This window comes from Nycticebus coucang, chromosome 18 (genome assembly GCF_027406575.1).
Source record: "Nycticebus coucang isolate mNycCou1 chromosome 18, mNycCou1.pri, whole genome shotgun sequence".
Classification (NCBI taxonomy): Eukaryota; Metazoa; Chordata; class Mammalia; order Primates; family Lorisidae; genus Nycticebus; species Nycticebus coucang.
In genome coordinates, this window is record NC_069797.1 from 73,909,850 (window position 1) to 74,021,473 (window position 111,624).

A 111,624-nucleotide genomic window follows, 5' to 3' on the forward strand; every position below is an offset into this window, starting at 1 on the left:
TTCTTAATGGTAGTTTATAAATTTAACGTGATCCAAATAAAAACAACAAGGGCTTTTCTTCTGGAAGGAGACAAGCTGATTCTAAAGTTTACAATGGAAACATAAACAATCAAGAAGAGCTGGGAAATTCTGAGAAGAGCAGTAGAAGAGGAATGGCCGCTCTGATAGCAGAACCTGGTCTGGGGCTCAGGGATGAGCACAGCGTGTGGCATGGGCCAGGCATAGGCTGGCAAAGCAAGGGGACAGAAAGCCCAGAAACAGGCCCCGGCACATGGACACTCAGTATTTAGAAACCTACCCTCTTGAGTCAGAGGGCCAACGGCAGATTTTTTCATAAATATGATCTGGACAGCCATGTAGTCCTCTGGAGAAAAGACAGCTGGATCCATACCTCACTCTGAATACCAAGTAACCTTCAAATGAATCAAAGATTTAAAAACAGGGGCGGCGGGGTGGCGCCTGTGGCTCAAGGGGTAGGGCGCCGGTCCCATATGCCGGAGGTGGTGGGTTCAAACCCAGCCCCGGCCAAAAAAAAAAAAACAGGGGCGGCGCCTGTGGCTCAGTCGGTAAGGTGCCGGCCCCATATACTGAGGGTGGCAGTTTCAAACCCGGTCCCTGCCGAACTGCAACAAAAAAATAGCAGGGCGTTGTGGCAGGCGCCTGTAGTCCCAGCTACCCGGGAGGCTGAAGCAAGAGAATCGCCTAAGCCCAGGAGTTGGAGGTTGCTGTGAGCTGTGTGATGCCATGGCACTTTACTGAGGGTGATAAAATGAGACTCTGTCTCTACAAAAAAAAAAAAAGAAAGAAAAGATTTGAAAGCATACAAAAAATAAAAGAAGATATGGATGAATTCTTTTGCTCTTGGTAGGAACAAGAGTTGTGGATAGGCACAGGATTGGCCAGAAGTCAGCTAAACTCAGAATGACCTGGTCGTTCTGGTAAGTGATTAAGCCACCTCGTGCTGGTCACTTAAGAATGTTATCATTGGTAATCTTATCAGCCATACCCAGTTTTTTTATCAACCTCAATTTCTTTCTTTCTTTCTTTCTTTTTTTTTTTTTTGAGACAGAGTCTCACTCTGTCACCCTGGGTAGAGTGCCATAGTGCCATCACGGCAACCTCAAACTCCTAGGCTCAAGTGATCCTCCTGCCTCAGCCTCCCAAGTAGCTGAGACTACAGGTGTCTGCCCCAACATCTGGCTGATTTTTCTATTTTTAGTAGAGATGGGGTCTCACTCTTGCTTAGGCTGGTCTCAAACAATAACCTGGGGCCAGGGCCTGGACCTAGGTCGGCAGCAGGGAGTATCTCCTTACAGTGGAGACTCCCCCTTTGCCCCTTTGCACTGCAAGGTCCTGTTTGCCACCTGCCCCTTGGCCTCTTCCCCAACTTTTTTTTTGTGGAGGGACAGTGTGTCACTCTGGCACCCTGGGTAGGATGCTCTGGCATCACAGCTCACAGCAACCTCAAACTCTTGGGCTCAAGTGATACTCTTGCCTCAGCCTCCGAAGTAGTTGGACTATAGGCGTCTGCCAAAACACCCACCTAGTTTCTTTCCTTTATTCTTTTTTTCTTGACACAGAGTTTCACCATGTCGCCCTCAGTAGAGTACTGTGGTGTCACAGCTCACAGCAACCTCAGACTCTTGGGCTTAAGCGATTCTCTTGCCTCAGCCTCCCAAGTAGCTGGGGCTATAGGCACCCGCCACAACACCCAGCTATTTTTTTGTTGCAGTTTGGCCGGGGCTAGGTTTGAACTTGCCACACTCAGTATATGGGTCTGGTGCCCTACTCACTGAGCCACAAGTGCTGCCCCCATCTCTGTCTTCTAAACACTGCTGGGCTCAGCGGGCTTCTCTCTGCTTTCTCTGACACACTTGGCCCAAATCAGGACAACTGTGAGGGTCCCTTCGTTGCCCCCTTCTCCTCTGTTCCAAACAAACAGGGTTCTGTCTGCTCCTCTGCTTAAATCCTTTCAGTTCCCAATGAGTAAGGCAAGGTCAAAACAATAAAACAGGCTCAGCGCCCATAGCTCAGTGAGTAGGGTGCCAGCCATGTACACTGAGGCTGGCGGGTTCGAGCCCAGCCCAGGCCTTCTAAACAACTACAACAAAAAATAGCTGGGCATTGTGGCGGGTGCCTGTAGTCCCAGCTACTTGGGAGGTTGAGGCATGAGAATTGCTTAAGCCCAAGAGTTTGAGGTTGCTGTGAGCTGTGATGCCACAGCTCTCTACCAAGAACAACAAAGTGAGACTGTCTCAAAAAAACAAAACAAAAAACCCCTTTCATCCTTTCATGATACATTCACATAAAACCTTGTACACAATACCCTAGTTTCTCTTCAGATAGTAGAAATCTTTTGGCGTTTATTAAATATTTCTGTAGAGAGGAACAATCTTGAGTATTTTTTTTTATTGTTGAGGATTCATAAAAATATGGAACGCGTCACGAATTTGCATGTCATCCTTGTGCAGGGGCCATGCTAATCTCTGTATTGTTCCAATTTTAGTATATATGCTGACGAAGCAAGCACCAATCTTGAGTCTTTTAAACATTTTTCTAAGTGGGGCCGTGCCTGTGGCTCAGCGGGTAGGGCGCCAGCCCCATATGCCGAGGGTGGCGGGTTCAAACCCAGCCCCGGCTGAACTGCAACAACAACAAAAAATAGCCAGGTGTTGTGGCGGGCGCCTATAGTCCCAGCTACTTGGGAGCCTGAGTCAAGAGAATCGTCTAAGCCCAAGGATTTGGAGGTTGCTGTGAGCTGTGTGATGCCACGGCACTCTACCGAGGGCAATAAAGTGAGACTATGTCTCCACAAAAAAAAAAAAAAAAAAATTCCAAGTGGCTCATGCCTATAATCCTAGCCCTCTGGGAGACCGAGGTGAGTGGATTGCTTGAGCTCAGGAGTTTGAGACCAGCCTGAGCCAGAGCGAGACTTCATCTCTAAAAATAGACGTGTGTTGTGGTAGGTGCCTGTAGTCCCAGCTACTTGGGAGGCCGAGGCAAGACAATCACTTAAGCCCAAGAGTTTGAGGTTGCCGTGAGCTATAATGCCATCTACCAAGGGTGACAAAGTGAGACTCTGTCTTAAATTAAAAGAAAAAATAAAATAAAAAATAAAAAAATAGAAAAATTAGCCAGGTATTGTGGTGGGCACCTGTAGCCCCAGCTACTCAGGAGGCCAAGGCAAGAGGATTGATTACTCAATCCCTGGAGTTTGAGGGTGCTGTGAGCTATAATGTCACAGCACTCTATCCAGGGTGACAGAGTGAGACTCTGTCTCCAAAAACAAACAAAAAGTCTTTTTTCCTAGGGACAAGATCTTTATGTTGGGCTCAAGCCATCCTCCAGCCTTAAGTACCCATGTGGCTGTGATTACAGGCATGGACCACCATGCCGAGCTCAATTCTGAGTCTTAATGTTTTGGGACCCTGAATCTACATGGCTAGTGAAAGAAAAGAAAAATTTAAAACCAAACAAAAAACCTTTGTACACGAATACTCATAGCAGCATTATTCATAATAACCAGAGTGGAAACAACCCAGATGTCTATCAAATGATGAATGGACAAAATGTGGCTGATGCTTACAGTGGAATATTATTCACCAGAAGGAGTGAAGTACTGACACATGGTACTACATGGAGAAACTCGAAAATCCTGAGCTAGGGTGGCGCCTGTGGCTCAGTCGGTAGGGCGCCGGCCCCGTATACTGAGGGTGGCGGGTTCAAACCCGGCCACAGCTGAACTGCAACCAAAAAAAAAAAAAAATAGCCGCGCGTTGTGGCTGGCGCCTGTAGTCCCAGCTACTCGGGAGGCTGAGGCAAGAGAATCGCCTAAGCCCAAGAGTTTGAGGGCACTACGGCACTCTACCGAAGGCGACATAATGAGACTCTGTCTCAAAGAAAAAAAAGGTAACGGGGCGGCGCCTATGGCTCAGTCGGTAAGGCGCCGGCCCCATATACCGAGAGTGACGGGTTCAAACCCAGCCCCGGCCAAACTGCAACCAAAAAATAGCCGGGCGTTGTGGCAGGCGCCTGTAGTCCCAGCTACTCGGGAAGCTGAGGCAAGAGAATCGCTTAGGCCCAGGAGTTGGAGGTTGCTGTGAGCTGTGTGAGGCCACGGCACTCTACCGAGGGCCATAAAGTGAGACTCTGTCTCTACAAAAAAAAAAAAAAAAAGAAAATCCTGAGCTAAATGAAAGACACATAAGGCCACATTGTGTATGATTCCATTTAATGAAATGACCAGAATAGGCCAATCCAGAGAGACAGAGGTAGATTGGTGGTTACCTGGAGGTAAGAGGGGTTGGGGGAAAGTGGGAAGTAAATGCTAGTGGGTACATGGTTTCTTTTGGGGTGATGATAATGTTATAAAATTGAAACGATGATTTCAAACTGAATAATACTAAAAACATTATTTTTTTTTTTTTTTGGAGACAGGTCTCACTCTGTCACCCAGGCTGGAATGCAGTGGCACAATCATAGATCACTATAACCTCAAACTCCTGAGCTCAAGCGATCCTCCTGCTTCATCTTCCTGGGTAGCTGGGACTACAGGATCATGCCACTGTGCCCAGGTAGATTTTTCATTTTTTGTAGAGTGAGGATTTCCCCATTTTGCTCAGGCTTGAATGGTCTACTTTAAATGGGTGACTGTATGATGTGTTAATAGTATCTCCATAAAGCTCTTCTTGAAAACAAACCCTTCAGGCTCGGCGCCTGTAGCTCAGCAGCTAGGGCGCCAGGGACATACACCAGAGCTGGAGGGTTTGAATCGAGCCCGGGCTTGCCGAACAACGGCAACTATAACCAAAAATTAGCCGGGTGTTGTGGCGGGCACCTGTAATCCCTACTTGGGAGGCTGAGGCAAGAGAATCGCTTAAGCCCAAGAGTTTGAGGTTGCTGTTAGCTGTGACACCATGGCACTCTACCCAGGGCGACTTGGTGAGACTCTGTCTCAAAAAAAAAAAAAGAAAAGAAAACAAATCCTTCAGAGTGCCCACTTCTAGCTCCTTCCTGTGGCTTCCACAGCCCTGCCTGGTCAGGCCTCCATTTCCTGTGCCAGCTTCTCTTTGGGCCCCCATGTCGACCCTTTCCTCTTTACATTCAGCCTTTCTGGAACTTAGAGTGCTATCTTAACTTCTTGCCTAGTAGATTCTCCTTCCCTCCACCCAGCAACCTCCTTTTCAGCTTTCAGCTCTCCATTGGAAGCTCAATTGTCTGGTCTTCCTCAACTGCAGGGGAGGTGGGGCCGGGTGTCTCCCCACTCTGCACATACCTTCTCACCAGCCCTAGTAAGGCACCATGCGCCTTATTCCTAGCATAGCATCTGGCACATACTACTTTTTTGAGACAGGGTCTTCTTCTGTCATCCAGGTTAGGATGCAGTGGTGTCATCATAGCTCACTGCAACCTCAAACTCTTGGGTTCAAATGATCCTCCTGTCTCAGCCTCTTGAGTACCTGGGACTACAGATGCCTACCATCACATGCCAATAATTTTTCTAATTATTTTGTAGAGATGGGGTCTCACTCTTGCTCAGGTGGGTCTTGAACTCCTGGCCTCAAAAGATCCACTGGATCAGCCCCCAGTGCTGGGATTATAGGCCCAAGCCACCTTGCCTGGGTGGGAGGTACTTCTCTCTTTTTTTTTTTTGTAGTTTTTGGCCGGGGCCGGGTTTGAACCCACCACCTCCGGCATATGGGACCGGCGCCCTACTCCTTGAGCCACAGGCGCTGCCCGGGAGGTACTACTCTTAAACTGGATAATAAGTACTATGGAGCAGCCCATGCTTTCCAGGCACTGTTCTAGGGAAGCAACAGTGACCCAGGTCCCACCAGAAGGGGGATTGCTGCCTAGTGGGGGTACAAGGAGAGAGACAGCAGGTGCACAGAAGGAAATCTGTGAGTCCACTCTAGGGGTAGGAGTTCAGGAGAGTGCCTCAGCCTCCCAAGTAGCTGGGACTACAAGTGCTCTACCACCCTGTGGTAGTGGTAAGAATTAAGGAGAAAATAAGCAGGGAGGGAATAGACAGTGCCAAGAAATGTCATTCCTAATTACATTTAGGGAGGACTTCTCTGGGGAGGAGCATTTGTAGAGGCCTAAATGAGGTGAGGAGGTGCAGCAGGCAATGCTCTCAACATAGACGTGTCCAATGTCTGGACAAGGGCAGCTGTAGTAGTCAGAATATAGAGAAATAAACAGAGCTGTCTTGCTGTCCTCAGCAGCTAGGCCTGGAGAGTGGAGTTGGGCCCCGGAGCCACCACGTCTGTTGGGCGGTGGGGAGGGTGCTAGTCTCATGGGACCTGTGGTTTAGCCGTCACTGATGCTTCCTTATATTTTAGAGGATAATGAGCATTTCCACTTCCTCTCTTAAAACCTTTTTCACTAGGCTTCTCCTAAACTCCTACCCCCAGGGTGGCCCCGGGGTAAGGAGGGTAGGGAGCTGCTCCAATGTCGGTGATGCAACACTTTTTCCTTTCATCCAGTCTAGTGGGAGATCTGAGTCCTCTTCTGCATCCAGCCATAGTGGGAAACAAGGGGGTGTGTAGTCACCCACAAGCAAGGCCTGGGATTCCGGTCTGAGCGCTGCTGCAAATCGGGTATTCCCAGCACTCATCTGTCACTGAGTGGCTTGTCTACAAGACCTCTGGGAGCCTTTAGTGTCAGCAGGCAGAGTGGGTAAAGGCCAGTGAGCCCCACAGATCCACGTGGACTCTGCCCTCACTGCAGGAATGACCCCTCTCTGCGCACCTGCTACCCCCTCACCCTGCCTACTGTTCTCTTAGTAATTGACCAAAGTGATTTCGCCCAATACCAAGGTCAGGTCCCCTCTTCCCCTGAGCTCCCCCACCTGCCTCGGGGCTCATTTCCCCTGTGAAAGTCTCTCTTACCCAATAGTTTGCATTTGCTTAACAGCACAAGAATCAAGGCTGAGAAATGTGTCTGTATCTAGTGCACAGAAGCCTGAAGTGTGGTAATTTCCAGTTTCAGGTGACTCAGAGCAGTCATGCCTCAGTGTAGGAGGGGAAAGGGCAGCCACTGGAGTGGGGAGAAGAAACAAGGGCTCCCCTCAGCCTCTAACTACAGAGAGAGATGCCCCTCCAAATCCAGGGCCAGGAGAGTCACACACCAGTTGCCCTAGGAATGAAGTTCATGTGTGAACCCTACACACCTGCAGGAGGGTAAATAAAGACCGTGTGTGCCCAGCCTCCCTGCTGCTTCAGCACAGCATGAGACCAGCCCTCCAGCCTCCACCCATCTCCCAAGCCTAAGCACAAGGCAAGCAGTCTTTTGGTGTCAGCTGCTATTCTAGAGGTCCCACTGACACTTAGAAATCGCAGCTTTGCTTTCTAAACCCTTATTCAGGAGTATCAGAAAATAAGGCTGTCCTTGGAAACCTAAGAGTGGTGGTACTCATGGCAAGGCCTGAATCAAGACATAAAAGACTGTCTCAAGTAATTCCTTTTTTGGATGGGATACAGTATGGCTTTTAGAGTAACTGTTAGTTTAAAGAGTAGTGTTTGAAATGCTTTGCACAGCAAGTGGCTGAATCAATACCACCATCATGTAATATTGGTATCTCAGTGCTGCTGGCACACAGAATTGCATTCTTACTTCCTTAACAGTGGTACATAACCTGAGCCAGCCATCCCTGAAGCTCTGGTGCCAGCGTCTTGGTGGTGAGCACATTAACTCATCTGCCTCGGGCTGCTAGCTGCAGGGTGGGGCCTGGACCCTGCAGGACTTAGTTTAAGAAGCTCCCTGCTCCCGAATGAACACACAGAAGTCCAAGAGCATCTTTCTCTTTATTCTTGGATGTGAAATAGGGCTCATGGCCGTGAAATCTGTGAGCCATGTACATACAGCGTCTTCAGTTAAGAGTATTTCCAAGGTGCATAAATACAATCCCACTTTCAGTTTTTTCTAAGTTGTCCAGGAATTCTGTAAAGCAAACGTTTTGAGCTTAAGATCACCTAAGGTGGCCAAGTGGAACAAGTGTCCAAGGGCAGACCACTTGTGCAATGGCATTTTTCTCTTTACGAAATGCTGCTTAAGTAGCCTGGCACTGCAGTTTATCACAGTCTCCGCCTGAAGATGAGCCTGTCACGAGCTCCCAGGTCACTAAATATAGGGAATAGTGTCAATGATCTAGGGGGCAATCTGGCCACCCCTAGCTTTTCCTTGGCTACAATAATTCTGCAAGATGTTGGGAAACTTTCCAAAGGTGTTTCCACCCAGATGCCTTCCCAGGAGTTATGGACCCATGAGACCCAATTGTCAAGAAAGCCATGAGCAAATTGATGGGTGCACAAAAGCAGTGATTTCCCCATGAAGTCAGATGCTCTTCTGAAGCAAATGGAGGGCACGAGGGGCAAGGAAATGAGCAAAAGGCCTCAAGAGAGGATAAATGACAGTCACTGCCTTTTCAATTAAATGGCCCGTTTTGGAAATTTCTGCCCAGCTTTGAGGCAGCTGGCCTCGGTGGAGTGGCAAGGTAGCACCTGGTAAAGTTCCTTCTGGCTTAGCCGGGCGTTGTGGCGCGCGCCTGTAGTCCCAGCTGCTCGGGAGGCTGAGGCAAGAGAATCGCGTAAGCCCAAGAGTTAGAGGTTGCTGTGAGCCGTGTGACGCCACAGCACTCTACCCGAGGGCAGTACAGTGAGACTCTGTCTCTACAAAAAAAAAAAAAAAAAGTTCCTTCTGGCTTGAGGGGGCTGCAGGGAACGGGTGGGTTGAAAACTACCCCATCCAAGCAGCACAGCCACAGTGAGGTGGTAGGCTGAGTTCTATTTAAGAACTAGACCAAGAATATTAAGTGGAAATTCCTTGGACTTAATTTCTTTTCTGTTCAGTCTCTCTCTAAACAAACCTTTTTGGTCTCTGTAGCTAGCTGTGAGTGCGGCTGAACAGACTTACTCTCACCCGAAAAGCAGCCTACGGAGCAAACAAGTGTGTCTCAGCTTGTTAGCACATTAAACCCGCTTCATCAGAGGTCTTTCTGTCCCTCTGTTCCTTTAACACAGAGGGAGAACCAAACAAGCCAAGCTCTGTCTTCCCCAAGCTCTTGGTTTAGACCAGTTTCCAAAGTGTGGCCTGTGGTTTCTCTACATCAAAAACACTAGATGTGCTTGTTTTGCCCTTAACCAAAATATCCTAAACCTGAGAATGGGGTCTGAGATTCTCTGTTGTTATGTAGTTCCTCAAGAGGCCCAATGGAACCCACATATTCACCCAGGGCAGTGTCAGCCATACGAGTCGAGCCTCCAAATCCTGGACAAACACTTGACATAGTTTTATAATTTTTGAGTAAGGCAAGGGGGAAAAAAAGATACGGAGTGAAGAACTCATTGTATGTTTATTATTCACAGTTAATCACTACCTACCAAATGCTATCCGCAGAGTTAAAGGATTAAGTACATAGGTCTTTTTAAACACTGATTTTTTTTTTAAATATATACACACAAAACTTAGTTCAGCAAGGCTTCATGATATACACCAATTCCAAAATAAAACAATCAAATGGTCCAGGTATAGAATGCCAGATTCCTTTTATCATCAGCGAAGAAAAAAGCAGAATGAGAGGGAGCGAGGTGGGCAGGATGTGCGCTGTCCAGAAGAGGAGCTACCTCCAGGCACTGCCCAGAGCTCCAGGCTGAGTTCACGTCCATAACCAGAGTCCCAGGGACTCCCATGACAGCCTGGAAACCCAAAGGCCCAAGGCTGTCTCCCTGACTCCCAGGAAGTAACCTCATTTTTGTCGTGGGAAGAAGAGTAGGTGGAGAGAAGTTAACAAGCACATCCTTAAAAGGGACCAAAAGTGGATAGAAGACAGACACAGAGAGCTTTGCAGTGGTCCTGGCCTTCCTATCTACCTTTCCTTCCCCAATTCTCCCTGCTTCTGGGACATTTTGCTTGTAGGGGTTCGAGGGAGCAGGCATAAACACAGCCCACTGTGAACAGAGACACGAGCAATAATTCTGCCGCTCGGCTTCTTGACGCTTGTCCTCGTGCTTATCCGGACAGGTCAAGGGACACACAGGTACAGCCATAACCTAACTTCAGAGCAAGAAGAACGAAAAGGAAACACTCTCATTTTCTTCCCCAGGGTCGGAATACGGTATAACCTGCTACAACTATAACACAACAGTTTAGGTAGATTTTCTCCTCCAGCTTCCCTGTGTTTGAAACTTGCTGAGTCCAGGGGTTTGCACTGGGGGCTGTAGAGGGAAGGAGGGGCAGACAACACCTGAGACCACAAGGGCAAGGATCCTGACCCCCCAGAGCTAGGCAGATAGGGAAGGGCTTCACCTCCCCTCCTTCGCTGGCAGCTGGTCACAGAACACTCTGGGTCAGAGGTTCCCTTAAACCCTGAGGGCTCACAAATGTTAAAGCTGAACCCTAAAGATGCCTGGCTTAGCTCGGGCGGGTGAAGGCCCTTGCCCTCCACTTCTACTGTCTCCTTTTCTCTACCCTGTTTCCCCCTCCAGTAGGGAAAAATATTTACACAGAGTCGGAGACAAATTGGCTGAAAAGCTCTGGACTGTCTTTAACTTATTTTAAAACAAAACAAATAAAAAAAAAAACACCACTCAAAGCAACCCTTAAAATAAGGAAAAAGGCACTATGAAAAAACAACATGCTCAATAATACCATTTGGAAGGGAAAACAAAGTGAAAAATGGGACATGAGTTTTGATTTGAGAAGCCAAAGGGGGCACACAATATGCCCTCTTCCACCCCCCTTCTCTTTCTAACTGGGACAAAATATACTGGGGCCTGGGTGGAAGGCAGGTGTCTATGGGACCCCTCCCTCTGGTGGAAGCTAAGCAGTAATGGCTTCGATCTGCCCTGTCCTCTCCTCCTTGTGTGTATATATGAAGAACACAGAACAGTTGTCCTTCCTTCAGTCCTTCTGACTAAAACAGACATTTTGCATAGAGAAAATACCAGCCCACCTGGTCTCTTGTCTTTATTACTCGTGCCAGCTAGGACTATAGATGGCCTTAAACATCATGCACTGAAGGACAGAAGAGAAAAAGGATGAAAAAAAGGATAAAGGAGGGAAAAGAAGAGCAGCGGTGAAAACTGGTAATAAAAACTCTTCTTAATTTATAGGTAAGTTTTGGCATTTTTATATCCAGCGCCCCCTCCCACCCCCCAAAGTTCCGCCCAAAGTGAAGAGGGTCACCAGGGTGACCCAGCGGGTGTTCTGAGCTCCCTCACAGGCTGCAGTTAGAGGCAGCTTGTGGGTTTAATTCTTTTTGTTTTAAACATTTCATTTTCTTTAAATAATCACTTCCTGATGCTTAGACATTCCGGTTCACTGGGGTGACATAATTGCGGGGAAACATGCCGGTCTGCCCGTGGCAAGCCCCCTTCCACCAGTTGGGGTCTGAGTTATCCATGACGTGGATAAAGTCTCCCCGACGGAAGCCCAGCTCTCCATCCTCTTGGGGATCAAAGTCAAAGAGGGCCTGGACGTATGTTGGCTGCTGCAAAAGAGTGGGGAGAAAACACACATTGTGTTCCTGACTGTGTCAGGTACCTCTTGGGTCAGATGGGTGACAAGGCGAAAATAGATGTGCACACATTATTCATCCCAGGATCTGAGTTTCTACCACTTAAAACAGCCTTAAGGTTTACAGAGTAGAAAGGTGAATACCATAAGGCGGGAGGAACCTTAACCAGTGACTAGGGATGAGGTATAAGCATACAGGAATGAGTGAGACTCCACTCCCTCACAAGTGGAATCTTCCTCATAGTTGGCTTCCAGGGTAGAATCTTTGAGTATGTGTGTAAAAGACCTTCTCCCTAGATGGGTAGGTGGCAAAACAACAGCATACCACCTCAGAGGGCAGCCTCCAGGAAGGCAAAAGCGTTTGATTCAAAACTACAAATGTTTAGCATGAAAAAAGGCTTACATTTTGAATAATGAGCACAGAAGCCCCAGAAGCAATCCTCTGAAGGGTACTTGCTAGTTTGAGATTCTTTTTTTTTTTTTTTTGTAGAGACAGAGTCTCACTTTATGGCCCTCTGTAGAGTGCCGGGCCCTCACACAGCTCACAGCAACCTCCAACTCCTGGGTTTAAGCGATTCTCTTGCCTCAGCCTCCCGAGTAGCTGGGACTACAGGCGCCCGCCACAACGCCCGGCTATTTTTTGGTTGCAGTTTGGCCGGGGCCGGGTTTGAACCCGCCACCCTCGGTATATGTGGCTGGCACCTTACTGACTGAGCCACAGGCGCCGCCCTGAGAAGTGATTCTTAATTGCCAGGAATAATCCAGATCTCTCTTCCGAGGCTTACCTGTGGCACCTGTTCTATGTCCCGCAGGAATATCTGCTGGTTTCTGGAGACAGATGTGGATCTGTGATAATCTACCAGCTCATTCAAAGAATTGAATTTCACCACCCAGAGGAAATACTTTCCGGCTCCATCTCGGAGCACCTTGAAGTGCTGCACATCATTTCCAAACCTGGGAAAGGGCAGAGAAAACACGTGAAACAGCTAAAGGGCTCTGTCCTGGCTGGCGAGGGGCTCTCTGCCCAGTCAGGTGGAGTTCCCAGAGAACCACAGGTGACATTCCTCACAGCCCAATGGGCCCAGGGACTGCACAGCACCACGACTGTCTGGCTGGAGAGTGCCCGGACAGCACTGAACATCCCCAAGGACACCTCCGTTTAGGTGACAGGCACCAGAAACATGAAGAATCCTCACTAGATAAGGAAAACCAGCTGTGGCCTTATTCTGAAGGTGTATGTAAGACAGAGAATGCCCTAACCTACTCCACATGTCCACGTGCCCCGTACCCTACCAAATGAGGCAGAACCTCACTTTAGTCAAGGAGTGTGACTTTGTTTTTTTTCTTGAGATAAAGTCTCAGCTGTCACCCTGGGTAGAGTGCCTTGGCGTCCTAGCTCACAACAACCTCCAACTTTTTTTTTTTTTGTTTGAGGCAGTCTCACTATGTCGCCCTTGGTAGAGTGCCATGATGTCACAGCTCACAGAAACCTCAAACTCTTGGGCTTAAGTTATTCTCTTGCTTCAGCCTCCTAAGTAGCTGGGACTACAGGTGCCCGCCACAATGCCCCGCTATTTTCTTTTCCTTTTTTTGTTGCAGCTGTCATTGTTGTTTAGCAGGCCCGGGCTGGGCTCGAACTCACCAGCCTCGGTGCATGTGGCTGGCACCATAACCACTGTGCTTCGGGGGCCGAGCCATAACCTCCTTGGCTCAAGTGATCCTCTTGCCTCAGTTTTTCTATTTTTAGTAGAGGCGGGGTCTCCCTTTTGCTCAGGCTGGTCTCGAATGCAAGCTATCCACCCACCCTGGCCTTCCAGAGTGCTAGGATTACAGGCGTGAGCTACCTTACCCAGCCCAAGGGGTATGACTTAACTAATGTCCCGAAATAATTAAAACTTTATGTAATATTTAAAGACTAGAAAAAGTAGGATAGGAAGCAGGTGAGGAGGGGCTGGAAATACTTTGAAAAATTCTCTTGTAAGTAGGAACAGTTCAAAGTTATGTTTTCCTTCTTCTTTTTTTTTTTTTTTTTGGTAGAGACAGAGTCTCACTTTATGGCCCTTGGTAGAGTGCCGTGGCATCACACGGCTCACAGCAACCTCCAACTCCTGGGCTTAAGCGATTCTCTTGCCTCAGCCTCCCGAGTAGCTGGGACTACAGGCGCCAGCCACAACGCCCGGCTATTTTTTTTTTTTGGTTGCAGTTTGGCCGGGGCCGGGTTTGAACCCGCCACCCTTGGCATATGGGGCCGGCGCCCTACGGACTGAGCCACAGGCGCCGCCCAAGTTATGTTTTCCATTTAGGAATTTTAGTTCTACTACTGGGAAAAAGGTGTCAGAACAAAAGGACATATTGGGACAATAAGAGAGGACTAGATACCAAAATACACCCCAAATTTCTCCATCACCAAATAACACATTCCCTCTTGTACTGTCTGGCAAAACCAGCAAAAGCGTGACTGACCGGTGTAGGCCTCCCTGGTTTCTCATGGTGATATGTGGCTAGATCACAAGCTCAGTGAGGACTCTGCCTGTCCTGTTCACAGAATGAACAAGTCTCTCCTCTCTTTCAGTCTTATTTTTTTGGCTGGGGCTAGGTTTGAACCCACCACCTCCGGCATATGGGACCGGCGCCCTACTCCTTGAGTTTTATTTTCTTTAAATACTTTTTTTTTTTTTTTGGTAGAGACAGTGTCTCACTTTATGGCCCTCGGTAGAGTGCCGTGGCCTCACACAGCTCACAGCAACCTCAAACTCCTGGGCTTAAGCGATTCTCTTGCCTCAGCCTCCCGAGCAGCTGGGACTACAGGCGCCCGCCACAACGCCCGGCTATTTTTTGGTTGCAGTTTGGCCGGGGCCAGGTTTGAACCTGCCACCCTCGGCATATGGGGCCGGCGCCCTACCGACTGAGCCACAGGCGCCGCCCAACCCTGTCTTAAAAGTATTTAAAGAGGGCTACCGACTGAGCCACAGGCGCCGCCCAACCCTGTCTTAAAAGTATTTAAAGAGGGCTACCGACTGAGCCACAGGCGCCGCCCAACCCTGTCTTAAAAGTATTTAAAGAGGGCGGCGCCGGTGGCTCAGTCGGTAGGGCGCCGGCCCCATATACCGAGGGTGGCAGGTTCAAACCCGGCCCCGGCCAAACTGCAACCAAAAAATAGCCGGGCATTGTGGCGGGCGCCTGTAGTCCCAGCTGCTCGGGAGGCTGAGGCAAGAGAATCGCTTAAGCCCAGGAGTTGGTGGTTGCTGTGAGCTGTATGATGCCATGGCACTCTACCGAGGGCCATAAAGTGAGACTCTGTCTCTACAAAAAAAAAAAAAAAAAGACAGGGTCCAGGATGGTCTCCCGAGCTCAGGCAACCCCCAGTAATGCCTGTCTTTACAGAAGGCTTTTGGGGGTGGGGGCTGGCAGGTTAACAGAGCAAAGGAAATCCAGGCCAGACCTCAGCGAAGCTCAGGAGGTTGGAATGGCAGGATGTTTGGGGGAAGGACTGATGAGTGCATCCTTCTAAGTGGAAACAAGTTGCTCTTATGATGCCTTTCTCAACCAGTGCTTTCAGTCTTAATGTTCAGGAGAACATTCCAGCAGGTGGCAGCACTAAGCCTCGAGGAAGCAACCAAATATGGGATAGCGCATGTTTGGAGATAGCACTGCTTTTCATACACAAAAAATGTAGGTGAGAGCACTTCATTTGGAAGGGCATATTCACATGTTACATCTGGCCCCACAGAGGCCCACTCCCCCTTAGTGCCATGCAGGTGGTTTCTAAAAGAGTGCAGAACCCCAACAGTGTACATATTAACTATAACTACAGTGTTCATGTCAGATTTAAGAGTATAGAAACACAGCAGGGACTGCTGATTCTTTGACTGCCTTTGGAAGGTGTTGTCAAAACCAGTAATGATGCCTGTTTTACTTCTATAATAAAAAATAACTCCCTGGGCGGCGCCTGTGGCTCAGTGAGTAGGGCGCTGGCCCCATATGCCGAGGGTGGTGGGTTCAAACCCAGCCCCGGCCAGACTGCAACAAAAAAGTAGCCGGGCGTTGTGGCAGGCGCCTGTAGTCCCAGCTGCTCGGGAGGCTGAGGCAGGAGAATCGCGTAAGCCCAAGAGTTAGAGGTTGCTGTGAGCTGTGTGACGCCACAGCACTCTACCGAGGGCGGTACAGTGAGACTCTGTCTCTACAAGAAAAAAAAAAAAAATAATAACTCCCTAAAATACTCTATTTGATAAAAGGTGGTGGCTGCTCAGCAGACAGGCAGCCCCTAGTTCCAGTGGGTTTAGCCACCACCAGTAGTAATTAACTGTTTGCCCTCCTCACCCAATACTGTCTCATTCGTACTTGGGTCACTATAAAAGATAAGAAAAACACATGACATACAAGTTCCACAAATGCATGCTGAGATGCTTTTCCTCAGACCCTGACTGTGTATGTCCAATCAGGCACTTCAGAAAGCCTTCGTACAAGAGGAAAACTGTGCTAAATACATCCACTTTGACTTCTTCATATATTCATTATGTTGGGAATACACAGCAAATATACTTGGGAGGTTATTACAAATATCACCTTAAACCTTTCTGCTTTTAGAAAAAGGACACGAGGGGGCCGCGATAGCTCATGCCTGTAATCCTAGCACTCTGGAAGGCCGAGGCGGGTGGATCTCCTGAGCTTGGGAGTTCAAGACCAGCCTAAGCCAGAGAAAACCTCATCTCTAAAAATAGATAGATGGGACTGTCTTTCCATCCTAGCACCATGGCTCAATTTGTCTGTAAACTCGCAGAGAAGGCCCCGGCGCTGGTGAACGCTGCTGTGACTTATTCAAAGCCTCGATTGGCCACATTTTGGTACTACGCCAAGGTTGAGCTGGTTCCTCCAACCCCTGCTGAAAGCCTGAAAAAAATAGTCAGTAGTGCTCAAACTGGAAGCTTCAAACAGCTCACAGTTAAGGAAGCTGTGCTGAATGGTTTGGTGGCCACTGAGGTGTGGATGTGGTTTTTTTTTTTTTTTTTTTTGTAGAGACAGAGTCTCACTTTATGGCCCTCGGTAGAGTGCCGTGGCCTCACACAGCTCACAGCAATCTCCAACTCCTGGGCTTAAGCGATTCTCTTGCCTCAGCCTCCCGAGCAGCTGGGACTACAGGCGCCCGCCACAACGCCCGGCTATTTTTTGGTTGCAGTTTGGCCGGGGCTGGGCTTGAACCCGCCACCCTCGGTATATGGGGCCGGCGCCTTACCGACTGAGCCACAGGCGCCGCCCGTGGATGTGGTTTTATGTTGGTGAGATCATAAGCAAGCGTGGTATCATTGGCTATAATGTTTGAAGACCAAGCTTTAACATCTGATTACATTTGACTTATTTGAGAGGACCATGTGTGATCAGACTGTTACCTGAATAAAATGTGTCAAAAATAAAAAAAAAATAAAAATAGCCGTAAGTTGTGGTGGGCACTGGTAGTCCCAGCTACTTGGGAGGCTGAGGCAAGAGAATCACTTTGTAGAAAGTGGAGTAGGACAAAGTCATTTGAAGTTCCATCTCTGGGAAGGACCTAGGGTCCATCCTGGCACTTTGGGGCTGGGGGCAACTTCCAAGAGTTTGAGGTTGCTGTGAGCTGGGACGCCATAGCACCCTACTGAGGGTGACAAAGTGTGACTGTCTCAAAAAAGAGAAAAAAAAAAAAGGACGCAACTAGAAATTTAAATCTGCATTTCAAAAAATCTATACTTTAATCATATATTGGTTCTAAAATACGATACTCAGTTCATTTCTGAAAATGCAAACTCTCATGCTTTAAATGGGGAATGGTTTTGTCACTGGCCATGGTGGCAATTTTGGTGGGCACAGTGGATCATGAATGTATTCCCAGCACTTTGGGAGGTCAAGGCAGCAGGAGCATCACTTGAGGACAGGAGATCAAGACCAGTTTGGGAAATACAGTGAGATTCCAGTTTCTACAAAAAATAAAAAAAAATTAGCCAGGTATGGTGGCATGAGCCTGTATGTCCTACCTACTTGGGAGCCTGAGGTAGGTGGATCACTTGAGCCTGGGAGCTGGAGGTTGCAGTTAGCTATGATCGTGCAAAACTAACTGTACTCCAAATGCAACAGCTATCTGAATATTAACCTAATCATTTCCTCATATGACTAGGGAAGTGATCAGTCAGATTCCTGGAGGGAAGGTTTTCTATGATAATGTAATAACTAGAAAATGACTCAAAGTCAAAAACATGGAAACAATTCAAACATCCTAATTTCTCAGATGAGGTATGTACTACTTAGAATCCTTAAGTCCTAATTTATTATCTCTGTGCTTTCCAAGGTAGTAGAAGTCTCTACCTTCCCCATTCCCTGCTTACCAATTCCCCTCCAACATTCAAATTCACCACTGGGGAAAGTACACCCAAATCCCTTGTGCTAACATTTTTAAGTTGATGTGAGGGACCTAGGATGGGGCTGGGAGGTTTAAGCTACCGGAAAGGCAAGCAATGGCAGCCACCATAGCAATGAATTACTCGGTTAAAGACAGAAGCAGGAACCCTACATATGGCAAGGGCGCCTGGCTAAGGGAGAGGATCTTGGAGCAGGAGTGGTGGGGATTAGCGAAAACGGTGGGTACAGGTCATCTGGGGGAGCTGCTGCCCGGCTCCGAAGATTTTCCACATGGGAATCAACACCTAGCAGCGCTAGGACTAATTTTCAAGAAGAGCCAGAAATTAAGATTTTAATGCAAAATTAAAATACTGTTTAGGCTCAACCTCTACTGGTTTCTATGTACCCAGACACTTGATCAATGGCTTCATGATTGAGACCAAGTTAGAGACAGGATTCCAGGCAGAGCAGGAAATACTCACTTGACAGAGAGAGAGAAATCTCCAGGAGCGCTCTCACTCTCTCGGATAAGAAAGGCCCCGTCGTGCCGCTGTTTGCTAAGCATTTCTTCTGCCTTGGCTCTGGGGATTTTGCCAAAAAACCACCTAAGGAAGGAAGGCAAGCCAGTCAACACTTGTGTCTCCACAAAGAAATGGGATAGTCAGCTCTTGAAATGTTAGAAACCTAATACTCCTTACCAGGGAAGTTGCCCCCAGCCCCAAAGTGCCCAGGATGGACCCTAGGTCCTCCCCAGAGATGGAACTTCAAATGACTTTGCCCTACTCCACTGTCTACAAAGTGACTTGTCCAAGCACTTTTTCTATAGAGGAAAACACACGTCCACTGGGCTCCCTGCTGGTGCCCAGGAAGGCCAGGCCATGGGCTAGAGTACAGGACAGGCTGACCACACAGGGAAAGACAGGCCTCCTTGTAGCCGTCTAATAAGGTGGCAACCCTGCCACAGTGCAGTAAGGGAAAAGGGGAGGAGATGGGGAAGGCATGGAGACGCCTGCTCACAGTCCCAGGGGAAAAGGTTTGGTTGTGAGAGCAGCCGCCAACAGCACCTAAGGTCAGCACTCCTGTAGAGTCCTCTGTGGTCACTGCTCAGAGTGACCTTTGGAAGCCATCAGGAACATCGTAATTTACAATATTCACAATAGCTACTTGGAAAATGAAGTTTTTCATTTGAAGCCCATTATAGACGCTTTTGCTCCCAATGCTAATTCACTTTGGCCAGAACAAAGGGGCACAGTTCATAGACACCCTGGCCCGTGGCTCAGAGGAGGAGAACACCTGCATGAAAGCTCATAGCCATAGCTGCCCGCGCTTTCAAAATGAAACCATCACTAATGAGGATCTATGTTTCATAGTAACTAGCATTCACTTAATATACAAGTATCAAAGGTACCCAAAAGTCCATGAAAGTTATAAATCTAATTTATATATCTTGCATATAAGCAACCATGTTCTAAGATGTCTCTAAAATATATCATACTAAAATTCAAACAGAAGGACGTGAGCTGCCAGGAAGGGACACTGAGAAGTTTCCCACCTCTGCCTGCTCCTGTCTTTCTCACTTTGCACGTACCAGTGCCAGGCTGCTGTGGAGCTGGTACCACAATACCCACCTGCTTCTGTAAGAAACTCAAGGGTAGGGGCCTGTGCCACACACGAGAAGCCACATATTAACAGAGTGGAATGATCTCTGGATATAAAAGGATAGCTAACAGTATAGTATTGAAATCACTTAAATATTTCCTAATCTCTAGTGCTTTCATAGTTTAATGTCTGAGCAGGAAGCACTCTGGGGACAGCAGAGTGAGACTCCACAAGACGGCCCTGGCTCACACACTGTCTGTGCTGCACAGGGTAGGGTGAAGCTTCTCGGCAGCCACTCTCCTCCTAGGCCCCCAAGATCTTCCACTGGGAAGGCATTTTCCTTTCTTTTCACTAAGATATAAAGTAATGAATATAAATTAAAATAGCCTAGATGTGCACGAAATAAAAATGGAAAGCGAGACTCTTCCTTCAAATTCCCTAAAGACAGCAACTATTGGGAGTTATAATACATGTTTCTAGACCTTTCCTCATGGTGCATAAATACATACACATGACTGCAGTGTTTTCTTGTTCAGCTTAAAATTAACTCAAAAAAAAAAAAAAAAAAAAAATTGGAGGGTGAGGGGGGTACAGGGTCAATCCACCCACCTCAGCCTGCCAGAGTGCTAGGATCACAGGCGTGAGCCATTGCACCTGGCCAAAATTAACTGAATTTTCTTTTCTTTCTTTCCTTTTTTTTTTTTTTTTTGAGACAGAGTCTTATTTTTTCACCCTTGGTAGAGTGCCATGGTGGCACAACTCACAGCAACTTGAAACTATTGGGCTCAAGCGATTCTCTTGCCTCAGCCTACTGAGTAGCTGGGACCATAGGCGCCTGCCACAACGTGCAGCTATTTTTTAGCTCTGGCTCAGGCTGGTCTCAAACTCCTGAGCTCAGACAATCTACCTGCCTTGGCCTCCCAGAGTACTAGGATTATAGGCATGAGCCACTGCGCCCAGCCTTTCAATTTTATTTTATTTATTTAATTTTTTTGCAGTTTTTGGCCAGAGCTGGGTTTGAACCCGCCACCTCTGGTATATAGGGCTGGCGCCCTACTTCTTTGAGCCACAGGCGCCATCTTTTCAATTTTATTTTCGATAAAAAATAAATTGTAGTTAATAACAAATTACAACATAAAAAGTACTCTATGGGTTTGAAATACACTGTTTAAAAAAAAAAAAGCAACTGGCTGGCCGGCCTCAGTGGCTCATGCCTGTAATCCCAGCACTTTGGGAGGCCAAGGTAGGTGGACTGCTTGAGCTCACAAGTTTGACACCAGCCTAAGAATAACTGAGATCCCATCTCTACTAAAAATAGAAAAACTGAGGCAAGAGGATCGCCTGAGCCTGAGTTGGAGGTTGCTGTTAGCTATGATGCCATGGTGCTCTACCCAGGGTGACACAGCTTTTCTCAAAAAAAAAAAAAAAAAAAAAAAAAGGCAGTGCCTGTGGCTTAGTGAGTAGGGTGCCAGTCCCATATACCAAGGGTGGCAGGTTCAAACCCAGCGCCAGCCAAATTTTGACAAAAAACAGCCAGGCATTGTGGTGGGCACCTGTGGTCCCAGCAACTTGGGAGGCTGAGGCAAGAGAATCACCTAAGCCCAAGAGCTGGAGGTTGCTGTGAGCTGTGACACCATGGCACTCTACCAAGGGTGACAAAGTAAGACTCTGTCTCTTAAAAAAAAAAAGGAATAAACGTTTGGTGGGAACCATTATATGCTAAACACTGTGGTCTGGGGATACAAAGATTACGATACTGCTCCACAGGATCATCAATCATATAAACACAAAGCCACCTGGTAAGTACCTTTTCTAAACCAAAAAATGCAGAATTATGAAACACATCTGGCCCTAAATATCTAAAGAAAAATAGTAGACTTGCAAAAACGATTGTTTTATTTTTCAAGACCACCAACAGTTACTATCAATCTGTAGCAAGTATTATTATTGACTATTATACTATCATCATACACTATTACTGATGAGCAACATCAACACATTTTCTCAATCCCTGGAAAGACAGAATAAAGGGCATGACATCCATACTAGTGACCTCAATTTTCAAAACAGTTATTTAAAACAAGAAGGTTGGTCTCAACCCTTGGGAGCCCAGTGGAACCTGACTCACGGATGTGGCTTCATTTCTATGTAGTTCTTGGGAATGAAACCATCCTTTCCATTCAGCTCTGCCTTGTACCAGTTCTGATCACACTCTTCATTCAAAACCTGAAAAGGAATAAGATAACAAGGGGAAAAAAATCAATTATTTCTTTTCCCCTAGGTCTTATTTGAAGCACTATCAAGTTAAGTGGATGTAAGACTTCTTATAACTTCAAATAACCAGCACTATATTAACCTCTAATCTCTCTTTTTTGCTTTTGGCCGGGGCTGGGTTTGAACCCGCCACCTCCAGTATATGGGACCAGCGCCAAAAAAAGAAAAAAAAAAACCATATATTTTGAGACAGAGCCTCAAGCTGTTGCCCTGGGTGGAGTGCCATGGATCACAGCTCATAGCAATCTCCCAGGCACCCACCACAATGCCCGGTTGCTCTTTTGTTGGTCGCAGCCATCATTGTTTGGTGGGCCTGGGCTGGATTAGAACCCCGCCAGCTCAGGTGTATGTGGCTGGCGCCTTAGCCGCTTGAGCCACAGGCACCGAGTCTAACGTCTATTAAAATTTTTTTTCAAAGGCTGGGTGCAGTGGCTCCCACCTATCATCCTAGCACTTTGGGAAGCCCTGAGCTTAGGAGTTCAAGACCAGCTTGACAAGAGTGACCCTGCGACTACTATAAATAGAGAAAATCAGCTAGGTGTCATGCAGGTGCCTGTAGTCCCAGCTACTGAGGAGACTGAGGCAGGAGGATGACTTGAACCCAGGAAGGAGTTCAAGTTTGCTATGAGCTAGGCTGACACCATGGCACTTTACCTTGGGCAACAGAGTGAGACTCTATTTAAAAAAAAAAAAAAAAAAAAGTCTTTAGAAATGAAAATTTAGGCTCCCAAACATCTAGAATTAAGCCCACAGTAGGAAAAAGTAGAATGACAGGGGAAAGTAATAGATTAGTTTTTTCAAAAAAGAAAAAAAAACTGGAGAGGATCTAGAACAGCAGTTCTCAACCTGTGGGTTGCGACCCATAGGAACTGTATTAAAGGGCCGCAGCATTAGAGAAGTTGAGCACTAGGCTGATTGCAAGCTGGGTCACCCACCAAGCAGCTCTGTAAGGCTGCTGCTTGTGAGCATGACCATTTTCCAAAATGGAAAAAACATTTAATGAGAAATCACAGCAAATCCTACTCACTTCATTAACCCTGAAGGGCCACACTGTATCAAAGCTGGCCAGTGTTGGGAGCACAGCAGCCAGCATAAGGTTGAAGCCTTGGAGATCATATACTTGACCCACTGCGCTCTACAGATGTAGAAGCAAACCTAAGAATCACACCCAGATTTCCATATTCCCTTTGAGTGTTCTCTCCAATGCTGCCTTCTGAGAACTACACAGACAGGACAGGCCACTACACGGTAATTTGTGGAGCAATACAGTGGTCCCTCCTTATCCAAGGTAGTATGTTCCCAAACCCTCAGCGGATGGCTGAAATCCCAAGTAGCACAGAAACCCTACATATAGTATGTTTTTTTCTTATACTGTATATACACTTATAATAAATTTATTTATTTATTTTTTTTAGAGACAGAGTCTCACTTTGTTGCTCTCAGTAGAATGCTGTGGCGTTACAGCTCACAGCAACCTCCAGCTCCTGGGTTTAGGCAATTCTCTTGCCTGAGCCTCCTGAGTAGCTGGGACTACAGGCACCCGCCACAATGCCCGGCTATTTTTTGTTGCAGATTGGCTGGGGCTGGGGTCAAATCAGCCACTGTCACTATATGGGGCCAGCGCCTTACTCACTGAACCACCCTATAGTAAGTTCAATTTATAAATGGGACACAGAACAAGACTAACGACAACAACAACTAATAATAAATTAGAAGAATCATAACAACACGTTACAAGAAATGTTTTTTTTTTTGGGCGGCGCCTGTGGCTCAGTGAGTAGGGTGCCAGCCCCATATGCCGAGGGTGGCGGGTTCAAACCCAGCCCCAGCCAAACTGCAACAAAAAATAGCCGGGCGTTGTGGCAGGCGCCTGTAGTCCCAGCTGCTCGGGAGGCTGAGGCAAGAGAATCACGTAAGCCCAAGAGCTGGAGGTTGCTGTGAGTCGTGTGACGCCACGGCACTCTACCGAGGGTGATACAATGAGACTCTGTCTCTACAAAAAAACAAAAAACAAAAAAAAAAAAAAAGAATTTTTTTTTTTTTTTTTTTTTTGAGACAGAGCCTCAAGCTATGGCCCTGGATGGAGTGCCGTGGCCTCACAGCTCACAGCAACCTCCAACTCCTGGGCTTAAGTGATTCTCTTGCCTCAGCCTCCCAAATAGCTGGGACTACAGGCGCCCCCCCACAACACCCAGCTATTTTTTGGTTGTAGTTGTCATTTTGTTTGGCAGGCCCAGGCTGGATTTGAACCCACCAGCTCTTGTGTATGTGGCTGGCACCTTAGTCACTTGAGCTACAGGTACTGAGCCAAGAAGTGCTATCTTAATTGTAGCAATATTTTAGGCTGCAGTTGACTGTAGATAACTGAAACCATGGAACTCAGGTGGAGGCGGGAAAGATGTCTGTATAAGCAGCAGAGGATGGAATAAAGTATACTTTTTTATAAAAGCCACCCTATGAATCTTAGACTTGTAATAAAAGATAAAGGGCAGAAGGCATGAAGTTGGTAACATAAAAGAAAAAACAGAAATGGGAGCACAACTCCAAATGGGTGAGCAAAGAATAATGCGGATAGTACAATAACCTACAGTACCTAACAAAGTGCTAAAAGGAAATGAGTAAAATCCTTTACAAGTGATTTATTCGGGTGGCGAACAAGGTTGTACTCACAGTCAATTAGAAGCTGGATGGCTTTAAAGTATACGATGGCTATGTGCTGTCATTCCAGGTGAGGCACAACACGAGAAGGGTAGATAAGACTGACATGACCCACAGCTAAGCTGCGTTTGTATCTGCTCTAGGCTAATTCACTTCTTTTTTTTTTTTTTTTTTTTTAATTTCAGTGTGCTTGTTCATGTTTGTTTGAAGTACTCCTTTTTTGTTGATTTTCTTTCTCCTGCAGTGCTGGCTGTTTTTGATGTTGTTGGTAGAGACGGGGTCTTACTCTGGCTGACTGCTGCTCATATGGGTTTTGAACCTCTGAGCTCAGGCAATCCACCCGCCTCGGCCTCCCACAGCGCTGGGACTACAGGCGTGAGCCACCACGCCCGGCCTAGGCTAATTCACTTCTAACAGAGACTACGCCCTGGGGAGTTTACAAGCGTGGTGCTCATCTGTGATGCTTGCCAACTCTGGCTGTGGGTGTTAGCCAATGTATTTATTTATTTATTTATTTATTTATTTTTGAGACAGAGTCTCAAGCTGTCGCCCTGGTAGAGTGCCGGGGCGTCACTGCTCACAGCAACCTCAAACTCTTGGGCTAAAGCGACTGTCTTGCCTCAGCCTCCCAAGTAGCCGGGACTACAGGGTCCTGCCACAATGCCCGGCTATTTTTTAGTTATAGTTGTCACTGTTGTTTGGCAGGCCCCGGGACAAATTTGAACCCACCAGCTCCAGTGTATGTGGCTGGTGTCTTAGCCTCTTGAGCTATAGGCGAGCCAGCAGCCAATGGATTTAAAAACATATCAAAGGGTGGGAAATCTGCAAGAGCTAATGTGAGCAGGCTCTCAAAAAAATTTAGTGATGAAAACTTTTTTTGTATACACTGTTCCCCCCTCCCTTTTTTTGCAGTTTTTGGGTGGGGCTGTGTTTGAACCGGCCACCTCCAGCATATGGGGCCAGCGCCCTACTCCTTTGAGCCACAGGCGCTGCACCCAGTTTTCCCTTTAAAAAATGATAACAGGCTGAGCACCTGTAGCACAGCCACATGCACAGAGGCTGATGGGTTCAAGCCTGGCCTGGGGCAGCTAAACAACTATAACTGCAACAAAAAAATAGCCGGGCATTGTGGCAGGCGCCTGTAGCTACTTGGGAGGCTGAGATAAGAGAACTGCTTAAGCCCAAAAGTTTGAGGTTGCTGTGAGCTATGACGCCACAGCACTCTACTGAGGGTGATACAGTGAGACTCATCTCAAAAAAAAATAAAAATAAAAATAACATTTTATTAAAAACTAAAATATAAAATAGTATATACAAGATACACCATAATTTTTATTTATTTATTTACTTGTATTTCTTTTCTTTCTTTCTTTCTTTTTTTTTGTGGTTTTTGGCCGGGGCTGGGTTTGAACCCGCCACCTCCGGCATATGGGACCGGCGCCCTACTCCTTTAAGCCACAAGCGCTGCCCATATTTACTTGTATTTCTTGAAGACAGGGTCTCACTCTGTTACCTAGGCTGGAGTGCAGTGTTGACGTCATAGCTCACAGCAGCCTCAAGCTCCTGGGCTCGAGCCATCTTCCTGCCTTATCCTCCCAAGTAGTTGGGACCAGAGGTGCCCAACATGTCCATCCCTCACAATAATTTTTTTTTTTGGGGGACAGAGTCTTACTGTGTCGCCCTCAGTAGAGTGCTGTGGCGTCATAGCTCACAGCAACCTCCAGCTCTTGGGCTTATGCTATTCTCTTGGTCCAGCCTCCCTAGTAGCTGGGACTACAGGAGTCCACCACAATGCCCAGCTATTTTTTTGTTGCATTTTGGCCAGAGCCAACTCCGAACCCTCCACCCTCAGTATATGGGGCCGGCACTCTACTCACTGAGTCATATGTGCTGCCCCCACCCCGCAACTAATAATTTTTAAATCTTCATTTTAGAAACACTGAACTGTGCTGTGGCCAGCCAAGGCACTGTGCTGTTAGAATTATAAATACACATTAAAGATTAGTTTTGGGAGGATGCATGCACTTAACCTGCCACACTGTCTGGCATGGAGTCTCATGCCTGTAGTCCTAGCAGTCTTGGAGGCCAAGGAGGGAGGATTGCTTGAGGTCAGGAGTTTAACACCAGCCTAAACAAGACACTCACCTTCCCCATCTCTACTAAAAATAGAAAAAGTTAGCCAGGTGTTGTGGCCTGTAGTCCCAGATACTCAGGACGCCGAGGCAGAAGTATCTCTTGAGCTCAGGAGTTTGAGGTTGCTATGAGCTATGATAATGCTACTGCACCACTTGCACACTAGCCATAGTCACAGAGCAAGACCCTATCTCCAAAAAAAAAAAAAAAAAGGTTAAGGCTAAATTCTATTACCTACCAAAAATAAGGACTTGAAAAATGTGACCTAACAATATTATAAAGCATCATCATCCTATAGTAATAATAATGAAACCCCCATAGGCTTATAAACAGGTGTTTTTTCTTTGTTCCGCCTTCCGAGTAGCTGGGTATATAGGCCCATACTGCCACATCTGGCCATCAACAAATTTTCACATCTTAAGGATTCCTGAAATGGTGGTGTATATATCTTCTTGGAAGACAGACGAGAACCAGGCTGACAAGCTGTTACCTACTTGGGCATCAGAACAGAGTAAGGTGGCTTGGCACCTATAGCTCAGCAGCTAGGACGCCAGCCACATACACTGGAGCTGGCAGGTTTGAACCCAGCCCAGGCCTGCCAAACAAGGACAACAACAACAAAAAATAGCTGGGCGTTGTGGCGGACACCTGGGAGATACTTGGGAGGCTGAGGCAAGAGAATCGCTTAAGCCCAAGAGTTTGAGGTTGCTGTGAGCTGTATGCTATGACACTCTACCGAAGGCAACGCAGTGAGATTCTGTCTAGAGAAAAAAAAAAGAACAGAGTAAGGTTTATGGTAACAAAAAAAGCTCAAAAAACAACAGAGTAAGGCCATCGCTTAGAAAAGGCCAATTCTGGGCGGTGCCTGTGGCTCAGTGAGCAGGGCGCCGGCCCCATATGCCGAGGGTGGTGGGTTCAAACCCAGCCCCGGCCAAACTGCAACAACAAAAAAAATAGCCGGGCGTTGTGGCGGGCGCCTGTAGTCCCAAGCTACTCGGGAGGCTGAGGCAAGAGAATCGCCTAAGCCCAGGAGTTGGAGGTTGCTGTGAGCTGTTTGATGCCACGGCACTCTACCGAGGGCAATAAAGTGAAACTCTGTCTCTACAAAAAAAAAAAGAAAAGGCCAATTCTGATTTGTGAGCAATAACTATGAAAGAGACGGGCAGCGCCTGTGGCTCAGCGGGTAGGGCGCCGGCCCCATATACCGAGGGTGGCGGGTCAAACCCGGCCCCAGCCAAACTGCAACCAAAAAATAGCCGGGCGTTGTGGTGGGCGCCTGTAGTCCCAGCTACTCAGGAGGCTGAGGCAAGAGAATCGCTTAAGCCCAGGAGTTGGAGGTTGCTGTGAGCTGTGTGAGGCCACGGCACTCTACCGAGGGCCATAAAGCGAGACTCTGTCTCTACAAAAAAAAAAAAAAAGAAAGAAAGAAAGAGACAACTGTGTTAAATTTTGGGAGCTCACACAGCTGCACACTCTTTTTGTCACTGTTACGAGGACAGAGACAAAGCCCCACTAAAAAGTGCTCCCTTCCCCACTGGGGCCGGGAGCAGTGGTCACACCTGTAATCCTAGCATTCTGGGAGGCTGAGGCCAGTGGACTGCCTGAGCTCACTGGTTGGATACCAGCCTGAGCTGGAGCAAGACTGTGTCTCTAAAAATAGCCGGGCATTGTGGCAGGCGCATGTAGTCCCAGTTATTTGGGAGTGGGTGAGGCAAAAAAATCACTTGAGCCCAAAAGTTTTTGAGGTTGCTGTAGGCTGTGATGCCACAGCACTCTACCAAGGGTGACAGTGTGAGGCTGTCTCAAATAAAAAAACAAAACAGAAAAACAGGGCAAATCCCAGAGTTGGCATCATTTTAGAACTGGTTGTCTACAGAACAAAATAAAGTTTTTACTTAGTGTTAAGTATGCTTTTCTCCTCCAGAAGGCAGGGAAACATGGAATTGATGCTTTTACTGTGATGTGTGGGGTGGCACCTGTGGCTCAGTGAGTAGGGCACCGGCCCCATATACTGAGGGTGGCGCATTTGAACCCGACCCCCGCCAAACTGCAACAAAAAAATAGCCAGGCGTTGTGGCGGGTGCCTGTAGTCCTAAACCAAACACACACACACACACACACACACCACACACACGTAAGCGGCACCTGGTCAAGAAATTTAACAGAAACAATAGTTCGAAAGGCCCCATTTCATCCCTCTTCCCTTGAGGCAAGAGAATTGCCTAAGCCCAAGAGCTGGAGGTTGCTGTGAGCTGTGGTGTCACAGTACTCTACTGAGGGCATCAAAGTGAGACTCTGTCTCTAAAAAAACAAAAACAAACAAAAAGAAAAAACTGTGATGTGTGATGTTAAAACTTTTGGTTATCCGAAAATTTTTAGTATGCAGAGTATCACTTTACCGGACAGCTGAGGTACTGCTGACATGCCTCTAACCCTCTTTACTCTACGATCTGAGAAGGTTGGTTTGCTGAAGGCAAACAGGAGAAACTGAGTAGCAGCAACTGTGAGCCACCCTGGGCATCAGCGACCATTGCTCGGCCCACAAGTCAGCTTTCACATGGAGGCCTGAAGGTGGGACGACGTAATTTAAAAGATATTTAGACATTAGGTTTAAATATACAAAACAGCAAAGGACACAAATGAACGTAAGTCAGTCTAAAATAGAGCTAAGGAGATCAGAATCACGCGTGGGCGATTTGCACCTACAGAGACTATTATTTAACTTTATGGACTTGGACAAACTAATCTGTAAAGGCCTGATCAGGGTTCTGAGAACAAAAAAGCTACTCCTCTCACTGTTTCCTCACAACAGAAGACAGCTTGTCATCCACTCACTCGTTACCTCTCAAAAAATAGAGGTGAGCTCCCCAGTTTCCTTCGGTGGTGAAAATTCCAAGGAGTGTTTGTAGCTGCTACCCTGAAGCTGCACTTTCTATTCCAACCCCCACATTCCCTTGAGCTATGACTGTAGCTACACAAAACACTGTGGTTTACTGGAAGGATACTGATCTAGAGATGAGATTATGAAAGAAGGCAGAGACAAGTTTCAGTGGTGATTTTTATAGGTGTATTTGTGTGTGGCAATGAGACTCTGAAAATAATGTCAGAATCCAAATCAGCAAGAAATTTAAAAGATGATGACTGAGGTATGCTTTATACAAAAAAAATTTAAAACATTCCAATCAACAGAGAGGGACACAACGGGGCCTTTTGAACTGTTGTTTCTGTTAAATTTGTTGACCTGGTGCTGCTTACATGTGTGTTTGTTTTTTTGTTGAAAATTCACTAGGTGCACATATTATATGTCAATCAAAGTTGAACTATCTCAGCAAGTTTAATTTTTTTTTTTGAGACAGAGTCTCACTTTGTCCCCCCCTAGGTAGAGTACCCTTGTGTCATCATAGCTCACAGAACCCTCAAACTCTTGGGCTCACGAGATCCTCTTGCCTTAGCCTCCCAAGTAGCTGGGACTACAAGCACCAGCTAGTTTTTCTATTTTTTAAAAATGCAACATACAAACTTTATTTAACAACAGTAACAAGTAAAGTCAAAGTCACTTATATTAAGAGGAAAACTGACTAGAAGAAATTTTATCTTAAACATCCTACTTGCAGTTGGATGTAAATGAGCTGCTGCCATGAATGATATAGCTCATGCACAGTATGGATGAATGATTCGTACATTTTTCTTTCTTTCTTTTTTTTTTTTAGAGACAAGAGTCCCACTCTTGGTAGAGTGCTGTAGCATCACAGCTCACAGCAACCTCCAGCTCCTAGGCGTAGGCAGGTCTCTTGCTTCAGCCTCCCAAGTAGCTGGGACTACAGGTGCCCACCACAATGCCTGGCAATTTTTTTTGTTGTAGTTTGGTGGAGGCCAGGTTTGAACCCGCCACCCTTGGTATATGGGGCCGGCACCTTGCTCATTGAGCCACAGGTACCACCCTATTGTTCCAATTTTAGTGTATGTGCTGTTGAAGCAGAAAGTGTCTGCTGTCCTCTGTCTAACAATACTGAGAGAGAGAACTGCACTTAATTTACTACACAAATTATTTAAAAAAGCATCTTCAGACCAGGCACAGTGGCTCATGCCTGTAATCCTAGCACTCTGGGAGGCCAAGAAGGGTGGATGCTTGAACTCACAAGTTCGAGACCAGCCTAAGCAAAAGCAAGACCCTGTCTCTATTAAAAATAGAAAATCTGCATTCCAAATTGTATGTAAAATCAGCACATTGCACCCCATAAATGCATTAATATATAATAGCTATGATTTAAAAAGAAAGAAAGAAAGAAAGAAAGAAAGAAAGAAAGAAAGAAAGAAAGAAAGAAAGAAAGAAAGAAAGAAAGAAAGAAAGAAAGAAAGAAAATCTGAGGCAAGAGGATCACTTGAGCCCAAGAGTTTTAGATTGCTGTGAGCTATGATGCCACAGCACTCTACCCAGGGCAACAGCTTGAGACTCTGTCTCAGAAAAAAAAGCATTTTCCAGAAAAACAGTATTTTGTTTACCACTGTTTCCTTTTTCTTTCTTTTTTGTGTGTCAGTCGGGTGAAGCACTGGGAACAAAAGAAGGAACAAAGAAATCTGCAAATGGTTGTGATCAATTAGTTGCAACCACTACAGCGCTCAGACTAGTCACTTGTTGCATATTGAAATACAGAGGTATCTGTAAATGACGAAAAAATAGAAATCAATGGCTGAGCTCAGTGGCTCACACCTATAATCCTAGTACTCTGGGAAGCTGAAGTGGCTGGATTGTTTGAGCTCAGGAGTTCAAGACCAGTCTGAGAAAGGGGAAGACCCTGTCTCTACTAAAAAAAGAAGAAAATAGCTGGGTGTTGTGGTGGGCAAGTGTAGCCACAGCTACTCAGGAGGTTGACGCAAGAGGATTGCTCAAACCCAAGAGTTTGAGGTTGCTGTGAGATATGACACCACCATGGCACTCTACCCAGGGTGACAAAGTAAGACGCCATTTTTGGATATAGAATCATACTATGTTGCTCTCGGTAGAGTGCTGTGGTGTCACAGCTCACAGCAACCTCAAACTCTTGGGCTTAAGCAATTCTCTTGCCTCAGCCTCCCAAGTAGCTGGGACTACAGGCACCTGCTACAATGCCCAGTGTGCGCACATTCTCTCTCTCTCTATATATATTTTTGAGGTTGTCACTTTTTGTTACAGTTGTCCATTGTTGTTTAACAGGCCTGGGCCAGGTTGGAACTCACCAGCCCCAGTGTATGCCACCGACGCTCTAACCACTGAGCATGGGTGCCGAGCCATGATTTTTTTTTTTTGAAAGAAGGCATATAGTTATGGTCTCATCAAACCTTCCAACATACACTCCAATTCTAACAGCTTTCAGGATGTTCAACATTTCTTCAAAGAAAAATTATTCAAAGTTTTATTAATCTGTGAAGTAATTTGTAGAAGAGCATTTGTGCATGAAAGATAGGATCAATTAAATTTTATAGCATTTGTTTTGTCTCAACAAAACATTTATAGGGCCAGACACGGTGGCTTGCAGGTGGACTGCCTGAGTTCACAGGTTCGAGTACAGCTTGAGCCAGAGCAAGACCCTGCCTCTAAAAATAGCTGCGTGTTGTGTCAGGGCGCCTGTAGTTCCAGCTACTTGGGAGGCTAGGGCAGGACAATCATTTAAGCCCAAGAGTTTGAGGTTGCTGTGAGCTGTGATGCCGCAGTACTCTACTAAGGGTGACAAAGTGAGACTCTGTCCCCAAAATAAACGAACAAAAAAACATCATTTATAGCTAGTTCCTGCATTAGAGAAATTCAGCATAAGCCAGTAAGCTTTCCTTAGTTTGTCAAAGGCTGGGGGGAAACCAATTTAAGCCCCCAGTATTGATCTATCCAACCATCCATCCATCATTGAATCCCAAAGGAGCAACACTGAAACATGCCGTGACCTGAAGACAAATTCGGAGAATTCCAATATAACTTCAAGCACCTAGAAAAGTGAAGCACACATACGAAAGACTTTAACCCCTAAGAACAATACACGGGCCATGGCTAGGGTAACAGTACTGAAAGAGCCACTGAAAAATCAGTTCTCTTTGGCTGCCTACTAACATATTTTTTGGAAATGATTAGAATGTTCTTCAGCTTCCCCTAGGACGGGTCACTGACTCATTCTCAAGCTACAGTGATTCACTACTAACACTTTAAATAAGGGCTTTACAATCACCTCTTCCATCTGCTACATTTTTGTTCAACATGAAAAACATCTTGGCTATGCTGCCTGCTACACTATGTGCCAGATCATGAAAAACACCCACAATGTAGACAAGCTATTATGAACTTTAATGACAAGATAACTAGAAGGTAGAATAATTAAAGTTCCTGATGCCACAGAAACCTTAAATTGCTTACTCAAATACACAGAGAGCAACAGTTCTCAAATTCGCCTTGCAAGCTAGTCTCCCTTCTGAATGATAACCACAGAGGCCACAATTCAGTAAAAGCACTCAAAGCACCTTACCCAGTCAGGTATGTACTTAGCCCTTAACAAGCAGAAAGTTGAGAAAAAATAAAATGCATTTTATGAAGTTTTAAAACTCTCCTAATTCCAGGAGATGTGCAAAATTGTGTGTAAATATTAAGCTATGCTGCTTTATTAAATAATTTAAATTTGTTTAAACAGTATTCACATAACGATACCAAATCAAGAGGTTCTTTTACCTTGTGCCATCACCTCTTTCCACAAGGGCTTAATATCTGTACCATGAAATGCTATTTTAAGTTCTCTTTGAAATGGGTATTTCCAGAAGCCTCCTTTTTTTTTTTTCTTTTCAGAAGCCTCATTTCTTTGGGGATGAAGGAGTCCTAATCTATAATTATTGGGGCCATTTTCTTTTAAGAAAGGAATCTAGGGCGGCGCCTGTGGCTTAGTGAGTAGGGCGCCGGCCTCATATGCCGAGGGTGGCGGGTTCAAACCCAGCCCCGGCCAAACTGCACAAAAAAAATAGCCGGGCGTTGTGGCGGGCGCCTGTAGTCCCAGCTGCTTGGGAGGCTGAGGCAAGAGAATCACGTAAGCCCAAGAGTTAGAGGTTGCTGTGAGCTGTGTGACGCCACGGCACTCTACCCGAGGGCGGTACAGTGAGACTCTGTCTCTACAAAAAAAAAAAAGAAAAGAAAGGAATCTATTTAACAAGCTCTAAGAATCCAAAGTACATTTGGTGGCCATTAGTGACAGAATAGTGAGAGGTTCTGCGTTAGTACCTTTCATAAAAACTAAAGCTTACCCCCCTTTCCTCCCATAAGATTCCCTCTGCTTTTCTACAGGAATAGAAAACAATGATACAGAGTTCCCCCACTCAAGACTGGACAGAGACCCCTCATTTTCTGGGTGTGGGTTAGCTCAGAAATCAGTCTCATCACCGACCCATCACTAGGCACAAACAGGCCCTTTCCTGGCCTCATTCTCTGGACCCAAACATGCTCATAAAAAGCAGCCTTCCCGGTATCTCATCTGGGCTGCCTCTCTAGGAACAAGAGAGCAGAGAAGTGTGCCTCAGGCAGGACCATATTCCTCTGAACGGTGGCAGTTTTAAAATTAACTTCTGCCCAAGCTCCCAGCGCCAAACAGTTGCAACACACTCCAGACATACATTCCATTTCCCCAAAACCCCTACTCGCGGGATAGGAAAAACAGTATATAAACCCCTAGGGCCTAGAGACAAAGCTCGCAGGGGCTGTCCACTTGGGGGCCCCCTCCACTATCAGAGGTTCTGTTCCCTTCTTTCACTTATTTATCTTCTAGTAAATTCTGTCCTTTCCCTTACTTGTGTGGTCCATGGATTAATTCAGCAAATCTGAGATCAAGGACTCGGCAGAGAGAAATTCAGCTACAATAATATTGTCCAGGATCAGGTATCAAATTCTATACATATCATAGGCTTTTCAAGGGTGGCATAATTAAAAAGTTAGAGAAAGTTTAATTATTCTCTACCATAGATAAACAAAAAAGAAAGAAAATGTATAAAAGAGATAATTCCTTCCTTAGAATGATCATATTCTTTGAAAACATAGGTGATGTTTTAATTATTGTACATTTAAAAAAAGAGCTACACAAAACTGCTTCTCATAACCAATTCAAACAAACATGCACAAAACTTTTAGAACCTATGAAAATATTCCATTTTAACTAGCACACCCAGATACATGCTATTCACTTATCCTGTATACTTTTTCTACTTTCAAGAGAGACATGATAGGCTGGGCAAAATGGCTCACACCTGTAAACCTAGCACTCTGGGAGGCCAAGGTGGGTGGACCGCCTGAGATTACAGATTTAAAACCAGCCTGAGCAAGATTGAGACCTGTCTCTAAAAACAGCCAGGTGTTGTGGCAGGCACCTATACTCCCAGCTACTTAGGAGGCTGAGGCAAGAGAATAGCTTGAGCCCAAGAGTTGGGAGGTTGCTGTGAGCTATGACACCATGGCACTCCACCCAGGGTGACAAAGTGAGACTGTCTCAAAACAAACAAACAAACAAAAAACCAGGAGAGAGACATGAGGGGGTTTTATAGGACCTCAAATACAGACCATTTCATTAAGAAAATGGGCATCAGAGTTCAAGGTATTAACAACCTTTTCCTAAGCATTTCTAACAAATGGAGACAACCTGTTAACTGTCAACAAGCAAAATTAACTACCCTCTGCTGCTAGAGTGGAGGTAAGTTTAGTAATTGCCACACTCCCTTGCCTCCTGGGGGCAGCTGTGGGGCTCCAGAAGACAGGTTCAGGCTGTGACGTCTGGGGGCAGGGTAGTAGGCAGAGCCCCTGTAGGCAGAGACAGACAAGCCCAGCCTTGCTCCGCCTATAGTTTTCTCTAAGTATCTACATGCTGCTCTGTGTGGAACATCAGCACTTTAGTCTCACAAAACTGTCACAACCTGCTGAGAAGAGAGGGACTAAAAAGGGCTAAATGATAGGATGTATTTATGCAAACAAAGGGTTTGTCAGACCTGCAATTCCACACAAGAACAAGTTCCTGATTGAATGTAGCATTTAAAAAAAAAAGTTTTATTTTTTATTTATTTATTTATTTTTTGGTGGTTTTTTGGCCAGGGCTGGGTTTGAACCCGCCACCTCCAGCATATGGGACCAGCGCCCTACTCAGCGCCTGTGGCTCAGTGAGTAGGGCGCCGACCCCATATGCCGAGGGTGGCGGGTTCAAACCCAGCCCCGGCCGAACTGCAACAAAAAATAGCCGGGTGTTATGGCGGGTGCCTGTAGTCCCAGCTGCTTGGGAGGCTGAGGCAAGAGAATCGCGTAAGCCCAAGAGTTAGAGGTTGCTGTGAGCCGTGTGACGCCACGGCACTCTACCCGAGGGCGGTACAGTGAGACTCTGTCTCTACAAAAAAAAAAAAAAAAAAAAAAAAAAATTTTTTTTTACTTTTTTCTTTTTTTGGTGTGTGTGGGGGGACAGAGTCTTACTGTATCACTCTCAGTAGAGTGCTGTGGCATCACGGCTCACAGCAACCTCTAACTCTTGGGCTTAAGAGATTCTCTTGCCTCAGCCTCCCAAGTAGCTGGGACTACAGGAGCTGGCTACTTTGTTGGCTATTTTGTTGTGGTTGTTGATGAAGTTGTCATTGTTGTTTATCAGGTATGGGCCGGGTTTGAACCCGCCAGCCTTGGTGTACGTGGCTGACACCCTAACAACTGAGCTATGGGCGCTGAGCCTAAATGTAGAATTTAAAGGAGAAATCTAGGCCGAGTGTGGTGGCTCATGCCTGTAATCCCAGCATTCTGGGAGAATCACCTAAGGTCACCAATTAGAGACCAGCCTGAGCTATAGCGAGACCTTGTCTCTAAAAATACCTGGGTGTTGTGGCAAGTGCCTATAGTCCCAGCTACTTGAGAGGCAAAAGAATGGCTTGAGCCCAAGAGTCTAAGGGTGCTCTGAGCTATGATGTCAGGGCACTCTACAAGGGGCGACAAAATGAGACTCTGTCAAACAAATAAATAAGGAATCTGTGTACCATTCCATGATTCTGGGCCAGTCACAGTACTGACAGAACAACATCCCATGCTGCTTAGACAAAGAAGGGTGGCCAGGCATTCTCTTGCCCACAATAATACGTAGTTATCCAAATCAGGAAAGCAATCAGATGTATTAAATGATCAACTAAGATATGACTACAGTTTACAACTACAGAATGGTAGGTATCATTAGGCCTTTTGATTCCTCTTCATCACAGTAAATGGGTTTTAATGTCATTAATGTCCATGCATAATAAGATCTATAATGTTGAAGGCTATCACAACTGAACTGACTAGACCCAAAATTGTTTCCTCTGGTTCAATTTTCATCAAGCTAATGGTCTATAGCTCTGGGAGAAAAAGTTAAGCCAGTTAAAAAATACTATACAGTCATCCCTTGGTAAACATGGGGGAACTGTCTCCAAATCTGTGCCCACTCAAGTCCTCCATGGCTGACTACGAACCTGCAGGTATGAAAAGTCAACATTTCCTATTTATGTTGGTTTCACATCCCACAAATACAGTATTTCTGATCTGTGCTTGGTTGGAAAAAAATCCACGTGAGTGGAACCATGCAGTTCAAATCTGTGTTGTTCAAGGGTCAACTGTACTTCCTTTATTGGATGGCTGTCTGTATTTCCTAGGGTTTTGTTTTCGTTTTTTTTCGAGACAGGGTCTCACCCTGGGCTAGAGTGTAGTTGTGTCACCACAGCTCATTGTAACCTCAAATTCCTGGGCTCAAGCAATACCCCCACCTCAGCCTCCTGAGTAGCTGAGAGTACAGGCATGCACCACAATGCCCAGCTAATTTCTAAAACTTTTCTGAGACAGTCTCATCTTGTCGCCCTCCACAGAGTGCTATGGCATCACAATTCACAGCAACCTCAAACTCTTGGGCTTAAGTGGTTCTCTTGCCTCAACCTCCAGAGTAGCTGGGACTACAGGCGCCTGCCATGACGCCTGTTTTGTTTTGTTTTTTTTTTTTTGTATAGACAAGAGTCTCACTTTATGGCCCTCGGTAGAGTGCCGTGGCCTCACACAGCTCACAGCAACCTCCAACTCCTGGGCTTAAGCGATTCTGTTGCCTCAGCCTCCCGAGTAGCTGGGATTACAGGCGCCTGCCGCAACGCCCGGCTATTTTTTGGTTGCAGTTTGGCCGGGGCCGGGTTTGAACCCGCCACCCTCAGTATATGGGGCCGGCGCCCTACCGACTGAGCCACAGGCGCCGCCCCTCCTTATCATTTCATTATCATTTCTAGATGCCTTTAGAACCTTCTCTTTCTTCTTGTCATTTTGAAATTTCACAATGTATCTTGAATGTGTATCTGTTTTTATTCGCCATTCTTGGTGGGCCTTCCTATCTAAAACTTCACATCATCACATTAACCTGCTACGGAAGGTTAACTTTTTTTTAAATTTTTTTTAAAAATTTGGCTCAGTGCCTGTAGCGCAGCAGCCAGGGTGCCAGCCACATACACCGGAGCTGGTGGGTTTCAATCCAGCCCAGACCTGCCAAACAACAATGACAACTACAACCAAAAATTAAAAAAAAAAAAAAAAAAAGCTGGGCATTGTGGCGGGCGCCTGTGGTTCCAGCTACTGGGGAGGCTGAGGCAAGAGAATCGCTTAAACCCAGGAGTTGGAGGTTGCTGTGAGCTGTGTGATGCCACAGCACTCTACCCAGGGCAATAGCTTGAGGCTCTGTCTTTAAAAAAAGAAAAAAAAAAATTAAAATTTTGTAGTGTTTTTTCTTCCACTTGCACTCTTCTCTTTCTGAAACTTTTTTTCTCTTTTTTAACTAAAGAAAAATGTTTTTAGAGACAACATCTTGCTATTTTGCCCAGGCTGGAGTCAAACTTGTGGGCTCAAGTGATCCTCCCACCTCAGCCTTCCAAGTAGCTGGGGCTAGAATAGTGATTTTCAACTGGTGTGCCATGAAAAATTTTAAATATAATTAATTAAATTATTTTGAAAGAGATTCAAAGACCTAAGTATATATTTTTTAACTCCTTTTTTTAATCAACATAATTTAAGTGTGCTGTGGAAATTTAACTATAGGGTCAAGTGTGCTGAGAGATAAAAAAAGGTTGAAAAACACTAGACTCAAGGAGGCATGTGCCGCTATGCCCAGCATGGAATAAGTCAATTACCAAATCTTTTAGAAGCCCTCAGTGAGTTCTAACTATAGTTTCCTAGTCCATTCACTCTCCCACTTCCCTAGATAACTAATACACGCCTTCTCCTATCTCCTTAGGTCTCAATAGCCCTTCCTAGTAGATGATCTTATTTCCTATTTGACTGAAAATACAGAAGCAACCAGTTCTTTAAAAGTTCTCACCACATCCACATACTGCTTTTCCCTGTGCCCTTACTTCTACCCATGCCCATGGCTAAACCAAATTCTACATCAGTGCTGGACACCATCTCTTTTTGCCTGCTCAAGAACATCGACCTAGTTATTTTCCTTTCTTTTTTCCACATCATCAGTTTTTTCTGGTCTCTATCGGATCTTTCCTATCACTGAATAAAAATGCTGCCATTCCTTTCACCTTTGGGAGTAGGGTAAGAACAGACTTCTTTGCACTTTCCTGCTTCCTTTCTCTCCATCCCTTTACATCAAAAGTCCTTGGGACACTTACCTATACTGTCTCCACATTCTTTCTTTCTTTTTTTTTTTTTGTAGAGACAGAGTCTCACTTTACCACCCTTGGTAGAGTGCCATGATGTCACAGCACTCACAGCAACATCCAGCTCTTGGGCTTTCGTGATTCTCTTGCCTCAGCCTCCCGAGCAGCTGGGACTACAGGCGCCCGCCACAACGCCCGGCTGTTTTTTGGTTGCAGTTCAGCTGGGGCTGGGTTTGAACCCGCCACCCTCGGTATTTGGGGCCGGAGCCCTACTCACTGAGCCACAGGCGCCACCCCTGTTCTCCACATTCTTTCTCCCTCCTCCAACATCTTATTATAAAAGCTTTCAAACATACAGCAAAGTGAAAAGAATTTTACACTGAACAGTTATCTACCACCTAAATTATATTACCAGCATTATTATTAGCCTTATCAGATACCTACCCATCTGTACATTCCTCTATCCTTCTATTACTCTACCTTAGTTTTCCAGGCATTTCAAAGTTGCACACACGAGTATACTTTCCTCTAAATATTTAGTGCACAAACTATTATCTATAGTTAAAAAAAATTTTTTTTTTTTTTGGGCGGCGCCTGTGGCTCAGTTGGTAAGGCACCGGCCCCATATACCGAGGGTGGTGGATTCAAACCCGGCCCCGGCCAAACTGCAACCAAAAAATAGCCGGGCATTGTGGCGGGCGCCTGTAGTCCCAGCTACTCGGGAGGCTGAGGCAAGAGAATCGCTTAAGCCCAGGAGTTGGAGGTTGCTGTGAGCTGTGTGAGGCCACGGCACTCTACCGAGGGCCATAAAGTGAGACTCTGTCTCTACAAAAAAAAAAAAAAAAAAAAATTTTTTTTTACCTCAAGCTGTTGCCCTGGGTAGAGTCCTGTGGCAAAATAGCTCACAGCAACCTCCAACTCCTGGGCTTAAGCAATTCTCTTGCCTCAGCTTCCCAAGTAGACGGGACTACAGGCACCAGCCACAATGCCCAGCTATTTTGTTTTGTTTTGTTTTTTGGTTGTAGTTGCTATTGTTTCGCAGGCCCGAGCTGGATTCGCACCCACCAGCGCTGGTGTATGTGGCTAGCACCTTAGCCACTTAAGCTACAGGCGCCGAGCCTATAAATATTATGAGTTTACGCCGAGCACGGTGTCTCACGCCTGTAATCCCAGCACTGTGGGAGGCTGAGGAGGGAGAATCAGCTTGAGCTCAGGAGTTTGTGGCTTGCCTGAGTGACAGTGAGACCCCGACTCATGAAAAAAATGGAAAAACCCAGCCAGGTGCCGCGGTGAGCGCCTGTAATCCCAGCATCTTCTGGAGGCTGAGGCAGCAGGGACATAGGATGGGACCCTGTCTCAACAACAAAAACAAAAAATTATTAGTCTACATCTAAAGTTTATATAACCATCACTACTGAGACACGGAACATGTCCATCATCCCAGCAAGTTTCCTCATCCACTTTCTTTTTTTGTTGTTGTTGTTGCAGTTTGGCGGGGGCTGGGTTTGAACCCGCCACCCTCGGCATATGGGGGCGGCGCCCTACTCACTGAGCCACAGGCGCCGCCCTCCTCATCCACTTTTTGTGCCACCTACCCTCTCTGAATCTCCTCCAAGATTCTGCTCTCACCACTCTGGTGGAACTACTCACAAAGGGTATGATATGTGGCCTGGTTTCACCTGACTTGGCCTGTGGGCAGCTTATTACAGAAGTGATCATGTCCTTTCCCTTGAGACACTTTCAGGCTTCCAGGACTGATCAATGCCCTGGTTTTCTTGTCTCCTAACTAGCCACTTGTTTGGTCTCCTTGGCTAATTTCTTCTAGTATCTCACTAACTTTTAATGGTTAATGCACCTCAAGGGGTCAGGTACAGTGGTGCTGGTGCCTGTAGTCCCCTACTTGGGAGGCTGAGGCAGGAGGATCTCTTTTTTTTGTTGTTGTTGCAGTTTGGCTGGGGCTGGGTTTGAACCCACCATCCTCTAGTATATGGGGCCGGCGCCCTACTCACTGAGCCACAGGCGCCAAGCAGGAGGATCTCTTGAGCTCAGGAGTATGAGGTTGCCGTGAGCTAAGATGACATCACTGCACTCTAGGCCCAGCAACAAAGACCTTGTCTCAAATAAAATGAAATGAAATAAAATGTAAGCCAGAACTGTGATAGGCAAGAGGAGTCTAAGAAGACATGATGGGATCCTAGAAAGAAAAAGAACATTAAGGAAAAACTAAGGCAATCTGAATAGAGCATGAATTTTAGTCAATAATATATTGATATTGGTTCATTAATTATAATACAGTTAGATGTGGTATATATGGGAACTCTTTGTACATACAACTTACTGCAAATCTATAACCGTTCTGAAAAAAAAAAGTTTGTTTTAAATTTAGACTCATGTCATCCAGCTTTAAATCCTTCTATGGCTTTCCATTCCTCCAATGTCTAGTGCTCCTTGGTCATGTTTAAAACTGAGGTAATACAAAAGCAGGCTAGATATTCTATGGATATGGGTTGAAATAAAATTCTATGGATGTTGGGCGGTGCCTGTGGCTGAAAGGAGTAGGGCGCTGGCCCGATATGCTGGAGGTGGTGGGTTCAAACCCAGCCCTGGCCAAAAACTGCAAAAAAAAAAAAAAAAAAAAAATCTATAGATGTTGAAAATGGAAAGACTCTGCTTAATAATGAGTGCACAGGGACCTAGCTACAGGTAGCTTTGAGAAAAGCAGCTGAATACTACTATTTTCAACGCCATTAGCTTTGGGGGGAGACAATTTAGCCTAAGAAGTATTGTTTATTACCCTTAATGACAGTATCATCCCCCAAGGACAGTTCTACTGTTGCTGTTGACAACAAATGCTCTCCCATCCTATCATGACCTCCCCTTAGACAAGTAGATCTGTTTACTCTTCTTTGTGTTTTTCCCTTTTAGGATAATTCCCTGAATGTCCAGTACTAAACACTCAACAAACTTTGGAAGGGAATGGGGAATAGCAGATAAATAATGGAAAGTGGCTATAATGAGTTTAAAACAAACAAAAAATGCACCCCACCCATAGTGTAGGAGATATTCAGTAACATGCACTAGAACTCTGGCCAAATGTTAAAGAACTTTTTTCCCAGCCGGCACAGTGGCTCACTCCTGTAATCCTAGCACTCTGGGAGGCCGAGAGGGTGGATCTATTGAGCTAAGGAGTTCAAAACCAGCCTGAGCAAGAGCCCACACCCTGTCTCTAAAAATAAATAACTGAGTGTTGTGGTGGGCTTCAGTAGTCCCAGTTACTCAGGAGGCTGAGGCAAAAGGATTGCTTGAGCCCAAGGGTTTGAGGTTGCTGTGAGCTGCGGTACCACAGCCCTCTACTCAGGGTGAGAAATGAGACTCTCCAAAGAAAAGTGAATAAATAAATAAATGAAAGGATTTTTTTCCCCCTAACAAAAGCTATTACTCTACTAAAGCTATTTCTATACTTGCTGTGTGCGCAAAGGATGGAGAAGATCAATTCCAGGGAGCTCACCTCTGCATAACACAGTAAACACCATCATGTGGAATAAATTGATAGCATTTTCAGACTGGTATGAATCTGCATGGCACTGAATGTGATGCTCTGAATGACTGGAACCTCACCTAACTGTCTTGTCACCTGCCACTTCCCGCTTGAACTCTTTTTTTTTTTTGTAGAGACAGAGTCTCACTTTATGGCCCTCAATAGAGTGCCATGGCCTCACACAGCTCACAGCAACCTCCAACTTCTGGGCTTAAGCGATTCCCTTGCCTCAGCCTCCCGAGTAGCTGGGACTACAGGTGCCCGCCACAACGCCGGCTATTTTTTGGTTGCAGTTTGGCTGGGGCCGGGCTTGAACCCGCCACCCTCGGTATATGGGGCCGGCGCCCCACCGACTGAGCCATAGGCGCTGCCCCCACCCCCACTTGAACTCTTAAATTCAAACAATACCAAAGCTACTTGCAGTTTCCCAAGTGCCAGGATATTTCATGACTTTCAGACTTGAATATGCTGTTCTTTCTACCTAAAATGGGAAAATTAACACCTTATTTGAGGGTCACTTTCTCTCTACCACTGAAGATTATTATTTTCACGGTTCCATCATCACACTTGTCTCTAATTACTTGTCTTCTCTACTGGATTGACCAACTTGAGGGCAGGAGCCTCATCTATTAATCTTGGTATCCTCATGGACATTCAATTAAGTGTCTGATTTGTCTTGCAAAGAAAAATCTTTGTTGAAAAATCAGTATGCTATAAAAATACTGTAATTATTTCTGCCTTAAATGATAAACTCTCCCCCAAATATAAATGAGATGTGATTATTATATAACTTTTTTTTTTTTTTTGAGCCTGAGTCTCACTATCTTGCCCTCGGTAGGGTACAGTGGTGTCATAGCTCATAGTGACCTCAAATTCTTGGGCCTATGTGATTCTCTTGCCTCAGCCTCCCAAGAGGCTGGGACTACAGGCGCCTGCCACAATGCCGGCTATTTTTTGGGGGGGAGGGTGGGGTGGTGTTGTAGCTATCATTGTTCTTTGGCAGGCCCAGGCTGGGTTCGAACCTGCCAGCTCCGGTGTATGTAGCTGGTGCCCTAGCTACTGAGCTACAAGCAAGTACCAAGCCTATTATGTAATAACTTTTTATGCCTAGTTTTCTTTTTGTTCACAATAAGCAAATGCCTCAATAGCTTAAATCTCAAAAATACAGTTTTAACAGATTGCAAGCTCCCCTCCCCCAACTACTGTCTTCGAAAGACAATTCTGGACATCAGGGAACAGTTTTATATGAATTTGGAATAATTCCTGGTACTTTTAAGCCTTTCACACATAAAAATCAAAGGACCAGATGGGATTTTAGGAGATTTTCCAATCCACTTTCCTATCATAAGGCTAGTAACTGAAGTCACAAATTCAGGCAAGGTAATTATCTCATTTTAGAAGGCTTCCACAGAACTATCCTTAAGAACCCACACAAAGTAATCCCCTACCCATGCAATTTAGGTCAAACTCAGCACTAGTTCGAACAGAACAGCAAAACACCACCATTGCCACATGGGTATGCACACTACAGGGTGATCTAACATAAAAGCAAGGTGTAGTAAAGCACAAAGAACACAGGGACCTAGTGGCCTCACCTCCACTGCTTCCACTAACCTTGCTGTGGCAACTTGCCTTCTCTGGGCCTCAAATAAATCCCTTGTAAAATAAGAGCCCTATGGGCCTGGGTGACCATTTTTGGCTAGGAATTTGAGGCCAGCCTGGGCAACATAGTTGAGACTCTGTCTCTACACCCGACCCCTCACCTCCCCAAAAGGCCAGGCATGATGGCATGCCCGCATGCCCCTGTAGTCCCAGCTACTTTGACAGCTGAGCCAGAGATTACTTGAGCCTAGGTGTTCAAGATTTTAGCAGGCTAGGATTGCAACACTGCCTTCTAGCCTAAAAAAGAAAAAAAAAAAAATTAAAAAAAAAAAGAAAACAAAGCTGAAAAAGAGACCTGTCCTATAATACTATGTTCTTTTAACTTTACGTTTAGAAAGGCACAATATATGGTATACCTGTTCCATGATCTTTCTATGTATATTATAGACAATCCTTCTTAGAGAGCCAGACAGGGTATTTTTATTTTACAGATAAACAAACCAAGGCCCTCCTGACCAAAACTGCAATTTGATTCAAACTCAGGCCTATTTTGTTCTCAAAAACAATTTGCTGGGGCGGCCCCTGTAGCTCAGTGGATAGGGTGCTGGCCACATACACCCAGGCTGGTAGGTTCGAACCTGACCCAGGCCAGCTAAACAACAATGACAATTGCAACAAAAAATAGCTGGGTATTGTGGTGGGCGCCTGTAGTCCCAGCTACTTGGGAGGCTGAGGCAAGAGAATCTCTTAAGCCCAGGAGTTCCAGGGTGCTGTAAGCTATGAAGCCACAGCACTCTACCAAGGGTGACATGGTGAGACTCTGTCTCAAAAACAAAAACAAACAACCAATTTGCTAACCTGCCTCCCTTAAAAAAGGAAAAACAAATAAACTAAACTATAAGAAAGACACAAATGCCTGTCTTTCCTCCAGGCAATACGAGGACAGAAAAAGAGGTCAAGATGGTCTACTGTGCCATGGGAAAGGGGAAGGAAAGCGTAAGAAAATGGACCCAATCACCTGATTCTTAAAATGTCCTCATAAATTGTACCATCTCCTTACTAACTGCTTAGTTTATACTGCTTTCCTCATGTATCTAGGCTTACCACATTACCAAGGCACTGAGTGATCTACTTGCAAAATACCAAACGTCATAAACAGGGGTATAAGAGAAGCATTCTAAACAGTTTCAGGAACCATTCTAAAAATCACTGAGTGGGGAGGAGCAACTCATGCCAGGCAGTAAACTCCATCAAATTAGAGGGAAAAATCTGCCCAAATTATTAAATGTTAACATTTCTGAAAACGTGATTTCACGAGCAAAATATATTAAGCGAATTATAAATGTCTGTTTCTAACTGAGCAGCTCCACTCATAAAGATTATTGAAATCAGTATTCATTTCTTCCCACCCCTTGTATTTTTTCAGCTTATTTTCACATTTAAAGCAACCTCTAGATTCTCTGATATAGAAGAAGTATATAGTTTTTCAAGCAGTGCATGTATTCCTGATAAGTGTTAGAACCATATACTGTACTATGATAATCCTAAGAGCACCCAAAAGCAATTCTAAAGCACTTCAGGACAGTTTAGAGAAAAGTAAAGAAGACAAGGGGTAGGCACCTCAGATGGACACAATGACTTGGGACACTATAGGTCCTCAATGGGGATAGCCCTGCTCATCTCAGTCATTTTATTCTTTTTTTTTTTTTTTTTCTCTTTCTTTTTGGCAGTTTTGGCCAGGCCCGGGCTTGAACCCACCACCCCCGGTTTATGGGGCCAGCCCCCTACTCCTTGAGCCTCAGGCGCCACCCATCAGTCATTTTATTCTTATCATCCCCTTCAACAGCCTTTTCAGACATTTTTTCCTTAATTACAACATCTCATAAAATTTTGATGCCATAGATAAAGAAACATGTATCTACTTATATACTGTATCATATAACTGTGCTTCATACATAAAAAGAATAAGATTTCTTTCATCTTCCAAGAACCAAATTTCACCCCCTTGGAGGAGAAATCAAGACCCAGTTCACTGACTCTACCAAATTATTCATAACACACGTTAAGTCAAGAATTATTAAAAATTTGGAAGCTGATTTCACATGTACCCTTGTAAGATGCACTGTAGGTGTGGTCCCACCGATTACCCTCCCTCCACCCATCCTCCCCACACCCCTCCCTTCCTTCTCCCCTTGGGCTATAATTGGGTTGTAGCTTTCATATGAAAGCCATAAATTGGTTTCATGAAATTTACTAAATATAGAATATAAATGTCTTAACACAATAAGAAAATGCTGTGAAGGCTATGTTAACCAGTTTGGTGAAAATATTTCAAATTGTGTATAAAACCAGCACATTGTACCCCATGATTGCATTAATGTACACAGCTATGATTTAATTAAAAAAAAATTTGGAAGCTAGTAGATATTTTTAAATGTGTCTATTTTTACCAACAAGCAAAAAATACAAGCATCAAATAATTTTCAATTTGGTATTTTTAATTATTGGGTGTTAAGACATGAAAAACAGAAAGAAAAGTTCTATCTGCTATAAAGTTAATCCCACTGGTCCCATTAGCTTCATGGACTTTGTCTTGCCTTTAAAACATAAAACTACATACACTCCCACCCACAGCATCATGCTTTTGTGTTCAGAATCCAGCCAGCTTGCCTCTGCTCTTTTGCGGGTACCTAAATACAATGTTGTGTGGGCCAGTCTCAAAAAGGGCAGAACAGCCTCCCACCCCAGCCAAGTTCACCCAATTACTAATGTAACCAATACTGACATGACAGTCAAACTAAGAAGTACAGTTAAATGCTAAAGCCTTTCCCATTTAGGGGCGGAGAAGGAAGAAATATAAATTTAGGGGATGGACAGGAAAAACAAATTAAAATTTGAAGGGGAATTAAGTTTTGGAGGTGCCCAACAGAAAGTATAAAATCCTTTTAAAAGACCAGCAGAGAGGGCGACGCCTGTGGCTCAAGGAGTAGGGCGCCGGTCCCATATGCCAGAGGTGGCGGGTTCAAACCCAGCCCTGGCCAAAAACCAAAAAAAAAAAAAGACCAGCAGAGAGTTTGTTCTGGACACCATATTGCATTATCTATTCCTGCCACAAAGTATGTATATCTGTCTAATTTGGGGAAGGGGGATGTTATTTTCCATTATAGATCTCCTGATTTCTAACTTTAAAAGTCAAGAGGTCATTTCTCAAAGATTTTGAGTATAGTACCTCAATTAAATGGTCATTTCTCAAAGATTTTGAGTATAGTACCTCACTTAAATTATCTTCTTTAGTCAATATGTCCTTCTCTACCCACCCATAAATAAGTAACTGCCAGGTCATCTCTAAATTCAGGGGCTAGGTTACTCTAATTTCCACTTATAGCAGCATCTTCTACTTCTAAACTTTCTCTTTGGAATATCTTTTCCACTTAGTCAGTACCATGCGCTAACTGATCGCGCAACTGGAGCACTATCTTTTCCACTTTGGAAAACTATGTGGATTGTGCAGAGAACAGCAGTAGATAAACTGTTTAACCATTATTTCAGCAATTCAAAAGGACAACAAATACAAGTATATTTGCAAATGAGATAACAACTCTGGGGCAGCGCCTGTGGCTCAGTGAGTAGGGCACTAGCCCTATATACCGGGGGTGGCGGGTTTGAACCCAGCCCTGGCCAAACCGCAACCAAAAAATAGTTGGGTGTTGTGTAGGCGCCTGTAGTTCCAGCTACTTGGGAGGCTGAGGCAAGAGAATCGGCTAAGCCCAAGAGCTGGAGGTTGCTGTGAGCTGTGACACCATAGCACTCCACCAAGGGTACAAAGTGAGACTCTGTCTCTAAAAAAAAAAAAAAGAAATTACAACCCTCTGGGAGGCTAAGGCAGGTGGATTGCTTGAGCTTAGGAGTTTAAGACGAGCCTGGGCAAGAGCGAGACTCCTGTCTCTGCTAAAAATAGCTGGATGTTATGGCAGGTGCCTTTAGTCCCAGCTACTTAGGAGGCTGAGGTAAGATCACTCAAGCCCACAAGTTTGAGGTTGCTGTGAACTATGATCCCATAGCACTCTACCCAAGGCAACTTAGTCAGACTATGTCTTAAAAAAGAAAACACAAAACAAAAAAGGAAAAAGAAATTATAATTCTGAGTCTTTGTTGAGCTTAAATCAGCCAAAGAACACAAAGATACAGCCGACATGGTGTGCACACAAAGGAGATAAGATATTCCTGGTAAAGTTTTATAACAGCCTCATTTATTTTCAGGAATGGCGGGAATGCTTCCACGGCACTACTCACTGCTGGCTCCTCTTTAAATGTTTGGCATTCCTCAAGATTCTCTTTTTGATATTGTTCTATCTCTAGAGTTTAACTTAAAAGAAAGTTCATTTGGTGGGTAGCGCCCCTCGCTCAGTGAATAGGGCATCAGCCACATACACCAAGGCTGGCAGGTTCAAACTCAGCCAGGGCCAGCTAAGAAATCAAGAATGACAACTGCAACAGAAAAATAGCTGGGCATTGTGGTGGGCACCTGCAGTCCCAGCTACTTGGGAGACTGAGGTAAGAGAATGGCTTAAGCCCAAGAGTTTGAGGTTGCTGTGAGCTGTGACACCACAGCACTCTACCTAGGATGACATAGTGAGACCTTGTCTCAAAAAAATAAAAAAAATTTCAATTGGGGTGTGCCCGTACCTCAATGGTTAGGGTGCTGGCCACATGCTCCGGGGCTGGTGTGTTCGAACCCGGCCTAGGCTTACTAAACAAAACAAAACAAATAGCCAAGTAGTGGCAGGTGCCTGCAGTCCCAGCTACTAGGGAGGCTAAGGCAAGAGAATTGCTTGAGCCCAAAAGTTTGAGGTTGCTATGAGCTATGATGCCACAGCACTCTACCAAGGGTGACAAAGTGGTGCTCTGTCTCAATAACACCAAACAAAAAATAGTTCACTTGGCCAGGCACAGTGGCTTATGCCTATAATATCAGCACTCTGAGAGGCCAGTGCAGGTGGATTGCCTGAGCTCCCAAGTTTGAGACCAGCCTGAGCAAGATGGAGACCTCATCTCTAAAAATAGCCAGGCACTGTGGTAGGCGCCTATAATCTCAGCTACTCAGGAGGCTGAGGCAAGAGAATCGCTCGAGCCCAAGAATCTGAGGTTGCTATGAGCTATGACGCCATAACACTAAGATGGGGTGACGAAGTGAAACTCTGTCTCAAAAAAAAAAAAAAAAAAAAATTTGGCTTGGCGCCTGTGGCTCAAGCGGCTAAGGCACCAGCCACATACACCTGACCTGGTGGGTTCAAATCCAGCCCAGGCCCGCCAAAGAACAATGACGGCTGCAACCAAAAAATAGCTGGGTATTGTGGCAGGCGCCTGTAGTCCCAGCTACTTGGGAGGCTGAGGCAAGAGAATTGCTTGAGCCCAGGAGTTGGAGGTTGCTGTGAGCTGTGATGTCACAGCACTCTACCCAGGGCGACAGCTTGAGGCTCTGTCTAAAACAAAAAAAAAAAAAAATTTTTAAATAAAAAAAGTTCACCTCTGCACAAACTTCCATTACTGCCTATAGTCTACTCGAATATGCCCAAATCTCTCCAGCTCAAAACATTTCCAGCAGTTCCTGTACATCTCCACAAATACTTCAAACTTAACCATAACCAAATAGAACTCAAAAAAATAGTCTTATCTCCCATATTACCTTCTCTAGTTAATATTACTCTTCTGTCTCGGCTTGACAGCACAGGTGCACACAACTACCAGTGAACTGAGACCAACTGCACTACCATGGGACATGCATCTCCAGCTCAGGTCACTCAGAGCAGTATCTGCGGTTCTATCACAAACCTACATAGACACTCAATACATCTGAAGAATGAGTTACTCTCTCCTTTAACAGATAAATTTATTATGTCATAATTCATGACGTATTAGGCCACTACATCCTCACAACTCTATAAGGTAGAGGGGTATTATGACATTTTGCAGATGAAGGATCTAAGCTACATCTCCAGAGGCCAGAAAACTTGCCCAAGGAGACACAGCTTATAAATTGGAGGAAGATTGGAACCCAGGTCTGTCCAATTTCAGAGCCCAGAGCCCATGTTTGTAACCACTACGCAGACTTCTCATCCTGTGCTGTTGTTTTTAGGAGACAGAGTTTCATTATGTCACCCTCAGTAGAGTGCTGTAGCATCACAGCTCACAGCAACCTCAAACTCTTGGTCTTAAGCGATTCTCTTGCTTCAACCTCCCAAGTAGCTGCAACTACAGGCACCCACCACAACACCCGGCTTTTTTTTTTGGAGATAGAGCCTCAAGCTGTCACCCTAGGTAGAGTGCCCTGGCATCACAGCTCACAGAAACCTCTAACTCCTGGGCTTAAGTGATTCTCTTGCCTCAGCCTCCCAAGTAGCTGGGACGACAGGCGCCTGCCACAACGCCCAGCTATTTTTGGTGGTAGTTGTCGTTGTTTGGCAGGCCTGGACTGGATTCGAACCTGCCAGCTCTGGTGTATGTGGCTGGTGCCTTAGCCGCTTGAGTTACAGGCACGGAGCCAAGCTGGCTATTTTTTGTTACAACTGTCATTGTTGTTTATCAGGCCCAGGCTGGGTTTGAACCCACCAGCTCAGTGTATGTGGCCAGCGCCCTAACTACTGTTCTACGGGCACTGAACCTCATCCTGTGATGTTTTACATTGTCCTTAATGGACACCCACCCCTCACAAAGATTACTGTCTGCACCAGTTCTGACCAGTACATCCTAGGTTTCTATTAGGACTTTATATTTTCTGCAGCTGAGAGAATAATAATTTCATTCTGTTATGGACAATGAACTCAGATATAGGTTTACCCTAAATTGCCTCACATACAAGTATCTAGTACCCAACCTAATCTTTCTATTCTATCCAACATAAAAATCCAGCCAAGCAGAAAAAGGCAGTTTCTTGAGGTCCACTTAGGAAAAAAAATCTATCAACCTAAGCACTCAGGTCAACCCTTAAAGGGAATAACTCATTTTTTTAGAAGGCAAAAACAGTCTGAAAATACCAAGATTATTACTACTATTAGTATTTTTTGGATACAGGGTCTCACTCTGTTGCCCAGGCTAGGGCCATGGTCTCAGCCTAGCTCACAGCAACCTCAAACTCCTGAGCTCAAGCAATACTCCTGCCTTGGCCTCCCGGAGCACAAGGATTACAGTGAGCCATTGTGGCCAGCCTCACGATTGTTTTATTTAGCAGTTTTGAGGCTAATACCCAAACTTCTCATGGCAGAACATGAAGAAAGGGTAAGACCAAACTAATCTAAAAAGCTTCTCCTCTGCTGCTGGCCACCTTTATTTTCAGGACATTTTCTGGCAATACTAGTATCAATTATCAATCATATTTCTATTATGGGAACTATGTGGCTTTATAAGCTGGCAGGTCCCTGTAGCTCCATCTGCTGCCCATCCAGACCATTATGTTTACACTGGGCAAAGTCCACAATGGGGCAAGAATGAAAAGCTTACCTCACATTAGAGCTCCTACACTAACTGTCTCAAAACAAAACAAAAAAACAAAACCTCTAAATTAGAATCATTTAAATCTTCCTGGACAAAAGAACCTTATATCCTAGAGATTCTAACTCCTACTTTAATAAATTCTACTTTGCTATAAATAATGGTACAGAAAAGTAAGCTGTCCTTTTATTCAGAATAAATCAGTTTTGCTTTATTTTGTTTGTAGACAAGAGTCTCTGTTTCCTCCCCTAGACTGCATGGCCTCAGCCTAGTTCACAGCAACCTTAAACTCCTGGGCCACACAATTGTCCTGCCTCAGCCTCCACAGTATGTGAGGCTACAGGTGCTGGCTACGATGCCTGGCTAATTTTTCTTTGAGACAGAGTCTCACTCTGTCACCCTGGGTAGAGTGCCGTGGCGTCACTGCTCACAGCAACCTCAAACTCTTGGGCTCAAGTGATCTCTTGCGTCAGTTTTTTTATTTTTAGTAGAGATGGGGGTCTCGCTTTTGCTCAGACTGGTCTCGAACTTGTGAACTCAAGCAATCCATCTGCCTTGGCCTCCACAATCCCAGAGTGCTAGGATTACAGGCGTAAGCCACCACGCCCTAATTTTTCTATTTTTAATAGAAATGGGATCTTGCTCTTCCTCAGGCTGATTTCAAACTCCTGAGCTTCATGGGATTCTCCCTTCTCAGCATCTCCGAGTGCTAGGATTATAGGCATGAGCCACCATGCCCAGCCATCATTGCATTTTTTTTTTTTTGTAGAGTCAGAGTCTCACTTTATGGCCCTCGGTAGAGTGCCGTGGCGTCACACAGCTCACAGCAACCTCCAACTCCTGGGCTTAGGCGATTCTCTTGCCTCAGCCTCCCGAGTAGCTGGGACTACAGGCGCCCGCCACAACGCCCGGCTATTTTTTTTGTTGCAGTTTGGCCGGGGCTGGGTTTGAACCCGCCACCCTCGGTATATGGGGCCGGCGCCCTGCTCACTGAGCCACAGGCGTCGCCCCCATCATTGCATTTTTAATAGAAGTTAAATACAGAAGACTAGATGGGCACAGAAGGGACAGGTTACTATTCTGGTACAATGCTGCCTTAAAAGGCTTATATTATACAACTGTGGTAGTAATGGATTGCTTGGTTAACTTGAAAAGGAACATCGGGGCTGGGTGCAGTGGCTCATGCCTATGATCCTAGCACTCTGAGTGGTCGAGGCAGGTGGATTGCTTGAGTTCACAAGTTTGAGACTAGCCTAAGCAAAAAGCAAGACCTCATCTCTATTAAAAATAGAAAAACTGAAGCAAGAGTATCGCTTGAGCCCAAGAGTTTGAGTTTGCTGTAAGCTATGACTCCACAGCACCCTACCTAGGGCAACAGCTTGAGACTCTATCGGGGAGGGGAGGGGAAGAGAAGAGGAACATTGGGTACCATCTATATCAAAGTGAAAAACTTCAAACCAAAGTATAATGGGATTGCGGGAGATAAAAAAGAATGATGAGTAAAGTTGGGGGGAAGTATCATAAGTACAATTAAGAGTCTTTAAAAGATAACATAGAAGACAGTAATTAGGGCAGCACCTGTAGCTCAGTGAGTAGGGCGCTGGCCCCATGTACCGAAGGTGGCGGGTTCAAACCTGGCCCGAGCCAAACTGCAACAACAAAAAAATAGCTGGGCGCTATGGCGCGTGCCTGTGGTCCCAGGTACTCGGGAGGCTGAGGCAAGAGAATCATCTAAGCCCAAGAGCTGGAGGTTGCTTTGAGCTGTGACACCACAGCACTCTACCGAAGGTGACAAAGTGAGACTCTGTCTCTAAAAAAAAGAAAGAAAGAAAGTAATTAGAAACAATAACCAGCGGGTGCCCAGGGATTGCTCAGGAGCTCCAAAAAGACAAAGGAACAGAACTCATAGTCAACATGCCGAAGCCAAAACCAATCACCTGCCCAGATCTCCTTTCTGCTGAACTTGCCCATGTCTACAGAAACATCACCTTTCACAACTGTTCCTCCTCTTCTCTCACCTTCACACTCACATCAGGTACTAAGTTTTATTCTTCTTTTAGATTATCTATAAAAACAACAAGGATGTTCACCTAACCATTATTTTAAATGAGAGAGAGGAAACATTCTAAAATGTCCACTGGTAGTGAACAGTTAAATAAATTATAGTACATTCATAATTCAATTTGGACAGCCATTACAAATGTTACTTACAGAGCAAAACTAGAAAAAAATCATGGAAGCGCTGCCCTAAACAAACCTCACCTGATCTCTATCCGGCCTTTGAACTTTTGTTTGTTTTTTTTTTTTTTAGACAGTCTCAACTCTTGGGCTTTAGCAACTCTCTTGCCTCAGCCTCCCAAGTAGCTGGGACTACAGGTGCCCGCCACAACATTCAGCTATTTTTTATTTTATTTTATTATTTTTTTTTTTTTTGTAGAGACAGAGTCTCACTGTACCGCCCTTGGTAGAGTGCCGTGGCGTCACACGGCTCACAGCAACCTCTAAGTCTTGGGCTTACGCGATTCTCTTGCCTCAGCTTCCCGAGCAGCTGGGACTACAGGCGCCCGCCACAACGCCCGGCTATTTTTTGGTTGCAGTTTGGCTGGGGCTGGGTTTGAACCCGCCACCCTCCATATATGGGGCCGGCGCCCTACTCACTGAGCCACAGGCGCCGCCCACATTCAGCTATTTTTTGTTGCAGTTGTCATTGTTGTTTAGCTGGCCTGGGCCAGGTTTGAACCTGTCAACCCACTGTGCTACAGGTGCCGATCCTGAACTTTTTGATTATATAAGCCAACACGTACATACTTTTTACTGCTTAGGCCAGAATGAGCTGCACATTCTGTTATCCACAAACAACAGTGGCTTAACACAAAGGGGAAAAATGTTTATTTCTTCAAAAAGGCAAGTTGTACACAGGATGATGTCTACTTAGAAATGCCCAGAAAAAAATGATTATTAGGAAACACAAAATATAAACAAAGACTATTTCTGGATGTGCACTGCATGAGATTTGGGCCTTGATCAGGAACCATTACATGTACACACTTTTTTTCATAACAAAACAAAACAAAAAGACTGCCAGGCTGATTGGTATCCTTAAAAGCTCATATTCTATTTACATGCCACCACTTGGTGAACCTTGCCACCTGAAACACTGTTCTCTCCTTTTTCTACCTATCCAAATCTTAAGACATACAGATCACCCTTCTTTTACACGCTACCTATAATCCCCTACCTCTAAACCATACTTGATGCCTTCAACAGTTAACAGCAGCAGCAACCATTGTAACAACCACCTCACTTATTAAACACCTACTACAATGCTAGCTAGCAACAGTCCTGGGCACCTTATATGATTATATTTAAGCATGAATGTTTCTCTATTAGTCCTTTCTATATAACTAAATAGTAAATTGATGGAGGGTACAATTGTTTTCCATTTATGTTGAATCGCCTCAACACTTAGCATATCCTATTACAAAATAAAGCAAAGGTTCTGTATATATTTGGAAGGGGACAAATATCTTTGTGATTCCCCCCCCCCCCAAACAAGTTAAAAACTGCAAAACAGATAACAACATTTTTTTTTTAACCTTAAATAAAACAAATGTTTCTTTCTTTCTTTTTTTGAGACATAGTCTCACTATGTCGCCCTGGGTAGAGTGCCCTGACGTCACTACTCACAGAAACCTCAAACTCTTGGGCCTAAGCAATTCTCTTGCCTCTCAGCCTCCTGAGTAGAGGGGACTACAGGCTTCTGCCACAACACCTGGCTATTTTTTGTTGCGGTGGTAATTGTTTAGCTGGCCCAGACTGGGTTTGAGCCCACCAGCCCTGGTGTATGTGGCTGGGGTGGTAACCACTGTGCTACAGGCGCTGAGCCAATAACTGCCTTCTTACAAACTGCATCATAGGGATACACTGCCTCAGTTCACCTCTAAACTCCTAGTAGACTGAAACCATCTCTTTGGCACAAACTCAAAAGCTTGCTGACAGACATATATGTAACATATAAAGAAAATCTTACAAATGTATTAATTTATGATTGTCTTCATTTTACATCAACTTACCACTAACCTAAGAGTTTCATGTGGGATATATTAAAACTTTAAATAAGTTGATTTTAAGCTGGAACAAGGAACAGCAGTTCAAAGCTCTAGCAAAAATAAAGGTTTCTTTATACCACAAGGCCATAAGGCAAAATATAAAAATTTGAGAAGGCAAAATATATGAAGACATAATCAGCCTTAAGTTGAGAAAAACTCTAATTTATTCCTTTGCTGCTTCTAAGCTCAGCTGCTAAGTCAGAATATAAGACTCTGGCTGGACGCAATGGCTCATGCCTATAGTCCTTAGCACTCTGGGAGGCCAAGGCAAGAGGATGCTTGAGCTCAGGAGTTGAAGACCAGCCTAAGGAAGAGAGAGATCTCATCTTCACTAAAAATAAAAAATTAGACAGACGTTGTGGCAGGTGCCTGTAGTCCCAACTACATAGGAAGCTGAGGCAAGAGGATTGCTGGAGCCCAAGAGTTTAGATTAGATTACTGTGATCTATAATAATGTCATAGCACTCTAGCTTGGGCAAGAGTGAAACTCTGTATAAAAAAAAAAAAAGACGACTCCTCAGTGTGTGGCTCAAGCAGCACCAGCCACATACACCTGAGCTGATGGGTTCGAATCTAGCCCGGGCCTGCCAAATAATGACAGCTGCAACCAAAAAACATCTGGGAGTTGTGGCAGGCACCTGTGGTCCCAGTTACTTGGGAGGCCAAGGCAAGAGAATCGCTTAAGCACAGGAGTTGGAAGTTGCCGTGAGCAGTGATGCCACAGCACTCTACCCAGGGCGACAGCTTGAGGCTCTGTCTCAAAAAAAATAAAAAAGGAATGTAAAACTGTGAGACAAAGTCTATTGACAGGTATGGGCTACACTGGTCAGAGACAGTTTCGAACTGTGGTTGACCACTGACCAGTCTACCTAAGGATGGCACTGGTCATGAGACAGATGGTGTTTAAGAATGTATTGATTCTCTGATACACTGTATTTACCACTACTGGAAAAACAACTCCAAACACTCCTCCCTTTAAAGACAGTGTAACTTACCCAAAACATGGACCATCTCAGTACTAATGAAGAACGTGGATACTCAAAATTAATGAATGCTTTTTTTTTTGTAGAGACAGTCTCACTTTACTGCCCTCGGTAGAGTGCCATGATGTCACAGGACTCACAGCAACCTCCAGCTCTTGGGCTTCCGCGATTCTCCTGCCTCAGACTCCCGAGCAGCTGGGACTACAGGCGCCCGCCACAATGCCCAGCTATTTTTTGGTTGCAGTTCAGCTGGGGCTGGGTTTGAACCTGCCTAAAGCTGAGGCTCAGACTGATTCTTTTTTTTTTTTTTTTTTTGAGACAGAGTCTCACTTCCTGGGTAGAGTGCCCTGGTGTCACAGCTTACAGTGACTTCAAACTCTTGAGCTCAAGTGATCCTCTTGCCTCAGCCTCCCAAGTAGCTGGGACTACAGGCACCAGCCACAATGCCTGTCTATTTTTAGAGACGGGATCTTGCTCTTGCTCAGGCTGGTCTTGAACTCGTGAGCTTAATCCATCTGCCTCAGCCTCCCAGAGTGCTAGGATTACAGGCATGAGCCACTGCGCCCAGCCTCAGACTAACTGCTTTTCTTTTTTTGAGACAGAGCTTCAAGCTGTCGCCCTGTGTAGAGTGCTGCAGCATCATAGCTCACAGCAACCCCCAACTCCTGGGCTTTAGCAATTGATTCACTTACCTTGGCCTCTCAAGTAGCTGGGACTACAGGTGTCTGCCACAACACCCAGCTATTTTTTGGCTGTAGTTGTCATTGTTGTTTTGGCAAGCCTGGGCTAGATTCGAACCCCCCAGCTCTGGTGTATGTGGCTGGCGTCTTAGCCGCTTGAACTATAGGTGCCAAGCCCTCAGACTGACTCTTAAAGTCAATGGGTAAAGCCAGGTCCCACCAGAGATACAAAGTCATTGTTTTCTGGATATCACACGGTTAGGATGTTAACCCAGGTCACTGATTCAATGTTTATATCAAGCTCCAAGTTTGTCACTAGTATGCATACATGCCAAAAAGTCGGCTTCTTCGGGCAAACTGAAAAAGAGATTAGTGTTTTTTTTTAGTTTTTGGCTAGGGCTGGGTTTGAACCCGCCACCTCCGGCATATGAGGCCGGCGCCCTACTCCGTTGAGCCACAGGCGCCGCCCGATTATTAGTGTCTTGTTGACTGAAACCCACTATACAGGGCCTGGAAGAACTGAAATGTCAGTTCATGAAAAAATTTTCAGGAGTGTGTCAGACATGCCCGCATGAATTTCAATATGATGACTTTCCAGACTCTGACTAAGACAGAATTTGTAGCATTTGTTCCTTCTGACTTCAGTATCTTGTTTGGTCTGGACACATTCCAGGTTGGCTGCGACTATGCTGGGCACCGTAAAGCATGCCAGCCAGTGCTAATGGGCTGCTAGTAAGAGGTCAGAAAGCATCCCTGGAAATACAAGGACACAATTAAGAGTTCAAATAGCTGTTTGTTAAGCTAAGTGTTCTGGCAAAGCTTGAAAAAAAGAAATTTTTCCCTCCAGTGCACCTCACTTTTAGCAGCAAAGTAAACTCAAGAGAACCATCAGGTGAGAAAAGATCCTCTTCCCACAAAGAGTGCTCTAGTTGTCTAGACTATGGGTTGTGTGAACTATGTAAATTTGGAACAAATCATCCAACTTACTTCAGCTATTTCTGAAAAATTTTTTTCATATTTCTTTTTCACCTAAAGAATAAAGAAAAAATTGAGGTAAGAAAGCCAACCTGTTAACCAGTCAGATGAAAATATTTCAGACTGTATATAAAACCAGCACATTGTACCTCATGATTGCATTACTGTACACAGCTATGATTTAATAAAAAAAAAAAAAAGAAAGAAAGACAGACAGAAAGAAAGAAAGAAAAGCCAACCCGTTTAGAGCCTCCTTTCACAGTGGTATTTCTCACCGACATTTGAACTATCTGCTAAGAAAAAAGGCTGCCATGACTTAGGATGGAATAAACATCAAAACCCAAAAACTAGTTGGAAACTGGGAATGTTTACTGAATAGTAACTGTAAAAAAGAAAACTGATTAAGGGTTGTCATTGATGTTTTGGCAGGCCTGGGCTGGATTCAAACCCCCCAGCTCTGGTGTATGTGGCTGGCGCCTTAGCCGCTTGAACTATAGGCGCCGAGCCCTAAGACTAACTCTTAAAGATGGCTCACGGTGGTTGGTGTAATCCTAACCCTCTGGGAGGCCAAGGCTGGAGGATAGCTTGAGGTAAGACATTCAAAACCAGCCTGAATAATAATGAGCAGACCCAGCCGGGTGCAGTGGCTCATACCTGTAATTCTAGCCCTTGGGAGGCTAAAGCAGCTGGACTGCCTGAGCTCATGGATTTGAGACCAGCCTGAGCCACAGGATGACCCCTTCTCTAAAAAAGTAGCCGGGTGCTGTGGTGGGCACCTGTAGTCCCAAAAACTCAGAATGTTGAGGCAATAGGACCACTTGAACCCAAGAGTTTGAGGTTGCTGTGAGCTAAGATGCCCCAGCACTCTACCAAGGGTGACTGAGACTCTGTCTCAAAAAAAAAAAAAAGAAAGAAAGAAAGAATAGATCAAGTCTCTACTAAAAATAGAAAAAATCAGCCAAGTGTGGTAGTGGCTACACTGCTGGTTACCTGGGAGGCTGAAGCAGGAGGATCGCTTAAGCCCATGAGTTTGAGGTTCCAGAGAACTCTGATGACACCTCTGCACTCTACCCAGGGTGACAGAGTGAGACCTTGTCTCAAAAATAAATAATAAAATAAAGCTGATTAAGTATCCTTAGATTACAGCACAGTAAAGTATAAGATGCAAAAGAAAGGCAACTAAGGGACAGCACCTGTGGCACAGTGGGTAGGGCACCGGCCCCATATACTGAGGGTGGTGGGTTTGAACCTGACCCTGGTCAAAATGCAACAACAACAAAAACAAATAGCTGGTTGTTGTGGCAGGCGTCTGTAGTCCCAGCTAGTTAGGAGGCTGAGGCCAGAGAATCGCTTAAGACAGGAGTTGTAGGTTGCTGTGACCTGTGATGCCACAGCACTCTACCGTACAGGGTGATAAAGTAAGACTCTGTCTCCATTAAAAAAAAAAAAAAAAAAAAAAAAGCAGCACATTTGGCTCAAAGGGGTAGGGCGCCAGCTCCATATGCTGGAGGTGGTGGGTTCAAACCCAGCCCCGGCCAAAAACAGCAAAAAAAAAAACCCAAGTAGTTCACTTTTTGGGCAGCGCAGGTTCAAGCCCAGCCACGGCCAAACTGCAACAAAAAAATAGCTGGGCGTTGTAGTGGGCACCTGTAGTCCCAGCTACTTGGGAGGCTGAGGCGAGAGAATCCTCTAGGCCCAGGAGTTGGAGGTTGCTATAAGCTATGGCGCCACAGCACTCTACCAAGGGCAATAAAGTGAGACTCTGTTTCTACAAAAAAAAAAAGAAAAGAAAAAGGAGCTAAGAAACCTAACCAACGTGGTGACCAAAAAAACCAAGGCAATAAAAAACTACAATCAAAAATTCAAGGCTCAGTGCCTGTGGCTCAAGCGGCTAAGGCGCCAGCCACATACACCTGAGATGGTGGGTTGGAATCCAGCCCGGGCCCGCCAAACAACAACTGCAACCAAAAAATAGCTGGGCATTGTGGCAGCGCCTATAGTTCCAGCTAGTTGGGAGGCGGAGGCCGGAGAATCACTTGAGCCCAGGAGTTGGAGGTTGCTGTGAGTTGTGACGCCACTGCACCCTACTAAGGGTGACACAGTGAGACTCTGTCTCAACGACAACAGAAAATTCAAGAGTTCCTGGTTCAGCGCCCATAGCACAGTGGTTACAGCATCAGCCACATACACTGAGGGTGGCTGGGTTGGAACCTGACCCAGGCTAGGTAAACAATAATTACAATTGCAACAAAAAATAACCGGGTGGAGTGGTGGGGGCCTGTAGTCCCAGCTTCTTGGGAGTCTGAGGCAAGAGAATCTCTTAAGCCCAAGAGTTGCAGGTTGCTGTGAGCTGTGATGTCACAGATCTCTACCAAAGGCGACACAGTGAGACTATCTCAACAACAACAACAAAAATTCAAGGGCGGCACCTGTGGCTCAGTGGGTAGGGCACCGGCCCCACATACCAACAATAACAGGTTCGAACCCAGCCCAGGCCAGCTAAAACCGAAGTGGCAACTGCAACAAAAAATAGCCAGGCATTGTGGCGGGCACCTGTAGTCCCAGCAACTCAGGAGGCTGAGGCAAGAGAATCGCCTAAGCCCAGGAGTTGGGAGGTTGCTGTGAGCTGTGTGATGCCACAGCACTCTACTGAGGGTGATAAAGTGAGATTCTGTTTCTAAAAAAAAAAAAAAATCAGGGCGGCTCCTGTGGCTCGGTGAGTAGGGTGCCGGCCCCATATGCCAAGGGTGGCGGGTTCAAACCCAGCCCCGGCCAAACTGCAACAACAAAAAAAAATAGCCGGGCATTGTGGCGGGCGCCTGTAGTCCCCGCTGCTCGGGAGGCTGAGGCAAGAGAATCACCTAAGCCCAAGAGTTAGAGGTTGCTGTGAGCTGTGTGACGCCACAGCACTCTACCTGAGGGCGGTACAGTAAGACTCTGTCTCTACAAAAAAAAAAAAAAATCAAGACAAAACAAAAAGAACCAAGCCTGAATGCCTATGGAGCAACGCTTTATGACAAAAAGGCACAGCAACTCTGGAATGATTGACATTAAACAGAATGAACATATATGTGGACTTCAAGCTTCCTCCCTTCCTCTTTTCTTTATTTTTGGGGGGGTGGCGGGGGGAGACACAAGTTTCACTCTGCCATCTGGGTAAAGTGCTATGGCTTCACAGCAACCTCAGAATCTTGGGCTTGAGCAATCCTTTTGCTTTAGCCTCCTGAGTAGCTGGGACTACAGGTGTCTGCCACCACACCTGGCAAGTTTTTCCATTTTAAGTAATGAGGTTTTGCCATTTCTCAGGCTAGTCTCCAACTCCTGAGCTCAAGCATCCTCTCACCCCAGCCTTCCAAAGTGCTAGGATTACAGGCATGAGCCACTGTGCTCCACCACTTCTCCCTCATTTCGTCCAGCATATTAAACTATGGTGCTACGCACCGTGCAAGATGTGGAGATAAAAGAACCTTCTGCAGTCTGGGAAAAGACAAATACACCATGGTAAAACATTTGTTATGGTGCTAACAGCAATGCGCGTGAGGAAACAGAAGGGCACCCAGAAATCCTTGTGGAGCCTGTGCTAAGAGGTGACCAAAGTACCTATATACTAAAGGTTGTACCAGACAAAAGGAACATCACTGCAGTCCAGAAATGTGAGAAATGTCCGTCAGGGAAACCAAGCAGCTCACTTAAAGTTGATCAAATTTTATTTTATTATTTTTTTTTTTTATTGCAGTTTGGCCGGGGCTGGGTTTGAACCCGCCACCTTCGGCATATGGGGCCAGCGCCCTACTCACTGAGCCACAGGCGCCACCCGATCAAATTTTATTTTGATACAGCCACTTATATTACTTGACCCATTATTTGATGTTACTTGGCCAAACTACTGATCAGTGAAACACTGCAGAACTATTCAGATAAGGATATTAAATTGTATAAAATTCTGGTGTACATTAACACAAAGGATAGAAATGACTATCTGCGATAAGACTCTGCCTAAGATTATTTGTACAAAACACAGTTCTGAAATGAAAACACAGTAATTATGGTTTTGCTGAATTCAAAGAAATGCTGCCTCTGCTCTTGGGATGTGTCTCAGATGCTGCTGTCCGCAAATTTAGCTCATGACCACATTACACATCCAATGACACAAGGCACCCGAATTAGAAGTGACAATACTAGACTTGAGAACATCTTTCAGGCCGTCCCAGGGGAATGATTCCATGAGGAGGACTCTTCTGGTCCTTCCATTTTATTTTTCCTGTTAACTAGATGCAGAAACAGGTAGCAACAGGTTTCCAGTGTCTGCCTCTGCACGGGCCAAAGGTGGAAAAGGTGCAGTGCTGTGAAGTGGGAAGAAAGGAGTTTGGGAAATAACAAAGGCTCACAGGGAAAGGAAGCAGCGCAGACAGAGGATGTGAAAACTCCACTCTTCAGCCCACAGCAGCACTGTACCTTCCTACTGCCAGTCCAATTCTGCCCAAGGATCTCACCTCCAAAGAGCAGAGTAATTACCAATGGTTTGCAATGAGAGACGAAGATACGATTCTTAGCATTTCGAAGTGAAACTCAAAATACTTTTAACACAAAAACAGTTATTTGGGTGGCAACATTCTACAGCAAGGCTATCCAATAAACTTCCTGCAATGATACAGATGTTTTACATCTGCACTGATATAGTATCCACTAGCCACTTATAGATATCAAGAATTTCTAACAGGCTGGGCACAGTGGCCCACACCTGTAATCCTACTACTCTAGGAGGCCAAAGTGGGAGGATTGCTTGAGTCCAGGAGTTTGAGACCAGTTTGACCAAGAGCAAGACTCTGTCTCTACCAAAAACTGAAAAAAATTAGCCTGGCATCACTGTGTGTGCCTGTAGTTCCAGATACTCAGGATTCTGAGGCAAGAAGATTGCTTAAGCCCAGGAGTTTGAGGTTGCAATGAGCCGTGACAATGCCACTGCATTGTACCAAAGTCAACAAATCCAGATTCTGTCTCAAAAAAAGGAAAAGAAAAGAAAAGGTGGAATATTGCCAGTGCAAGGGAAGAAGTCAATTTTTATTTATTTATTTATTTTTCTGTTTTTTGGCCGGGGCTGGGTTTGAACCTGGCACCTCTGGTATATGGGGCCGGTGCCCTACTCCTTTGAGCTACAGGTGCCATCCAAAATCAATTTTTAATTTAACTTGAATTTGATATAAATTTAAGGAGCCATGTATGGTTAATGGCTAAGGTACTGGACAATGCAGTTTAGACTACTATATATGTATTAGACACATGGAGACCAAATACTCTGTGATAGAACCTGAAAACATCATTACATAATATTTTCCTTCCAATGCCAATCCTATCCCCTTCTGTGGCTCCATTCCCTTAATCTCATTAAAATTTGGTGACTTCACATAAATTGGGATTGAAGAAGGAGCTAGGTCAGGTACTAGAATTCCATCTGTGTGTGGCCCCTGTGAGTGGGATCCCAGGCCCAGTCTCAGATTATCTGAGTCACCTGGGGCTAGTTCTGTGATTCACACACACCCCCACCCCCAATCCTTTCATGGTCACATGAAAACAAGGAAAATTAATCTCAATTTCAAGTCTGGTATAATGATAGACATGAATGAAGATATACTTATAAAAAGTTATTAACATACATACATGAGAAATAACATCTGCCACAGAAACATCAATTTATAAGCTTTTAGAAAACAATTTGTTACCGGACACAAATTGCCTGAGCTCATGAGTTCAAGATCAGCCTCTAAAAATAGTCAGGCGCTGTGGCAGGAGCTTATAGTCCCAGATACTTGGGAGGCTAAGGCAGGAGTATCGTTTGAGCCCGAGAATTTGAAGTTGCTGTGAGCTATGATGCTACATCACTCTACCAAGGGTGACAAAGTGAGACCGTCTCCAAAAAAAAAGAACAAGAAAAAATTTATCATCTAGGGACTATGAAGGAAGTAGAAGAATATTAAAATTTTATAGCCGGGCGCCTGTAGTCCCAGCTACTCGGGAGGCTGAGGCAGGAGAATTGCCTAAGCCCAGGAGTTGGAGGTTGCTGTGAGCTGTGTGACACCACGGCATTCTACCGAGGGCAATAAACTGAAACTCCGTCTCTACAAAAAAAAAAAAAAAAAAAAAAAAAGAATATTAAAATTTTAAAATGTGGGCAGCGCCTGTAGCTCAGTGAGTAGGGTGCTGGCCCCATATACTGAGGTTGGCAGATTCAAATCCAGCCCCAGCCAAACTGCAACAAAAAATAGCCGGGCATTGTGGCGGCTGCCTGTAGTCCTAGCTACTTGGGAGGCTGAGTCAAGACAATTGGCCAAGCCCAAGAGCTGGAGGTTGCTGTGAGCTGTGACACCACAGCACTCTACCGAGGGTGACAAAATGAAGCTCTGTCTCTAAAAATAAAAAATTAAAAAAATTAAAAATATGGCTGGGCCTGGTAACTCATGCCTGTTATCCTAGCATTCTGAGAGACTGGAGGAGGAGGATTAATTGATGTCAAGACTTGTAGACTAGCCTGAGCAAAGCAAACCCCTATCTCTACTATACTAAAAATTAAAACTTTAGCCAGGTGGTTGGGCATGGTAGCTCACACCACCTACCACTCTGAGAGGCCAAGGCAGGTGGATTGTCTGAGCTCAAGGGTTCGAGACCAGCCTGAGCAACAGCAAGACCCCGTCTCTAAGAAGGGGCGTTGTGGCGGGCATCTGTAGTCCCAGATACTTGGGAGGCTGAGACAAGAAAATCACTTGAGCCCAAGAGGTTGAGGTTGCTGTGAGCTATAACACCATGGCACTCTACCGAGGGCAACAAAGTGACACTCTATCTCAAAAAAAAAAAGAAGAAGAAGAAAAGAAAGAAACTTTAGCCAACTATGGTGGTGTGCACCTGTAGTCCCAGTTACTTGGAAGGCTGAGGCAGAAGGATTGCTTGAGCTCAGGAGTCTGAGGTTGCTGTGAGCTAGGCCCTGGCACTCTATCTTAGGTGACAGAGCCCAATTGTCTCAAATAAATAAATAAATAAATAAATAAATAAAAATATTTTAAAATCTATGTTCAGCTGTCACAGACAAAATAAGCCTAAGAAGACATTACTAAACAATGTGGCATTCTGGATGAGATGCTAAAACAGAAAAAGGATAAACTCTGGAAATCTTAGGTTGGGCATATTGGCTCATGCCTGTCATCCTAGCACTCAGGGAGGTCGAGGCAGGTGAAATGCCTGAGCTCAGCAGTTCGAGACCAGCCTGAGCAAGAATAAGAACCCATCTCTAAAAAATAGCTGGACAGGGCGGCGCCTGTGGCTCAGTCGGTAAGGCGCCGGCCCCATATACCGAGGGTGGCGGATTCAAACCCGGCCCCGGCCAAACTACAACCAAAAAATAGCCGGGCGCTGTGGCGGGTGCCTGTAGTCCCAGCTACTCGGGAGGCTGAGGCAAGAGAATCGCTTAAGCCCAGGAGCTGGAGGTTGCTGTGAGCTGTCTGATGCCATGGCACTCTACCAAGGGCGATAAAGTGAAACTCTGTCCCTACAAAAAAAAAAAAAATAGCTGGACATGGGCAGCGCCTGGGGCTCAAGGAGTAGGGCGCTGGCCCCATATGCCAGGGGTAGTGGGTTCAAACCCAGCCCTGGCCAAAAACAAAAACAAACAAAAAAAAAATAGCTGGGTGTTAGTGGTGGGTGCCTGTAGTCCCAATTACTTGGGAGGCTGAGGCAAGAGAATAGCTTGAGTCTAAGAATTTGAGGTTGCTGTGAGCTTTGTTACCATGACACTCTACTAAGGGCAACAACAAAGTGAGACTGTGTCCCAAAAAAAAAAAAAAGGAGGCTGGGTGCCCATAGCTCAGTGAGTAGGGTACCAGCCACATACACTGAGGCTGGCGGCTTAAAGCCTGGCCTGGAATGTAGAATATCATTGTCTTAACACAGTAACTAAGAAAATGCCAGGAAGGCTTTGTCAACCAGTGTGATGAAAATGCGTCAAACTGTGCATAAAACCAGTGTATGGTGCCCCATGATTGCATTAATGTACACGGCTATGATTTAATTTAAAAAAAAAGCCTGGCCTGGGCCTGCTAAACAACGACAACTCCAACCATAAACTAGCTGGGTGCTGTGGTGGGCACCTGTAGTCCTGGCTACCCAGGAGGCAAGAGAATTGCCTAAGCCCAGGAGTTGGAGGTTGCTGTGAGCTGTGATGCTACAGCACTCTAACGAGGGCGATAAAGTGAAACTCTGTCTCTACAAAAAAAAAAAAAAATAGAGACATTATTTGTCTTTCAGGCAATCCTATAGATAACACAATACTTTCAGCTGAGCTTGGGACGGGTTTTGAACAGTTCTGAGTCTGAATAGCAGACAAGCACTTCACCAGATTTTCTTTTGTTTGTTTTTTGAGACACAGTCTCACTCTGTCACCCGGGAGTTAAGTGCCCTGGCGTTGGCATAGCTCAAAGCAACCTCAAACCCCAGGGCACAAGAGATCTTCTTGCCTCAGCCTCCCGAGTAACTGAGACTACAGGTGCCCTCCATGACAGCTGGCTAATTTTTCTATTTTTAATAGAGATGGGGTCTCCCTCCTGCACAAGCTGGTCCAAAACTCCTCAGCTCAAGAAATTCACCTACCTCGGCCTTCCTGGGTCTGAGGATTACAGGAATGAGCCAACCCATCCTGCCCATTTGGCCGGTTTTATGGGGAGAGACATGCAACCTAAGAGTATCCTCAGCTGGAGACTGGACAGATCACCTCTTAGCAAAGTTGTACACTTAAATAACATTAATAAAACTAAAAGCAGGTAGCAATTATGTCTAGTTCATGCTAGTCACTTCTTTAAGCACACTAACATATTAGTTGTTTTATATATATATTTTTTTCCTTTCTCAGTTTTTGGCTGGGGATGGGTTTGAACCCTCCACCTCCGGCATATGGGACCGGTGTCCTACTCCTTTGAGCCACAGGCACCATCCCCATATTAGTTCTTTTAATCTTCACTGTGACCCCAGGAAGGTAGGTGTGATCGCTTCCATTTCACAGATGGGAGAACCAAAACACAAGGCCAATAAGTACATTACTGAAAATCACAATTGTAATAAGATCTACCACTGGAAGAGGTGGATTCAAAACAGGTAGGTAATTAGTTATATAAAACAAAGTAGGCAGGTCTAGCCTAGAGCCAGTATTCTTTACAATACTATAGCTATCTTTCATTCTACATTCACATCCAGTAGGAGGTGAAATTAAGGGAGTATTTGCCCAAAACACCAACATTTTCCTCAAGTTATTCTTTTTTTAAAATAAAGTTTTTATTTTTAATATTTAATTATTATTATTATTTTTAAGACAGAGCCTCACTATGTCACCCTGGGCAGGGTGCTATAGCGTCACAGCTCACAGCAACCTCCATCTTGACTTAAGTGATTCTCTTGTCTCAGCCTCCCAAGAAGCTGGGACTACAGGTGCCCGCCACAACGCCCAGCTATTTTTTGGTTGTGGTTGCTGTCATTGTTGTTTGGCGGGCCCTGACTGGGTTCGAACCCGCCAGCTCTGGTGTATGTGGCTGGTGCCCTAGCCGCTGAGCTTCAGGCGCCGAGCCTTTAATATTTAATTTTTAAATATTTCTCTAAGTTTTATTATATTGAACATGTCCATAATGACCTTTAGCCTAAATCAGGGTAAACCTCAGCCATTAGGAAAACAAACCAATCCTTAAGCATAGCACCTGAACTTTCTGGATGTCCTTCAAGGTAAACTAGATGCAGAATGTTAACCACTTATTTAATAAAACTTTACTATTTTAATAAAACTGATAGATAAGGCCAGGCATGGTGGCTCATGCTTGTAATGCTAGCACTCTGGAAGGCCAAAGTGGGTAGACTGACTGAGCTAAAGGGAGACCCCTATCTCTAAAAAATTAAGTAGAGCACTGTGGTGGACGCTGGTAGTCCCTCGTACCAGAGAGGCTGAGGTAAAAGAATCACTTTGAGCCCAAGAGTTTGAGGTTGCTGTGAGCTGTGACAGCATAGCACTCTACCAAGGGCGACAAAGAGAGACGCTGCCTCAAAAAACAAAAACAGAAACAAAAAAATGATAATGTTCTTTTAAAGTAATTCAAAAGAGTACAAGGAGAGTAGAAATCACCTGAAATCCAGTCACTCAGAGACAAAAGAGTTACATTTTGGGGGACCATTCAGAAAGAAGTCTATGTATATAACAAGCAAAGAGAAAAAAAAACAGCAATTTTCCCTAAAGGGGCTATCTCTCTAATTTGACCTCATCTAAATATGGAAAGGCTCTACCAGATAGTGATTAAAAACATGAGATCAGGCTAGGCCCCTGTGGCTTAAGCGGCTGAAGTGACAGCCACATACACCTGAGCTGGCAGGTTTGAATCCAGCCTGGACCCACCAAACAACAATGACAACTGCAACCAAAAAATAGCTTGGCATTGTGGCAGGTGCCTGTAGTCCCAGCAATTTGGGAGGAGGAGGCAGGAGAATTGCTTGAACCCAGGAGTTGGAGGTTGCTGTGAGCTGTGATGCCACCACACTCTACCCATAACGACAGCTTAAGGCTCTGTTTCAAAAAACAAAAAAAGACCAAAAAACCCATGAAATCGGGCAGTGCCTGTGGCTCAGTCGGTAAGGTGCCGGCCCCATATACCGAGGGTGGCGGGTTCAAACCCGGCCCGGGCCAAACTGCAACCAAAAAATAGCTGGGCGTTGTGGTGGGCGCCTGTAGTCCCAGCTACTCGGGAGGCTGAGGCAAGAGAATCGCTTAAGCCCAGGAGTTGGAGGTTGCTGTGAGCTGTGTGAGGCCACAGCACTCTACCGAGGGCCATAAAGTGAGACTCTGTCTCTACAAAAAAACAAAAACAAAAACAAAAACATGAAGTCAGGCCTCAAACCGGCCTGGATTAGAATCCTAACTCATGAACGTGAATAAACTATTTAAGCTAAACTTTTCCTTTCAGTAAAATCTGAATAATAGCACCTATCTTTTCCATGATTATTGTGAGCATTAAAAGAGAATACAAGTGGCTCGGCACCTGTGGCTCAAGCAGCTAAAGCGCCAGCCACGTACACCTGAGCTGGCAGGTTCGAATCCAGCCCAGGCCCAAACAATAATGACGGCTACAACCAAAAAATAGCTGGGCGTTGTAATGGGTGCCTGTAGTCCCAGCTACTTCGGAGGCTGAGGCAAGAGATTCGCTTGAGCCCAGGAGTTGGAGGTTGCTGTGAGCTGTGATGCGACAGCACTCTACCCAGGGTGATAGCTTGAGGCTCTTGTCTCAAAAAAAAGAGAATACAAGTATATACTTAGTGCAAGGACATACTGATCACTCGATATGCAGTTTTAGTTGTTATTTACTAAAAGAAAATTCTTTTTTTTTTTTTTTCCTTTCAGTTTTGGCCGGGGCCAGGGCTTGAACCCGCCACCCCCGGTATATGGAGCCGGTGTCCTACTCCTTGAGCCACAGGCACCGCCCCAGAAAATTCATTTAAACTTTTCTCTCTGCAAATATAGACATTATTCTGTGTGAATACAGACTTACATCAACATTAATACCTTACAGTATTCCATTTAATAGGTACCATAATCTACTTATATAAACCCCCACTGACAGCTAATATGGTAATTCCATTGAGTGAAAGACACCCCTTAACATGTTTTAACATCTCTGAAATGTATCTTATCATTGACAGTATTTCATAATTTAATTGGCAGAAAATATTTTTCTGGATGGCACACAGACTTATTAAAATAAACATCTTTATGTCCACATTTTCTTTTTTTCTTTATTTTTCCTTATTTTTTTAAATTTTTATTTCCTTGCCTTTTTTTGTTGTTGTTGTCAAGACACAGTCCCACCCTATTCCCTGAGCAGAGTTCCATGGCATCATAGCTCCCTACAATCTCAGACTTGGCTGTGGGCATCCGACTGCTTCAACCTCTGGAAGCTACTGGGATTATATGCACTCGCTGCAAGCCCAGGTGTCCACATTTTCTTAAACTTGTTTGAGAATGTCTTAGAATAGGTTTTTTTTTTTTTGTATGTGTGTGAGACAAGAGTGTCACTTGGTAGCCCTCAGTGGAGTACCCTGGTGTCACAGCTTCAGCAACCTCAAATTCTTGGGCTTAAGAGATCCTCTTGCCTGAACCTCCCAAGTAGCTGGGAGCACAGGCACACACCACAACACCCAGCTATTTTTAGAAATAGGGTCTCACTCTAGCTCAGGCTAGTCTCAAACTGATGAGCTCAGGCAATCCACTCGCCTCAGCCTCCTAGAGTGCTGGGATTACAGGTGTGAGCCACTGCACCAGGCCTTAGAATAAGTTTTAAGTGTAATTAGGCCTTTTAATGGCTCACACTTGTAATCTTAGTATTCAGGGAGACCTAGGTGGGAGGATTGTTTGAGGTCAGGAGTTTGAGACCAGCCGGAGCAAGATCAGACTCCTTCTCTACTAAGAATAGTGTGGTGGCATGCTCCTCTAGTCCTGGCTACTTGGGAGGATGAGTCCAGGAGTTTGAGGTTACAGTGAGCTATGATACCACTATAGTCTACTAGCCTAGATGACAGAGGGAGACCCTGTCTCCAAAAACAAATAATAAATAAAATGCATTTTTTTCTTTAGTCAATAAGATTGATAAGCTTTTTTTTTTAAGACAGAGTCTCACTATGTTGCCTTCAGTAGAGTGCTGTGGCATCACAGCTCACACCATCCTGAAACTCTTAGGCTTAAGCGATTCTCTTGCCTCAGGCTCCCAAGTAGCTGGAACTATAGGTGCCCACCACAATGCCCGGCTATTTTTTTGTTGCAGTTGTCACTGTTGTTTAACTGCCTGGGCCGAGTTTGAACCCGCCAGCCTTGGGGCATGTGGCCGGCACTGTAACCACTGTGCTATGGGCACCAAGCCGAGATTGATAATTCTCAGCAATGGGCAAAGAAACGCTTCTACAAAATGAGGATTTGACAATTAAGTTCACTAACTCATCCTAGAAAAAGCACTAGATACCTCATTGCTGAATATCACAATAATTACCTTCAAAGTACTCCCCTTGGGAAGCTATGCACCAATACCAGCCCCTAGTCCACCCTTCAAAATAATTCTAGAACTCTTTCTGGAATGACCATCAGATCTGTCAAGGTACAGGGTCACGAACTTGTCGCGCCATGCTTACAGTGCAGCAGTGTATAAAAAACTTGGTAAGGTTTCATAACCCTGGTGTATCAGTGTCTTGTAGCTGTGTTCATGTCAATGTGTGGTGGTACCTTGTTGAGTGGCATTCATTATTGTTGTTATGTGTTTTTGTGTGCTGTACAATTCTAATGGTCATTCCAGAATAAAAGTTCCAAAATTTCTTTGAAGGGTGTACTAAATGCTAGTGTCGATGCACTGTTTCCCAAGATGGGTACTTTGAAGGTGACTATAGAGATATTCAACAATGAGGTATGTAGTACTTTTCCTAGGAGGCGTTCATGAACTTAATTGTCATACATCATACACCAGGACTTTAAAATAGTTTAAAAAAGAAAAAACCCTACTCACTCTCTCTTCTGTCCTTTTTTTTGAAAGATAATGTCTCAGTATTTTGTCCAGGCTGCTGTTAAACTCCCGGTTAAGGGTTTCTCCTGCCTCAACCTCCCAAGTAGTTGGGACTATAGGCACACACCACTGTACCTGGCTTTACTCTTTAGGGTAGATAATTCAAACACTAGAAATGGGACTTGTGCTTTGAAATTAGGACTTAATATTTGTGAAAACTGTAACCAGTCAAACTAGGGTTTAACTCTTAAGGATCCTAACCAATGGGTACACTTTCCTCAGAAAACTTACTCAAATGTCCCTACCTAACAGACAGAAATCCCATGATTTTTCCTTTCAGCATCTCTCAGTCCACACCCTGTCTTCATTCCTTCCTACCTACATAGCAATTTATATATCACCAGATTACTGCAACCTTCCCAGCTTGGGTCCCCAGGCTTCTTCCTTGCAATCTACTATATACAGAACACTTTCATCATCAGCTAAAAATCCTCCAAGGCTCAGATCAAATTCTTACTGAGTTTTACTTAACTGGCTCCAATTCTACCTCATTTTCTTCTAGAGAATCTATACCTTTAATCCAACCTTCCTATCTCAAATAGAGGTTCACTTGCACCCCTTCCCTCGAACTGTCCTTCCTTCTCTTCACCTAGCCCTGTCCAACTCATCTCACAAGGTCTAGTTCAAGTCACACCTATGCACTCACCTTACTATGACATCAGCTCTTACCAGTGCCTTCCTTTCCTGACTTAGTCTAGCAGTTACAGTGTGCACTACAAGTTTAGCATTACACCAAATACCAGTTCACTACTAGAATTTTATTAGTTGTGAGATCTAGGATAGATTTACTTAACCTCTGTGGGCTACCATTTCCTCATCTATAAAATAGTAAGTCTAATTCAAGGGAAAGGTCTCTTCCTATTCTAAAAATAATTTCAGATACTGCCTTTTCCTGTTTCATACATCAATCTCACTCACCTAATTAGATTTTAGAGCTCCTAAATGGAGAAAGTAAATTTTATACTGCTTCCCCAACTCTTATCCCTGGATCTGGCTCAGGAGATGCTCAGTAAGTGTGACACTGAAATAGGCCAAGCAGCACCAAGATAGAAGGACACTTCAAAGATCTAGAGGTGAACCCAAGACCTATTTCTAAAGTGTTTAAGAAACTGGTAAAGGCAGTTAGTGCCAGAGAGAATAGAAGACACCTAGCTGATCCAGAACTGGCTCTAGCATGGAATAAGCATAGGTCTGAAAGCTCAAAACAGGCTTTTAACTCCTATGCAGCACTAGTTGAAGTTACTTCTAGGTAAGCCCCTAATAGTAGCTGCAGATGGTTTTATGTGCCCTACGGTCTTGGCAGTACAAAGCCTATGGGACTACCTCAAACCTGTTCTCTAGCAGTGGAGTAATGAATTAGATTAATTTCTGCCACAGTAGGCCTGAAACCTGCAATGGAAGAGTAACTCCTTCCATTTATATGCCTCACTGTCCTGCCCTCCCCAAGAAAAAAAAACAGAGAAAGATATATTGAAACATTTAATTCCATTTAGGCTCCCCATAAAATGTTTTTACTTTTCTCTTTTTTCAGGGCAGTAACAGATCAATGTGCAGAGAGTGAAAAAAGGGTTCTGTCGGAGGAGAAGAATCAACATTAACTAAAAGTTAACTGGGAATTCCCATCCGAGGTGGAGGGTGGGCCAAACCCCTTTCTATATCATTATCTTTTTTTTTTTCTTTTTTTTTTGTAGAGACAGAGTTTCACTTTATTGCCCTCGGTAGAGTGCCGTGGCGTCACACAGCTCACAGCAACCTCCAACTCCTGGGCTTAAGCGATTCTCCTGCCTCGGCCTCCCGAGTAGCTGGGACTACAGGCGCCCGCACACAACGCCTGGCTATTTTTTTGTTGCAGTTTGGTCAGGGCTGGGTTTGAACCCGCCACCCTCGGTATATGGGGCTGGCGCCCTGCTCACTGAGCCACAGGCGCCGCCCTCTATATCATTATCTTAAAATGAAGCCCCATCTTCTTTACCAAGAGAGGGCAAATATACTCCCAGTTGAATCAAAGTTAAACTAGTCCAGGCTATTCCAGCCACTTCTAAAGCACATTTTGACTCATATGCAATACCCTTAAGATTCATCATCAAATTAAAGCCATTCAAATGAAGCCGGTTTACTCCTTGAAGAATCAAATGAGTTGGTGGCACCTGTGGCTCAAGGAGTAGGGCGCCAGCCCCATATAGCGGCGCCTGTAGCTCAGTCAGTAAGGCGCCAGCCCCATATACCAAGGGTGGTGGGTTCAAACCGGGCCCTGGCTCAACTGCAACAAAAAAATAGCCGGGCCTTGTGGCGGGCTCCTGTAGCCCCGCTATTCCAAAGGCTGAGGCAAGAGAATCACTTAAGCCCACGAGTTGGAGGTTGCTGTGAGCTGTGTGATGCCACGGCACTCTACTAAGGGCCATAAAGTGAGACTCTGCACAAAAAAGACAGAAAAGAAAGTATGTCCCTCCTCTTCACCGAGCCATGTTCACTGTTCACTATTATGAGACAAAGGGCAACTACTGTACCATCAGTTTTCTTTCTGTTGTTGTTGTTGTTTTTTTTTTTTTTTTGGAGTAAAGCCACAAGATTCAATGGCCACAGTTCAAAAGCAATAATGGCATTATGACTTCACATCTCAGTCATCAAATTGGAAAGAACCAAATACATGTATTTTTCTCTCTCCTCAAAGAAAACCTAGAAGTAAATGTGAACACTCTGATTCATTTTCTCGCCCATCATAAAAATTTCTGGGGGAAGGTCAAACAGTATAACCTTCCCTAATAATGGATGTGAGAGGGGTTCTTAACTCGTCCAAGAGTATACATACTTAAGTTTAAAAAATTTATAAAATGGTGGCACCCGCCAATGTCGACAGGGCACCGGCTACATACACCTAGGGTGGCAGGTTCGAACCCGGCCGTGGCCTGCTAGCAACAATGACAACTGCAACCAAAAAATATCCAGGCGTTGTGGTGGGCGCCTATAGTCCCAGCTACTTGGGAGGATCACTTGAACCTAAGAGTTTGAGGTTCCTGTGAGCTAAGACGCCATGGCACTCTACCAAGGGTGATCAAGTGAGACTGTCTCAAAAATAAATAAATACATAAAAATAAAAATTTTTAAAAAGAGACTGGACATCCCTAGCTTGGTTTTAATTTGTTGCCTTTGTGCTAAATATGCAATGGGATAAACTTAAGAGAAAAATATGAACTACTAGCCTTCTAGGCTAAAGCTTCTAGGGTAAAGTTTAATGAATAAATCTAAGTTTGGGCGGCACCTGTGGCTCAAGGAGTAGGGCGCCGGTCCCATATGCCAGAGGTGGCGGGTTCAAACCTAGCCCCGGCCAAAAACCACAAAAAAAAAAAAAAAAGAAAGAAAGAAATCTAAGTTTGTATTTAGCAAAAAAAAAAAAACATGGCCTGAAAGTTTTTGTACAGACTGTAAATGCAGGTATTTAAGTAGCCACTCTTACAAGTAGGTTATCTTCTGAAAATAGTAATCACCTACAAAAACGTCAAATTATCTCCACAGCACACCAATGGAACAGTAATTCTGTAGTCTTAAGTTACCTTTGCTTTGGTAAGAAAACAGAAACAGAAGACATATGTCTTTCTAAAACCTACAGCTGGCCCTGTGTGCTAACTGACAATTTAGTGGCTGACTTTGAGAATATTCTCAAAAAGGCTTAGTGCCACAAACAAAGCTTTGATATGAACACAAAGACACAAAGTTTTCTTCTCCTTAAAGGGCTGATAGTAAACATCAATAGGGCCGCATAACTTAAAAAGTATATATCACAAGTCCTTTTATAAAGGACCATATCTCTAAATTTCCCCTTCCTTCCTCTTTACAAAATTCTAAGAATTTCATTCAGAGGTAGTAAACAAATGGGTAGCAAATTCCAACAACTCAACTCAGTCTCAAAGGAAAAAATATCAAAACTCGAGACACAGCAAACACTCAACAGTAAACTTCAGCCTTTCCTCTCTTAAAAGTTGACATGCTCTTTGATAGCACCCACCCTTGTAAAAATAAATTACATATCCAAAAGGGCAAACTGCTCCAGTCAATTGGGTAAACAGCATAATTAACATGTGCCAGGTGGAAAGTGAATCCTCATGTAAATAGTAGGGCTCAAAATAAGCTGCAAACTGTAAAGAAGCTTATTTTTAAACTGTCAGCAGGTTTCTTTTGTGCAATTAGAGTTTAAATATGGGGCTCCTCAAGTTTCTTTAAAGAAAATCGAAATGTGACTTGTACAGCAGGTTGAACCTTACTATTTAGAACTCTATTAGTGTTTTCCCCAAAGAACAAAAATACACTGAGTTCTCTAAATGAGTTTTGGCATATACTTCTAACAACCTCTCTACACTAGGAAAATTAATTCCTAACCCACCAGGATCATATTCCAGAATGTAAAATCTTTTGGCTATGTAAAAATAAATCTAACTGAATACTTTTCTGTAAATATGTCAAGATCAGGTCTTTTTAAAAAATCCTCTGATTTTTTATTTTTTATAAAACTGTACAAGTTAAATCAATCCTTCCTTTCTACAATCATATTACTTGAAATATCACCAGTACCAGCAGACAAATAGAAATAGCCAAAGCATTCACACAAAGGCAGTTAAAGACCACACATCATACCAACCCTATTAAGTCATATTTAATATTTTACTCAGCATCTACCTTGAGCTCTCCAGATCAAACATGATGGTAAATATTAAAAGTGTGCAATGAAAAAAGAATGAGCACAGGTTCTTTGTGTATTATCTGGCTGCAAGAAGGTAGGTGAGTACGAGGAGAGGAGGTCTCAGCACTGTGCTCAGCATCAACACTTACCTTGAGGATGTCCCCCCTTTTGAAGCTCAGCTCGTCGTCTGCGGTAGCTTTGAAGTCATATTTGGCGATGGCTTCCATTCTGAGCGCTGCTCAGGGCTCAGCAGCCTGAAGCAGGGGGAAGGGATTCTTCCCTGCTGAAGCAGCCCAGTGCTCTGGGCTCAGCCCTGCCACTCTTCTGGGACTCGCTGCTGCACTCTGGAACACACAATGCCACCCTGAATTAGAAAAGAGACGATTAAGAGAAGGGGCCAGGATCGAAGGCAGCCCCGCCCTGCCAATTGGCCTGCTGTCCCAGCCCCCACGCCCCCTGGCTCGGCCAGGCTCAGCCCTCCTCCCTCCCTTCCAGGCAACAGCCCCACTCTCCTTCTTCCTCTTTTCAGCCTCAGCCCCCAGGCGACTGACAGGCCCGCCGGCCAATGATGGTAGCTGCTAGAGCTATTCTAGAACACATTTCCTCTTCCTTCCCACTGGGTGTGCGGGGTGTGCAGGAACCGGCTGGAGTCCCGTTCAGTCTCCGCCTTTCCTCCCTCACCCCTTATTCTCTTCTCTAGGCACCAAATGCAGTCCACTGAAAGAAAGGCCTCACCCAGGGAGTGGCACCTGTTTCTTCTCAGTTAAATAGGCCTGTCTCTCTCCTTTCTCCCTCCCAGCCTTTCTGGTTTCCCGAAAATGCTGGCTCCTCTACTCCACTCTCAAAAGCAAGCAATGGAAACCTTCATCTCAGGTTGCTTTGCTCTTTTCTGGGAAATAAACCTTGGTCTGCTCCCAAGATAGCACAAAACAAACTTAGGAACTGCTTTTTCAGTACACTTAGTACCATGAACACCAGCAGCTTTCCCCATTTCCAAACTGATCATCAAGCTCAGGTAACCAGAGAAAAGGAGATCCAGTTTGCAGCTTTCTGCTGGTGGAGATGGTGCTCTTATGCCCTTTCCCTCCAAAGATCTTCAGGTCTATGGGGTTCCCGCTAGTCCTAGAAATAGATAACCAAGGCCCAGCATTCCAGAAAACACCACCACGTTATTTCTAACTAGCCTAAGGACCAGGGCTGAAGTCCTAACATACACTTGAAAGGATTCCCTTTTTTACAACATGAACTGCCAAGTGTCTTATTCGGGGAAAGAAAGTACATTATAGGGGGCTGCACTAAAGTCAAACAGAAGTCTCTCATAATCACCCAGAGCACAGCTTCTTTTCCCAGAGAAAAACTCAGTTGCATTTTGCTGGTAAAGGATTCAGTCAGAACCCTTAGGCAGTGTATCAGGTGACGGGTGAACTGAGGGCAGGACAATCACTGCCACGGTAAAGAGTCCCCAGAAGAAATATGGGGCACAACCTAGACCTTTGTGTGTGTAACAAAGGAAAATAAAGCCCGATTCTTTCCTCCCCAGTCACTGTTCATGCATGCTAACAAAAGCAGAAAACAAGAGAATGGGGACAGATTCTTTATACTGACACCTTTCTTGGTTAATTACCAAAGAAAAGGACAGGTTCTAGCAAATATTTAAGAAATACAAATAGGGGTGGTGCCTGTGGCTCAAGGAGTAGGGCGCTGGTCCCATATGCCGGAGGTGGCGGGTTCAAACACAGCCCCGGCTAAAAACCACAAAAAAAAAAAAAAAAAAAAAAAAAGAAATACAAATAGCCTCAAAGTATTTATTTTTGTGTATTCTTACATTTCCTTCACTTACACGCCCTGTAGTTAATTTATTTTTATCAAACTAATCTGTGTACATAATTTTAAAAGTCAGAGTTATTAAAAGGCTTATGAAAAACAGGAATTCCCGGCTCAGTGCCCCTAGCACAGTGGTTAGGGCGCCAGCCACATACACTAAGGACGGCAGGTTTGAACCCAGCCCAGGCCAGCTAAACAACTGCAACAAAAAAATAGCAGGGCGTTGTGGCGAGCGCCTATAATCCCAGCTACTTGGGAGGCTAAGGTAAGAGAATCACTCACACCCAAGAGTTTGAGGTTGCTGTGAGCTATGATGTCACAGCACTCTGAGGGTGACATAGTTTTGGTTTTTGGGGGGGGGGGGACAGAGCCTCAAGCTGTCACCCTGGGTAGAGTGCCATGGCATCACAGTTCACAGCAACTCCAACTCCTGGGCTTAAATGATTCTCTTGCCTTGGCCTCCCAAGGCACTGGGACTACAGGTGCCCACCACTATGCCTGGCTATTTTTTGGTTGCAGTTGTTATTGCTGTTTGGCGGGCCTGGACTGGATTCGAACCCTCCAGCTCTGGTGTATGTGGCTGGCACCTTAACCACTTGAGCTACAGGTGCTGAGCTAACTTACAGTATTTCTAATACGCTTCTGCTGCTGTTTCTTAGTAGCAGCATACTACACACTGAAGTCAAAGAAGTATCTCTAAAACTGTTATCAATACCCTTCTGGGCAGCCTATCCCAAGCAGTATTTTTACTGTTTTACAAATGTAGGAGATGAAGTCACAATGGAGTGAACACTGCCCTGTTCCCACCTTTATTTTTTTTAATATAAATGCCATTTTCTTGACATTAAAAAAATTACTGGCTCAGTGCCCATAGCTCAGTAAGGGCACTGGCCACATACACCAAGAGTAGCGGGTTCAAGCTTGGCCCAGGCCTACTAAACAATGACAACTGGAACCAAAATAGCCAGGCGTTGTGGCAAGCGCCTGTAGTCCCAGCTACTTGGGAAGCTGAGGCAAGAGAATCGCTTAAGCCCAAGAGTTTGAGGTTGCTGTGAGCTGTGATGCCACAGCCTCCACTGAGGGCAACATAGTCAGACTCTATCTCAAAAAAAAATTATTTCAATAGGTTTAGGGGTATAAGTTGAACTTAATTCCAGACATACGTATACTGGATAGTGGTGGAGCCTGGGCTTTAGGTTTACACATCACCAAGTAGTGCCCACTGTATCCCACAGGTGATTTTTCAGTCCTTACCCACTCCCCTTCCTGCCAGGGAGTCTCCAATTTCCATGATACCATTCAGTGTGCCTTGAGTAGTCATAGTTTAATTCTCACTTATAAGTGACAACATGCAGTATTTATTTTTCTTTTCCTCGGTTACTTCACTTGGGTTAATGGCCTCTAGTTCCATCCAAATTCCAGCAATAATTTTTTTTTTTTAAGACAGAATAGAGTGGCACCTGTGGCTCAGTAGTAGGGCACTAGTGCCATATACAGAGGGTGGTGGGTTCAAACCCGGCCCTGGCCAAACTGCAACGAAAAATAGCCGGGCATTGTGGCGGGTGCCTGTAGTCCCAGCTACTGGGAGGTTGAGGCAAAAGAATTGCCTAAGCCCAAGAGCTGGAGGTTGCTGTGAGCTGTGATGCCACAGCACTCTACAGAGGGCAACGGAGTGAAACTGTCTCTAAAAAAAAAAAAAGACAGACAGAGTTTCACTCTGCCACGCTGGGTAGAGTGACCAGGCATCATAGCTCACAGCAATCTCCATCTTTGGGCTCAAGAGCACCTCTTGCCTCAGTCTCTTGAGTAGCTGGGACCACAGGAGTCCACCACAACACCCCACTAATTTTTTTATATTTTTAATAGAGATGGGGTCTCACTCTTGCTTAGGCTGGTCTCTACCTCCTAAACCCAGGGATCCACAGTCTCCGCCATCCAGAGTGCTAGGATTACAGACGTGAGCCACTGTGCCAGGCCCCAGCAGTGAGTTTTAAAACCTAACAGTGAATTTTAAAACAGGTAAATATAGCTTTACTCCTTCATTTTAAGCAATAGGCATTGCATCTGAAAATGTAGTATCCTAAAAGTATTTGTAAAGTTCTGCTTTCTCCCATTTAATTTTCTTCTTCCCAAAATACACAGAAAACAAAATATACAATACTTCCTGGGCCAGTTAGTGTTAAGACTGCATGGTACCAGCCTGAGAAAAAACGAAACCCTGTCTCTACTAAAAATAGAAAAACTGGCTCATTCACCTATAGCACAGGTTATAGCACCAGCCACATACACCAAAGCTGACAGGTTCAAGCCTGGCCCAGGCCTGCTCAACAACGATAACTGCAACAAAAAAAATAGCTGGGCTTGTGGCTGGGCTTGGGAGGCTGAGGCAAGAGAATCATTTAAGCCCAAGAATTAGAGGTTGCTGTGAGCTGTGACGCCACAGCACTCTACCGAGGGCGACATACTGAAACTCTCCAAAAAAAAAAAAAAAACTGAGGTAAGAGTATCATTTGAGCCTGAGTTGGAGGTTGGTAAGAGCTATGACGCCTCAGCACTCTACCCAGGGAAACAGTTTGAGACTCTGTCTCAAAAAAAGGGGGCGGCGCCTGTGGCTCAAGGAGTAGGGCGCCCGGTCCCATATGCCGGAGGTGGCAGGTTCAAACCCAGCCCTGGCCAAAAAAAAGCACACACACACAAAAAAAAGCCCCCATGGTCTCTAGAGGCAGGCTGACCTAGGTTCAAGTAATGACGCTGACTGTACAACTGGCCCAGGCCGGGTTCAAACCCTCCAAACTCGATGTATGTGGCTGGCGCCATAAGCACTGTGCTACGGGTGCCGAGCCATATTTTATTTTTTTGAGACAGTCTCAATCTGTTGCACTGTGCATAGTGCTGCAGCATTACAGTTCACCATAACCTCAAACTTCTGGGCTTCAGCAATCCTCTTGCTTCAATCTCCCGAGTAGCTGGAACTACAGGCGTGCACCACTATACCCCACTAGTTTTTCTTTTTTTAGTAGAGATAGGGCTCTCCAACTCCTAAGCTCAAGCAATCCATCTGCCTCAGCCCTCAGAGTGATTATAGTTATCAGCCACCTCACCCAGTTAGGTAAGCCTTTTATTTTTATTTTATTAACTTTTCTTTTCTTTTCTTGAGACAGAGCCTCTGTGACCCTCGGTAGAGTGCCATGGCATCACAGCTCACAAGCAACCTCCAGCTCTTGGGCTTAAGTGATTCTCTTGGGTGGGACCTGTGGCTCAGTGGGTAGGGTGTCGGCCCCATATACCCAGGGTGGTGGGTTCAAAATCGACCCCGGCCAAACTGCAACAAGAAATAGCCAGGTGCTGTGGCTGGTGCCTATAGTTCCAGCTACTTGGGAGGCTGAGGCAGGAGAATCACCTAAGCCCAGGAGTTGGAGGTTGCTGTGAGCTGTGTGACGCCACAGCACTCTACTGAGGGCAATAAAGAAAAACTCTGTCTCTGCCAAAAAAAAAAAAAAAAAAAATTAAGTGATTCTCTTGCCTCAGCCTCCCGAGTAGCTGGGATTATAGGCGCCCACCAATAACGCCCAGCTATTTTTTGTTGCTGTTGCAGCTATTTTTTGCTGCTGTTGTCATTGTTGTTCTAGCTGGCCAGGGCCAGGTTCGAACCCGCCATACTTGGTGTATGTGGCCAGCACCCTAGCCACTGAGCCACAGGCACCGCCTGGGCAAGCCTTTTAAACAAGCCCCAGTTTTCTCATCTATATAGCATCTACCTTCTAAGATTCACTGAGCATTAAATTAGATATCATAGATAATATATAAGAAGTGTTTCTGGGTGGCGCCTGTGGCTCAAGGAGTAGGGCGCCAGTCCCATATGCCGGAGGTGGTGGGTTCAAACCCAGCCCCGGCCAAAAACCACAAAAAAAAAAAAAAAAAAAAAAGAAGTGTTTCTGAACAGAGCCTAACTACAACAATCATTCAAAATAAGTTAAAATGGCTCGGCGCCCATAGCTCAATGGTTCGGGCGCCGGCCACATACACTGGGGACTGGCAGGTTCAAACCCAGCCTGGGCCTGCTAAACAATGACAACTACAACATAAATATAACCAGGCGCTGTGGCGGGTGCCTGTAGTCCCAGCTACTTGGGATGCTGAGGCAAGAGAATCGCGTGAGCCCAAAAGCTTGAGGTTGCTGTGATGCCATGGTACTCTACCAAGGGTGACAAAGTGAGACTCTGTCTCTAAAACAAAAATAAAAAATAAACAGTTAAAAATGTTACTCCACTTAAAACATATGAAATGCAAATTTAAAAAATGAGATTTCTTTCATGGACTAATTGCAATTGGTTTTTGAGGGCTAGAATGCAATGGCATCATCATAGCTCAAACCTCCAACTTCTGAGCTCTTGTGATTCTGCCATCTCAGCCTCTTGCACCTGCCACCAACACTCAGCTAATTTTTCTTTCTTTCTTTTTCCCCTATTTTTAGTAGAAACAGGGTCTCACTCTTGCTCAGGCTGCTCTAGAACTCCAGAGCTCAAGGGATCCACCAGCCTCAGCCTCCCAGAATACTGGGATTACAGGTGTGAGCCACCACATCTGACAATTTATTCCATTCCTGTAAAGCAAAATAATATATCGGTAAATGCTTATCAAAAAACAAATAAAAAACAAAAAGCAGCATGGTGGCTCACACCTGTACTCCTAGCACCCTGGGAAGCCAACTTGGGTGGATGGCTTGAGCTCAGGAGTTTGAGACCAGTCCAAGCAAGATCGAGACCTCGTCTCTACTAAAAAAATTAAAAAACTAGTGATGACACATGCCTATAGTCCCACCTACTCAGAAGGCTAAGGCATGAGGATCGCTTGAGACCAGAAGTTTGAAGTTGCTATGAGCTACAATGATGCCAGGGCACTCTACCCAGGAAGAGAGAGTAAGACTCTGTCACAAAAAAATAAAAATAAAAAAGCTCAGAAGGCTAACAATGGTTATCTCTGATAGTGAAATCAGAGAACTTTCGCTTTCCACATAATATACCTCAATTGTATTTTCATTGTTTTTACAGCAAGTATGGATTACTTCTACAGTCAGAAACAACATAAATCAAAAAGTTTACTGATGCTCTGGTGTTACACCTGGATTAAAATGTCACTTTATGGCCTGGAACATGGCTCCCACCTATAATCATAGCGTGCTGAAAGGCCAAGGTGGGCAGATCTCTTCTTGAGCTCAGGAGTTTAAGACCAGCCTAGGGGTGAGATTCTCCTCTCCCCCAAATCCCCTGCCATCTCTAAAATATAGTGGGGGGGTTGGGAGGATAGCCAGGCATTGTGGCACCTATAGTCCCAGATACTTGGGAGGCTGAGGCAGAAGAATGCCTTGAACCTAGGCGTTGTTTGAGGCTGCTGTGAGCTAGAGTGATGCCACAAAAGAGACTGTATCAAAAAAAAAAAAAAGAAAGAAAAAAAAAAAAGGTAGTACCTGTGGCTCAAAGGACTAGAGCGCCAGCCCCATATGCTGGAGGTGGCAGGTTCAAACCCAGCCCTGGCCAAAAAAAGGAACTGCAAAATAAATAAATAAATAAATAAGTCACTTTTGGGCAGTGCTTGAGGCTCAGTGAGTAGGGCGCCAGCCCCATATACTGAGGGTGGCCAGTTCAAACCCAGCCCCAGCCAAACTGCAACAACTACACTCACAAAAAAAAATAGCCAGGTGTTGTGGAGGGCACCTGGAATCTCAGCTACTCGGGAGGCTGAGGCAAGAGCTAGAGATTGCTGTGATCTGTGATGCCATAGCACTCTACCAAGGGCAACAAAGTGAGACTCTGTCTCAAAAAAAAAAAAAAAAAAAAAAAAAAGAGGGCAGTGCCTGTGGCTCAAAGGAGTAGGGCACCGGCCCCATATGCCGGAGGTGGTGGGTTCAAACCCAGCCCCGGCCTGAAACTGCAAAACAAAAAGAAAGTCACTTTACCACTTACTAACTGGGCAACAGTGGAGAAATGACATTCTATTAATATAATTTCTCAACTAGAAAAATGGGGATAATAATAGCACAGTTATTTTGATGATTAAAGAAGATACTGCCTTTAAATTGCCTGGCAGAATCTCCAGCTCACTCCAAAAGACTGGGTGTATTAATTCCCTGATAGAATGTGGACTCTGTGATGATTTTACTATTATAATACAGAAATAATCAAGAGACCTTAACTAGCATCTTCCCTCCCTTTTGAAATAATTGGTCCACATGTTCTGACAGTAAATCCAGAACTTCCATCTACATACACAGATGTCCCTATAACCTCTTAAGTTGAAAATACTTGGGCAGTGCCTGTGGCTCAGTGAGTAGAGGACAGGCCCCATATACCAAGGGTGGCGGGTTCAAACCCAACCCCGGCCAAACTGCAACAAAAAATGGCTGAGCCTTGTGGCAGGCGCCTGTAGTCCCAGCCACTCAGGAGGCTGAGGCAAGAGAATCGCCTAAGCCCAGGAGTTGAAGGTTGCTGTGAGCTGTGTGATGCCACAGCACCCTACAGAGGGCAATAAATCCCCACTAGAGATTATATTAATACTCTTGTCTCCACAAAAAAAAAAAAAAAAAAGAAAGAAAGAAAATACTGTAAGTAGAAAGTGCATTTAATACATCTAACCTTCTGAACATCAACAGCCTCACTTATTTAAAATGTGCTTAAAACACTTACTTACATTAGCTTAGATTTGAGCAAAATCATCTAATGCAAAGCCTATTTTATATAAAGTGTTGAATATCCCTTAATGTACTGAGTACTGAGAGTAAAAAACAAAATGGTTACGTGGGTGCTTGAAATAGTTTCTACTGAGTGCTACTGCTTTCGCACCATCACAAAGTTGAAAAACGCATTTAAACCAGGAACTATCTGTACAGACTTAGACTCTCTTATAGGCAAATTAGCAGCCCTATAAAGTATAAACTTAAAGTTGAATCACTCCACATTTCAGACCTAACAATGAAAAAATTTACACATTTAAAAAGTAATCACATGCGGGGTGTGGTGGCTCACACCTGTAATCCTAGCACTTGGGAGGTCAAGGCAGGTGGATTGCCTGAGCTCACAGGTTGGAGACCAGCCTGAGCCTAAGCCAGAGAAGAACCTCGTGTCGAAAAATAGCCAGGTGTTGGCTCAGCGCCTGTAGCTCAGCGGCTAGGGCACCAGCCACATACACTAGAGCTGGCGGGTTCGAACCCAGCCTGGGCCTGCCAAACAACAATGACAACTACAACAACAACAACAACAACAAAAATAGCTGGGCATTGTGGCGGGTGCCTGTAGTCCCAGCTACTTTAGAGGCTAAGGCATGAGAATTGCTTGAGCCCAAGAGTTTGAGGTTGCTGTGAGCTAGGTTGCCACAGCACTCTACCAAGAGCAACAAAATGAGACCCTGTCTCAAAACATTAATAAATAATCACACAGTCACTCATTCTATTAGGCTATTCTAAGTATTCACTTAGTGACAGGAGAGGTGGTTCACACCTGTAATCCTAGCACTCTAGAAGGCTGAGATGGGAGGATTGCCCATGCTTGGGACTTCGAAACCAGCCTGAGCTAAAGTGAGACCCTGTCTCTAAAAACAGTTGGGTGTTGCAGCAGGCACCTGTATTCCCAGCTATTAGGGAAGCTAAGGCAAGAGGATTACTCGAGCCCAAGAGTTTGGAGTTGCTATGAGCTGTGATTCCACTGCACTCTACCTAGGGTGACAAAGTAAGATTCTGTCTCAAAAATAAATAAATATATATATACGTATTTACTTTGTATATAGAGAAAGTGTTATTTTAGGTTGATTAACTCAAAGCAGCCAGTGTTCGTGTTATTATTTTATGGCTGCATTCTGTAACAACAGGGTTTTTTGGGAAGGGTGTTTTTTGGCTTTTGGACCATCTGCATCAAAATCACCCTACTGAGAGACTGATTCACTGTGGAAAGCCTCCTGGAGTTCTGCCAGAAGACTTTTTTTTTTTTTTTTTTGAGACAGAGTCTCACTACATCACCCTGGTGTCATCATAGCTCACAGCAACCTCAAACTCTTGGGCTTAAGAGATTCTTTTTTCTTTTTTTTTTTTTTGAGACAGAACCTCAAGCTGTCGCCCTGGGTAGAGTGCTGTAGCATCACAGCTCACAGCAACCTCCAACTCCTGAACTCAAGTGATTCTCCTGCCTCCGTCTCCCAAGTAGCAGGGACTACAGGTGCCCCCACAAAGCCCGGCTATTTTTTGGTTGCAGCCATCATTGTTGTTTGGAGGGCCCAGGCTGGATTTGAACCCACCAGTTCAGGTGTATGTGGCTAGCACCTTAGCCACTTGAGCCATAGGTGCCGAGCCTAAGAGATTCTCTTGCCTCAGCCTCCCAAGTAGCTGGGTCTACAGGCTCCTGCCATAACACCTGGCTAGTTTTTCTATTTTTAGTAGAGTTGGGGTCTCACTCTTGCTCAGACTAGTCTCAAACTCCTGAACACAGGTGACTTACCTGCCTCAGCCTCCCAGAGTGTTAAGATTATAGATATGAGCCTGGCCCACTATGCCTGTAATCCCAGCATTCTGGGAGGCAGAGGCAGGTAGATTGCTTTAGCTCACAGGTTAGAGACCAGCCCAAGCCAGAGAAGACCCTGCCTCTATAAATAGCCAGGCACCTGTAGTCCCAGCTACTCATGAGACTGCAGGGGTCCTCAAACTGCAGCCAGCAGGCCACATGAGGTGGTGTGACTGTATTTGTTCCCGTTTCGTTTTTTTACTTCAAAATAAGATAATGTGCAGTGTCCATAAGAATTTGTTCATAGGCTCGGTGCCTGTGGCTCAAGCGGCTAAGACGCCAGCCACATACGCCTGAGCTGGCGAGTTCAAATCCAGCCTGGGCCCGCCAAACAACAATAACAGCTGCAACCAAAAAATAACCAGGCGTTGTGGAGGGCGCCTGTGGTCCCAGCTACTTGGGAGGCAGAGAAAGGAGACTTGCTTTAGCCCAGGAGTTGGGGCTTGCTGTGAGCTGTGATGCCAAGGCACTCTACCCAGGGTGACAGCTTGAGGCTCTGTCTCAAAAAAAAAAAAAAAAAAAAAGAATTTGTTCATAGTTTTTTTTTTTTTTTTTTTTTTTGAGACAGAGCCTCAAGCTGTCACCCTGGGTAGAGTGCCATAGCATTACAGCTCACAGCAACCTCCAACTCCTGGGTTCAGGCGATTCTCCTGCCTCCGCCTCCCAAGTAGCTGGGATTACAGGCACCCACCACAGCGCCCAGCTATTTTTTGGTTGCAGCCATCATTGTTGTTTGGCAGGCCCAGGCTGGACTCGAACCCGCCAGCTCAGGTGTATGTGGCTGGTACCTTAGCCTCTTCAGCCACAGGCGCCGAGCCCATAGTTTTTTCTTTTAAACTACAGTCCAGCCCTCCAACGGTCTGAGGGATAGTGAACTGGCCCCCTGTTTAAAAAGTTTGAGGACCACTGGGGCTAAGGCAAGAGAACTGCTTGTGCCCAAGAGTTAAAGGATGCTGTGAGCTATGACGCCACAGCACTCTACCAAGGACGACAAAGTGAGAGTGTCTCAAAAAATAAATAAAATAAAAAGATTTCCCAGGTGGGAGGTCATGGTATATGGCATACCTCTTAGGGACGGGACACACTTATAAGAGGGACTTTATCTAACAAATGCAATTAGGGCGGCACCTATGACTCAAAGGAGTAGGGGGCTGGCCCCATATACTGGAGGTGGCAGGTTCAAAACCGGCCCCAGCCAAAAAATGCAAAAAAACAAAAAACAAAAAACAAACCCAAATGCAATCAGTATAACCTAATTCTTTGTACCCTCAATGAATCCCAAACAAAACAAAACAAAAATTCCCAGGTGACACTTACACATACCAAATTTTAAGAATCACTGCTATACCACAAGGGTACCTTAACCATATTTTTATCCTTAGTAAGATTTAAAAATTTGCGTTCCAGATGATACATTAGAATGTGCTTGCATGGCTCGGCGACCATAGCACAGTGGTTACGGTGCCAGCCACACACACAGAAGGTGGCAGGTTTGAACCCAGCCCGGGCTAGCTAACAAAAATGACAAATGCAACAAAAAATTAAATAAATAAATAAGAATGTGGGGCGGCACCTGTGGCTCAGTGAGTAGGGCGCCGGCCCCATGTACCGAGGATGGTGGGTTCAAACCCAGCCCCGGCCAAACTGCAACAAAAAAATAGCCGGGCGTTTTGGCAGGTGCCTGTAGTCCCAGCTGCTCGGGAGGCTGAGGCAAGATAATCGCGTAAGCACAAGAGTTGGAGGTTGCTGTGAGCCGTGTGCCGCCACGGCACTCTACCCAAGGGCGGTACAGTGAGACTCTGTCTCTACAAAAAAAAAAAAAAAAGTTAAAAAAAAAAGAATGTGTTTGCATAAAATGAAAATGCATATTCATTTGGCACAATTGGAAAAAGGCCAACTTTTGACATATTAAAAAAAAAAAAAAAAAGATTTTCAAAGGCCATACAGTAATGATATCGAGTTTCTCTGAACTAAGCAGATAACTATTAATTTCTCTCAGGAGAGCAAGATGGCTCTCTATTCTGTATCACTTAATTTCTACAAAATGTATTACCCTACTGCTCTGTGTAACAAACAATTAAAACCCTACCGCACATGTGACATGGTAAAAGGGATTACCAAGAAAAACCTCTAAGTACCATTAACAAGTAGTATTTAAAAGCCAGCAATCCTCTCAAATCTGAGTAACTTGCTGAAAGAGTAAGCTGACTCAAGCATTTAAAGTATTGAAGAAGGCTGACAGTAAGAATTAATCTTTTCTTTAATTTTAGGATTAAAAAATGTTGAAGAGGGTGGCACCTGTGGCTCAGTCAGTAAGGTGCCAGCCCCATATACCGAGGGTGGCGGGTTGAAACCCGGCCCCAGCCAAACTGCAACCAAAAAATAGCCGGGCGTTGTGGCGGGCGCCTGTAGTCCCAGCTACTCGGGAGGCTGAGGCAAGAGAATCGCCTAAGCCCAGGAGTTGGAGGTTGCTGTGAGCTGTGTGAGGCCACGGCGCTCTACCAAGGGCCATAAAGTGAGACACTGTCTCCACACACACAAAAAAATATATATATTGAAGATGGGAAGGAAAAAGATATTTCTTTTTTTTTTTTTTGTAGAGACAGAGTCTCACTTTATGGCCCTTGGTAGAGTGCCGTGGCCTCACACAGCTCACAGCAACCTCCCAACTCCCGGGCTTAAGCGATTCTCTTGCCTCAGCCTCCCGAGTAGCTGGGACTACAGGCGCCCGCCACAAGGCCCGGCTATTTTTTGGTTGCAGTTTGGCCAGGGCGGGTTAAGAACCCGCCATCCTCGGTATATGGGGCCGGCGCCCTACCGACTGCGCCACAGGCGCCGCCCAGGAAAAAGATATTTCTTTTGTTAAATAAAGATATTTCTTTCGGGCAGCTTCTGTGGCTCAGTGAGTAGGGTGCTGGCCCCATATACCGAGGGTGGTGGGTTTCAACCTGGCCCCAGCCAAACTGCAACAAAAAAATAGCTGGGCATTGTGGCGGGCACCTGTTAGCTACTCTGGAGGCTGAGGCAAGAGAATCACCTAAGCTCAAGAGCTAGAGATTGCTGTGAGCTGTGACACTACTTCACTCTACTGAAGGCAACAAAGTGAAACCATGTCTCATTAAAAAAAAAAAAAAAAAAAGAAAGAAAAATATTTCTTTCAGTTAAATAAAGATATTTCTGGCCAGATGCAGTGACTCACGCCTGTAATCCCAGCACTCTGGAAGGCCGAGGTGTTTGGACTACCTGACCTCAGGAGTTCAAAACCAGCCTGAATAAGAGTGAGACCCTGTTTCTACTAAAAAAAAAAAAAAGAAAGAAAGAAAAAGAAAAACTGGGGCAAGAGGATCTCTTAAGCCCAAGAGTTTGAGGTTGCTGTGAGGTATGACGCCATGGCACTCTACCCAGGAGGACAGAGTGAGACTCTGCCAAAAAATAAAATAAAATAGGAGCCAGTCATGGTGACTCACGCCTGTTATCCTAGGACTCTGGGAGGCTGAGGCGGGTGGACTGCCTGAACTCTTAAGTTCTAGACCAGCCTGAGCCAGAGACCTCATCTCTAAAACAGCTGGGCATTGTGGCAGGCGCCTGTAGTCCCAGCTACTTGGGAAGCTGAGGCAAGAGAATCACTTAAGCCCAAGGGTTTGAGATTGCTGTGAGCTGTGACACCACTGCACTCTACCCAGGGCAACAGCTTGAGACTCTGCCCCCAAAAATAAAAAGAATTAAACAAAATGAAAATAAAACATACCTCAGAGAATAAACCTGAGTGGAAAAAAAGAAAAAATATGAAAATAAAAAGATATTTCTACCTATTGAAAACAACAAAGTCTGATTATAACAGATGTAGAAAAAAAGAACTCTTTTTTTTTTTTTTGTAGAGACAGTCTCACTTTATGGCCCTCGGTAGAGTGCCGTGGCCTCACACAGCTCACAGCAACCTCCAACTCCTGGGCTTAAGCAATTCTCTTGCCTCAGCCTCCCGAGTAGCTAGGACTACAGGCGCCCGCCACAATGCCCAGCTATTTTTTGGTTGCAGTTCAGCCGGGGCCGGGTTTGAACCCACCACCCTCGGTATATGGGGCCGGCGCCTTACCGACTGAACCACAGGCGCTGCCCCTCTTTTTTTTTTTTAACACTTCCGTCTTAGAATGAGAGCACTGATACTTAAAAGAAAGCCTAGTGGGTGGTGCCTGTGGCTCAAAGGGGTAGAGAGCTGGCCCCATATGCCAGAGGTGGTGGGTTCAAACCCAGCCTCGGCCAGAAACTGCAAAAAAAAAAAAAAAAAAAAGCCTAGTAAAGAATAAATTAGCCCAACTACAACAGGCAGGCTTTAACTAACTTATCAATGGTCTAAATAAGCTCTATACCCTAAAAATTTTCAGGCTGTCTTAATTCTGTTCTAATATAATTCTATAGTTGATTTTCTTTTTCTTTTTTTTTAATAGAGACAGAGTCTCACTTTGTCACCCTTGGTAGAGCGACGTGGCATCACACAACTCACAGCAACCTCCAACTCCTGGGCTTAGGGGATTCTCTTGCCTGAGCCTCCCAAGTAGCTGGGACTAAAGGCGCCTGCCACAACGTCCAGCTATTTTTTTTTTTTTTTTTTGGTTGCAGTTTGGCCGAGGCCGGGTTTGAACCTGCTACCCTCTACCCTCGGTAAATGGAGCCGGTGCCATACTCACTGAGCCACAGGCACCGTCCTTGATTTTCATTTTTTTTTTTTTTTTTTGTAGAGACAGAGTCTCACTTTATGGCCTTCAGTAGAGTGCCGTGGCCTCACACAGCTCACAGCAACCTCCAACTCCTGGGCTTAAGCGATTCTCTTGCCTCAGCCTCCCGAGTAGCTGGGACTACAGGCGCCCGCCACAACGCCCGGCTATTTTTTGGTTGCAGTTTGGCCGGGGCCGGGTTTGAACCCGCCACCCTCGGTATATGGGGCCAGCGCCCTACCGACTGAGCCACAGGCGCCGCCCTTGATTTTCATTTTTTAACATTAACAACTCCCACTAAAAGTCAACATGTCATATAAGCCCCCAAATGACCCAATCTTCCTTACTAATATAAAAGAAACATAAGGAAAAAAGCATAAGCAGACACAAAAACATAATCTTACAGTGAAGAAATAAACGAAAACACAGGCTGGGTGGCTCAGCCTGTAGTCTGAGCTACTCCAGTGGCTGAGGCCTGAGGATTGCCTGAGCGGGGGAGTACAAGGTTCCAGCCTAGGCGAGACAAAACAAGTTCCTGTCTCTAGAACACACACACACCACAAACAAACTACACTTATGACCTAGTCACAGTATTGATTACTTAGAGGTGAATTCTACTTTTAAGCCTCCCAGTTTCCAAGGGGAGAACTTAAGTGTAGCATGGCTCTCTAGCAACCAATCTGGCTAACTGAAGGAACACAGGGGATGCTTCAAAGTAAAGGAAAGAAAGCAAGGAAAGAGGGTATCATCCCGAGAATGATAAACGAATCTTGAAATAAGGGAGAAAACGATCAAAACCAAAGAGCAGAAACCTCAAAAAATTATGCCTGAGAGGGGCAGTAAGGAGGAAGGGGAAGTTGATTAGACGAAAGGGGGGAGGGGGTAAATGACTTGCATTACACAAGCAAGCACTTCATGTCCCTAGCAGAATGTAAAGATAGGGAAGGAAACAACCAGAGAAGTACCAAGTGAAAGAGGGCTAAGAAAACGAAAATAGACTAAATGCGAATTTCTCTGTGCTTTCTGACCCTATTCTAAGTCAAAAGCATCAAAAGACAGACCTTGAGTGCACTTCAGTCCCCTTCAAATTGCACTTTTATAGTGTTTGAAGCCAGCCTTGAATAACTTTCTGAACAAGTGGTAAGTCATCAGGCTTACCAACATAGATGGAGAGCTACAAATGAAAATTACTAGTGCCCTCTGTCGCTGAAAGATTTCCTAGATGCATTCCAACTCGTTTATGCTTTATTTTTCTTGACAAATATTTTCAAACAGTTTTATATTTTAAAACCTCAGAGTATAGGTATCTCCTCTGGCTAAGGTAGCAAATGTTCTAACTCACGATAGATTCCAGCACAAGACTCGGCCCAAAGACTCCAAGAGATGGTGACATGGTTGGCGGGCAGCTGTAAGGAGCATCAATCACCACATTTGCAGCCTACACCGAATCCCCCGCCTGCCATGCTAACTCAGACTGACTCACAGAATAAGTACCCTAAAGCCTTTCGGGCTTTTTCCGGGCCTTTCTGCGCAAATCTTCATTATGAAAGCATGACATTTAATTTAGGAGCCCCGTCTTTTTCGCGCAGGGTCCCAGGTTCTGCCCAGAGCCGACAGCCGGTGGAGGATGGTCCCCAGGAAGGAAGAGTCCCAAAAGGGGAAATGTGGAATCGGAGCATCGGGGATTCCTCTCCTTGTGCCAAGTTTCGCCGCTGCGACCCGAACCAAACGCCAGGGCCGGGCGGTGGCTCTTGGGAGCCTGGGCCCAGTTTCCCCGGGGCCCACTCCCGTTGCGGAACGGGAGGGAAGAGGCACCGGAGCAGCGCCGAGCGCCGCCGCCCGCACTCACCGTGGCGCAGCTGCTCCACTCTGCGTCCGGCCGGCACCTCCGCAGAGCAGCGAGCGGCCACCGACCCGGTGCCGTTCCGCGAGGGCAGCACCCGCTCCTGCCGCCGTCACTGCCACAGCCTCCGTTGCCACCGGCGCCCCTCGCCAGCTGCCGCCGCCCGGTCGCGGAAGCAGCACAGCAGCTTAGCTTCCGCTCCCCGCGCCTCGTCGGGGTCCCGCGAGAACTTCCCCCACGCGGCCCCGCCCCGCCTCCGCGAGACTTCCTCCGGCGGAAAAGTCCCAGAGCGCAAGCGCTCGGTCTAGACCAGCCCCCTCAGGTAGGGACCAGCTTGGTGTCAGAGCGCATGCTCTAAGCTTCCTGCAGCAGGTGGCCACAGCACAGCCCCGCCCGCGTGTCCCCGAAACCCTCTCGGTGCCAAAGCGAGTAAATGACAGCTTAGTCCTGAAGAAATAACTCTTCCACACTCTAGTCCTTCCTTTTTCTCCTTCTACAATAGCAAAGCAGTTAGAAGCTGAGGGAGAGAAATCTTTCCAGCACGAAGCAAATAGAGGATCAGATCTTTTTTTTGAGACAGTCTCTGTATGTCGCCCTCAGTAGAGTACTGTAGCGTCACAGCTCACAGCAACCTCAAACTCTTGGGCTTAAGCGATTCTTTTGCTTCAGCCTCGCAAGTAGCTGGGACTACAGGTGCCCGCCACAACGCCCGGCTATTTTTGTTGTTATTTAGCAGGCCTGGGCCGGGTTCTAACCCACCAACCCTGGTGCATGTGCCCAACGCCCCAACCACTGAGCTACGGGCGCCAAGCCAGAGGATCAGATCTTGAAATGTGTAAGAATCCGGTCCATACGAACTCTGTAGCATTGTATGATTAGTGGATTCTTTTATTCATTGACAGACTCAAGTGCATGATCTATGCTAAGCACTGCGAGAGTATAGAACAGAAATCCTAGCCCTCAAGAAAGTCCTCATCTGGGCGGCGCCTGTGGCTCAAGGAGTAGGGCGCTGGTTCCATATGCGAGAGGTGGCGGGTTCAAACCCAGCCCCGGCCAAAAACCACACACACACACAAAAAAAATCCTCTTCTAGAGAAGTAGAAGCATAAATAAATGATGCTATAGCACTTTTACAATTGGAGGATGCTGAAAAAGCTAAAGAGATGGGGGGGAGGTATTGTTACTCAGCCCTTTTAGAAAAGCCTTCACAGAAGTGCTAGCATGATGTCTGAGCTGAGTCTTGGAGAATGAGTAGGCGTTTGCCAGGAAGAGAAGCCTGAGTAAGATGCATTTCAGGCAAAGAGAAGGGCATGTAAGTAGGGAGAGTAAGTACAGAGGAACGGAGGCGTGAGAGAGAAACTCGTGTTCTAAGTACTTCATTTCCTGTCTGAGACCAGTGAGTACCTGGAGTGCCAGAAGATGAGGCTTGGAGAAGTAACTCTTATTTTTCAGTTCCAAAAGCTCTTTCCAATAAAGAAAGAGAACAGAAACACACCTAATGTTAATGTGTTCTCTGGAAGCTGGTAAAATGGCGTTAAGAATGACAAGGCATGTGATTCTTTTTTTTTTTTCTTTTTAGAGACAGAGTTTCACTTTGTCGCCCTCGGCAGAATACGGTGGCGTCACAGCTCACAGCAACCTCCAGCTCTTGGGCTTAGGCTATTCTCTCGCCTCAGCCTCTGGAGTAGCTGGGACTATAGGCGCCCGCCACAATGCCGGGCCGGGTTTGAACCTGCTGCCACCCTTGGTGTATGGGACCGGAGCCCGACTTACTGAGCTATAGGTGCTGCCTGAGGCATCTGATTCTATAGAGAAAACAAGGTCATTGAAATCAGAGAAAGGGGTTCGGCGCCTATGGCTCAAGCGGCTAAGGTGCCAGCCACATACACCTGAGCTGGCGGGTTCGAATCCAGCCCAGCCAGCCAAACAACAATGACGGCTACAACCAAAAAATAGCCGGGCGTTGTGGCAGGCGCCTGTAGTCCCAGCTACTTGGGAGGCAGAGGCAGGAGAATCGCTTAAGCCCAGGAGTTGGAGGTTGCTGTGAGCTGTGATGACAGCACTCTACCCAGGGGGACAGCTTGAGGCTCTGTCTCAAAAAAAAAAAAAAGAAAGAAAGAAGAGAAATGAATTATTCTTTCACCAAGTATTTATTAAGTATCAGCTGCATCCAAGGTGCTCCTTGGGGTAAAAGATGAACCAAAGACTCTGCTTTCAGCACTTTGTAATCCAGTTGCCTAGTCTGCAAGACAAGCAGTTGGCCCTAAGGGCCAATGAACTGCATATGGGGATGGCAGAGGAGGGAATCATTACTTGTTGCTTAGGCGATCAGGGAGGACTAGGTTTGAACTGCAACGTGGAAAGTGGGAGGAAAGTGGTGGAATAAGAAAATATTTTATATCACTCAGAGCCTAGGATTTAGGGGAAGGAGAAATGAGAGACCAAGACCAAGATGCACAGCTTTGGTTTCTGTGTCAAGTGATATGCAACCTCTGAAGGTTTCTGAGCAGAAGATGTCTACTAGGAGAGGATGAGAACAAGAGGGCTATTCATTTACCACCTCGTGCATACTCAAGTCATAGGATGAATAATATCCCCAATTTATATACTCAGAAACTGAGGCTTAGAGAGGTCAGTAAATTACCCCAAGAAAATAAAATATAGTTTTGGGCGGTGCCTGTGGCTCAAAGGAGTAGGATGCCGGCCCCATATGCTGGAGGTGGCAGGTTCAAACCCAGCCCTGGCCAGAAACTGCAAAAAAAATTAAAAAAAGGGCGGCACCTGTGGCTCAGTCGGCAAGGCGCCGGCCCCATATACCGAGGGTGGCGGGTTCAAACCCGGTCCTGCTGAACTGAAACCAAAAAATAGCCGGGCGTTGTAGTAGGCGCCTGTAGTCCCAGCTACTTGGGAGGCTGAGGCAAGAGAATCACTTAAGCCCAGGAGTTGGAGGTTGCTGTGAGCTGTGTGGCGCCACGGCACTCTACCGAGGGCAATAAAGTGAAACTCTGTCTCTACAAAAAAAAAATTAAAAAAATAAAAAATATAATAAAATATAGTTTCGAGTCTGTATTGTTTTAAAACCTTCCTTTCCCTGCCTCCACCTTGCCATTATGTTCCAGTTCAGTGTCCAGAAAACACAGAAATGAAAGGGAAAGACTTGGCTGCTCAGGAGGAAGTTTTAAGACAATTGCATTTTTTTCTTTCTTTCTTTTTTTTTTAGACTGAATCTTACTTTGTCGCCTTTGGTAGAGTGCTATGGCATTGCAGCTCACAGCAAGCTCAAATTCTTGGGCTTAAGGGATTCTCTTGCCTCAGCCTCCTGAGCAGCTGAGACTACAGGCACCCATCACAATGCCCAGCTATTTTTTTGTTGTTGTTGTTTCAGTTGTCATTGTTTAGCAGGCCCAGGCCTGGCTCAAACCCACCAGCCTTGGTATATGTGGCCAGCGCCCTACTCACTGAGCTAAGGGCACCACTTTTTTTTTTTTTTCTTTTCCAAGAGAGCATCTCATTTTGTTGCCTTCAGTAGGGTGCTGTGGCATCATAGCTCACAGCAACTCAAGCTCCTGGGCTATTTTTTATTTATTTTATTTTATTTTATTTTATTTTTGCAGTTTTTTGGCTGGGACCTGGTTTGAACCTGCCACCTCCGGTATATGGGGCTGCCACCCTACTCCTTGAGCCACAGGTGCCACCCATGGGCTATTTTTTAGAGATAGGGTCTCACTCTGGCTCAGGTTGCTCTTGAACTCCTGAACTCAAGCAATTGATGCCCTTCTCAGCCTCCCAAAGTGCTAGGATTACAGCCTGAGCCACAGTGCCTGGATGCATTTTTTTTCTTTATGGAGTACTTCATGAATTTGCATGTCATCCTTGCACAGGCGTTATGCTAATCTTTTCCATATGGTTCCAATTTTAGCATATGTGCTGCCAAAGTAAGTGCACAAGTGCATTTCTTTTGGAAGACATTTGCTCGATCAGAAAGCCCCTGTGTTTGTGGTGGGGAAACAAGAGAAGGTTAAGAAGTTCTTGGTTCTGAGGTAGCTTCTGAAACCTTCCAATTTCCTTTCATTCAAAAGTGCTCAGAATGCCAAAGCACCATACTTTGGGACATCATTCTCTGAGCCCCAGCACAATGGTGACCCAATTTGGGAAATATGGAATTCAACATTGCAGAAGACATGTGGATAGAAATATCCAGTATGCTGTTGAGAACCTCAATGCATTCATTCATTCATTCACCAACATTAAGCAAGCATCTACTCTGTAGAGAGCAGGGTGACCCTTCACTGAGTTTGTAGGCTGATGGGGAAGACACATGTTTGAGAATATGACAGGGGTGGCACTGATGGCTATGGGAGCATAAGACAGGGGACCTCACCAACATCAGGTAAAGTGAAGGAAGTGAGGTTTAAGCTAAGACCCTGCTTAGCCTGAGAGGAAAAGAGGGCATAGCAGGTATGAAAGCCAGAGGGTAAGAAAGCATTCCAGAAAGCCAGTTATAGCTGGGATGAAGAAGAATGTGGCATGTGGGTGAAGAAGCTAGAGAGGCTCACGAAGGACCTTTTCATTATTGCTAAAGACTTGGGATTCGAGGCAGCACTTGTGGCTCAGTGGATAGGGCACCAGCCCCATATACCGAGGGTGGCAGATCTGAAACCGCCCCCCGGCCAAACTACAACAAAAAGTAGCCAGGCGTGGGCATTGTAGTGGGCACCTGTAGTCCCAGCTACTTGAGAGGTAGAGGCAGGAGAATTGCTTGAGCCCAGGAGTTAGAGGTTGCTATGAGCTGTGATGCCACAGAACTCTACCCTGGGGGACAGCTTGAGGCTTTATCTCAAAAAGAAAATAATAATAATAATAATAATAATAATAATTGTGTTGAAATGGTATGGTTGTGGGTGATTTTTTTTTTTTTTTTTTTTTTTGAGACACAGTAGTTGTTGTTGTTTGGCAGGCCTGGGCCAGAATTGAACCTGCCAGCCCCAATATATGTGACAACAACAACCTCCGTAGCTGCTGAGCTATAGGCACTGAGCCAATAGGGAATATTTCTTCTTTTTCTTTTCTTTCTTTTTTTTGGAAACAGTTTCACTATGTCACCCTCAGTAGAATGCTGTGGTGTCACAGCTCACAGCAACCTCAAACTCTTGGGCTTAAATGATTCTCTGGCCTCAGCCTCTCAAGTAGCTGGGACTACAGGTGCCTGCCACAATGCCCGCCTATTTTTTGGTTGGAATTGTCATTGTTGTTTAGCAGGCCCAGGCTGGGCTCAAACCTGCCAGCCTTGGTGTATGTAGCTGGCACCCTACTGACTGAGCTATGGATGCTAAGCCTAAAGGGAACATTTCTTACTTTGTCTTTTTGATACATTTTTTTTTTCCTGTTCTACTGATACATACTCAGAAACTTTGAGACTTACATTGCCTGCGATTATTCCACTGGGAGAAAAAAACACACTAGAGGTAGTAGTATTTTGAATATGTGTGTGGCTAATGTTAAGTAGTGGAAAGAACTGGCATAAGGGGCCAGTTGTGAAGTAAAAGTAAAGTCACACCCTGGCCAAGTATGGTGGCTCACATCTGTAAACTTGTGCTCTAGGAGGCCCAGGCAGGAGGATCACATGAGTTCAGGAGTTTGAGACCAGCCTGAGCAACAGTGAGACCCTGTCTCTACTAAAAATAGAAAAACTGGGCTCAGCGCCTGTGGCTCAAGCGGCTAAGCTAAGTTTGAAGCGCAAGCCACATACACCTGAGCCAGTGGTTCAAATCCAGCCCGGGCCCGCCAGACAACAATGACGGCCGCAACCAAAAAAATAGCTGGGCGTTGTGGCAGGCACCTGTAGTCCCAGCTACTTGGGAGGCAGAGGCAGGAGAATCGCTTGAGCCCAGGAGTTGGAGGTTGCTGTGAGCTGTGATGCTGGGGCACTCTACCCAGGGTGACAGCTTGAGGCTCTGTCTCAAAAAAAAAAAAAAAAAAAAATAGAAAAACTGGCTAAGTGTTGTGGTGGGTGCCTGTACCCCCAGCTACTTGGGAGACTGATGCAGGAGGATCATTTGAACCGAGGAGTTTGAGGTTGCTGTGAGCTAGGCTGAAGCCAGGGCTCTCAAGCCTGGGTGACAAAGTGTGGCTCTGTCAAAAAAAAAAAAAAAAAAAGTCATATCCTGGTATGAAAACCGGTTGTCATTGTGCCAAAACTTGCTAGTTGCCAACTGGTCACATCAGTCACTTCAGAATGCACAAAGTAATTACTAAAAAGTTTCTCTTCTGTTGGGGTTTGTTCTTTTGAATCTTCAGAAAGGTTGTTTTTTTCTGTAAATTATAATGCTGCCACCTGCAGGTAGGAAACAGACATTGCCTGGGAATTTACTGACTTGGGAGGGCCATACAAGCTGACAGTTCCACTTGGGAGCTGACTCAAGAACATTTCAGGGGCATCCCTGAGCCTGTTTCTTTTCTCTCTCTCTCTCTCTTTTTTTTTTTTTTTTTGGACAGAGTCTCAAGCTTGTGCTCTGGGTAGAGTGCCGCGGAGTAATAGTTCACAACAACCTCCAACTCTTGGGCTCAAGCTATCCTTTTCCTTCAGTTTTTCTATTTTTAGTAGAGATGGTAGAGGGGGGCTTGATTTTGCTCAGGCTGGTCTCAAACTCGTGAGCTCAAGCAATCCACCTGCCTCGGCCTCCGAGAGTGCAGCCATGAGCCACTGCACCCAGTCTCCCTTCCCTCCCTCCTTCCTTGCTCAGAGGTTAGGGTGCCGGCCACATACTTGGAGGCTGGCAGGTTCAAACCTAGCTTGGACCTGCTTACAACAATGACAACTACAACAACAAAATAGCCGGGCGTTGTGGTGGGTGCCTATAGTCCCAGCTACTTCGGAAGCTGAGGCAAGAGAATCGGTTGAGCCTAAGAGTTTGAGGTTGCTGGAGCTGTGATGCCACAGTTTGAGCTGTGATGCCACGGCACTTTACCCAGGGTAAAGAGTGAGCAAGGCTCTGTCTCAAAAAAAAAGTTGTGAACAAAGGCTACAGACTCCTCTCAGGCTTTTTTTTTTTTTTTTCCAACAGAGTCTCTCTCTGTCACCTGGGGTAGAGTGCTGTGGTATCATAGCTCACAGCAACCTCCAACTCTAGGGCTCAACAGAACCTCTTGTGAAATGGCTTGAGCCCAAGAGTTAGAGGTTGCTGTAAGCTATGATGCTATAGAACTCTACTGAGGGTGACAAAGTGAGTCTCAAAAAAAAAAAAAAAAAGAGAGAGAAAGATCCTTTTGTCTCAGCCTCCCAAGTAGCTGGGACTATAGGTGCCCACCACAACATCCAGCTACTTTTTCTATTTTTAGTAGAGACAGGGTCTCACTCTTGCTCAGGCTGGTATCAACTCCTGAGCTCAAGCAATCTACCTGCCTCGGCCTCCCTGAGTGCTAGGATTATAGGCTGGAGCTACCTCATCCAGCCTCCTGTCAAAGGCATTGTGGGTTGCCTCTGATGCCGAGCTGACCAAGAAACACCAAGTCCCTTGCCCTCCTCAACATCCTAGCCCCATTTCTATCACCCAACCTGATCCACACCACCATCTTTGCTGGCTTCTCCAGCCTGCTGACTAATCATCCTGGCCCTCTCTAAGTCATTACCTACATTACAGAGTAGACTTCCTAATACACAAATAAAAGGGGGGGTCACAGATAAGATTCACAGCCCTCAGCAAAACCCATATGGTCTCTGTGGCTGGCTCCTGATTACAACTCTAGCCTCAATTCTTTTTTTTTTTTTTTGGTAGAGACAGAGACTTACTTTACCGCCCTAGGTAGAGTGCCATGGAGTCACACAGCTCACAGCAACCTCCAGCTCTTGGGTTTACGCAATTATCTTGCCTCAGCCTCCAGAGCAGCTGGGACTACAGGCGCCCGCCACAACACCCGGCTATTTTTTTGTTGCAGTTTGGCCGGGGCCAGGTTTGAACCCACTACCCTCAGTATATGGGGCTGGCACCCTACTCACTGAGCCACAGGCGCCACCCCTACCCTCAATTCTTACCTCCCTTTGAATTTTTTGTCCCCACTTTTTAAAACTATTTATAGCTTCCTGCATACCATAAAACTCATTTGAGCCCAAAGGAACAGTATGTACAAAAACCAGGAGGTAAGAGTGGGATAGAGTATTTTTGTACATATTGTTCCTTTGAGCTTAAGTGTCTCTTTCCCTGCCTTCTCCATCTTCACTTGGCTCCTGTCTCAGGTGCCACCTAATCAAGGAAGCCTCCGCAAATGATCTGGTTCCTGCAGTGTGTTCTCATAGTACCACCAGCTCACTCCATCACTGCCTTTCTCATAAGAGTATATGTTAAGGTTATGGCTGAATTGTATCCCCCTCCAAAAATCATATGCTGAAACTCAAACCTCCAGTATCTCACAGAGTGACTCTAAACCTTTAAAGGGGTGATTAAATTAAGGGAACACTGTTTTTTGGGGGTTTTTTTTCTTTTTTGAGACAGAGCCTCAAGCTGTCGCCCTGGGTAGAGTGCTGTGGCATCACAGCTCACAGCAACCTCCAACTCCTGGGCTCAAGCGGTTCTCCTGCCTCCATCTCCCAGGAGATGTAGTCTCCATCTCCTAGCTTAGACTACAGGTGCCCACCACAACAACCAGCTATTTTGGGGTTGTAGCCATCATTGTTGTTTGGCAAGCCCAGGCTGGATTTGAACCCGCCAGTTCAGGTGTATGTGGCTGGTGCCTTAGCTGCTTGAGCCACAAACGCTGAGCCTAAAGGAACACTGTTAAGGTGAGTTCTAATTTAATCTGACTGGTGTCTTCTCAGATTTGTACACAGAGGGAGAAGCACACAGAGGAAAAGCAATGTGAGGACACAGCCAGAAAGAGGCCATCTTTGAGCCAGAAACAGGCCCCAGGAAAAAACAAACCTGCCAACACTTTGGTCTCTGACTTCCAACCTCCAGAGCTGTTAGAAAAATTACTTCTACAAAAAAAAAAAAAAAAGAAAGAAAAGAAAAATTACTTCTGGGGCAGTGCCTGTGGCTTAGCAGGTAGGGCGCCGGCCCCATATACCGAGGGTGGCGGGTTCAAACCCGGCCCGGGCCAAACTGCAACCAAAAAATAGCTGGGCGTTGTGGCGGGCACCTGTAGTCCCAGCTGCTCGGGAGACTGAGGCAAGAGAATCACATAAGCCCAAGAGCTGTGAGCCGTGTGATGCCACGGCACTCTACCGAGGGCAATTAAGTGAGACTCTGTCTCTACAAAAAAAAAAAAAAGAAATAAATACTTAAGCCAAAGAGTTGAAGTTGCTGTGAGCTGTGATGGCATTGTACTCTACCAAGGGTGACATAGTGAGACTCTGTCTCAAAAAATAACTAAATAAATAAATAAATAAAAATAAAAATAGAATAATTAGCTGGTGTGGTGGTATATGCCTATAGTCCCTGCTACTCTGGAGGCTGAGGCAAGAGGATTATTTGGGCCCTGGAGTTTAAGCTTTCTGTGAGCTATGATGCCAGAACATTCTAGCTTGGAGTAACAAGGTGAGACTCTGTGTCAAAAACATAAATTTTTTTTTTCCAGAGACAGAGTCTCACTTTGTCACCCTGGGTAGATTGCCATAGCATCACATGTCACAGCAGCCTCCAGCTCTTAGGCTTTAGGTGATTCTCTTGCCTCAGCCTCCCAAGTAGCTGGGACTATAGGCTCCTGCCACAACATCTGGCTATTTTTTTGTTGCAATTTGGCTGGGGCTGGATTTGAACCTGCCACCCTGGGTACATGGGGCCAGCACCTTACCCACTGAACCATAGGCACCACCCCCAGCTTTTCTTTTTGTTGTTGTTGTAGTTGTCATTGTTGTTTACTAGGCCCAGGCCGGATTTGAACTCGCCAGTCTGGGTGTATGTGGCAGGCACCCTAACAACTGAGCTACAGACATCGAGCCAAAATAAAATTTTCTTAAAAGAAAGAAAGATTGCAGATTTTCTTATGGCAGCCCTAGGAAGCTAACATCTACTCACTTGTCCTTCTCCCCTTTAAACTATGAATTCCTTAAGGGCAGAGAACAAGTCTTGTTTTTCTTGGCTTCCCACACCTGGCTTGATGCCTGGCAAGAGCACACCACAGTAATAACCAAATGACTGCCAGGAACATAGGAGGAACTTTAAAGAAAGGTAAGCTGAAAAGTGAGAAAGAGAGAGTAGATTGAAAAGACATGGGCAGCTCCTGTGGCTCAAAGGAGTAGGGCGCTGGCCCCATATGCCAGAGGTGGCGGGTTCAAACCCAGCCCTGGCCAAAACTGCAAAAAATAAATAAATAGAATAAATAAAAAGACACAAGGGTGTGGCACTTGTGGCTCAGTGAGTAGGATGACGGCCTCATCTACTGAGGGTGGCAGGTTCAAACCCAGCCCCAGTCAAACTGCAACAAAAAATAGCCGGGTGTTGTGTGGCAGGGACCTGTAGTCCCAGCTACTCGGGAGGCTGAGGCAAGAGAATTGCCTAAGCCCAAGAGCTGGATATTGGTGTGAGCTATGATGCCACAGCACACTACTAAGGGTGAAAAAGTGAGTCTCTGTCTCTGAAAAAAAAAAAAAAAAGGCTTCGTGGAGGGGTTGGTGTCTGAGTTGTCTTGAAGAAGAGTTAGTGTTCCAATAGGTAGGGCCACGTTGAAGCCCCTCTAGACCAAACAGTAAGTTTTTATGACTGATAAAAAGGTCAGCAGTTCTAGAAATTGGCAGTTATCAAATTTTAACATGCAAGAGTCACCTGTTTAAATGCAAATTCCAGGCGCCCGTAGCACAGTGGTTACAGTGCCAATCACATACACCAAGGCTGGTGGGTTCGAACACGGCCTGGGCCAGCTAAACAACAATGACAACGGCAACAAAAAATAGCTGGGCATTGTGGCAGGCACCAATAGTCCCAGCTACTTGGGAGGCTGAGGCAAGAGAATCGCTTAAGCCCGAGTTTGAGGTTGCTGTGAGCTGTGACACCATGGCACTCTATGGAGGGCAACATAGTGAGACTCTGTCTCAAAAACAATAATGAATAAATAAATAAATGCAAATTCCGGTATACTGGAGATAACCATTCATCAAGACAAAGAAGGACCCAGAAATATGAATTTTATATAAGTTGCTGCAGGTAATTCTCAAGCTGGTAAGTCTTTGAATGACAACGCTTGCTGAACAATTTTGAACCTTGAAGATTCTGGTATCCTTCCATGTGTCCTAGCTTACAGGAATCAGAATGTTAATTGCCATGGGTGGAGAGAACCTGGGGACGGACTTCCCTTGGGATCTCAAGCTGCGGTTAGCTGAGAAATACCCGTAAAGCACATTGGCATAGTCATAGTCTGGGTGGGTGGTGCTTCTCAGTGCTTAAGTGTAAACAAATTAAAAAATAAATAAAATAAAAGCTCAGATCAGCAAATGGACTCTTGTCCTGACAGTTCCCTATAGCACTGCCAGGGTCAAATGAACTCATCTGAGCCTCTGATGTCCTTTTGCTTTTCATCTCTTAAAGCTGAGTTTTTTTATTTTTATTTTTATTTTTTTTGGTTGCAGCCATCATTGTTGTTTGGCAGGCCTGGGCTGGATTTGAACCCGCCAGCTCAGGTGTATGTGGCTGGGGCCTTAGCTGCTTGAGCCACAGGCGCCGCCTTTCTTTTTTTTCTCTTTTTAATTTTTTTCTTTTATTTATTTATTTTTGAGACAGAGCCTCAAGCTGTTGCCCTGGATAGAGTGCTGTGGCATCATAGCTCACAGCAACCTCAATCTCCTGAGCTCAAGAGAGTCTCCTGTCTCCGCCTCCCAAGCAGCTGGGACTACAGGCGCCTGCCACAACGCCCGGCTATGTTTTGGTTGCAGCCATCACTGTTGTTTGGCGGGCCCGGGCTGGATTCGAACCTGCCAGCTCAGGTGTATGTGGCTGGCGCCTGAGCCGCTTGAGCCACAGGCACCGAACCAAAGCTGAGTTTTTTATGTTTTGTTCTTTTTTGAGACAGAGTCTCACTATGTCGCCCTGGTTAGAGTGCTGTTGCGTCACAGCTCACAGCAACCTCAAGCTCTTGGGCTTCAGCGATTCTCTTGTCTCAGCCTCCCAAGTAGCTGGGACTACAGGCACCAGCCACAACGCCTGGCTATTTTTTTTGTAGAGACAGAGTCTTACTTTATGGCCCTTGGTAGAGTGCCGTGGCCTCACACAGCTCACAGCAACCTCCAACTCCTGGGGCTCAAGCGATTCTCTTGCCTCAGCCTCCTGAGTAGCTGGGACCACAGGCACCTGCCACAACACCCGGCTATTTTTTGGTTACAGTTTGGCCGGGGCCGGGCTTGAACCTGCCACCCTTGGTACATGGGGCCGGCGCCCCACCGACCGAGCCACAGGCACCGCCCGCCTGGCTATTTTTTTTGTTGTTGTTGCAGTTGTCATTGTTGTTTAGTAGGCCCGGGCTGGGTTCAAACCCGTCAGCCCTGGTGTATGTGGCTGGCTCCCTAGCCGCTGAGCTACAGCTGCCGAGCCTTAAAACTGAGTTTTAATTAGACAAGTATTACATAAACCCATTCTCCCATGGAAAATGAAAATATATTTCAGAAGAGCTATTAGGTGTTGAGCACTTATTTGGGGCCAGGAAAAATCTAAGGGATTTTTGTTTGAGACAGAATCTCACTCTGTCAGGCTAGAGTGCGGTCTCAGCAACCTAGAATTCCTGGTCTCAAATGATCCTCATGACTCAGCCTCCCCAGTAGCTAGACCTACATTCACCCACCACAACACCTGGCTAATTTTTCTGTTTTTGGTAGAGACTCAGGCTGGTCTCAAATTCCTAAACTCAAGGGATCTTCCTTCGTCAGCCTACCAGGAGTGCTAGGATGATAGTGTAAGTCACTGTGCCAGTGACTCTTGCAGAACTAGGGACAGTCACTGCTAGGGCCAGGAGTTGGGCGCATCCAGACGTATTCGGTGGTTTTGTGTATTACATGGAAACATACTTCATGGTTTTAATTAGCAAGTGGAATAACTTCAACTTGCCAGTGTTGTCAGCCTTGTCATCCTCAGCCATAGGGCAATTAGTGAGGGAAAGAATCAAAGGGCTTCTGTTGTCACAAGGAGTCCAACATTTCCAGGGTTATTCTTAAATAGGGTGGAAAGTTAGGCAACTCCCTTTGGTTGCCATTAGATGTCACTCTAAGCAGACATGAGTGGCCTTGGAGGTGGCTGTAGAACTAACTAACTGTAAAGGAATGCTGTCGTTTGGCTCCAAAATGAATTCAACCTCCCTGCCGGGACTCAATGGGCTGAGAGTGCCAGGAAACATTTGCCAGGTCCTAGCAATGGAGCATGGAGGAAATATCCAGTTGCACCCTATGCAATGGAAACCTAACTTCCCTGGAACGAAAACAGAACTCAGGACTGAGCAAGACTGCCCTCCCCTCTCACCCTCCCTAACCTCTAAACCTTTGTTAACCACAAGTTTGAGTTCTTAGTGGTTACAAAAGAACTGAAGTTTTTCCTACTTATTTCATAAACTCAAAAACTTCATTTTCTCCTGCTTCTCTTGTGAAACACATCTTTTGTTTCTGCTAGACTATTTGTTGTTGTTTTTGTGGCTCAAGGGCAATAAAGTTGTGGAATTTAGTCTCTTCGTTTCTCAAACTTTTTCAGATTTGGATAGGTCAGTGAGAAGGTCTGGTGTCCTCATATCTGACAAGGATCTTCAATGTCGGGTGGGCAGTGTCTGTGGCTCAAGGAGTAGGGCCCCGACCCCATATGCTGGAGGTGGCAGGTTCAAACCCTGCCCTGGCCAAAAACTCAAAAAATAAAAATAAGAAAAAAAGGACCTTCAGGGCGGTGCCTGTGGCTCAGTTGGTAGGGCACCGGCCCCATATACCGAGGGTGGCGGGTTCAAACCCGGCCCCGGCCAAACTGCAACCAAAAACTAGCCAGGCATTGTGGCGGGCGCCTATAGTCCCAGCTGCTTGGGAGGCGAGGCAAGAGAATTGCTTAAGCCCAGGAGTTGGAGGTTGCTGTGTGCTGTGTGAGGCCGCAGCACTCTACAAAGGGCCATAAAGTGAGACTGTCTCTACCAAAAAAAAAAAAAAAAAAAGACCTTCAGTGTCTGAACATTCATCTTATGATAATGCACAAGGGCCGGGCATGCTGGCTTTCACCTGTCATCTGGGAGGTCGAGGCGGTTGGACTGCTTGAGTTCATAGGTTCAAGACCAGGCTGACCTCTTGGTCAGCGAGACCCTGCCTCTACTAAAAATAGAAAAACTGGGGCGGTGCCTGTGGCTCAAAGGAGTAGGGCAGTGGCCCCATATACCAGAGGTGGTGGGTTCAAACCCAGCCCCGACCAAAAACTGCAAAATAATAATAATAATAAAATAAATAAATAAATAAAAGTTAATTAAAAAAGAAATAGAAGGGCGGTGCCTGTGGATCAGTCGGTAAGGTGCCGGCCCCATATACCGAGGGTGGCGGGTTCAAACCCAGCCCCAGCTGAACTGCAACCAAAAATTAGCTGGGCGTTGTGGCAGGTGCCTGTAGTCCCAGCTACTCGGGAGGCTGAGGCAAGAGAATTGCTTAAGCCCAGGAGGTGGAGGCTGCTGTGAGCTGTGTGAGGCCGCGGCACTCTACCGAGGGCCGTAAAGTGAGACTCTGTCTCTACAAAAAAAAAAAAAATGAAAGAAAAAGAAATAGAAAATCTGAGGCAAGAGAATAGCTTAAGCCCAAGAGTTGGAGGTTGCTGTGATCTATGATGCCACAGCACTCTACTCTGAGAGACAGCTTGAGACAGTCTAAAAAAAAAAAAAAGAAGGGAGGCGCCTGTGGCTCAGTGAGCAAGGCGCCAGCCCCATATACCGAGGGTGGTGGGTTCAAACCCAGCCCCGGCCAAACTGCAACAAAAAAATAGCCGGGCGTTGTGGCGGGTGCCTGTGGTCCCAGCTACTTGGGAGGCTGAGGCAGGAGAATCGCCTAAGCCCAGGAGTTGGAGGTTGCTGTGAGCTGTGTGACGCCACAGCACTCTACCGAGGGCGATAAAGTGAGACTCTGTCTCTACAAAAAAAAAAAAAAAAAAAAAAAAAAAGAAAGAAAGAAACAATTCACAGGGTATGATTAACTCAGAGCCTGGCCCACATAAAGTTTTTAACTCCTTTTCTTTTTTTTTTTTTTTTTTTTGGCTGGGGCTGGGTTTGAACCCACCACCTCCGGCATATGGGACCGGCGCCCTACTCCTTGAGCCACAGGCACCACCCCCACATAAAGTTTTTAACAAATGTTACCGGGTGGCTCCTGTGGCTCAAGGAGTAGGGCGCCAGTCCCATATGCCAGAGGTGGCGGGTTCAAACCTAGCCCCGGCCAAAAATCCAAAAAAAAAAAAAAAAAAAAAAAAAAAAAAACAAATGTTACCTGTTGGCTGGGCGTGGTGGCTCACACCCATAATTCCAGCACTCTGGAAGGCTGAGGTGAGTGGATTGTTTGAGCTCAGGAGCTGAGAACGGCCTGAGCAAGAGCAAGACCCTGTCTCTACTAAAATTAGAAAAACTAGCCAGGCATTGTGGCTGGTGCCTGTACTTCCAGCTAGCTACTCAGAAGGCTGAGGAAGAAGGACCTCTTGAGCCCAGGAGTTTGAGGTTGTTGTAAGCTATGCTGCCAAGGCACTCTAGCCTGGGGCAACAGAGGGAGACTGTCTCAAACAAAAAAAAAAAAAGAAAAGAAAAGAAAAGGAAGAAAGAAATGTTACCTGTTATTATTGCTTCTGGATGGTGACACTAAGATAATTATCAGTCAGGACCTAGAGGAACAAGACTGGTTGCAAAGATGCAAGGCCACCCCAAGGCCCCTCCCTAGGTGGCTGGGCAACCTAAACTTCCACTGGGAACAGCCCCTCCCTGAGTGGTTTGACCACAAGGGAAGTAGCGTGGCATCATGAAAACCAATAATTTTGCTGGTAACAGATACCATTTACTGGCTGTGTTTTATATGACAATATAGCTAAGAGTTTTAATTGGCAACTAGAATGTCAACTCCATTATGCCCGCCTTTATCTGTTTTTATCAGCAATACCATTAGGAGAACAAACTTGTACTGAATACTGACCATGTTTTAGGGCCCTGTGCTAGACACTTGGCCCTGTCTCCTTTAACTTCCCTGAGCCTTAGCATTCTTATCCATAATAAGGGTAGAGAAATAGTCAATAATGTACATTTTCTTGCTTTCTGTTTCATTTGAAAATAGGATAGGATTGCTTGTGAATCAATTCTAATGCTTGTTTGCTTCTCCTTTCCTTCTCTTTTTGGGTCCAGCTGAGTGTTTCTTGAAACTTTACTTAGTCACAAAAGCCCCTGAAAGCTTACTAATTCCTTCTCTGTTCTGCTCTTAGTTCCAAAGAAGCAAGTTGTTTTAAAGTTTTCCTGGCAGCTATTCTGGGGCTAGGAATCAATTTGTTCCTGAATCTTTGGCTCTGCTCAAGAAATCAAATCAAGGGCGGCGCCTGTGGCTCAGTCGGTAAGGCGCTGGCCCCATATACTGAGGGTGACGGGTTCAAACCCGGCCCCGGCCAAACTGCAACCAAAAAATAGCCGGGCGTGGTGGCGGGCGCCTGTAGTCCCAGCTACTCGGGAGGCTGAGACAAGAGAATCGCTTAAGCCCAGGAGTTGGAAGTTGCTGTGAGCTGTGTGAGGCTGTGGCACTCTACCGAGGGCCATAAAGTGAGACCCTGTCTCTACAAAAAAAAAAAAAAAGAAATCAAATCAAATCAAATCTTCATCCTCTCCTAAATTAACGTGAGTATTTGGGGTTTGTTTGTTTTTGTTTTGGAGACAGAGTTTCACTATGTCTCTCTCGGTAGAGTACTGTAGTGTCACAGCTCACAGCAACCTCAAACTCTTGGGTTTAAGCAATTCTCTTGCCTCAGCCTCCCAGGTAGCTGGGACTACAGGCGCCTGCCACAACACCCAGCTATTTTTTGGTTGCAGTTGTCACCCGCCACCCTCGGTGCATGTGGCTGGCGCCGTAACCACTGTGCTATGGGCACTAAGCCTATTTTTTTGGTTATTTGTTGTTGCAGCTGTCACTGTTGTTTTTAGCTGTCCCAGGCTGTGTTTGAACCCGCCACCCTCAGTGTATGTGGCCAGCGCCCTGCCAACTGAGCTACAGGTGCCGCCCAAGTGTTTGGTTTTTACAAAAATTAAATCTTTACAAGCATCCTGAGCAAAGATCAATGTAAAATACTAGAACTGTCTAACAACCAGGAGGAGATGTCATTGCTCACTCACTCTGATATTTAGCTTTGTCTGATGGGGAAACCTTAGCTTTATATAGCTGCATTTGTATACACATGGCTGAAGATGAATCAGGCAAGCAGCTCCAAATGCTTGTAGGATGCAAAGGGAGTAGAAAATTAGAGTAAAAGATGCTAAGGATCCTTCCTGATATTGTGCACAGAGACGATTCTTCACCAGCCTCTTTCCTGGTTTGGAAACCATGAATTGAGAGGCCTGGGTCACAGATCTCTGTGTAACTGAGTTAGACATTGAATGTGAATGGAAGAGGAAAGAACTTGGATGGGCTTTCACTTAGTATTAAAAGAACAAAGACTTAATGAGTGTTTTCTTTTGTTTTGTGAGACAGAGTCTCACTCTAAGCCCTGGGTAAAGTACCGAGGTGTCCTAGCTCACAGCAACCTCAAACTCCTGGCTTAAGTGATCCTCTTGGGCTCGGCGCCCGTACCACAGTGGTTACGGCATCAGCCACATACACAGGAGCTGGCAGGTTTGAACCTGGCCCGGGCCTGCTAATCAACAGTGACAACTGCAATGAAGAATGGCTGCACGTTGTGACAGGCACCTGTGGTCCCAGCTACTTGG

The 111,624-nt window shown here is 45.5% G+C and overlaps 1 protein-coding gene and 3 non-coding genes across 5 annotated transcripts; 1 reads left to right on the plus strand and 3 right to left on the minus strand.

Annotated features, from left to right (window-relative positions):
• The first annotated feature begins 2,322 nt into the window (after window positions 1–2,322).
• LOC128571311 (U5 spliceosomal RNA) lies at window positions 2,323–2,439 on the plus strand. Its single transcript, XR_008375743.1, has one exon. It is a non-coding gene; the product is annotated as a U5 spliceosomal RNA (small nuclear RNA).
• LOC128571348 (U6 spliceosomal RNA) lies at window positions 2,427–2,530 on the minus strand. The gene has a single exon (XR_008375778.1). It is a non-coding gene; the product is annotated as a U6 spliceosomal RNA (small nuclear RNA).
• An 8,422-nt stretch (window positions 2,531–10,952) lies between these two features.
• Window positions 10,953–93,993, minus strand: GRB2 (growth factor receptor bound protein 2). 2 transcript variants are annotated; one of them, XM_053570982.1, is made up of 6 exons: window positions 93,766–93,993; window positions 76,984–77,198; window positions 21,608–21,705; window positions 18,363–18,485; window positions 12,300–12,468; window positions 10,953–11,488 (listed from the first exon to the last, which is right to left on the minus strand). In XM_053570982.1, the coding sequence occupies exons 2-6, from the start codon at window positions 77,059–77,061 to the stop codon at window positions 11,303–11,305; spliced, it is 654 nt and encodes a 217-aa protein (XP_053426957.1). In that variant the 5' UTR covers window positions 77,062–77,198; window positions 93,766–93,993; the 3' UTR covers window positions 10,953–11,302. The 2 variants fall into 2 exon arrangements, with proteins under 2 accessions (XP_053426957.1, XP_053426958.1); XM_053570983.1 differs by having other exon boundaries at window positions 76,984–77,178; window positions 93,766–93,975.
• A 3,602-nt stretch (window positions 93,994–97,595) lies between these two features.
• Window positions 97,596–97,704, minus strand: LOC128571377 (U6 spliceosomal RNA). The gene has a single exon (XR_008375804.1). It is a non-coding gene; the product is annotated as a U6 spliceosomal RNA (small nuclear RNA).
• Between the last annotated feature and the right edge of the window lie 13,920 nt (window positions 97,705–111,624).

Bases quoted from the DNA above. Each gene is read 5' to 3' on its own strand.
- GRB2 (XM_053570982.1), bottom strand. From the start codon at position 77,061: ATGGAAGCCATCGCCAAATATGACTTCAAAGCTACCGCAGACGACGAG. The intron at 12,469-18,362 runs GTGAGTATTTCC...GCCCTTTCCCAG, and splicing joins GATTTCTCTCTCTCTGTCAA to GTTTGGAAATGATGTGCAGC. The intron at 11,489-12,299 runs GTAAGCCTCGGA...ACTCTTTTGCAG, and splicing joins ACATAGAACAGGTGCCACAG to CAGCCAACATACGTCCAGGC.